General features: G+C 44.0%; 4 protein-coding genes across 7 annotated transcripts; 2 read left to right on the top strand and 2 right to left on the bottom strand.

The window, feature by feature from the left end:
* The first annotated feature begins 935 nt into the window (after positions 1-935).
* Positions 936-11,042, top strand: LOC112246716 (cyclin-T2-like). Of its 2 annotated transcripts, XM_024415216.2 has the most exons (10): positions 937-1,134; positions 2,092-2,173; positions 2,291-2,419; positions 2,937-2,997; positions 3,511-3,573; positions 3,791-3,836; positions 7,438-7,601; positions 7,770-7,840; positions 8,019-9,165; positions 9,305-11,042. In XM_024415216.2, exons 1-10 carry the CDS (start codon positions 977-979, stop codon positions 9,370-9,372), a joined length of 1,989 nt encoding a protein of 662 aa, XP_024270984.1. In that variant the 5' UTR covers positions 937-976; the 3' UTR covers positions 9,373-11,042. The 2 variants fall into 2 exon arrangements, 1 of the variants encoding a protein (XP_024270984.1); XR_002952960.2 differs by lacking the exons at positions 7,770-7,840; positions 8,019-9,165; positions 9,305-11,042 and having other exon boundaries at positions 936-1,134; positions 3,791-4,200; positions 7,438-7,576.
* LOC112246715 (mitogen-activated protein kinase kinase kinase 19-like) lies at positions 10,947-20,783 on the bottom strand. 2 transcript variants are annotated; one of them, XM_024415214.2, is made up of 12 exons: positions 20,235-20,783; positions 19,714-19,874; positions 19,310-19,425; positions 18,395-18,558; positions 17,555-17,615; positions 16,410-16,497; positions 15,429-15,673; positions 15,208-15,251; positions 12,855-15,080; positions 12,611-12,715; positions 11,673-12,370; positions 10,947-11,379 (listed from the first exon to the last, which is right to left on the bottom strand). In XM_024415214.2, the coding sequence occupies exons 1-12, from the start codon at positions 20,313-20,315 to the stop codon at positions 11,304-11,306; spliced, it is 4,065 nt and encodes a 1,354-aa protein (XP_024270982.1). In that variant the 5' UTR covers positions 20,316-20,783; the 3' UTR covers positions 10,947-11,303. The 2 variants fall into 2 exon arrangements, with proteins under 2 accessions (XP_024270982.1, XP_024270983.1); XM_024415215.2 differs by lacking the exons at positions 17,555-17,615; positions 18,395-18,558; positions 19,310-19,425; positions 19,714-19,874; positions 20,235-20,783 and adding an exon at positions 17,131-17,406.
* A 4,556-nt stretch (positions 20,784-25,339) lies between these two features.
* Positions 25,340-29,284, bottom strand: LOC112246698 (FAST kinase domain-containing protein 3, mitochondrial-like). 2 transcript variants are annotated; one of them, XM_024415187.2, is made up of 6 exons: positions 29,163-29,284; positions 27,501-28,909; positions 27,072-27,157; positions 26,622-26,866; positions 26,216-26,330; positions 25,340-25,995 (listed from the first exon to the last, which is right to left on the bottom strand). In XM_024415187.2, the coding sequence occupies exons 2-6, from the start codon at positions 28,867-28,869 to the stop codon at positions 25,897-25,899; spliced, it is 1,914 nt and encodes a 637-aa protein (XP_024270955.1). In that variant the 5' UTR covers positions 28,870-28,909; positions 29,163-29,284; the 3' UTR covers positions 25,340-25,896. The 2 variants fall into 2 exon arrangements, with proteins under 2 accessions (XP_024270955.1, XP_024270956.1); XM_024415188.2 differs by lacking the exon at positions 29,163-29,284 and adding an exon at positions 29,003-29,152.
* Positions 29,285-32,948: 3,664 nt separating this feature from the next.
* rab3gap1 (RAB3 GTPase activating protein subunit 1) lies at positions 32,949-89,761 on the top strand. Its single transcript, XM_024415191.2, has 24 exons — positions 32,949-33,020; positions 33,117-33,172; positions 34,945-35,020; positions 35,146-35,278; positions 36,080-36,158; positions 36,408-36,527; positions 39,041-39,206; positions 41,186-41,285; positions 44,594-44,675; positions 44,867-44,935; positions 46,497-46,570; positions 49,503-49,595; positions 49,914-50,077; positions 50,649-50,759; positions 51,046-51,218; positions 53,331-53,385; positions 62,125-62,502; positions 68,669-68,806; positions 70,854-71,081; positions 72,660-72,756; positions 72,856-72,959; positions 73,189-73,304; positions 84,428-84,530; positions 88,302-89,761. Exons 1-24 carry the CDS (start codon positions 33,000-33,002, stop codon positions 88,545-88,547), a joined length of 2,982 nt encoding a protein of 993 aa, XP_024270959.1. The 5' UTR covers positions 32,949-32,999; the 3' UTR covers positions 88,548-89,761.
* The last annotated feature ends 26,892 nt before the right edge of the window (positions 89,762-116,653 follow it).

Raw genomic sequence — 116,653 nt, 5'->3', positions numbered from 1 at the left:
GGTTGGGTGAGAGCTAGAGAGGGTTGAGGAGGCTTGAGACACTGGGCATCTTCTTGTGACATGCATTATCTAGCTAATTAAACATCTCTCTTCTGAATCAAGCTTGTAATGTCAGTACAGTAGCCTATGCTTTGAAGGGGGAGGAGCAGGTAGCAAAAAAAAAACATGCACAGGCAAAGATTTTCAGCTTGCAGGCAGACACTGGAATACATTTCTGAGGGACAGAGTGAGGGCTTTGCATAGGTGTTTTGTTGTGGGACTAGAAAAAAATGCCTGATGCAATTAAATAACTTTATTAAGCGGTTCTCATGCATTTATAATAATGGTTCTGTTACGGAACAGTATGGATCACTTTTGTTCCAGGTTCTGTTTCTGTTCCTTGAAAATATTCATTTTTTGGTTCTGGAAAAATTGAGGTTAGAAAAACGGTTAGCTCAAATGCTCTCCTAACCTGCTGGCTGTACACCATCTAGTCACAACCATGAACTGCCATTGCTGAGCCTCCATCAGCAGAGATCTCCTTTGCTCCTTTTTTTCTGGTTCATAAACAATCAATGAACTAAGAAGACCAGACCCCGTTGCTAATGCATTGGTGCATATGGGAGAGCCACCCCTTAAGCAGACCGGATCTGTTAACAATTATTGTTCATTTACCCACTATCTTTGTCCATCAAGACATGTAGGTAGAGGGAAAGGGGCGTTGCTACCCCATATAGCCAACATTCGCCTCTTCCTCTCTATTGCTTTTATTGCCTGTAAACTAATTAAAATGAGCCTACTATTTTTTTTTTTAAATTGCGCACTAAGCTACACATTAAAACAGAATCGTGAAGTTCACACTCCAGAAAGAATGGTGGCGATGATGCACTACCAGTTGGTTTGGCTGTGTCAAAAAAAGCTATCGAAGAAAAACTATTGTGGTTGCCGCGCATGCGTCCGTTCGGTCCTTGGTGTGCTGTGTGAAAGCTGGAGAGCTATGGCGGCGTGCCGGGGATCCTCTTCAAAATGGTTTTTCACCCGGGAGCAAATCGAAGCCACGCCGTCCCGCCGTTCGGGAGTGGATCCGGACAAGGAGCTATCTTACCGACAGCAGGCGGCTAACCTCATTCAAGATATGGGCCAGAGACTCAACGTGTATCCTTTATAAACAAGCTTGTAGTCATCAGATGTCGAAGGAAGGAGGATTTACATAGCGCTCTTTGTAGGCCCGTGTCTGGGGCACGCGCTAGAGGCAGGTTATGTTCGGCATTATTTTGTCATAGAACATTTCAAATGTGCCAGTGTGGTGTAGGTTATTATCCATCCAAGTTTAACTAGCAAACATCACCCAACATGAAGGGCATCTGTCTGGCGATAGTTAGCAAACTAGCAGCTAACTAGGGCATCTCTCTGGCGATAGTTAGCAAACTAGCAGCTAACTAACCCACTACTTGTTAGTTACCATAACTGAAATGTTAGTTAGCTAACGCTGATGTTCAATGATGAATCATAGTTCCTTCGCTTAGACAAGTGATAGCTGCCCAGCATGCTAACACTAGTCAGCTAGCATTGAACGGTCCTGTCAAGCTAGCTTGTTCGTTGTGACTAAGTTGCTTAGCTAGTTAGCTCGAGCAAGTTCACTCTGGTAATGCAGGACGTGCATTGTTGAATTTCCCAATTTAATTTGCTCGGTTGCCATGTTAGTACGTTGCTTACTGGATCAAATGTATCTAGCTACTGTACCTTAACTAATAGTTCGCTAGTATCTATCCGGCATTGTCAACATCGTGGATCAAATGATTAGAAGTTGCCACATCTCATTGACTTGATTTAATTAAGTAACTAATGGCTTACTCCGTGGATAACAATGGCTGCGTTTATACAGGCAACCCAATTGTGATTGGTCAAAAGATAAATCAGTGGGGGAAAATGATCACATCAAATTTTAAAGCTTATCTGATTGGTCAAAGGACCAATTGGTGAAAAAAAAGATCACAATTGGACTGATTGTAAACGCAACTGTGATCTGTGGACTAAAATACATAATTTTAGTTAGTTGATGAAACATCGTAAGTTAAAATATATTTGAATTCCTTAACCCATTTTCTCCAGCTCACAACTTACAATAAATACAGCAATTGTTTACATGCATAGATTTTATATGTTCCACTCTTTCACCAAATTCCACAGAAATGTAAGTATTTTCTTTTCTTCATTATGTGTAGTCAGCCTGACTATCTGTTTTCTCCATACAGACAATTTGCAACATGTTTACTTACTAATATATTCAAATCCATGTATTTTTTTACAGATAATTTCTCCAACCACCTTATTCCTAGCTGCGAAAGTTGAAGAGCAACCTCGGAAACTTGAGCATGTTATTAAAGTTGCCCATGCTTGTCTAAACCCTCAAGAGACCCCGCTTGATACAAAGAGTAATGTAAGTATGGGTATTGTAGGTTTTATTTTCCCTTCCCTCCTCCCTGCTTGTCCCATTTTGTCAATGGCTTGAACACTTTCTTTTGTGTGATTGTATTGAGGTTTGAGTGTAAAGGTTTATACAAAGTGTTAGTATATACTGAGTATTCAAAACAATAAGAATATCTGCTCTTTCTGTGAGACTGACTGACCAAGTGAATCCAGGTGAAAGCTATGGTCCCTTATTGATGTCAGCTCAATATTAGGTAGGTGTTCCTAATGTTGGGTATACTCAGTGTATATTCTCCTTTGTCACCAGAGGGCGAGTCTAGATTGACAATATTCAGGCTTTGTCAGACTGATGTCTCAGTCCAGTCTCAGCAAGATCTTCGTGCTCATATTATTCCTAGTAGCGAGACTGAGTTGAAACCACTGACACTAAGAAAACAATACTGTTATAGTTTGGAATTGGGCTTTGAAATAGAGGTATGGATAGACACATTACAAATGTCATGTAATGATTGTCTATTGAACTTCAGGCATACCTCCAGCAAGCTCAAGAGCTGGTGATACTTGAAACCATAGTGCTGCAGACTTTAGGTAAGTGAAGTCTGACTGAGTGAGCATTTAGTGAGAGCTTGATCTTGTCTACAAAGTGTTTGAATATTATGTTTGACTATTCTGTTGGTTCATTGTTGCCAGGCATTGGTGAATTTCCATTTTTCAGACTGTTTAAATTGTTTGTCATGGTAACATGTTGATCATTCCTCAATGCCATAATTATATTGTACCCGCGCAGGTCAAAATGTTCTTCTGTTATGATGAATTTCAGATCTTGGCAAACAGCAGTCCCAAGCATGTTCCAATCTGTGGTCTCTATGACTATGATATACTCTGTGGCCACCATCTGTGGCCATTTTGATTATACAACACCAATATACTCACTCTTATTTGGATGGAAAGAAATGAGAACTCCCTTTCATAGTCCACATGATATCCTAACTGTGCTCTTGTGATAAAGAATAGAGGGGAAGAACCATAGAACATTACTTTAATACATTTCATCTACAAACTGTTACTGTTGAAACTCACCTGTCATGTATTTTGTTCCAGGATTTGAAATAACTATTGAACATCCACACACTGATGTGGTGAAATGTTCCCAGCTAGTGAGAGGTAGAGGCTTCTTTCTTTGCTCTTTCATGCCCTCTAGTCCACCCAACCTCTAACGTGGGTGGGAGGGAAGATAATGCTGACATAATGATTGTGCAACAAGTCATTGTTGACCTTAGAGTTCACAAAACATGATGTACAATTTGTGAACTTCTAATGATAACCCTTACCGGAGCTTACTGGTTGGCAAAGACTTACCCTCTTTTTCTTTCACTTGCAGCAAGCAAGGATCTGGCACAGACTTCCTATTTCATGGCTACCAACAGGTTGTTATCCTGACCCTCCTTTGTTGCACTGTGACTACTGCACACTATAGCTTCCTTTAATGCAGGGTACCCTTTCAGTGTCCAACGGCCCTCTATGCGCCGGTGGCTACTGGGACGCCAGCCCCCTCCTTGCCCCCCCGGGTTGGGGGCGTTTGGCGGTACCGGCCCCGGTTGCAGTGCGGTGTATTGTACAAGGGACCAGAGTTGGCACAGTGGGGTTGAATGCACAATGTGAAGTGTAGTGGTGCGCTAGAACCTCACGTTTGCTCGGTTACAAAAGTGCATATGTCTAAAAAGACACTTTGGTAGCCTGAATAGCAGCTAAAGATTACACAGATGTAAACATAACGTAGAAGTCATCCCGGTAAGTACCAATACCCTATTTTCTTTTTATTTGTATTTTTCCAATTTCACAAAATAGTTTTAAAGTATTTTCTTAAGTTAAATTTTTTTAAGTCAGTTAACCAAATACTTTTTCGTGGAATGATATCATATGCAGTGCATTCGGAATGTATGAAGACCCCTTGACTTTTCCCACATTTTGTTACGTTACAGCCTTATTCTAAAGTGGATGAAAAAAAATGTCCTCATCAATCTACACAATACTCCATAATGATAAAAGCTATAATAAAAAAACGTTCTTTAGACATTTTTGCAAACGTGTATATATATTTTTTAATTAGTTTATCACATTTACGTAAGTAATCAGACCCTTTACTCAGGACTTTGTTGAAGCACCTTTGGCAGCAATTACAGCCTCGAGTCTTGGGTATGATGCTACAAGCTTGGCACACCTGTATTTGGGGAGTTTCTCCAATTGTTCTCCGCAGATCCTCCCAAGCTATGTCAGGTTGGATGGGGAGCGTCGCTGCACATCTATTTTCATGTCTCTCCAGAGATGTTTGATCAGGTTCAAGTCTGGGCTATGGCTGGGCCACTCAAGGACATTCAGAGATTTTTCCCGAAGCCACTCCTGCATTGTCTTGGCTGTGTGCTTAGGGTTGTTGTTCTGTTGGAAGGTGAACCTTCGCCCCCAGTCTGAATTCCTGAGCGCTCTGACGCAGGTTTTCAACAAGAATCTCTCTCTACTCCATTAATCTTTCCCTCGATCCTGACTAGTCTCCCTGCCGCTGAAAAACACCCCCACATCATGATGCTGCCCCCACCATGCTTCACTGTAGGAATGGTGCCAGGTTTCCTCCAGATGTGACGCTTGGCGTTCAGGCCAAAGAGTTCTATCTTGATTTCATCAGACCAGAGAATCATGTTTCTCATGGTCTGAGAGTTGTCATGCCTTTTACCGAGGAGTGGCTTCCGTCTGGCCACTCTACCATAAAGGCCTGATTGGTGGGGTGCTGCAGAGATGGTTGTCCTTCTGGAAGGTTCTCCCATCACCACAGAGGAACTCTGTAGCTCTGTCAGAGTGACCATCGGGTTGTTGGTCACCTCCTTGACCAAGGCCCTTCTCCCCCAATTGCTCTGTTTGGCTGGGCGGCCAGCTCGGACGAGTCTTAGTGGTTCCAGACTAATTCCATTTTTTAAGAATGATTGAGGCCACTTTGTTCTTGGGGACCTTCAATGATGCAGTAATTGTTTTTGGAAACCCTTCCCCAGATCTGTGCCTCGGCACAATCCGATCTCTGAGCTCTTCGGACAATTCCTTCAACCTCATGGCTTGGTTTTTTCTCAGACATGCACTGTCAGCTGTGGGACCTTTTATATAGACAGGTGTGGGCCTTTATTATGTCCAATCAATTGAATTGACTGCAGGTGGTATCTAATCAAGTTGTAGAAACATCTCAAGGATGATCAATGGAAACAGGATGCACCTGAGCTCAATTTCACGTCTCATAGCAAAGGGTCTGAATACTTATGTAAATGAGGTATTTCTGTTTTAAATGAATGAATTTGCATTAATTTCTAAACCCGTTTTCACTTTGTCTTTGTGATATTGTGTGTAGATAGAGGGAAAACAACATGATTTAATCCATTTTAGGAAAAGTCTAACGTAACAATGTGGAAAGGGTCAAGTGGTCTGAATTCTTCCCGAATGCGCTGTTTTGTATATAAAACAGAAATGGAAGTGCCAATTTTACATTTCTGATGTTAAAACCCATTAAGGACCTGCTCAAATGGCAAGTTTTTATTTGCTTTGAAGAGAAGAATTCATGTTTTCATGCACCATTTCATTGCATTGTAAAATACTGATTTGGTGCCACATCTGCCCATTATCATACGTATTATTCTTGATTTCTGGCTTTCCGCGTACAAACAACCTTTCACAGTTCATGGTCTGCAAATTCTCGTAGAACTAGGTCCTTAAAGGGTTACTTTTAACATGACATGTTGGGTTGGGATTTAAATATAGCCTTTTTGTTTCCAACTGTTGAATGCCCTCAAAACAAACTACAGTGTCTGGATGCAGATTTTGATAGTCACTTTTCTGTAAAGTGCTGTAATTCAGCAATCGTATGGATATATATATATATATATATATTTTTTTTTATAGAAACAATTATCAAAGAGCCAAAGACAACGTTGTGTTCCAAAAACAGCCTGTTCAGGCTGGGTTTTAGACGTTTGAACTGGAGAGGCTTATAGACAGTGAACAAGGAGAATAAGAGGTTGCCGCTGTGCCTGAGACATCACTCTAATTCGAGGATAAATGGCTTCTTAATGGCTTAACTGAATCCAATGACCAGCCACAGCAAGTAGGAGCATAGAAATATAATTGACTTGAATGGGAATGTCTGTTTTAGAATCCAAACCATGGAAATACTAGTCACCATGGTGAATTCTGGAACTTCTTATCTGTATGTTTTTCAGGATTGTATGCGCACTAGTCTCAGGCTGCGCGGTCATACAGGAGATGGATTTTTTAAAATTTTTATCCATAATATGCGTTATGTCTAGCGTCCAGACATTGTACTTGTTGTGACACAAGGTTACCATCCAGCTTTTACCACGGTCTTTCAAATGGTAGGATATCTAGCTCTCTGTGCTAGAAAATATTGTAAGGTTCAGTATTGTAGCTCGATCTAGTTCTCTATTACTCTGGTTCTTTTAGAACTCAAACCAACTTGGACTAGAGTTGACCAGAAGAAGGCATTTCTATGCATGTCTCACCATAACCAGTTAGTGAGTGATGAATGCAGAATGAATGTCTGTTTGAATTAACTTGAGTTTACTTTGCCATAAAATGTTCACCTTGTGTGTTATTTATTGGTGGTTTATGTTTCAATAAAGGGTGAAATTCGGTCACTTTCCCCACACAAAAAAACCATAAGTCATCTTTTTTTAATTAGAATTGAAGTTATTGCTATATCTGCAGCTCCTTGTGGTAAACACTAGGATGGTAGCCACAATGTGAAACTGACTCATGATCTATTCTGCATGTCAGTTGTTGTTTATTTTGGTAAGTGTGCAACTGTGTCAATCTGGGTCTAACATTTCTGTTATAATGATTCTTATTCTTCTCTAATACTATGTTTTACCTCAACCCTAAGCACCTGTTACTAACGTTGATTCCCCCCCTCCCCTCTTTGTTTTTTCTTCCCTCTCGTCCATGTGACCCGTTGTGCTCCGGCCTCTCTTCACGCAGCCTCCACCTCACCACCTTCTGCCTGCAACACAAGCCCACAGTAATCGCCTGCGTCTGCATCCACCTGGCCTGTAAATGGTCCAACTGGGAGATACCTGTTTCCACTGACGGGAAACACTGGTGGGAGTACGTGGACAACTCTGTCACACTGGAGCTTCTCGATGGTGAGGCTTTGATTTGATTTTGGGTTATGCTCATAGTCGAAAAGCCACAGTTACAATGTGGTTTAGTTCAGAAGAATAGTTTGTTTATGTCATTGCGATATGCGATTGCGATATGTCATTGCTATGAATTAGGTGTTAAAACCAAGTGTGATCTTTCCTTGCCTTCAGAACTGACGCATGAGTTCCTTCAGATTCTGGAGAAGACACCGAGCAGGTTGAAGAGGATACGAAATTGGAGGGTAAAGCTTCTGTTTTTCACCAGTGAATCATTAAGAGCTCTTACTCACGTTAAACACTGTAGAGCGTCTTCTCTGCTGATTTTTAATTCAGTGTAGTTTTATTGCTGTACAGTTTTATATAATGCCCTTTGCAAAATCGCCTCCTCACGCCATCTTTCTCTCTTCTCCCACTCGCCAGACCACGCAAGCTGCCAAGAAGACCAAGGGGGATGGCTCTCAGGCAAACGACCCCTACCCAGGACCCTCCCTGATCCACGAACATTCCCTGGGAGATGCCATCCCTGGGGTCTCCAACTCAGCCTTCTCCAAAGCCGCTTCATCGTTCCCTGTCCCTCTGCCAGGGCACGCCAGTGGGCCCCTCTCCCTGGACTCTATCGCGTCCATGCAGGGCAGCTCCTACACCTTCACAGCCCCCAGCGACTGGCCCCAGGATACAGGGGGTCGCTTGGAGGGAGGAAGCTATTCCCTCAAAACAGATGCACTTGGCCTCCAGCAGGGTGCTCCAATGAACCCGAACAGACCCGATAAGACAGGAGAGTTCAACCCTACTAAACATGAACACAAGGTCGGGTCAGGGGGGGGTTTGGGGAAGCAACAGCAGCCAATTTTCCCTCCACCGCCCCCGCCGGCTCAGAAAATGTCCCTGGACAAGTATAGAGAGAAGCACGCTGCTGAGCTGGCGGTGCAGCATAAACGCAGGGCAGAGCAGCAGAGTTTCGAGCCTGAGGGCAGGGACTCATATATACCCTCTGTCCAATCAGACCACAGGAAACACATGCAGCTCCACCCTAACCCTGGGAGCAGTAGCACCACTGCCTCCCCTCTTAAAATGAAGCTCGCCACGCCAGGCCAGGACAAGGTCCCCTCTGACAAACGGGACAAGGGGGGCTCACTCAAACTCCGCCTTCCAGTATCTTCTCAGGGGGGCGTGGCCAGCAAAGCGGAGCTGAAGATGAAAATCAAGGTGTCCTCGGAGCGCCACAGCTCTTCTGATGAGGGCGGGGCCAAGAGCAAACATTCCAGCCCGCTAGTGAGCAAGGAGAAGCACCGAGAACACTCAACCCACCGCCACCACCACAAGCAGCATGGCCATTCTCACCTTCATGCAGCACAGCACAGTGGCAACGGCCGAGGGGTCCCCGAGGGGCAAGCGGGGGCCGGGCCAGCCGTCCTCCGGAGACCCCTAGGGCTGGGGGGTGTTGAGGGGGTGGCGGGCATGGCCCCTAGCTCTGGTTCCAGCTCCTCCCGCAAGAGGGGGCACCCACACGTCGCAAGCCACAACCACCACTCCTCCAAAACGAGCAAAAGCTCCAAGGGCGGCGCAGGTAGTTCCTCCTCCTCTCATTGTTCCTCTGTTCAGCTGCAGTCACAGTGTGTGTCGTCTCAGTCACAGTGTGTGTCGTCTCAGTCACAGCTCTGGTTTTAACCTTCCCTTCCCCCCCTCCTCCCCCTGTCACATACCAGGTGGGCTACGAACATCTCAACGCCCTAGTGAAACTGGACAAGAAGCCAGTGGAGAGCCGCAGTCTTGAGGGAGCCGGCCGGGCGTTTGCTGCCAACGGGCAGACTACAAACACTTCTGACATGCTCGATTCTCTCAAGTGCCCAAGGAATTAACTCATGAACCCTTTGTAGCAAAGCATAGGAAGGTAAAGTAAAAAATATAATGGAAAGTGTAGGACATCTCAACGTTTGAGGCAAAAAGAGAGAAATGAATGCTTCCTGATCATCTGATCTTTTGGCAGTGCTGGTATAGTCCTGCCCCTTTCAATGTGTAATTGCTGCTTTGTCCTCCATATTCTCAGGATGGGTCATGGAATGCGGACGTGTGTGAGTGTTAGGGGGTCATCCGAGTTTAAATCTCCATGTTCGGAGGGGGGAAAAGTATAAATACTGAAAAGGCACGAAAGGTGCAATTTCTAACAGTCTCTTTTAAATAATAATTTAAACAGCATTGCCACAGCTGTTATCCATTCTGGTGAGAAAACATGTCAAGTAGCCCTTCGTTGTGGCAGGAGGGGGCTTAGCTCAGACAGAAGTAAAGGCAGGCCAAACATGGCTGCCAATGGAAGTTGGCTTTTTAGTTGTTTATTTCTCTTGAATTATTTTTTCCTTTTTTATGCTGAATACTGTATGTAGGATCTGCATGCAATCATCAAAGGGATAATGCAGAAAGCTGACCGCTGTTTACAGAAAGTAAAGATAAATGTACATACATTTTTGTATGTTTAAAAAGCTATACCATAAATACTCAGGTTTGGAGCTGCTTGTAACTATAACAAGATATATATATTGGGAAAAAATACTATTGTAACTTGACGTAGGAGTCCTATCATCGGTGATTCTGACTGCTGCATTCCTGTGTTGTGCTTAGAGCCTGTACTACACATGGCTGGCTGCCAGGAGATGGCACTTGATCTTCGACCTTTCCAACTCAGCCAATCCAGACCCTACAAACAGTAACAACCACCTGGCATGTTGTCAGAGGCCATGCAATTTGTACACTTTTTTTTTTTTTTGACTTCCAAGATTACCTTAAGCTGGATGCCAAAGGCTTTGCCTCACAAAAAAAACTAAAGACAAACATGAGAAGAGGACAACAATAATAGTGCTATAACGTTTACATGCCTAACCTTTGCTGTGAAGAGCATTTACACAAAATTGTTACTTGGCTTGACGCTGTAGCCCATAGATACAAAGCTGTAGGTAAGTAATGTAGTATTGTTTATGTCTGGTGAAAGAAAACAACAGCATAAAAGTAGCCTGGGTGCCAGTCTTTCTGCTCTCTTGCCAACTCCTTATGTAATTGATATGGCTTGACAATGGAGTAGGCAAGAGCACCAACTGATCTGGGACCAGGCTAGCAGTAAAGGCTGTCAGTGTTGATACAGTAAGGTGGCTTGTATGCTGTTCTCCAACGGGTCAGTTTCCTAATATATATGGAGTATATCGTTCTCAATTCTGGACACACAATAGTAACTGTTTTTTGACTGGTTAGTCCTTTATTTCAGTGTGCAGAGAGTTTGTATTGAGGCCAAGATGGTATATTTCCCCAGTACTGATAGTGATTATACTCTTGGGCACAGACATTATTACAGTGGTTTGGTCTCAACAAGAAGGCAAATGCAAACCTTGACATCCATTTTTTTGTTTTTTTTGTTCTAAAAATAAATCTTACGGTTTCCACTACCTTAAAACATTACCTATGTTGTATGATTGGTATTTACTGTATGCTATATGAAAAGTATGGATGCAATATGTTTGACAAATGCTCGTTATATCAAAGGTGCCCCAAATATTCAAGGAATTATTTGTGTAATAGCCTAGGGAAAGTATCTAAGTTTTAAGCAATACATTTGAAAGGGCATTTAAAAATACAATTTGGACATGTTATATAAATTATTGATAGGTGTTCCTGATTGGCACATCTGGCGTTATTTCCTAACAGCTTTGAGTGTAGGTCCTAAACTAAGATCACATTGTTAGGAATGAAAGGGTGGTCCAATAGTTGTTCTGCAGACGGGCGCTGTTTCTGGTCACTGCAAAGAGGACAGATTAATATGTTATTCAACTTGGATGCCGTTTTATTATCATGATTTACTGACTGTTGGTGAGTTGTCACATTTATCTTTGATTTAGTAATTGTAAATCTAATTAAGTTACTGAAATGTTAATCCACATTGTTTTACTTCGTAGCATTCTATATAAACCCAGAGTAGATCCCAATCCTCATATTCGGAGACCAGGTTCAAGGTAAGGAAACATCCAGTCATTTAGTTGAACTATGCCTTTAAAAATATTATATGTAGGACGGAATTGTATATCAACTTACTTGGTCAGACAGACTTGAACAAAATCCCTGGCGTCCTCTGAGAACCTGTCAGGCAGCGAGGGCATTAGGCCTCGCCTCGCCCCAATGTAGAACAGCGCTGCCATCTTGTCCATGTGTGACAGCGGCGGCTTCCCCGTGGCCATTTCAAACACTGTGCACCCCACGCTCCAGATGTCCGACTTCCTGCCGTGACCCGTCTCATTGATTACCTCTGGCGCCATCCAATAGGGCGTGCCGTGCACCGATTTCAGGAGGTCACTATGACTGTATGTGTGAGTGAGGCATCTCAAACGGCGGGCGCAACCGAAGTCTATCAACTTGACTACTCCCGTAGGCATCAACATCACATTGTTCCCCTTCAGGTCCCTGTGGATGACCCTGTTGAGGTGCAGGTAGGACACCCCCTCCAGGATCTGGCGGGTGTACAGGGCCAGGACGCGCTCCGGAAGGGGGCCAAAGCGGTGGAGCACGCTGGCGATGGAGCCTCCGGGGACATACTCCATGAAGATGCTGACCATGTGGTCCCGCAGAGAGGTGCCCAGAAATCCCACAATGTTGCCGTGATGGAGGTTCTTTAAGAGGTCTACTTCCTCCTGTAGACGGTTGTACTCCTTGTCTGCGGTTTCGAGGTCTGAGGCGTCCAGGGCCACCTGTTTTACGGCTATCAGCTGGCCTTGGTTGGTCAGTCCACAGAACACCTAAAAACAGCGTAAATATGAAGTTTTAAAATTCCTATTACAGACAGGCTCAGGTGCTAATTTGAGACCCTAGAGATTAGCTTGACTGTTTCATTTGATTATCTATATAATGAAGGTAGCCTTGTTTTGATATGGGATTATACAACTATAGCAAGGTTTGGGTGTTGGCATGATTGGTTCTCTTTACTGTGATGTGACTTCCTTTTCTACGAGGCAATTGAGAAGCAAACATATATTCACAGTTCCATAAGCTCCTCTGCCCAGCACTTCTCCTTTCCTCCAGGTGATGGCATCATCCACTACCAACCCAGATCCACTGAGCACTTCTCCAGGTGTGGTAAAATCCTAATGGACAACCGCACAGGGTGGGAAGTTACACACACACACACACACACAACCACACGTGTGTGTGTGTGTGTATATATGATTAGCTGTAATTGGTGTAGGTACTCCTAGTGTCTAGGTACTCCTAGTGTCAACTTACCCCCAGTAATGACTTCTCACATCTCAGCTCAGAATTGTTTCTGAATTCCCTCTGGTCTGAGTCACAGTTGTTTTCTGGACATACACCATCTCTCTCATCCAGTGATATCAGCTCTTCTGCCAGACAACGGAGCAGGTCATCGGTCAGTGGTCCCTCCCCCACATCATCCAGAAACTTCTGGAACACAGGGGACACTGTCCTGCTGTCACAGCTACCTGAGGTCCAGGTGTTGATCTTAGGCTGCACAGGGCAATCGGATGGGGTGAATGAATGGTCTAAATGATTTGCCTTGTTTTTCTCATTTTCTGACATGTTGTTCCCCATGGGTCCCCTATTGTGCAGCACATGGAGGTGATCATCATCTGGGTCAGAATGAGATGTGAGTTGACTGAGGGAGGTTTCGTCTCTCGGCCGGTGGTGAGAGATTAGTGGGTTTGGCGCATGGCTGGACATAGACAGCACTTCTTCGATCACTGACATTGACAACATATGGTCCCCCTCCTGAACCTCTGGTGTGCTGGGAGAGACGGTCTCTTCTCCATCTTTACCGAGGACCAGCTCAGTCTTAGTCTGGATGTGGATTTGCCAGTCAAACCCAGAAATAACCACCACGTGGTCTTTGTCATGCGTGCTGGCGATAGGCGTCAGATGCGACTTTCCCCTGGATATAGGCCTAATAGCCCTGTTCTTCCTCTGCTTGGCCTTGTCCACAGGGCTTCGCCTCACTCTTCTGCTCTCCAGTGGTTTAGGGCATTTGTGTTTGGTCCTGTGGGTTTGGGTCTTCCTAGACGGGGCAGACGGGACCTGCCTCGTCCTCTCAGATGAACTGGAAACTCTTATGTTGTCAAACACCGGGCCGGCAAACATCTCATAGATGACTGGTCCCTCCTCATCCCCGGTGTTGATTTCCTGGAAGATATCACTATACGTGATGTAGTCCACGGCTGACTTGGCCCTCAGGGTCCCCAGTTGTGACCCAGTCTTGGCTTGTCTGGCACTTTTTGGTTCCCTCTGCTGAATATGTTTCTGACAAGGTACTTTTATTTTAAGTGCCTTTTTGTCGTTGTTCAGCTTTTTGCAGCTTGGATGTACGGGCTCTGTAACCCTCGTTCTGACAGAGGTTGAGTCTGTGCTTTTCTGACCAGTCTTTGTAGAGATTATCCCATTGACGATGAGATCAGGAGGTTTTCTGACTTTGCCTTTGACTTGTGAAGGAATGGGTGAAGTCCTCAGGTTGCTTTTGGACTTGCTGTTCCCCCGAATGTGATCTTTGTGTGCCAAGATGTTGAAAGACTGATTGGTTTGGATGCTAGTGCTGCCTCTACTCTCTTTGTTCTTGGCAGGCTTGATAGGTTTGATCTTTTTCTCTGTAGGAGGGTTTAATTCAGGTAGTGTGACATTCACAGTAGAAGGAAGACATTGATACTTGGTGTCATCCACAACACTAGTCTTTGCATTGTCATCAACTTGAATCTCTTTGTTTCCATTTCTTTTAGATGCAAAGGGACATGTGGTAGTTGGCTCAGTACTTGTAGTCTCTTTTGAGAGACCCCCTGAGCACATCACCTTCGTCCATTCCACTGCCACAACATCATCCTCACAGTCCCTCTCAAAGCATGAAGTGCTGTTAACATCTTTGAAATTTGTCAAATCGGAGTTAAGTTGGTGACTCAACTCAATTATTGCTTTGTACCCTCTCCCTCCAGGGTCAGATTTGATAGATACTCCTTCCTTGTTATCCCTAGGAAAGGCACCCTGATGTCTTGTCGACTCCCTATTCCTATGGTCTGCATTATCCTGACTGTAATCTCCAACATTAAACTTTCCAGATGAGTCTAGATCCAACTGCAACCTTCCCTCAAAAGTCTCTCCAGTGTGTTGTTTTGCTGTAGTCTCTCTTAGGTCTCTTAAGTCTCTCTTATTGTCATCCACCTCTACCTCCAAGTCGATGGAGGATTGGCTACTGAAGCTGCTCTCCTCGCTGCCCCCTCTGGTGCCTGGGGACCCTCTGGGGCTCACCCTGGTCCTGGCCAGCCTCTCCCTCCTCAGCCTGGAGGTTATGGAGGACATGGAGGTCAGGGGCATCAGGGGCACAAGGCTGATGGGCTTTAGGGGAGAAGGGTGCTTCAGGCCGGGCAGCACTCCTCCGTTTCTATTCCTCCCCTCCAGAGGGGCTAACAGCTTGGGGGTCCTGATGGGGCCTGGAAGTAGGGTAGGGAAGGAGCCCTGGACAGAGATGATTGGAAAAGGCAACGGTGAATAAATAGCAGATTACAGGTGGTTTTTACAAACTAAGGAAGCTGTATGAAAATGTGATGTACGAATAAAACACGATTTATTTGCGTTGACCTACCTTTCGACCACTGCTTTTTTTCTCCGTTTCACCACATCCAAGCCCTGCAAGACAAGAACATGCCAAGCTTTACAAACAAAAAATTACGCAACTTTTTCCTCAACAAAGAGTACTTCTCTAAACACATTCATGAGCATGACCTTTACCTAAACAAATGAATCAACAACATGCTGACCTTTATACTGTCCTCTAAGCCTTTAGCAGATTATTATATTACTAACTGTTCTGGATGTGAACTCGGGCCTGGACCAGAGAGTCCAGGAGAGGCTCCAATAGACCGGGGGCAGATTGGCTCAGCTGGGCTGGGTGAGGGGCCACCGGGCTGGGGGCCACAGCCTCACATCTGAGCCTGGGGGGAACAGGCAGGCAGGATGAGCTTCCTGTGGTCTTCAATAGCCCTGGTGTAGGATCCAGTTTGTGTAAGTGTCTGGCTCTGAACCACAGACTGGGTAGAGATGAACCTTGACTGGAGAGAGAACAAAGTAGATCTGAGAATAAATCCTTTGCACCTCACAATGCTCTTCACAGGTAATCTTGGTAAAATAATTTGGTTCATTAAAATCATCTATAATTCACAAAACCTGGAGCTGAGACATAGGGTAATCTTATATAATTTCCTAATAATGAACACTGCAATTAAAAGGGATGGACATTCTCTGTTCTGTGTGGATGCAGGACAGAGGGCACAGCAGAAGGACGCTGGCCAGGGGCTGATGCTGTAAAGTGAGAACTTTTCAAAGGGGTTTATTCTCCCAGGATCCCTTTGGACCTCTTTCAGCAGTAAGAGCCCTACAGACAATGATCTGTTTCAGAAAGCAAAGTAGACTCTCCCTCAGTTTCTCCCTCCCTCCCTCTGTTTCTCTCAGTCTCCCTCTGTTCTCTGTTTGGGAAGATTGGCATGCCCTTGACATGATGACTGCTGGCCTGACTGTGTAACTGGACACTTCTTATTCTGTATTTATGTAAGTGAGGGAGGTGTGGGGGTGAAGTACACACAAGGAGGAGGGACTAGCATACGGTGGATTTGTTTGTGTGTGAGAGCGCTTGTTAATAGCAAGGATGTGTGCATAAGTGTTTGTGTGTCTGTATGAACAGGTGTTGGTGTTTGGGTGTGTTCCTGACTCAATTTGCCCTGTGGTTACTGTATTTTTGTATTAATTTATAGCAGTTCTAATTAACATGGAGCGTGTGTGCGTGCCCACCTGCTACCCTTCCCCAGATCTTGGTAGGCTTGCCTCATGTCCATCAGGGTATCCATTGCGCTCTGGAAGGAGAGGGAGAGCCCCTTATCTACAGGACCCAACACAGCCTGAGGTCAGTAGGGGTTGATGTACCTTTCACACACAGCAGGGACATTACTGCTACTGTGTGTCAACAGCAAAAGTCCCAAGCCAACAGTGAATGGTTCCTCTGTTACACGTAGGAGAGCATTCGGTATCACAACAGTCCACTGACAAATCCGATTTATTTTTTTCTCCAGTTAACCTTTATTTAACTAGTTCAGAACAAATTCTTATTTACAATGACGGCCAAACGGGGACGACGCTGAGCCAATTGTGCTCCGCCCTATGGGACTCCCAATCACAGCCGGATGTGATACAGCCTGGATTCGAACCAGGGACTGTAGTGACGCCTCTTGCACTGAGATGCAGTGCATTAGACCGCTGCGCCACTCGGGAGTCCAGATGCTCCACCATGACACTGTTTATGTTCAGTAGAATTTCACCAAGATCCAACTGAACCAATAATAGAATTTATTATCACTGCATAATACCAAACATTTTACACTATTTACATGTTGTTTTTACACACAACTATTTCTATACACAGCCTATGTGCAGAAAACTACAAATGACATTTAGCATTTACAGTACTTTCCAAACAAAGTGGTTGGAAAACAACATAAGAAACAATAGACGTTACCTGTTTCAGAGCCAGTTAGTCCAATCTACCCTCATCTCAACCTACTCAGATTATATGACAGAATGAGATTGAGAGGGGCTGTACACCTCGTTCGCTCGCTCTCGTTTTCGCTCTCTGAGCAACTCTGTTCTGTTGTGTGTGTCTGACAGGAGTCAGGAAGGTTTCCAGCTGGGAGTCTGTATTGTGTCTCCTTGAGGGGAGTGATTTAGCACACTGACCCAATCAGCTTGGGCCATGGCAGGGCTGGCCTTTGTGGCTGTCTCTTTGTGGGATAGGCCCAGTGTGTGAAGAGAGGGGAAGGGTGTGTTTGGGAGGAGGGGGTGATCTTGTGTAGAGCCAACAGGGCACACAGGCAAGGGACACAGGGAGTCACTGTCTAAGACCCTACCTACTGTAGGTGACACAATAAGGAAATACAGCTTACCTTGATTGATGGCTTTATGATGGTCGGATAAAGGAACGCACTCTGGAGCCTCCAGCAAATCCTACAATGGGAAAATAAGAATGGTCATAAGTAGCCTTAAACCCTGTGGCATTTGTCATGAATCCACAAAAATATCTATGATATCACTGTCCTAAGTGCAGTTAGGAGGACGATGGTGACTGTTGTTGTAGCTAGTGGTTGTTATGTTCAACTGACATTTATTTCAGTGCCTATAACGAATTAGATTGTTAAACGTCTGATTAACAACTCCACCCCATTTCATTTCCCTGGGGGGGGCCCTAAAATATTATATAGCTTCACGTTAGTGCCCAGTCTGCTATGTTTGTGTGCCCCTGGGATAGCCTCTTTCAACCATCTGCCCTTCCGCTATTCAATAAGTGGGCTGGGTCATTAGACACCAGACAGTAGCCAGCTGCGCTCCCTGCCCTTGTCTCACCTGTTAAGGCCACTTCAAAGCAAAGTCAGGATATAGCTAAGAGTCATCTAGTCAGAACACAGACTCCCCACCAGCCAATTACACTGATGTAACTCAGGTCTCTGGTGAATTGGGCCCCATTGCTTTAGGGGAAGAGCCACTATGGATTAAGCCTTTTAATTGATTAAGGATATTTGGGCAAGTAATAAATAATGCATTTGAGACAGAAGCTATGTTGTAGTACATTTATTTTGATGCAATACCACTAACTTGTCTTGTAATATATTTGATGATCTTAAAATGTGTTAACACATAGTGAACAAAATCACATTATGAAGTAGGTCTCCACAAAATTACAGACTTGTACACTTCTTACATAACTGTACAACCGGAGGATCACTTACCTCTGTGCTGGCAGCAGTCTGAATGAGGACATTTTGGGTCAGATAGAGAGAGGAGCTTGGGGAGTTTGCTGCTCTCAGCTCATCGGTTAGAGAGGGAGAGGGGCTGGGGGAGTTTACTCTCAGCTCATCAGGGTGGAAGCACTGCAGGTCCAGGGGCGTGGGCGCTGTTTGTTGACCAGGGCAGAATGAGACGGAGGTGTGGAGTTAGTGGAGTCAGTGAGCACAAGAGGAAACAAGGCCCTCTCACACACTCAGCCCCTCAGGAATTCACCAGGATTTCCCATATGAGTGCTGGCTTTGACCCCTCCAAGCTCAGGAAAACATTTGATTACGCAAGTACACACTGCACGGATCGACTAAATCAATACTACTCACCACAGGAGGTTTGTGGCACCTTAATTGGGCAGAAGGGGCTCATGATAATGGCTGGAGCGGAATACGTGGGATGGTATCAGAGACATGGTTTCCATGTGTTTAATGGCATTCCATTTGTGCTGTTTCTGCCATTATTATGAACAGTTCTCCCCTCAGCAGCCTCCTGTGCAATACACTAAGCCAATAGATCAATCAAATCTGTATTGCATTTCTGTCAGGATCGATTTGAAAACTTTAAAGGCATCATGTTGTACATGACCTGAGTGCTGTGATGTCATAAGAACGAAATGCCACAAACAAGCAGATTTGGTGTGGTACTAGTATGTGTATAACCAACAGATCACATGGTTTGTACTTGGATAGAGAAGTATTTCCCTGGAATATCCTCAAAAGTAAACAGAATATATCAAACCATACCAAACATCTGAGTTATTTTGGATTTGTCTGAACATCATGGTTGAAAGTCATGTCACGTAATTACACAGCAATAACTGTAGTAACAACATTGTCTGACCATCTTGGTTGAAAGTCATGTTATACCTGGCTGTCTGAGGGACTCAACCATCATGTGGATGAGTTCGTCTTTCAGGGGGCTCTCTATCTGTCCAGCATAGTGAAGAGCAGAACAGCCGTTGACATCACACACCCCCAGGTCACTGTTTGAAAGAGGGAGAATAATTAACATAATTTATAGAGCGGAAGGTGGCGTATAGACCAATGAAAATGCAGGGGCAATGTGAAAAAGTATTTGTGAGTGCTGTTATGGAACAAGGAAGTTGTTAGCTTGGGAGGTGGAATATATTATTATGTTGTAAGATTGTAATAAAATTGTATTGCAGTAATAATAAGGTCATTTTGCAATAAGGTTCTGTAATAATGTAATGTTTTAGGCTGTTGTAATAACAAAACCAAAGTGAAATTGTCATTGCTGCAGGTTTCCTTACGCTGAGAGAGCCAGCAGTTCCCTGACCACCTCCACAGGTCTGTATTCCCATGGCAACCGGACGTCCAGCTCCTCAAACAAGTCGACGTCCCTCACAGCCAGCATTAGAGGGGTCAGCCCGTCGCGGTTCTGAGTGTTCACGTCTACTAGGTCAGTCTGGGCCTGCAACACAGACATAGAGATATAGGCTCAGCACTGGTGCCTGAGAGTTACACATTACGAACAAAGAAAGGTCAAATGACAAATGTCCTGGAGATGATTACAGATGGAATGCTCATAGCTGCTTCGGCTGCATCCATACAATGCTGTCCTTTGTGCTAATCTAAACTCTAGCCTACCCTGTTGTTAGGAAAGCACCTGGTGCTGTGTGTCACATTTCCAGTTACACAATGTAAAGGGTGTTGGGAGTGATATCAGTGGCGGTGGCAGTGACTGTGTGCGCGATTGGTGTGTGCTTGTGCGCGTGTGTGTGTGGTCTATGGTGGGGTGTTGTAAAGGAGTTTTGGGGGGAGGCGGACTTACCAGAAGGTGCTGCAGGGAGTGGAGGTCTCCCTGCCAAGCAGCCTGGAGGAGCTGGGTCTGGTGGGGCAAAGCCCTGAACATGGCTGATAACAGCACCCCCTGGAGGACTGGAAGACTCACATGCAGTGGTGTCTGGTTGCTATGGTTGCACAGAGTTACATCGGCTCCTCTTTTCAGAAGGAAGTGTACAACCTGACAACAAAATTTACATTAAAATACCCCCCCCCCCCTCCTATGTTTTATTGGTAGGGTAGGGTTAATGACATGCTTTGGTCCCCTATTTCAAAATGGCAAAGGTCAAGTAAATGACAGCCAGCATAATAGTATGGGGTTTATTGCATGTTTTCTCACTGTACATAGTACGATGCCATGTTTTGCTTTGGCAACAGTGAAATCTGTTAAATCATACAGAGTCAAAACAAAAGCCAGAAAGACCCAACTCCTGGGACACATGTAAACAATTGTTTCCCTGTGGCCTTAGACACACTACTAACAAATTAATGTGGTTGTTTTGATAGTGTATCTCCAGAGAATGATCATGGGTCTTCACCCCCCTCAATGTCACATGACACCATGTTATTGGGAAGAAAAATAAATACTCTCAAATTTTTCATCGGTCAACACCTGTGTTTAAATGGATTGTTCACATCCTCACAGTATGTTAAACTGTTTTTGATTTAAATATTCCTTCATTCACACAGTGATGCTTTTATTGAATATAGATTACAATGTGCAAGACTAATAGACATGCAACCACATAAACAGAACAAAGTCTGTATAAAGCATATCAGCCATGCTGTGTTTCCATTCAAATATAAAGGCTTATTCACTAACAATAAGAATACTAATCACATCAGTTCAGTCAAAGGGTCACTGAAGCAGACTAACATACCAGACAGACCTCCCCCTAAACCAAATTCCCCTCCCCCAATGGTGCTTACCTCAGTCAAGCCCCTCTGGCAGGCAGTGATAAGGGGAGTACAGCCCCCCTCCATGCGGGGAACATCCACCTCCTCCCAGGGACAATCTCCCAGCTCCTCCAGCCCCAGGCCTACCACCTCCAGCTCTCCCCTCAGCACCTCAATACCAGCCCCCAGAACCCTTTTCTCACTACTCTCCATCATCCACAAGGGTCCTGTTGGCGAGAATAGAAGCCAGAAGGATGAATGTAAGAGATAACAGTGAAGGTTGTTTTGTTGCTCTGTAGCTTGCTGCCTTTCAGCTTGGTTTGTTTGCTGTGGACACTTGGTTCATGGTTACTCTCCTCTTTCAAGATCTGGTCCCTCCACGTATGGTGTGGGGCTTCAGCAGGTTTATGTTGACTGTTGATGCAAGCCTCTAGGGCTCTCCATCCCTGTTCCTTCAGAGCTACCGTTCAGTAGGTTTTCACTCCAACCCTAATCTAGCGCACCTGCTCAAAATAATTACTATAATATCATAAGCTCCAGTAGGAGAGGTGGAGTGGAGGACATTTCCTCTCGTTACTGTATCATGTGTATCAGAGAATGACTGCCTCTCACATGGTATCCTATATCCCCTATACTAGCGGTATTAAACGCTTACCCTACAAGGTCTAGAGCCTCCTGGTTTTCTGTTCTACCTGATAATTAATTTCACACACCTAGAATCCCCTCTAAATTAGAGGGGAACAATGGAGAAAAAGCAGTGGAACTGGCTTTGATGTCCAGAGTTGTGTTTGAGGGCCCTATACAGTGTAATGCTTTTGATGCAGGGCCCCTGGTCAAAAGTAATGCACTACGGTGCCTACACATAATACCCCATAGTGTTGAATTATGTTGTTAGACATTTCAGCTTTTCATTTTTTTGTAAACATGTCTATCTGCCTCACAAAGAAGGGCACCTATTGATAGATGGGTAAAAAATAAAAAGCAATAATTGAATATCCATCTGAGCATGGTGAAGTTATTAATTACACTTTGGATGGTGTATCAATACACCCAGTCACTACATAAATACAGGCGTCTGTCTTAACAGTTGCCAGAGAGGAAGGAAACTTCTCAGGGATTTCACCATGAGGCCAATGGTGACTTTAAAACAGTTACAGAGTTGAATGGCTGTGATTGAAGAAAACTGAGGATGGATCAACATTTTTGTTACTCCACAATACTAACCTAAATGACAGAGTAAAAAGAAAGAAGTCTGTACAGAATACAAATATTCCAAAACATGCATTGTTTGCAATAAACCACTGAAGTAAAAATGCAATAAATGTGGCAAAGAAATTAACTTTATGTCCTGAATACAAAGTGTTATGTTTGGGTCAAATCCAAAACAACACATTACTGAATACCACTCTACATATGTTCAAGTGGTGGCTGCATCATGTTATGGGTATGCTTGTAATCGTTAAGGACTGGGGAGTTTTTCACAATAAAAATGTTTACGGAATAGAGCTAAGCACAGGCAAAATCCCAGAGAAAAACCTGGTTGTCTGCTTTCCACCAGACACTGGGAGATGAATTCATCTTTCAGCAGGACAATAACTTAAAACACAAGGCCAAATCTACACGAGTCGCTTACAAAGAGGACAGTGCATGTTCCTGAGTGGCTGAGTTCCAGTTTTGACTTAAATCTGCATGAAAATCTTAGGCAAGACCTGAAAATGGTCTTTCAATGATCAACAACCAATTTGACAGAGATTAAAGAATTTTGAAAATAATGATGAGCAAATGTTGCCCAATCCAGATGTGCAACGCTCTTGCCTTGTTCACACTACAGGCCTTAATGCTCAAATCAGTTCTGTTTTTCAAATCCGTTTTGGAATAATTACTGTCCAAACAGCAAGTTACAAGCAACCAAATTGGATTTGTGTGTGTTCAGAGTTCAGACAATAGTAATTTGGTGACATGGCTCAAATTTGACTTGTGTCACTTCAACCTGCTAATGTGAATAAGGCTTTAGAAACTTTCCCAGAAAGACTGACAGCTGTAATTGTTGGCAAAGGTGATTCTAACATGTATTTACTCAGGGGTGTGAATACTTATGTAAATAAGATATTTCTGTATTTCATTTCCAATAAATGTTCTAACATTTCTAAAATCATGTTTTAACATTCATTATTTGGTATAGTGGGTTGATGGTTGGGAAAAACCATTGGAATTCAGGCTATAACACAACAAAATGTGGAATAAGTCAAGGGGTATGAATACTGTCTGAAGGCACTATATATATATATAGTACCCTCAACAGTACACATTTTGTTGTATCCCCAGACAAGCACACCTGATTCAACTTGTCAACTAATCATCAAGCCATCAATTAGTTGAATTGGGTGAGTTTGTCCGGGGCAACAACAAAAATGTGTACTGTTGAGAATACTGGAGGACTGGAGTTGAGAAACACAGATGTAGGGGATAGAGTGCCATTAGGGACACAAACACTGACTCATGATGTGACTTAGACAATGACAACGAGTTAATGAGAGCTAATACAAACCACAGGCCTGACTGGCATCATAATAACAACAGCTATTCATCCCTGGAACATTAACTAGCATCCTAGTGGATTCATGACTGACTAGTCATTTAAACCATTTTGGGAGTTCTTTACAGATTAGCATTCTAGAACCAATTAATGGAATAGTACTAAAAGTGTCAGTCAGAATGGACATAGTTAAAGCAAGAAGTCTTGAAAAAGAAAAGCAGTAGTTGAGTGAAATGAACAACTTTACTCACCTTCAGTATTCTTGGTCTCAAACTTTGAAATATCTTACTCAAACCTTTGCCCAATTTTCATGCTTCACATTTACTCCAATGTTCTTTGACAAACAAATATAGTGTTCTGCATTTTAATAGCAGTTGTTTTATAAGTAAACTTCCTCCTAGTTTAAATAGCTTCTTCAGTGTATGTCTGCTCTCCTTCCCTGTGCAGTGTGGATGCCTCCCCTCCTAAGTAGCTTGAATGTTTACATTCTGTTACCAAGGAGAGAGTCAGCCAGGCAGGCCAACAGTAGATTAATTGCCAGTCTGAATGGGCCTCTCAAACAAATAAAGGCAACACTGAGTGCCTACAATTAGAAGTGAGATCTGTCAAATGTTCCTTTTTCCTGTATAAATTAGCAGTGGTGGGAAAAGTACCCATTTGTCATACTTGAGTAAAAGTAAAGATACCTTAAAATAAAATGACTCAAGTAAAAGTGTAAGTCACCTAGTAAAATAATACCTGAGTAAAAATATTTGGCTTTAAATGTACTTAGGTATCAAAAGTAAATGTAATCGCTAAAATATACTAAAGTATCAAAAGTGAAAGTATAAATCATTTGAAATTCCTTATATTAAGCAAACCGGATGAAACTATTATCTTGATTTTTTAAATTAACGGATAGCCAGGAGTACACTTCAACACTCAGACATCATTTACAAATGAAGCGTTTGTGTTTAGTGAGTGCCAAATCAGAGGCAGTAGGGATGACCGGGATTTTCTCTTGATAAGTGTGTGAATTAGACAATTTTCCTGTCCTGCTAAGAATTCAAAATGTAACTCGTACTTTTGGGTGTCAGGGAAAATGTAAGGAGTAAAAAGTACATTATTTTGTTTAGGAATGTAGTGGAGTAAAAGTAAAAGTTGTCAAATATAAATAGTAAAGTAAAGTAGATACCCCCCAAAAAACTACTTAAGTAGTACTTTAAATTATGTTTTACTGAAGTACTTTACACCACTGTGAATTAGTAATCATAAATTACACCAAAAATGTGTTGATTCAGTCACAAGCTGTTCTGACACTGTAGTTAATCAGTATTACGCTCATATTTCACGTGACATGCATGGGGTATAGCTTTGTCTTCAAAATAAAGCCTGTTACGCAGACCACCCCATGTACATGCTTTGGTCCATATGCCTGTCAGCATTTAAGTACCCTTTAATCTATTACTTTACGTTCCCCTTAAACTAGTGGTTAGAGCGTTGGATTTGTAACCGAAAGGTTGCAAGTTCAAATCACTGAGCTGACAAGGTACAAATCTGTCGTTCTGCCCCTAAACAGGCAGTTAACCCACTGTTCCTAGGAAGTCATTGAAAATAATAATTTGTTCTTAACTGACTTGCCTAGTTAAATAAAGGTAAATAAATCAAAAACGTAAGAGAGCTGGAGGCCTTATACAAATCATGTTTATTGTTTACAAACACATAACAGTGAAGGAACTTTGAGTTTCCCCCATGGTTGTTTGAAAACTGTTTTTACACATTTTATTTTGCAATATAGAATCATCTGTATTGGAAAATACAGTCCATTGTACAAAATATACAGTACCTTCAAGCTTACATGGATACACAAACCTGTTTTATTTATGAATATAGAGTCAGTGTATAACTAACAAACTGCAGAAAGCTCCTATATGGAAGTATGCAGTTTATAGTTGACCTATTACCTACCATAGCCATAGTCCATATTTTGCGAAAAATTCCATCACATTATGTATAATGACTTAACACTTTTCTAGACCACTCTGTCATAACCCCAACACAGTCATAATAGTATTATGAAGACTTTAGAAACGGAAGGTTCATGCCTAATCCAATGTTTTCTGTGATGATTAGTAGACAGTTTAAGAAACATCCTAGTTCATCTTGTTGAAGGCCATGTTGTCAGGTCAGAGGTCACAGAGCTTGGATGTGACGTCACAACGTCCTCCTATCTGAGAAGTCACCGGTAAAACCTAAAGATTGTGGGGAATATCTTCTTATGAAGGTATTGTACCCGTTCCTTTTGTGTTCTCAATTTCTCAAATTCAAAGTAAGGGATCTGGTGGGGAACATACAGACAAAGACCAATGTCAGATAGGTCTTCATGAGAAAATAAATACGCCTAGACAAATGTAACTCAGTCACAGAACGACACAGAAAATGACACATTACATTGATTATAGAGATGAATTCAAAGCACATAGAGTACTAACACACATTCCACACACCTCACATTGTGTGTCTATTCTAGCCTGTAACCAGGAGCGGAGTTCCCCTACCTGAACCACTTCGTAGCCCATTCTGCAGAGGTGGCGTCTCTTTGTGGTCTCCTTTCCCAGAAGGTGATGGGTGTTGCTGCAGAAGCGGTCCTGAGCATCCAGGCACAAGGCAATCCTACATAGAGGAAAACAATTAACCTGTTATCTGACTGGCCATTTTATTCAATGGGTGATAAGTCGTGAAATGCAATAAGTATCATTCTCTGTGTCCGAGGATCTGCCTGAACAAGGTGCTGTGAAGATTTGCTCATTGGAATAAATGGTTGTATTTCAAATGAATTGAATCTTTGGAAGTAAGGACCACTTATTGGGCACTTTGGAAAACAGGGTGATTGGTAGATCAGGGAATGAGTCTGTGCAGCGCCCTGTCAGACTGATCCTCTAACAAAGTTCCAATGGCTCTAACCTCCTATGAGTGTGGTCCCACTGTGAGAGAGGCAGGACAAACCCATCCTCATCCAGACAGATCTCCACGTCTATGGTGTATCCAGGCTGCGTGAAGACCCTGGTAGAGTAGTAGGTCTTTCCCTCTAGCAGCTTGTTAAGAGGGCCCTTCACCTGGTTGTACAGGTAGCTCTCTACAGGGCTCTCAAAGGAGTGGTCCATGGAGGAAAACTTCTTCACATGGAGATAGTAAGGTAATCTCGGGCCCTGTACGGAACACAGTATAATATACAGTATATACATCAGAATGAACTTTGTGTTCAATCCAACTACTTCAAAATAATATTTTTCATTCAGTGTGACACGTGAAGGCACATTGTAAGAGTCAGAGGGCTTTAATTTGACAGACAATTTTGCATAATTATTGTATGATTTATTTGTATATTTACAATGTTATTAGGGAGGTACTCACCCGGTAGTAGGTGCACTCTAGTGAGATAGAGAGGTTGAGTTGGGTTAGCTGGCCTAAGGCATGCTTGTCCAGGGGCTCCCCTTGTGCTGGGAAAGAATAGCAGCCTTCATCAGACACATACATAACATGACTCTGGCTAATCTCAGCGGTGGACAGTGACAGAACTGTGCTGCTAGTATGATGTAACTTAAACCAAAGAGTATTTCTGACCATCATCTGGAGGAATTTAATTTGCAACTGAATGGAAAGGACAAAACTGACCCTGTTACATAGACATATACACACCTGACATGAAATTGTGCACACATACTCACATGTAGCCCGTTTACTTTTGCTCTCACTTTTTTTTTTACACACACACACACACACACACACACACACACACACACACACACACACACACACACACACACACACTGACTAGCCTACCTTGCAACCTCTGTAGGAAGTAGGGGCTGAAGACTTTGGACACAAAGTTGAGTGGAAACCTCTCCAGGTGAATACAGGAGTGGAGCACCTCAATCAGAGCCCTGGGCTGGAACTGGGAGAAGCGAGAGGACAGCACACTCTCCAGCTTCTTAAACATCTGACTGGAGCACTGGGGCAGGTAGCTCAGTCTCCCCATGGCAATGATCTGCCGGGCTATCTGAGGTGTGGTATACTTCTCTGAGTTGCAAATAAAGCTCTCAGCCACAGCTTCGAATATGGGCTCTGAGCGACACCTCATCTGAAGGCAAAACTCCATCACCACGCTTGTGAGTTCGGGGTCTGCGTCTACTATTTTCACTGGCAGGTGCTTTTCCATGGCTGTTATGAAGTCTTCATCATGCTGACCGAAATGCATTAAGGCACCTAGAACTTTGATGAGCTCTTCATCTTGGAACGATCTGAATACCCTAGAGGCCCGTCTGCTCAGCTTCACAATCAGTGCAATGGCCTGCCTCTGTTGTAATGCCACCAGGGAGTGGAAGATGTCACTGATGTTGATGGCTTGTAGTCTGTGTATCAATTTCTCTGTGTGTCTGTGTAGTCTTGACATGAGATCTTGGCAATGGTGTGGGTCCTTGAGTAGTGCAAGGAAGGAGTACACACGAGCGGTTTCATTTTGGGTGAGAGCATCAATGCTGATGCTCACGGAGTCGAGAACCTGCTCAACAATCTCTGACCTCTTCCCCTCCAGATTATAGGCTACTTCTCCAAGATGGCACAGGTGAATGACCCCAATGTCTGTTTTGGAGAGGTGTGTCCTCCACTCCTCTTTCAATCTAGAGACAATTGAACTTTGATAGTCCACACCAAACTCAACACATACTCCCAGTAAGGTTGCCAGACCCTCAGTTTTCTCATTGCTGGGAGCTTCTTTCAAACGTGTTAACAACTCAGGTAAAACCTCAACCTCGAAAAGGGATTTGACAGAAAGTGGCTCCACTTTTACGTGCCCTAGTTTTGTTGGTGAAGCACTGGTTCCTAATTGGGTGTCAATGGAAGGCTGTCCAGCTGTTTTGGGCAAAAGGTGTTTCTCCGGGTGAACCCTTAACTCGTAGTCTTTCTCTTCTGCAAATGGGAGGTTACTTAACTGTTGCGCCACCGCCCCCATCTCACGTGTGTTATGGAAGCAGCCTAAACTACTTTTTACACATGGTTGTGCCATTCTGGCTTTAAAAGAAACGTCCGATTTCAATATTCTTCCAGATGAATCTGAGTGACGTATTAATCCCCGACTACAAGTCATGAAATAGTTGGGAGAGTACTGACACACAGCCCTAACTGAGGAAGAAATGCTGACAACTGACTTCATGATTGAAATGATGTAATCCTCCTCTGAATTACAGTGGAACCTAGAATAATAAGAACATGAAATTGTGTTATTATGCATGCAGAAACATTATTATACTTAATTAATGGCATTGCAGTCCAGTTTGTTACAGTACCTTCTTTAGCAGCAAATTCCATGCACCAAAAACACAGCACTCTTTCACTTTTGGTAAAATGCCGAATGAAAATTCCAGTAAAAGACATTGCCTACTTTACATCATCATTAGCTTTTGAGCACCGTTAATATTTTTTTCTTTAAGTGTGTAGATTGCTTACCTCCTCGGTTCGAATAAATTGGAAGAACTGACGAGTCACGGGCACTTACGGAACTGGCATTGTGTGTTCGGTAAATACCTTGTGTAATGTCACATGTGTCACTATTTGCTGCCCTCTGCTGGCAACATGTGTCCATGAAGGCATTTCATGTCTCCAATGTGGCTTATTATATGAAGGCATTTCACGTCTCCAATAAGGCTCATTATTATGCCATCACATCACCTTTAATAACAAATATATTACAATATGTATCAAAGCAATAATTGTATCTGCAAAAACTGGTTAAGTAACTGCATTGTTGGTTAAGGGCTTGTAAGTAAGCATTTCTCTGTAAGGGCTACAATTTCAGAAATTTTAATTCCAAACTACAACATTTTCAGACAAGATAGAACTGCCAAAGGGGGCGGTGTTGCAATCTACTGCAAAGATAGCCTGCAGAGTTCTGTCCTACTATCCAGGTCTGTACCCAAACAATTTGAACTTCTACTTTTAAAAATCCACCTCTCTAAAAACAAGTCTCTCACCGTTGCCGCCTGCTATAGACCACCCTCTGCCCCCAGCTGTGCTCTGGACACCATATGTGAACTGATTGCCCCCCATCTATCTTCAGAGTTCGTGCTGCTAGGCGACCTAAACTGGAACATGTTTAACACCCCAGCCATCCTACAATCTAAACTTGATGCCCTCAATCTCACATAAATTATCAATGAACCTACCAGGTACCTCCCCAAAGCCTTAAACACGGGCACCCTCATAGATATCATCCTAACCAACTTCCCCTCTAAATACACCTCTGCTGTCTTCAACCAAGATCTCAGCGATCACTGCCTCATTGCCTGCATCTGTAATGGGTCAGCGGTCAAACGACCTCCACTCATCACTGTAAAACGCTCCCTGAAACACTTCTGCGAGCAGGCCTTTGTAATCGACCTGGCCGGGGTATCCTGGAAGGATATTGATCTCATCCCGTCAGTAGAGGATGCCTGGATATTTTTTTTAAATGCCTTCCTAACCATCTTAAATAAACATGCCCCATTCAAGAAATTTAGAACCAGGAACAGATATAGCCCTTGGTTCTCCCCAGACCTGACTGCCCTTAACCAACACAAAAACATCCTATGGCGTTCTGCAATTGGCATCGAACAACCCCCGTGATATGCATCTGTTCAGGGATGCTAGAAACCATTATACACAGGCAGTTAGAAAAGCCAAGGCTAGCTTTTTCAAGCAGAAATTTGCTTCCTGCAACACTAACTCAAAAAAGTTCTGGGATACTGTAAAGTCCATGGAGAATAAGAACACCTCCTCCCAGCTGCCCACTGCACTGAAGATAGGAAACACTGTCACCACTGATAAATCCACCATAATTGAGAATTTCAATAAGCATTTTTCTACGGCTGGCCATGCTTTCCACCTGGCTACTCCTACCACGGTCAACAGCACTGCACCCCCAACAGCAACTCGCCCAAGCCTTTCCCATTTCTCCTTCTCCCAAATCCATTCAGCTGATGTTCTGAAAGAGCTGCAAAATCTGGACCCCTACAAATCAGCCGGGCTAGACAATCTTTGACCCTTTCTTTCTAAAATTATCTGCCAAAATTGTTGCCACCCCTATTACTAGCCTGTTCAACCTCTCTTTCGTGTCGTCTGAGATTCCCAAAGATTGGAAAGCAGCTGCGGTCATCCCCCTCTTCAAAGGGGGGGACACTCTTGACCCAAACTGCTACAGACCTATATCTATCCTACCGTGCCTTTCTAAGGTCTTCGAAAGCCAAGTCAACAAACAGATTACCGACCATTTCTCACCGAATCCCACCGAATCTCACCATACCTTCTCTGCTATGCAATCTGGTTTCAGAGCTGGTCATGGTGCACCTCAGCCACGCTCAAGGTCCTAAACGATATCTTAACCGCCATCGATAAGAAACATTACTGTGCAGCCGTATTCATTGATCTGGCCAAGGCTTTCGACTCTGTCAATCACCACATCCTCATCGGCAGACTCGACAGCCTTGGTTTCTCAAATGATTGCCTCGCCTGGTTCACCAACTACTTCTCTGATAGAGTTCAGTGTGTCAAATTGGAGGGTCTACTGTCCGGACCTCTGGCAGTCTCTATAGGGGTGCCACAGGGTTCAATTCTTGGACCGACTCTCTTCTCTGTATACATCAATGAGGTCGCTCTTGCTGCTGGTGAGTCTCTGATCCACTTCTACGCAGACGACACCATTCTGTATACTTCCGGCCCTTCTTTGGACACTGTGTTAACAACCCTCCAGGCAAGCTTCAATGCCATACAACTCTCCTTCCGTGGCCTCCAATTGCTCTTAAATACAAGTAAAACTAAATGCATGCTCTTCAACCGATCGCTACCTGCACCTACCCGCCTGTCCAACATCACTACTCTGGACGGCTCTGATTTAGAATACGTGGACAACTACAAATACTTAGGTGTCTGGTTAGACTGTAAACTCTCCTTCCAGACCCATATAAAACATCTCCAATCCAAAGTTAAATCTAGAATTGGCTTCCTATTTCGCAACAAAGCATCCTTCACTCATGCTGCCAAACATACCCTTGTAAAACTGACCATCCTACCAATCCTCGACTTTGGCGATGTCATTTACAAAATTGCCTCCAATACCCTACTCAACAAATTGGATGCAGTCTATCACAGTGCAATCCGTTTTGTCACCAAAGCCCCATATACTACCCACCATTGCGACCTGTACGCTCTCGTTGGCTGGCCCTCACTTCATACTCGTCGCCAAACCCACTGGCTCCATGTCATCTACAAGACCCTGCTAGGTAAAGTCCCTCCTTATCTCAGCTCGCTGGTCACCATAGCATCTCCCACCTGTAGCACGCGCTCCAGCAGGTATATCTCTCTAGTCACCCCCAAAACCAATTCTTTCTTTGGCCGCCTCTCCTTCCAGTTCTCTGCTGCCAATGACTGGAACGAACTACAAAAATCTCTGAAACTGGAAACACTTATCTCCCTCACTAGCTTTAAGCACCAACTGTCAGAGCAGCTCACAGATTACTGCACCTGTACATAGCCCACCTATAATTTAGCCCAAACAACTACCTCTTTCCCAACTGTATTTAATTTTAATTTATTTATTTATTTTGCTCCTTTGCACCCCATTATTTTTATTTCTACTTTGCACATTCTTCCATTGCAAAACTACCATTCCAGTGTTTTACTTGCTATATTGTATTTACTTTGCCACCATGGCCTTTTTTGCCTTTACCTCCCTTCTCACCTCATTTGCTCACATTGTATATAGACTTGTTTATACTGTGTTATTGACTGTATGTTTGTTTTACTCCATGTGTAACTCTGTGTCGTTGTATCTGTCGAACTGCTTTGCTTTATCTTGGCCAGGTCGCAATTGTAAATGAGAACTTGTTCTCAACTTGCCTACCTGGTTAAATAAAGGTAAAATTTAAATTTAAATTTAAAAAAAACAACTTGTTGTATTCTGCGCATGTGATAAATAACATTTGATTTTATCTGATTTGAGTGTTTGACAATATGCATACTGATATTAATTCCAAGACTAAGTTGTAAAAGTAAGATGTATTTTTCTACTACCGTTACTACAAGATGAACAAATGAAACTGCATTAAATAAAGGAATTTTAAAGAAAGTATTCGAATGAAGGTAAATTGTCCATTTTCATTACGAGTGGTTCAAAGCACGAGCATTGTGTCAAAAGCGTTGTTCGGTGTAAAATGTGTCAAATTCGGTGACGTCATTGCTTAATTGCGGAAGAGACTCCATCGACAAGAATCCCATAATGCAACGGACAGCAAAATTCATAAACAGGAATTCATGATGGCGGCTGACAGTGACGTGAGTACAGTACTGGTGTACAGTTTATAAAGTAAACATTGCATCATATTTAAAATGTTTAGAAAATATTGGATGTTAACGTTATTTCCTTTACAGCCGGAGTCGGAGGTCTTCGAGATCACGGATTTTACCACCGCGTCTGAGTGGGAGAGGTAGGTGGATACTGGAGATCTCTGGCTAGCTAAATTAGCTTTAGCTAATAACAACAACAACAGTAACGTTAGTTGTGAATCATCATCAGACTAGATAGAAGAATTGGATTAGAAGCTATTCATGGCTGGCCAAATATAGTTCGCCTGTTCCATATAGCTAGCATAATATGCTGAGTATATGACAGACAACGTTCTCGTCTCCTGTCTTGTGCTGTCAATCACATTGCTCAATCAGCTAGCTATGCTGGTTTGCATTGCATTCCTTCACGAAGAAATATTGCAGTACAACTGCAGTTACAGTGCAGCTATTCTGCAATTACTGCGTACAAAATACAACAGTCGACTGCAGTTACTTCACTTTTACTGCAGTTTCAAAACGGCAATCCTTTTTTGTTAGTGGTTTACCCATAGGTTAGCTAACTGTCCTGTCACATCAGAATTGCAAAAGAAAGCAACTGTTCTTACCAATGTTGACAGCTCAGCAGAGCCCTACATACACTACATGGCCAAAGGTGTGTGGACACTTGAAATGAGTGGATTCTGTTATTTCAGCCACATCCTTTGCTGACAGGTGTATAACATTGAGCCCTATACCATGCAATCTCCAGAGACAAACATTTGCAGTAGAATGGCCCTACTGAAGAGCTCAGGAACTTTCCATTATAGGATGCCACCTTTCCAACAAGTCAGTTCATCAAATTTCTGCCCTGCTAGAGCTGTCCCGGTCAACTGTAAGTGTTGTTATTGTGAAGTGGAAATGTCTAGGAGCAACAATTGCTCAGCCACAAAGTGGTAGGCCACACAATCTCACAGAACGGGAACGCAGAAGCGCGTAGCTCGTAAAAATCGGATATCCTCGGTTGCAACACTAAACTGCCTCTGGAAGCAACGTCAGCACAAGAACTGTTAGTCGGGAGCTTCCTGCACACAAGCCTAAGATCACCATCCTCAATGCCAAGCGTTGGCTGAAGTGGTGTAAAGCTCGCTACCATTGGAGCAGTGGAAACCCGTTCTCAGGAGTGATGAATCACACTTCACCATCTGTCGGTCTGACGGACGTATCTAGGAGAATGCTACCTGCTCCAATGCGTAGTGCCAACTGTGAAGTTTGGTGGAGGGGGAATAATGGTCTGGGACTGTTTTTCATGATTCGGGCTAGGCCCCTTAGTTCCAGTGAATGGAAACATTAATGCTACAGCATACAATGACATTCTAAATGGTTCTGTGCTTCCAACTTTGTGGCAACAGTTTGGGGAAGGCACTTTCCTGTTTCAGCATGACAATGCCCCTGTGCATAAAACGAGGTCCATACAGAAATGGTTTGTCGAGATCGGTGTGGAAGAACTTGACTGGCAGATTCCTGACCTCAACCCATTGAACACCTTTGGGATTAATTGGAACGCTGACTGCAGGCCAGGCCTAATTGCCCAACATCAGTGCCTGACCTCACTAATGCTCTTGTGGCTGAATGGAAGCAAGTTCCTGCAGTAATGTTCCAACATAAAGTTGGAAAGCCTTCCCAGAATAGTGGAGGCTGTTATAGCAGCAAAGTGGGACCAACTCCATATTAATGCCCATTATTTTGGAATGAGATGAGCAGGTGTCCACATACTTTTGAAATTGTAGTGTAGCTTGTCCTTCCTTATCAACAGTATTTCCCAGAGCCATTTATTTCGAGATTGTGTGCGTGTGCGTGCGTGCATGCCTGCTTGTGTGATCACTGCTCTCTGACTTCTGCTGGTATATGTTATGATCCCCATGTTGTTTGCTAGGTTTGTGTCCAGAGTAGAAGAGGTTCTGAATGACTGGAAGTTGATTGGGAACAATTCAAGCAAACCACCAGAGAAGGTAACAATAAACCCTCATTCAATCAGACCTTAATGTTATGTAAGAAGCACCACGCATTAATAAGCAGCGTTCTGGTAAACTTGTTGAATTTATTCATGGATGCCCTGATTGTCGTCTTGATCCAGGGTGAATACACCAGTGGTACCTGGGAGGAGAAGACCCAGGATATCAATTTTGCTGATTTTAAATTCTCCGTAACGCACCACTGCCTGAAGCAGGAGTCTGAGGAGGGCGAGGGAAAGGAGGAACCTGAGGAGGGTACATTGCTGCTGCGGCTTTTATTTATAATCCCTGTTATCATATCTGTCTCATAGGAATTGTCACTCAGTGTTTCCCCTAGGATTTATTTCAGCAGTGGTAGCAAACTTAGTGTAGTGGGTGTGACCAATGAGGTCTCCAACCTAAAATTTTAGAGGTCCCTTTCTTGGCTGCAGATAATTTCACTTTTAAAAGTAATTATTCTGTAAACTCATACCCAAATAATGATGGTGACTTGTCCTATACATGTATTTATGGCCAAATCATAAATTGGACAAAAACACTTCAAAAACCCCACCTCAAATTTGTATCTCAAACAGACCATTTAAAAAGTCTTGCTATTTCCTCAGAGTATGGTATTCCCACACCATTCGGTTAGGGTATTCCCACACCATTCGGTTAGGGTATTCCCACACCATTCGGTTAGGGTATTCCCACACCATTCGGTTAGGGTATTCCCACACCATTCGGTTAGGGTATTCCCACACCATTCGGTTAGGGTATTCCCACACCATTCGGTTAGGGTATTCCCACACCATTCGGTTAGGGTATTCCCACACCATTGTGTTAGGGTATTCCCACACCATTCGGTTAGGGTATTCCCACACCATTCGGTTAGGGTATTCCCACACCATTCTGTTAGGGTATTCCCACACCATTCCAACACAGAAACTATATGATGAGACTATATGGATGAACTCCACAGTTTTGTCTGGACCACTACTCTGCTATCCAGCAACAGAGAGAATCGTAGTGGATGTTAAAATATAAATGAAGATTCCCACTCTGCTCTCTCTCCAGATGCCTTCCCCACAGCCATGCAGGACCTCCTCTGCATGAACAATGACTTCCCTCCCAGGGCCCACTGCCTCGTCAGATGGTGAGTACAGTACTCCAGGTCTCCTAACCTCCGACCTCTAACCTTTACCTCTTACATTTATTTTAAGATGGGAATTAAAATGACTGAAGATAGACATTCACAACTGCTATTGATATTTGTTAACACTAAATCCAGCTGATGTCTGATCTTTTTGAGAAATATATTACAGAGTTTGGTTTGAATGAGACTTGATGGATAGATAGATGGTAGCTGTCTGCTCTCTTTAAAGTATTCCGTCTGTGTTTGCAGGTATGGCATGCGTGAGTTTGTGGTCATCTCCCCCGGGGCCAACTGTGAGGCGGTCATCAGTGAGTCCAAGTGCAACCTGCTACTTAGCTCCATCTCCATCTCTCTGGCCAACACAGGCTGGTAGGTGACAGTAACTCAGAGCAACAGTGAATAATATATTAACTAATACTCTTTGGGAACAGTATAATTGTTATAATTCAGTTACATTAGTATGCCACAACATCACTTTATGTTCTTATGGAAAATCAAGTTCATATTGGTAACAGAATTTGCTTTGACAAAGAAAAGGGCTGATACTGCCAATGTATTCTATTCATATTCATGAATCTACGCTAAGGGAAAACAGTGTTAGTTCTTACACATTCACACATCTAGTGGCAACCTGCCCTTTGTGTGTGTTTCTGTTTGATGACACAAGCATGTTTTAAAATAGCAACACTGTGGGTGGTGAGTACAGCTCTCTATGGCATCGTATTGCGGTAGATCAGCTGGTATCCATGGCAACACCGGGCTAAATGGGAGATGGTACCATTGTAGATGCTCCGAGTGCTGTGGCTCTGCAGCTCTGCTCTGTGGTAGCAGCAAGGTCACCTGGCCTCCCACGGTGTCTCTGGGAGTTTACTGTGAGGCAGAGTGACACTAATAACGCGGTTATAAGAGAAGGAAGCATGTAGCAGACCATCAGAACATGCAGTACCTTCAGAAACTATTCAGACCCCTTGACTTTTTCCACATTTTGTTACGTTACAGCCTTATTCTAAAATTGATTCAATTGTATTTTTTCAATCTACATACAATAACCCATAATGACAAAGCAAAAACAGGTATTTAGTAATGTTTGCTAATTTATTAAAAATAAAAAACGGAAATATCACTTACATAAGTATTCAGACCCTTTACTCAATACTTTGTTGAAGCAACTTTGGCAGCGATTACAGCCTCAAGTCTTATTGTGTATGACGCTAGAAGCTTGGCACACCTGTATTAGGGGAATTTCTCCCATTCTTTTCTGCAGATCTCCTCAAGCTCTGTCAGGTCTTTTCAGGTCTTTCCAGAGATGTTCGATCGGGTTCAAGCCTGGGCTCTGGCTGGGCCACTCAAGGACAATCAGAGACAAGTCTCGAAGCCACTCCTGCGTTGTCTTGGCTCTATGCTTAGGGTCCTTGTCCTGTTGGAAGGTGAACCTTCGCCCCAGTCTGAGGTCCTGAGAGCTCTGGAGCAGGTTTTCATCAAGGATCTCTCTGTTTTTGCTCCGTACATCTTTGCCTCGATCCTGATTAGTCTCCCAGTAACTGAAGCTGAAAAACACCCCACAGCATGATGCTGCCACCACCATGCTTCACCAAAGGGATGGTGCCAGGTTTCTTCCAGATGTGACTCTTGGCATTCAGGCCAAAGAATTCAGTCTTGGTTTCATCACACCAGAGGATCTTGTGTCTTGTGGTCTGAGAGTCTTTAGGTGCCTTTTGGCAAACCCCAAGCGGGCTGGCACGTGCCTTTTGCTGAGGAGTTGCTTCCGTCTGGCCACTCTACCATTAAGACCTGATTGGTGGAGTGCTGCGGAGATAGTTATCCTTCTGGAAGATTCTCCCATCTCCACAGAGGAACTTTAGAGCTCTGTCGGAGTGACCATCGGGTTCTTGGTCACCTCCCTGACCAAAACCCTCGATTGCTCAGTTTGGCCAGCTCTATGAAGTGTCTTGATGTTTCTAAACTTCTTAAATTTAAGAATTATGTAGGCCACTGTGTTCTTGGGGATCCAGATCTGTACCTTGACACAATCCAGTCTCGGAACTCTACGGACAATTCCTTCGACCTCATGGCTTGGTTTTTGCTCAGACATGCACTGTCAACTGTGGGACCTTATATAGACAGGTGTGTGCCTTTCCAAATCACGTCCAATTTTTATTTTATTTAATCAAATTTTAGAAAAAAGGCTGTAACGTAACAAAATGTGGAAAAAGGGGTCTGAATACTTTCCGAAGGCACTGTATAGCTTCAAGTTATTTTCTTGCACGAGCACTTGTTCTATTACTTATGCATAGAGCATTTACTGCATTTTGTTTTGTGACTGGAAAAAAAAAATGAAAAGGAAAAAAAATGAATCCATAGATATAACAAGGCTTATTATTTCAATTCCATACTTGTTCAATCCACTAGGAGGTGTATGTTTTGATTGTAATTTCTCTATTGTGCACCAGGTGCTGCTGTGTAGCTGTGGTATATCAGGGATGCTGAGGTAGTTACAGGATTTCAGTGTGTGCCTGCTCTTCCACATTGATACCAGAGATGCCTTGCATGTCTCTCAAAATCAAAGTTTTTCAAACATCACGATTTGTCTGTTGTACAGCTCCAACTGAATGCCTCGATCCCAAACGAATGGGAAAGATGAGCAACATCTAAAATGATTCGACTAGATGGTGTTTATATTTCTCATTCATTTGGTGAATGATGCGCATAGCTATGTCTTCACAACTGATGGCATAGGACATTACCTCGTCTTGACCCAAGAACAGGTGTAGTTATAGTAGCAACAGGATTTCAATGTGTGGCTACCTTCCCACAAAACATCTGAATGAATTTGAAGTGACTTATCCCCATTAACGTCCTCTATCCCTGTGGATGCCATGCAGCCAGGTACCCATGTTTGTGCAGATCCAGCAGAAGTGGAGGAGGATGTACCATGGGGAGTGCCAGGGCCTGGGGGTGCGTACCGACTTTGAGATGGTCCACCTTCGCAAAGTGCCCAGCCAATACAACCATCTCTCAGGCCTATTGGACATCTTCAAGTCCAAAATAGTGAGTATGGAAGGACCAGGGCTTACTTATTGCCTTAAATGGGCTTTTATGAGTAGTGCCTTTCACATGGGTCACCCATAAATAATTGTAAGACTGGTTTTCCAGTTTCCCAGGAATGAGAGTAAGCATAGTGGACTAGGATGTACTTTCAATGGTGAATTTCCATTGAGCATGCTTGTTCAGCCATGACTAGGGTTAATCTGGGTCCGGGCACTCAGTCCCTAAAATTAAATTATATGATACAGTTGAACTCTAAAGTTTACATACACTTAGGTTGGAGTCATTAAAAAAATGTTTTGAACCACTCCACCAATTTCTTGTTAACAAACTATAGTTTTGGCACGTCGGTTAGGACATCTACTTTGTGCATGACACAAGTAATTATTCCAACAATTGTTTACAGACAGATTATTTCACTAATAATTCACTGTATCACAATTCCAGTGGGCCAGAAGTTTACATGCACTAAGTTGACTGTGCCATTAAACAGCTTTGAAACTTCCAGAAAATTATGTAATGGCTTTAGAAGCTTCTGATAGGCTAATTGACATCATTTGAGTCAATTGGAGGTGTACCTGTGGATGTATTTTCAAGGCCTTTCAAGGTTCATCCTTGGGAGCAATTTCCAAGCGCCTGAAGGTACCACGTTCAACTGTACAAACAATAGTACGCAAGTATAAAAACCACACAGCCGTCATACCGCTCAGGAAGGAGACACTTTCTGTCATCTAGAGATGAACGTACTTTGGTGTGAAAAGTGCAAATCAATCCCAGAACAACAGCAAAGGACCTTGTGAACATGCTGGAGGAAACAGGTATAAAAGTATCTATATCCACATTAAAACGAGTCCTATATTGCCATAACCTGAAAGGCCGCTCAGCAAGAAAGAAGCCACTGCTCCAAAAATGCCATAAAAAAGCCAGACTACGGTTTGCAACTGCACATGGGGACAAAGATCATACTTTTTGGAGAAATGTCCTCTGGTCTGATGAAACAAAAATAGAACTGTTTGGCCAAAATGACCATCGTTATGTTTGGAGGAAAAATTGGGAGGCTTGCAAGCCAAGGAACACCATCCCAACCGTGAAGCACGGGGTTGGCAGCATCATGTTGTGGGGGTGCTTTGCTGCAGGAGGGACTGGTGCATTTCACAAAATTGATGGCATCACGAGGAAGGAAAATTATGTGGATATATTCAAGCAATATCTCAAGACATCAGTCAGGAAGTTAAAAGATTGGTCGCAAATTGGTCTTCCAAATGGACAATTTATTTGACCTTTTATTTTACTAGGCAAGTCAGTTAAGAACAAATTCTTATTTTCAATGACTGCCTAGGAACAGTGGGTTAACTGCCTTGTTCAGGGGCAGAGCGACAGATTTGTACCTTGTCAACTCGGGGATTCGATCTTCCAACCTTGCGGTTACTAGTCCAACGCTCTAACCACTAGGCTACGCTGCCACCCCAAATAACCCCAAGCTTACTTCCAAAGTTGTGGCAAAATGGCTTAAGGACAACAAAGTCATGGTATTGGAGTGGCCATCACAAAGCCCTGACCTCAATGTGTGGGCAGAACTGAAAAATCATGTGTGAGCAAGGAGGCCTACAAACCTGATTCAGTTGCACCAGCTCTGTCTGGAGGAATCGGCCAAAATTCACCCAACTTATTGTGGGAAGCTTGTGGAAGGCTACAAAATACCAAATGCAATGCTACCAAAAACTCAATTAGTATATGTAAACTTCTGACCCACTGGAAATGTGATGAAAGAAATAAAAGCTGAAATAGATCATTCTCTCTGCTATTATTCTGACATTTCACATTCTTAAAATAATGTGGTGATCCTAACTGACCTTAGACAGGGAATTTTTACTTGGAATAAATGTACATATGATAGATGGAACAAGATAATACATCATCTTGACTCTTTCTGTTTCTGCCCTTTTCCCCTTTTCTCTTCTCTGTCTTGTGTTGTTCTCCAGGGTTGTCCCCTGACTCCTCTTCCTCCCATCAACATCGCTATCCGCTTCACGTATGTCCTGCAAGACTGGCAGCAGTACTCCTGGCCTCAGCAGCCCCCTGGTCAGTACCACCAACAACACAACCACACAGCCTACTAAACTGGAAGAAATGTATCTGGTTATTATGACCCCTTGACTTTTCCCACATTTTGTTACGTTAAAGCCTTATTTGAAAATGGATTAAATAAACAAATAAATATGTCCTCGGCAATCTACACACTACCCCACGATGACAAAGCGAAAACAGTTTATTTGTATTTTTTGCAAATGTATTAAAAATAAACTGATACCTTATTTACCTAAGTTTTCAGACCTTTTACTATGAGACTTGAAATGGAGCTCAGGTGCCTTGATCCTTCTTGAGATGTTTTTACAACTTGATTGGAGTCCAACTGTGGTAAATTCAATTGATTGGACGTGATTTGGAAAGGCACACGCCTGTCTATACAAGGTCCCACAGTTGACCGGGCCTGTCCGAGCAAAAACCAAGCCATGAGGTTGAAGGAATTTTCCGTAGAGCTCAGAGACTGAATTGTGTCGAGGCATTGTGGATTGTGTCGATCTGGAGAAGGGCACCCAAAAATGTCTGCACCATTGAAGGTCCCCAAGAACACAGTGGCCTTAATCAGTCTTAAATGGAAGAAGTTTAGAACCACCAAGACTCTTCCTATACCTGGCAGCCTGGCCAAGCTGAGCAATCGGGGGAGAAGGGTCTTGGTCAGGGAGGTGACCAGGAACCCAATGGTCACTCTGACAGAGCTATAGAGTTCCTCTGTGGCGATGGGAGAACTTTCCAGAAGGACAACCATCTCTGTAGCACTCCACCAATCGGGCCTTTATGGTCGAATGACCAGACGGAAGCCACTCAGTAAAAGGCACCAAACGCCTGCTTGGGGTTTGCCCAACGGCACCTAAAGACTCTCAGACAATGAGAGGCAAGATTCTCTGGTCTGATGAAACCAAGATGGAACTCTTTGGCCTGAATGCCAAGTGTCACATCTGGAGTAAACCTGGCAACATCCCTACTGTGAAGCATGGTGGTGGCAGCATCATCCTGTGGGATGTTTTTCAGCGGCAGGAACTGGGAGACCAGTCAGGATTGAGGGAAAGATGAACGGAGCGAAGTCCAGACAGATCCTTGATGAAAACCTGCTCAGGACTTCAGACTGGGGCGATGCTTCACCTTCCAACAGGACAATGACCCTAAGCATACAGCCAAGACAATGCAGGAGTGACTTCGGGACAAGTCTCTGAATGTCCTTGAGTGGCCCAGCCAGAGCCCGGACTTAAACCCGATCAGACATCTCTGGAGAGACCTGAAAATAAATGTGCAGCAACGCTCCCCATCCAACCTGACAGAGCTTGAGGGGATCTGCAGAAAAGAATGGGAGACAATCCCCAAATACAGGTGTGCCAAGCTTGAAGCGTCATACCCAAGAGGACTCGAGGCTGTAATCGCTGCCAAAGGTGCTTCAACAAAGTACTGAGTAAAGGGTCTGAATACTTATATACTTATTTAAATGTGATATTTCAGTTTAGAATAAATTAGCAAAAATGTTTTAAATGTTTTTGCCATTATGGGTAATTGTGTGTAGATTGATGAGGGGGAGAAAAACAACGGAATTTAGAATACGGCTTTAACCTAACAAAATTTGGAAAAAAGTCAAGGGGTCGGCATACTTTCCGGAAGGCACCGTGTATTCCAGAGTCGATATGGGTTCGAATTCAGCCCACTGCCCTTCTAACTTGCACAGTCGCACTTCTCCTACCTTACCTGGTTGATCTTATAAAACCACATCCTATCCATTCAGTAAAACCACAAAATATGAAACGGGAAGGAGCTACAGTGTCTTCAAAGTATTCACACCCCTTGACTTTTTCTAAATGTTGTTGTGTTACAAGGTGAGATTAAAATGGATTTATTTGTCTTTTTTTTGTTGATGATATACATAAGACACTCAGGCCCTAAGAGCATTGCACACCTGGATGGTACAATATCTGCATATTATTGTGACTTCAGCAGGACAATAGAAGTGTCTGTTAGAAAGCAGGCTGAACCAGGTCTTCCTCTAGGATTTTGCCTGTACTTAGCTCTATTCCGTTTATTTTTACCCCCCCAAAAAACCTTGCTGATTACGAACATACCTATAATATGATGCAGCCACCACCATGATTGATAATATGAAGAGTGGAACTCTGTGATCTGTTGTTGGATTTTCCTCAAACATAGCATTTTCTATTCAGGACATAAAGTTAGTTTCTTAGCCAAATGTTTTGTTGTTTTATTTAGACCCTTATTGCAAACAGGATGCATGTTTTGGAATATGTTTTATCTGTAAAGGCTTCCTTCTTTTCACTGTGTCCTTTAGGTTAGTCTTGTGGAGTAACTACAATGTTGTTGATCCATCCTCAGGTTTCTCCTATCATAGCCATTAAACTCTAACTGTTTTAAAGCCACCATTGGTCTCATGTTGAAATCGCTGAGCGGTTTCCTTCCTCTCTGGCAACTGAGTTAGGGAGGACGCCTGTGTCTTTTGGAGTGAGTGGGTGTACCACCCAAAGTGTAATGAATAACTTCACCATGCTCAAAGGGATATTCAAAGTCAGCTTTTTATTTATTTATACCCATCTACCAATAGGTTCTCTTCTTTGCGAGGCATTGGAAAACCTCCCTGGTCTTTGTGGTTGAATCTGTTGGAAATCACTGCCCGACTGAAGAACCTTACAGATGATAATTGTATGTGTGGGGTACAGAGATGAGTTAGTCATTCAAAAATCATATTCAACCCTGTTATTGAACACAGTGAGTCCATGAAACGTATGTGACTTATTATATTTTTACTCCTGAACTTGGTGCTAGGCCTATGTAGGTTAGCCCATAGTGTATTGGAACCGGTCTTTCAACGCCTCCACACGCATTGCCAACTTTTTTTAGGAAACTGATATAATCCACTCGATCTCTATGCTCCAAATTCAATAGTGGATGATTCTTCCCACGGTCATGTTAAGTGCTGCTCTCCGGGGTACATTTTAGTGCTGCAAAGAGATGCTCAACTCTTTGAGTGGTGCAGGGAAGGCGATAAAAGGTAAGAGCTCGGAGAGATTTTTAAACGGCTTACAAACAGTCACTATTTCTGCTCCTCTTGAATGGGGCTAGTGAGCTCTAGTTTGAGAGACCAGAGTATATTTGGACCTTTTAGTTTTTATGGGATGAATTTGCCTGCCTTCAAGGCATTGAAGATGATAAAGCGTAAAAAGTGTTTACAGTTTGGGTTCTTCTTGCTACTTCTAAGTGGAAGTATTGTGTGCTGAATCAAAGTCATGTTTGAACAATGAAGGTAAGTGTTGTTGTTTTTTTGCTGCCTCCAGACTTCGACGCTCTCCTCGGCGGTGAGGTGGGAGGGGTGGAGTTCGGGAAGCTACCATTTGGAGCGTGTGAGGATCCAATCAGGTAGGATCGATGGTACTGTAGCCATGACGATAAAACAATTCATGCTTAATTTAGCAATTTACATCATTGGTCATGTGTATTATTTGTGTCTTTTAATAAGAGCCTTTAATTAATTGTTTTATGTCATTAATTAATCTCATAATGTGAAGTTGATTATGCGAAACAAACATCTGTATTTAATTGTTGTTTAGTGAGCTTCACCTAGCGACCACCTGGCCCCACCTGACAGAAGGCATCGTGGTGGATAACGATGTGTACTCGTATGTATCCACCACCACCCTCCCTCTCTCTTCTGCCCTGCTGGTTGACACACACTGAAAAAACATCTCAACAACCTGAGCTATGATCTATCAGCAACATTGTTTGTCCCCCCACAAAATGACAGGTATTTAGACAGGGAAGATGGAGGTGTCGTCTTCAATAAATAGAATCAGTAGCCAGCTTAAACTCATCAAGTAAGTGAGCATTGAGATAGAGAGGGAACCTCCAGGTAGGTGATGCCAACAATGAAAGAAGTTCCCTTTGAAACATTGGGAAAGGTTGTTGCCCATAATAATTTCCCGTGTGCCAGACAGTGTAGGTGTTGAGGATGGATCTGGAGGAGTTGTGTGGGAGTTGATATAACAAGTACTTCAGCCCTAGCATCACCACACGCTTGTTCAACTGCATTAAAGCTGAATGACTTTACGCTTTTCAGTTTAGTGATAAAGTGGTGCTCAGTGAGCCAGCGCATCTTATTAACAGTGTTTGTGTTTTTCTTCGAGGCCCTTCATCCTAAATGTTTATGACATTCACTGTATAAAGACATCGAGACTAATCTCAGCCCTCTGAAGAGAATCGAAAACCGAGATTAGCCCAGCCTAAGATGGTCCTCCTCCAAATATATGTTTTGGGTTTTATTTTGATGGTTGTATTTATTGTTGAATCCCCTTAGGGCATTCTGGGATAGAAATGTTATACATGGTGTTTTGGCATTTTAAAAAAAAATATAAGAGTTGAAATGTAAATTCTACCTTCCCTGACTGAATGGGTAATATACCTGGGTAAGAACCCCTTTTTTTCCCTCAGAACTGCCTCAATTTGTCAGGGCATGGACTCTAAGGTGTCAAGTGTTCCACGAGGATTCTGGCCCATGTTGACTCCAATGAGTCCCACAGTTATATCTAGATGGCTGGATGTCCTTTGGGTGGAGGACCAGTCTTGATACACACAGTAAACTGTTGTGTGTGAAAAACCCAGCAGCGTTGCAGTTCTTGACACAAACCGGTGAGCCTGGCATGTACTCCCATACCCCGTTCAAGGACACTTAAATATTTATTTTGCCCATTCACCCTCTGAATGGCACACATACACAATCCATGTCTCGAGGCTTAAAAATCATTTAACCTGTTTCCTCCCCTTCATCTACACTGATTTGAAGTGGATTTATCAAGTGACATCATAGCTTTCACCTGGTCACTCTGTGTCATGGAAAGAGCAGGTGTTCTTAATGTTTTGTACACTCAGTGTAGATTATATGGCAAGTGATGTTTAGTGGTCCTTATTTCAAGGATCTCAAATTAACCAAAAGGTCAATAGATGATTATCATGTAATTACTCTTTCCACTATATAATCCCTATACTAACACCAGGACGTTCCAGGCTGTAAAATAAACCACACTAACAAGGAACCTTTCCTCCTTTCAGAGCACCATGTTTTAATAGCCATTGTTCAGTCCTAACCTTGACTATAATGGTAAATGTGAACCACTGAAACGATCCAGGGCCAGTTTACCTTCCTCCCCTGTGTTGTCTGACTGTGTTCTCTGTGTGACCTTACAGTGATCTGGACCCGCTCCAGGCCCCTCATTGGTCAGTCCGAGTCAGGAAAGCAGACAACCCCACCTGTTTGCTCGGTAAGACCTTCACCAAAAGACTTACTGACCTTAAAGAAACATTATAAAATCCCATGGATACCCATGTAGAGCAGTGTGCATTTCCGTTGTCCTTCAGCTACCAGATATGTGTATAGTGGGGGTTTTGGGAACTACATGCAAAACACGTCTTTTGTAAGATTTGTTGGACAATAAAGTAGGGTTAGGTCAATGGTGACTAAATCATGTGACAGATGATGGTTTTAGCCTACAGTGCCTTGCGAAAGTATTCGGCCCCCTTGAACTTTGCGACCTTTTGCCACATTTCAGGCTTCAAACATAAAGATATAAAACTGTATTTTTTTGTGAAGAATCAACAACAAGTGGGACACAATCATGAAGTGGAACGACATTTATTGGATATTTCAAACTTTTTTAACAAATCAAAAACTGAAAAATTGGGCGTGCAAAATTATTCAGCCCCCTTAAGTTAATACTTTGTAGCGCCACCTTTTGCTGCGATTACAGCTGTAAGTCACTTGGGGTATGTCTCTCTCAGTTTTGCACATCGAGAGACTGAAATTGTTTCCCATTCCTCCTTGCAAAACAGCTCGAGCTCAGTGAGGTTGGATGGAGAGCATTTGTGAACAGCAGTTTTCAGTTCTTTCCACAGATTCTCGATTGGATTCAGGTCTGGACTTTGACTTGGCCATTCTAACACCTGGATATGTTTATTTTTGAACCATTCCATTGTAGATTTTGCTTTATGTTTTGGATCATTGTCTTGTTGGAAGACAAATCTCCGTCCCAGTCTCAGGTCTTTTGCAGACTGCATCAGGTTTTCTTCCAGAATGGTCCTGTATTTGGCTCCATCCATCTTCCCATCAATTTTAACCATCTTCCCTGTCCCTGCTGAAGAAAAGCAGGCCCAAACCATGATGCTGCCACCACCATGTTTGACAGTGGGGATGGTGTGTTCAGGGTGATGAGCTGTGTTGCTTTTACGCCAAACATAACGTTTTTCATTGTTGCCAAAAAGTTCAATTTTGGTTTCATCTGACCAGAGCACCTTCTTCCACATGTTTGGTGTGTCTCCCAGGTGGCTTGTGGCAAACTTTAAACAACACTTTTTATGGATATCTTTAAGAAATGGCTTTCTTCTTGCCACTCTTCCATAAAGGCCAGATTTGTGCAATATACGACTGATTGTTGTCCTATGGACAGAGTCTCCCACCTCAGCTGTAGATCTCTGCAGTTCATCCAGAGTGATCATGGGCCTCTTGGCTGCATCTCCGATCAGTCTTCTCCTTGTATGAGCTGAAAGTTTAGAGGGACGGCCAGGTCTTGGTAGATTTGCAGTGGTCTGATACTCCTTCCATTTCAATATTATCGCTTGCACAGTGCTCCTTGGGATGTTTAAAGCTTGGGAAATCTTTTTGTATCCAAATCCGGCTTTAAACTTCTTCACAACAGTATCTCGGACCTGCCTGGTGTGTTCCTTGTTCTTCATGATGCTCTCTGCGCTTTTAACGGACCTCTGAGACTATCACAGTGCAGGTGCATTTATACGGAGACTTGATTACACACAGGTGGATTGTATTTATCATCATTAGTCATTTAGGTCAACATTGGATCATTCACAGATCCTCACTGAACTTCTGGAGAGAGTTTGCTGCACTGAAAGTAAAGGGGCTGAATAATTTTGCACGCCCAATTTTTCAGTTTTTGATTTGTTAAAAAAGTTTGAAATATCCAATAAATGTCGTTCCACTTCATGATTGTGTCCCACTTGTTGTTGATTCTTCACAAAAAAATACAGTTTTATATCTTTATGTTTGAAGCCTGAAATGTGGCAAAAGGTCGCAAAGTTCAAGGGGGCCGAATACTTTCGCAAGGCACTGTATTTGATCTTGACTGGCACCTCCCAGTAAAAAGACTGAGTGTCACAGGGCAGCACACAGGTGACATTCAGAGTAATTAGCCTATTCCTATTTGTTATGGCCTATTTTTATATCGGACACTGATTTAACTATCTTGTGTCGAGCTGTTTAAAAAAAATGTGTCCTATATTCCTTTCTCTCTTTCTTGTCTCCGATCAAGCAATGGACGTAACAGAGTTCCTTCTCAAAGTTATTTGAATAGTCTAAAAACTTAAGGTAGCCAGAGTATTAATAATTAGAGCGAGCAAACAATATCAATAGGAAAATAGAATGTCAAGTTAAATCAAGTTTAAGCTTTTAAGAAAGAAATGACTCGTGCTGGCCGGGAAAATCCTTCCATGCGAGGTTGAAAACCAAATGGCCAATAACCGATCCTTCTACTAGGCCTATCATAAAAGCTTTAAGACTAGTTTAAAGTTATGAACCGTAGCTTATTTCCCAAATATAGTAGCCTACCAAGGTGTTGCTCTAAAGTTGTTGTGGCTTTCAAAAATAACCAGAATGGAAGTCTATGGTCTAGGCATAGGCTATTCTCAGTCACAGCTTTATGAGCGAGAGAAAAATAAATAATATTGTTTGTTATATGATTTTATGATGCAAATACAGCTATTATTGGCCAGTTTTGAAGACGTGAGACTGATTCTATCCAGCCCGTGATGTAGGCCTATAACCTAGTTCACTACAGGAAGAAAGCCCGTTCCTCATCAGACAGTTACTGCTCCAGCATGTACGTGCCACACACAAACCAGTTCTGCTCCTCCACCGGAATGTAAAATGAGAAAATATTTGCCATTGCTGGCACTTTGCCTCTTCCCAGGCTTTCAACAACATTTATCTTTTGTCATGGTTCTTCCAGTTGCATTCAATTTCGCACTATAGCGCAACTGTTTTAGCTGATTAAATGTTTTGGTGGCCAATAGAGAGAGCATCGTATATCACTGTTTTATACGACAAAGGTTGCCATTGCCCAACCCTACAATAAAGCTTTTTGACTTTGAATTGATTGTAATAAAACCTCATGTTGCCCATCCCAGGTGACTTCCTGACGGAGTTCTTCAAGCTGTGCTCTAAGAAAGAGTCAACAGAGGAGATCCTGGGACGGGGTCCAGTTGAGGAGGAAGGCAAAGGTAATAGGACTCCCTCTATTAGTGTGTGCTATGGCTACTGGGGTGTGTCTCAATAGTCTAACATCACTCACTCCCTCTCATTTTCCAATATGTTGTATGCCCAAAGGGGATTTGTGCAGAGCTCAGTGCTGATGGAGGAAAGGAAGAGTAGAACATGAAGCCACTTTGGACTATTGAGATGCACCCTTGGCTTGTGTCTTTCCATTTTTGTTTGTTTGCTGGTGCATGTGAAGGGAGCATATGCTCTCTCTGTCAGAGCCCACCCTCATTCCCTCCCTGTGTATAATTTCTCTCTCTCTCCCTCCCCTGTCGTTACAGATGACATCAGCCATGCCCTGTCTAAGTTGACAGAGCCCACGGCCGTGCCCATCCCCAAGCTGTCTGTCTCTAACATGGTGCACAGCGCCCGCAAACGCATCCGCCGCCACCGCCGCGTCGATGAATCACCGCTCAGCAACGATGTGCTCAACTCCATACTGCTGGTGAGAGGGGCAACGCATAGACACACACACAGTGAAACCCCATATAAACAATGCATCAGCTCTGATGGGTACACTAGGCCATGTGTTTGGCCTGCTCAGATGTCTACTGCAGCCCTCTGAAGGATTTATGGGGATTTAGTCTTTCTGACATAGTACACAAGTGGCTCTGCCTCAGTGGCTGTGAGAGTGAGAGAGCTCCAGACATTCACTGAGAGGAGAGAAAGGGAGCTGAGTCTGCAGCCAGGCTCCACTGGCATTGCTGTGTGGAACAGTTTCTTAATCAGCCGTGAAGACACTTGGAGTCTCAATTGGCAAGCCCCTAAGGGCCTTTATGGGTCCTGGTCAAAAGTATTGGACAGAATAGTGAATAGGGTGCCATTTTGGGATACACACACTGCCATTGGCCTAGAGGCTCAGTGGTGAGTCAGTGAGGTGAATAAAACATTTAAACCAGACTCTGTTGGTAGCAGAATTGTTCCTTGAGGGGGGTTTTTTTGTCCAAAGGGTGAAATGGAATGGATGTTCCCTATGTAAGAATGGTTAAGCTCATATTTGTGTGTGTGTGTGTCAGTATCTCTTCCCAGACGCCGCCATAGACAAGTCATCATCTGAGAACAGCGAGAGCAAGGCTTCTCAATTGAATACTGATGGGAAACCAGAAGAGAAGGAGTCTGACGACTATGTATGTCTGTCCTCTATCTCACTATTGTTCTCACAGACAGACATTGTACATCAGGGGTGTGTTCAGTAGGCATGACATTCCAAAAAACATTTAAATACCTGAACTTGTCTGATAAAAGCACTCATCTTTTTTCAGTGTGAACGAGATTGTTCCTTACTGAACGAAACTCACAAATACAATTTTCAATTGTCAAACTTACACATTCAGAAAATCCATGATTGATTAGTGTAATTTTCTGTAGTACCGCATCCTGATTGCATTCCCTTTGTCAACTGTCTCCATCCAGAACCTGTACAACCAGCTGAAGTCTGCGCCTAGTGACAGTCTGACATACCGCCTGGCTCTGTGTGTGTGTCTGGTTAACTTCTACCATGGAGGGGTCAGGGCGGTGGCTCACCTCTGGCAGGAGTTTGTCCTGGAGATGAGATACCGCTGGGAGAACAACTACCTCGTCTACGGGTGAGACCATTATCGTATTTATTACGCAACAAACTAAACTGCAAACTGTGTTTATTTCCAGCATACTTAACACGTGTATATATTTGTATGAACATAAGATTCAACAACTGAGACATAAACTGAACAAGTTCCACAGACATGTGACAAACAGAAATGGAATAATGTGTCAAAATCAAAAGTAACAGTCAGTATTTGCCGTGGCCACCAGCTGCATTAAGTACTGCAGTGCATCTCCGCCTCATGGACTGCACCAGATTTGCCGGTTCTTGCTGTGAGATGTTACCCCACTCTTCCACCAAGGCACCTGCAAGTTCCCAGACATTTCTTGGGGGAATGGCCCTAGCCCTCACCCTCCGATCCAACAGGTCCCAGACGTGTTCAATGGGATTGAGATCCGGGCTCTTCGCTGGCCATGGCAGAACACTGACATTCTTGTCTTGCAGGAAATCACGCACAGAACGAGCAGTATGGCTGGTGGCATTGTCATGCTGGAGGGTCATGTCAGGATGAGCCTGCAGGAAGGGTACCACATGAGGGAGGAGGATGTCTTCCCTGTAATGCACAGCGTTGAGATTGCCTGCAATGACAATCAGCTCAGTCCGATAATGCTGCGACACACCGCCCCAAACCATGATGGACTGTCTGGTCTGGTACAGCGACAGTGGGTTTGTGCCCATAGGCGACGTTGTTGCCGGTGATGTCTGGTAAGGACCTGCCTTACAACAGGCCTACAAGCCCCAGTCCAGCCTCTCTCAGCCTATTGCGGACAGTCAGCACTGATGGGATTGTGCGTTCCTGGTGTAAGTCGGGCAGTTGTTGGTGTCGGGCAGCTGTGCAGGTGTTGTTACACGTGGTCTGCTACTGTGAGGATGATCAGCTATCCGTCCTGTCTCCCTGTAGCGCTGTCTTAGGCGTCTCACAGTACGGACATTGCAATTTATTGCCCTGATCACATCTGCAGTCCTCATGCGTCCTTGCAGCATGTCTAAGGCACATTCACGCAGATGAGCAGGGACCCTGGGCATCTTTCTTTTGGTGTTTTTCAGAGTCAGTAGAAAGGCTTCTTTAGTATCCTAAGTTTTTTATAGCTGTGACCTTCGTTGCCTACCGTCTGTAAGCTGTTAGTGTCTTAACGACCGTTCCACAGGTGCATATTCATTAATTGTTTATGGCTCATTGAACAAGCACGGGAAACAATGAAGATCTTTGAAGTTATTTGGATTTTTACGAATTATCTTTGAAAGACCGGGTCCTGAAAAGGGATGTTTCTTTTTTTGCTGAGTCTATATATTAATTTAGCAGCAGTGTGCTTTTACATTTTTTTTTAAGGGATAGTTTGACATTTTGTCAACTAAGCCATTTCTTTACTTATCCAGAGTCAGATGAACTCATGGATGCCATTTTTATGTCTCTGCGTACAGTTTGAAGGAAGTTGCTAACTATCATACGCGCAACGACTGCATGTCTATGGGAACATCTAGCATGCTAGCTGTGCCTGTAGACTACCAACGTGCTAGCTGTTCCCCTAGCCTTCAAGTCATTGCCCTAGTTAGAAATGGCTTGTGAAACTACCTTCAATTTTGTTCAAACTGCACGCAGAGACAAAAAATGGTAATTCCCCAAATCTCACACTATCCCTATAAGATCAGAGAAACAAGTTACATCATATATTTGTAGCAAGCAGAGTGAGCAGTGGCGCGATTCAGAACCATAAGCGCACAGCCACCGCTTGCTCATATCCCTACAGTGCACTGGCTCCCATCAGTTGTATTTAATATGGTGTCAACATAATTGAATTTTCATGCATTTTGTTGTCAAATGTTGTTGTTTTTTTGTCAACTTCTCAAAGTCGTTCTACAAGAAAATCTCCTGGGGGCATGCGCCCGGACCCCTGCAGCAAAGACCCCCACCCCCCCACTACCTTTCCCACCGCTGTTGAAAAAAATCCTAGGGGAAACACTGCACTTGATTACAGAGGGAATAGAAATAGAAATTGGATTGAACCCTCATCAAATTGGATTGAACCCAAACCGGAATCCCATCAATAATGATGTTGAGGGTATACACCGGGACTGTATACTGAATTATCCCCTTCCCTGTCTTTTATTTCAGACTGGCCAGTGGTCCTCCAGACCTTCGCTGCTGTCTCCTGCACCAGAAACTCCAGGTGACGAGCCCAGTCTATCAACTGTATACATACAGACCTCACTGTGATTATTACTAAGACTGTTTACTCAGTCCTAATTTAAAAAAAAAGCTTTGTCAGAGTTTTTCCCTCTTTAAGGCCTGCAACAACAACAAATCTCTCTGTAGTGTCTTTGATAAAAACCACTGTAAGCCCCACACACCAACATAAACAATAGCTACATGAAAGTATTAATCCAGCACAAAGCAAACTATCTGCAGAAATGAATTGTTTAGGAATGATGGATTAAGATGGTGGTAGCAGCAACTTGTACACCAGGATCTCTATCTTTCTGTGTGTTTTGGTTTTGCATATTAGTCTGGTAGCGATAGCATGTAAAAACATTTTTACTGGAAGTACAAAAGGGGTACATCTCTCCTCCGAGTGTTCACTCAATTGAGTCTAAATTTATCCTGGAGAGGATAGGATGAATAAGGTAGAACTGTTGATGATAATGCCTCTGCCTTGAGTTTATGATGGAGAGGGTGTGAGTGAGTGGACAGAAGAGAGAGAGAGAGAGAGAGCCGACAGGTAAGAGAGAGTGAGAGAGCCGACAGGTAAGAGAGAGTGAGAGAGCCGACAGGTAAGAGAGAGAGCCGACAGGTAAGAGAGAGAGCCGACAGGTAAGAGAGAGAGCCGACAGGTAAGAGAGAGAGCCGACAGGTAAGAGAGAGAGCCGACAGGTAAGAGAGAGAGCCGACAGGTAAGAGAGAGAGAGAGAGCCGACAGGTAAGAGAGAGAGAGAGAGAGCCGACAGGTAAGAGAGAGAGAGAGAGAGCCGACAGGTAAGAGAGAGAGAGAGAGAGAGCCGACAGGTAAGAGAGAGAGAGAGAGAGAGCCGACAGGTAAGAGAGAGAGAGAGAGAGAGCCGACAGGTAGAGAGAGAGAGAGAGAGAGCCGACAGGTAAGAGAGAGAGAGAGAGAACCGACAGGTAAGAGAGAGAGAGAGAACCGACAGGTAAAAGAGAGAGAGAGAACCGACAGGTAAGAGAGAGAGAGAGAGAACCGACAGGTAAGAGAGAGAGAGAGAGAACCGACAGGTAAGAGAGAGAGAGAGAGAACCGACAGGTAAGAGAGAGAGAGAGAGAACCGACAGGTAAGAGAGAGAGAGAGAGAACCGACAGGTAAGAGAGAGAGAGAGAGAACCGACAGGTAAGAGAGAGAGAGAGAGAGAACCGACAGGTGAGAGAGAGAGAGAGAGAGAGAGAGAACCGACAGGTGAGAGAGAGAGAGAGAGAGAGAGAGAACCGACAGGTGAGAGAGAGAGAGAGAGAGAGAGAGAACCGACAGGTAAGAGAGAGAGAGAGAGAGAGAGAGAACCGACAGGTAAGAGAGAGAGAGAGAGAGAGAACCGACAGGTAAGAGAGAGAGAGAGAGAGAGAACCGACAGGTAAGAGAGAGAGAGAGAGAGAACCGACAGGTAAGAGAGAGAGAGAGAGAGAGAACCGACAGGTAAGAGAGAGAGAGAGAGAGAGAGAACCGACAGGTAAGAGAGAGAGAGAGAGAGAGAGAGAACCGACAGGTAAGAGAGAGAGAGAGAGAGAACCGACAGGTAAGAGAGAGAGAGAGAGAGAACCGACAGGTAAGAGAGAGAGAGAGAGAGAACCGACAGGTAAGAGAGAGAGAGAACCGACAGGTAAGAGGGAGAGAGAGAGAGAACCGACAGGTAAGAGAGAGAGAGAGAGAGAGAGAGAACCGACAGGTAAGAGAGAGAGAGAGAGAACCGACAGGTAAGAGAGAGAGAGAGAGAGAACCGACAGGTAAGAGAGAGAGCCGACAGGTAAGAGAGAGAGCCGACAGGTAAGAGAGAGAGCCGACAGGTAAGAGAGAGAGCCGACAGGTAAGAGAGAGAGAGAGAGAGCCGACAGGTAAGAGAGAGAGAGAGAGAGCCGACAGGTAAGAGAGAGAGCCGACAGGTAAGAGAGAGAGAGAGAGAGCCGACAGGTAAGAGAGAGAGAGAGAGAGAGCCGACAGGTAAGAGAGAGAGAGAGAGAGCCGACAGGTAAGAGAGAGAGAGAGAGCCGACAGGTAAGAGAGAGAGAGAGAGAACCGACAGGTAAGAGAGAGAGAGAGAACCGACAGGTAAAAGAGAGAGAGAGAACCGACAGGTAAGAGAGAGAGAGAGAGAACCGACAGGTAAGAGAGAGAGAGAGAGAACCGACAGGTAAGAGAGAGAGAGAGAGAACCGACAGGTAAAGAGAGAGAGAGAGAGAACCGACAGGTAAGAGAGAGAGAGAGAGAGAACCGACAGGTGAGAGAGAGAGAGAGAGAGAGAGAGAAGAACCGACAGGTGAGAGAGAGAGAGAGAGAGAGAGAGAACCGACAGGTGAGAGAGAGAGAGAGAGAGAGAGAACCGACAGGTAAGAGAGAGAGAGAGAGAGAGAGAGAACCGACAGGTAAGAGAGAGAGAGAGAGAGAGAGAACCGACAGGTAAGAGAGAGAGAGAGAGAGAGAACCGACAGGTAAGAGAGAGAGAGAGAGAGAGAACCGACAGGTAAGAGAGAGAGAGAGAGAGAGAACCGACAGGTAAGAGAGAGAGAGAGAGAGAGAACCGACAGGTAAGAGAGAGAGAGAGAGAGAGAACCGACAGGTAAGAGAGAGAGAGAGAGAGAGAGAACCGACAGGTAAGAGAGAGAGAGAGAGAGAGAGAACCGACAGGTAAGAGAGAGAGAGAGAGAGAACCGACAGGTAAGAGAGAGAGAGAGAGAGAACCGACAGGTAAGAGAGAGAGAGAGAGAGAGAACCGACAGGTAAGAGAGAGAGAGAGAGAGAGAGAACCGACAGGTAAGAGAACCGACAGGTAAGAGAGAGAGAGAGAGAGAGAGAACCGACAGGTAAGAGAGAGAGAGAGAGAGAGAGAGAACCGACAGGTAAGAGAGAGAGAGAGAGAGAGAACCGACAGGTAAGAGAGAGAGAGAGAGAGAGAACCGACAGGTAAGAGAGAGAGAGAGAGAGAGAGAACCGACAGGTAAGAGAGAGAGAGAGAGAGAGAACCGACAGGTAAGAGAGAGAGAGAGAGAGAGAACCGACAGGTAAGAGAGAGAGAGAGAGAGAGAGAACCGACAGGTAAGAGAGAGAGAGAGAGAGAGAACCGACAGGTAAGAGAGAGAGAGAGAACCGACAGGTAAGAGAGAGAGAGAGAGAGAGAACCGACAGGTAAGAGAGAGAGAGAGAGAGAGAACCGACAGGTAAGAGAGAGAGAGAGAACCGACAGGTAAGAGAGAGAGAGAGAGAGAGAACCGACAGGTAAGAGAGAGAGAACCGACAGGTAAGAGAGAGAGAGAGAGAGAACCGATAGGTGAGAGAGAGAGAGAGAACCGACAGGTGAGAGAGGGAGAGAGAACCGACAGAGAGAGAGAGAGAGAGAGAGAGAGAGAGAACCGACAGGTAAGAGAGAGAGAGAGAGAACCGACAGGTAAGAGAGAGCGAGAGAGAGAACCGATAGGTGAGAGAGAGAGAGAGAACCGACAGGTAAGAGAGAGAGAACCGACAGGTAAGAGAGAGAGAGAGAGAGAGAGAACCGACAGGTAAGAGAGAGAGAGAGAGAGAACCGACAGGTAAGAGAGAGAGAGAGAGAACCGACAGGTAAGAGAGAGAGAGAGAGAACCGACAGGTAAGAGAGAGAGAGAGAGAACCGACAGGTAAGAGCGAGAGAGAGAGAGAACCGACAGGTAAGAGAGAGAGAGAGAGAGAACCGACAGGTAAGAGAGAGAGAGAGAGAGAACCGACAGGTAAGAGAGAGAGAGAGAACCGACAGGTAAGAGAGAGAGAGAGAGAACCGACAGGTAAGAGAGAGAGAGAGAGAACCGACAGGTAAGAGAGAGAGAGAGAGAACCGACAGGTAAGAGAGAGAGAGAGAACCGACAGGTAAGAGAGAGAGAGAGAGAACCGACAGGTAAGAGAGAGCGAGAGAGAACCGACAGGTAAGAGAGAGAGCGAGCCGACAGGTAGGAGAGAGCGAGCCGACAGGTAGGAGAGAGAGAGCGAGCCGACAGGTAGGAGAGAGCGAGCGAGCCGACAGGTAGGAGAGAGCGAGCGAGCCGACAGGTAGGAGAGAGCGAGCGAGCCGACAGGTAGGAGAGAGCGAGCGAGCCGACAGGTAGGAGAGAGCGAGCGAGCCGACAGGTAGGAGAGAGCGAGCGAGCCGACAGGTAGGAGAGAGCGAGCGAGCCGACAGGTAGGAGAGAGCGAGCGAGCCGACAGGTAGGAGAGAGAGAGCGAGCGAGCCGACAGGTAGGAGAGAGAGAGCGAGCGAGCCGACAGGTAGGAGAGAGAGAGCGAGCCGACAGGTAGGAGAGAGAGAGCGAGCCGACAGGTAGGAGAGAGAGCCGACGGGTAGGCGAGAAGGAGAGCGAGACAGCCAGCCAGTCGACAGGTAGGAGAGAGAGACAGCTAGCCAACCAGCCAGTCGACAGGTAGGAGAGAGCGAGAGCGAGTCGACAGGTAGGAGAGAGACAGCTAGCCAGTCAGACAGTCGACAGGTAGGAGAGCGAGACAGCCAGCCAGTCGACAGGTAGGAGAGCGAGACAGCCAGCCAGTCGACAGGTAGGAGAGCGAGACAGCCAGCCAGTCGACAGGTAGGAGAGAGACAGCTAAGCAGCCAGCCAGTCGACAGGTAGGAGAGAGACAGCTAGCCAACCAACCACTCGACAGGTAGGAGAGAGAGACAGCTAGCCAACCAGCCAGTCGACAGGTAGGAGAGAGCGAGAGCGAGTCGACAGGTAGGAGAGAGACAGCTAGCCAGTCAGACAGTCTACAGGTAGGAGAGAGAGACAGCTAGCCAGTCAGCCAGTCGACAAGTAGGAGAGAGCGAGTCGACAGTAGGAGAGAGCGAGTCGACAGGTAGGAGAGAGACAGCTAGCCAGTCGACAAGTAGGAGAGAGCGAGAGCGAGTCGACAGGTAGGCGAGAGCGAGTTGACAGGTAGGCAAGAGCGAGTCGACAGGTTGGCTAGCTGTCCCTCTCCTGTCAGACAGTCGACAGGTAGGAGAGAGCGAGAGCGAGTCGACAGGTAGGCGAGAGCTAGCCAGTCAGACAGTCGACAGGTAGGAGAGAGAGACAGCTAGCCAGTCAGCCAGTCGACAGGTAGGCGAGAGCGAGTCGACAGGTAGGCGAGAGCGAGTCGACAGGTAGGCGAGAGCGAGTCGACAGGCAGGCGAGAGCGAGTCGACAGGTAGGCGAGAGCGAGTCGACAGGCAAGAGCGAGTCGACAGGCAGGCGAGAGCGAGTCGACAGGTAGGCGAGAGCGAGTCGACAGGTAGGCGAGAGCGAGTCGACAGGTAGGCGAGAGCGAGTCGACAGGTAGGCGAGAGCGAGTCGACAGGTAGGCGAGAGCGAGTCGACAGGTAGGCGAGAGCGAGTCGACTGTTGAACTGAGACCCAACTATTTCCCTTGACAATTCCCTTTTGACCATTAGTACTCTCATCCTCTGCGTTGTGTATTTATCTTCAAAATATTCTTAGAGTACCAGTCGAAAGTTTTGACACCTACTCATTCAAGGGTTTTTCTTTATTTTTTAAAACTATTTTCTACATTGTTGAATAAGAGTGAAGTCATCAAAACCTGTGAAATAACACATGGAATCATGTAGTAACCAAAAAAGTGTTCCAACAAATCAAAATATATTTCATATTTGAGATTCTTCAAAGCAGCCACCCTTTGCCTTGATGACAGCTTTGCACACGCTTGGCATTCTCTCAACCAGCTTCACCTGGAATGCTTTTCCAACAGTCTGCGGTCCAACTCATCCCAAACCATCTCAATTGGGTTGAGGTTGGGTGATTGTGGCGAGAGGTCATCTGATGCAGCACTCCATCACTCTCCTTACACAGCCTTGAGGTTTATTTTCAGTCATTGTCCTGTTGAAAAACAAATTATAGTCCCACTAAGCGCAAACCAAATGGGATTGCGTATTGCTGCAGAATGCTGTGGTAGCCATGCCGGTTAACTTCTTGACGCACACATCCCGTTAGCTGGATCATTTTCAACAACACCTGCTGAATTGCAGCGCGTCAAATTCAAATTAAATTACTAAAAATATTACATTTTCATGAAATTACAAGTGCAAAATAGCAAAACACGGTTTAGCTTGTTGTTAATCCACCTGGCATGTCAGATTTCAATACAGCTTTTCGGCAAAAGCATAACAAGCGTTTATGTAAGAACATCTCTCTCAGTAGACAAAATATTACAAACACTAGCAGCCAAGTAGATTGGTCACGAAAGTCAAGAAAAGCAATAGATTAAATCGCTTACCTTTGATCTTTGGATGTTTGCACTCACGAGACTCCCAGTTACACAATAAATGTTCCTTTTGTTCCATAAAGATTATTTTTATATCCAAAATACCTCCATTTGTTTGGCGCGTTATGTTCAGAAATCCACAGGCTCGAGCGGTCACGACATCGCAGACAAATTCCAAATAGTATCCGTAATGTCCACAGAAACATGTCAAATGTTTTTATAATCAATCCTCAGGTTGTTTTTAAAATATATAATCGATAATATATCAACCGGGACTGTCCCTTTTTCAATAGGAGAGGGAGAGACAATGGCTACCCCACTCTGTTGCTTAAGCAAAACTCTGCTAACACCCAGCTATCCACTGACGCAATGTGATCATTCTCGCTATTTTCAAAATAAAAGCCTGAAACTATGTCTAAAGACCGTTGACACCTTGAGGAAGCCATAGGAAAAGGAATCTGGTTGATATCCCTTTAAATGGAGTTGAGGCATCCAATGGAACAGAGAGCTTTCAGGAAAAACAGCACTTCCTGGTTTGATTTTCCTCAGGTTTTCGCATGCAATATCAGTTCTGTTAAACTAGTTCTAGTTTCTGTTTTTTAGCCAAAAAATGTAAATCCTGCCCCCTACACTCAAGAAGTTAAGTGCGCCTTGAATTCTAATTAAATCACTGACAGTGTCACCAGCAAAGAACCATCACACCACCTCCTCCATGCTTCACGGTGGGAACCACACATGCAGAAATCATCCGTTCACCTACTCTGCATCTCACAAAGACATGGCGGTTGGAACCAAAAATCTCCAATTTGGACTCATCAGACCAAAAGACAGATTTCCACTGGTCTAATGTCCATTGCTCGTGTTTCTTGGCCCAAGCAAGTCTCTTCTTCTTATTGGTGTCCTTTAGTAGTGGTTTCTTTGCAGCAATTCGACCATGAAGGCCTGACTCACACTGTCTCCTCTGAACAGTTGATGTTGAGCTGTGTCTGTTACTTGAACTTTGTGAAGCATTTATTTGGGCTGCAATCTGAGGTGCTGTTAACTCTAACTCTCTCTTATCCTCTGCAGCAGAGGTAACTCTGGGTCTTCCTTTCCTGTGGTGGTCCTCGTGAGAGCCAGTTTCATCATAGCTCTTGATGGTTTTTCAACTGCTCTTGAAGAAAATGGCAAAGTTCTTGAAATGTTCTTAATGTCTTAAAGGAATGATGGATTGATTGGCTCAAACGCATTAATTAGGAAAGAAATTCCACAAACTGAACTTTTAACAAGGCACACCTGTTAATTGAAATGCATTCCAGGTGACCTACCTCATGAAGCTGGTTGAGAGAATCCCAAGAGTGTATAAAGTTGTCATCAAGGCAAAGGGTAGCTACATTTTTTGGTTGCTACATTATTCCATATTTGTTATTTCATAGTTTTGTTGTCTTTGCTATTGTTTTACAATATAGAAAATAGTAAAAATAAAGAAAAACCCTGGAATTGAGTAGGTGTGTCCAAACTTTTGACTGGTATTGTATATTATAATTGTTGGGGTTTCTCTTGAAACATTTTCTCCTCTCCTCCACTCCTGACTGCATGAAATAGAATGAATAGAACACCCACCCCCCCAAAAGTAAAAATCAGTTAACATCATTTGAATGAACATTCTACATTACTTTGGAAATCGTTTCAATACCAGGCAGTGGTTCCAGGCCTGTTCTATTAATTATTTTTCTATGTGTCCTGCTGCTGCATTGTGGTCATCCAGTCAACTTTTGTGCCAGCCCTACTCCCCATGGCCCAGCCAGATGTCTGCAGAGGCCCCAGACAGAACCAGACCCATAAACAGTGTTGTTATTCAGCTGCCCACGCCTCACCTGGGGGAGGGAGGGATTGAGGAGAGTGAGAGGAAGAGATAAAAGGAAGTAGGGAGAGGTGGTAATAAAGATGTCCGGAGAGAGTGTGAGCGAGGATGAGAGGGAAGGAAGGAGAGGTAATATCTTTCTGGAAAGGCGGAGTGAGCCACTTTATCTGCAATCACTTTAATAAGAGGAAGAGGTGCCCAGGCTGCACTGGGCAGAGAGCTCCTGACTCATAAGCTGAGTCGGTCTCTGTATCGCTCTCTCCCTCTACCTACCTACCTCTCTGCTCTCTTTCCCCTTTCTCTCTCTTTGTTCTCTATTTCTCACACACACACACACACACACACACCTAGGCTGGGCATGCATCAGTATTAGAGCAGGAAGTGACTCTATTCATAGTAATAAAGGGCTGCAGCCTGCACTAGGTAGACGTTTGGAGCTCAGTGTAGGAGGAAGAGAAGACTTTAGTGTGGGCACACAGGGACATGATGATGAGAAATGGCTCGATAAGGGGCAAAGGGATGGGGTTATACCGGATAGAATTACACACACACACACACCACCCAAAAGCTTGCCATCTGCTGCTATTTCCCTGACTCCCTGCACTCATCACTCTTTGTCCGTCTCTGCCCCCCAGATGCTCAACTGCTGCATTGAGAGGAAGAGAGCGAGGGATGATGGAAGGAAGATGGCTGAGGGAGGGAAGGAGAGGGAGAGAGGGAGGGAGAGGAAGGTTTCAGGGGCAACCGGGACTGAGAATGGGCGCCTGGGGCCGGAGAGTGCGGAGATGGGCAGAGAGGTGTCTCCTGGGAAGTCGTGGGACTCGTGGAGTGACAGCGAGGGCGAGGACGAGTTCTTTGAGTGCCTGAGCGACACGGAGGAGATGAAGGAGGCTGGGTCCACAGACGGAGAGAAGGGTGGGGCCAAAGTGGCCAAGCCAGACGGTCGGCTCCACCCCCACGGGAAGTTGACCCTGCTCAACTCCCAGGAACCCCTGTACATCCCTGTTACTCAGGTCAGACACACAACCACACACAGCCATTTCAATCTTCATGGTGGCTTCAAGCACCCTTTAATTGTTTAATGTTTGGTGTACAGTGCATATCATTGTAAAATGATTCCTAGGACCAATACGTCCACATACTGACCATGTCATTAACAATGCCACAGGTCAGACAGATAGACAGCCATGGCAGATGTACTGTACAATATGCACCACTAACTCATTTAACTAGTCATGACTACATTGTAGTGATACTGTGACTCATTGAACTATTCATTTCTACATTGTAGTGATACTGTGACTCATTGAACTATTCATTACTACGTTGTAGTGATACTGTGACTCATTGTTACTATGATACCATAAATCACTATAACACAGTTGCCCTGACCAATACACACTGCACACAGTGCCTAATTCATTATCACAGATTTTTAAGAAATTGTTCTAACATAAATCCAATAATTAGCTTTAAATGTCTGTGGGTTCATCTTAATAAGTATGGTAAAAGCCAAGAGCAGCATGATGTGGAACTTAGCCTGACAGACTCAACTCAGCAAAGGTTGTGCTCAGCCTCTTATTGTAGAAGGTATTTGGGGGCAGGTACAAAACATCTTGTTATAATTGGCTATATCCTCTTCCATTTGGTGATCAGCCTCTATGCCAGGGGTGTGAAACTCATTCCATGGGGGGCCTGGTGTCTGCTGGTTTATGTTTTTTCCTTTCAATTAAGCCCTAGTCAACCAGGTAAGAGACACTCCTTATTATTTAGTGCCCTTAATTCATCAATAAAGTACAAGGGACGAGCGAAGACCCACAGACCGTTGGCCCTCCGTGGAACGAGTTTGGCACATGTGCTCTATGCTATGAGTCTCTCTGATAGTGCTACCTCCCTCCCTCTACATTCCCTGCTATGTGTGTGAGCCCAGAGCTAGCCTGGAGAGATGTGTAGCTCCTTTACCCCTCATCAATTATAGACTGGGATGAATAGTAGAGTTAATTAATGCACAGGGCTGAGGCTGACACTGTTCAATGATTAACACTAGGAGGTGAGACGCAGGAAGGGAGATGCTGGCCCGGGCTGTCTGAAGCTGCTATCTATCCACAAATGTATAACACGCACACAAAGATGACACACACACAGTACACGGACATATACACGGTACACGCACACAAAGAAGACACACAGACCCAGTACACGGACACACACACACAGCACACGCTGCAGCTGGTGGGTGAGGACGGACGCCTTTCCTTGTTAAGAGAGCAGATTTGACTGTGTGCTGCATGGAGGAGAGATGGATGGAGTGTATGAGTGTAAAATAAACTAGTGTCAGCACTTCTAGATGGGCCCAACGTTTTCACACAGCTTGTGTCTGCTAACACACACACACACACACACACACACACAGTCTCAGGCCGTGTCTACAATTGACACTTACAGTGCCTTGCGAAAGTATTCGGCCCCCTTGAACTTTGCGACCTTTTGCCACATTTCAGGCTTCAAACATAAAGATATAAAACTGTATTTTTTTGTGAAGAATCAACAACAAGTGGGACACAATCATGAAGTGGAACAACATTTATTGGATATTTCAAACTTTTTTAACAAATCAAAAACTGAAAAATTGGGCGTGCAAAATTATTCAGCCCCCTTAAGTTAATACTTTGTAGCGCCACCTTTTGCTGCGATTACAGCTGTAAGTCGCTTGGGGTATGTCTCTATCAGTTTTGCACATCGAGAGACTGACATTTTTTCCCATTCCTCCTTGCAAAACAGCTCGAGCTCAGTGAGGTTGGATGGAGAGCATTTGTGAACAGCAGTTTTCAGTTCTTTCCACAGATTCTGGATTGGATTCAGGTCTGGACTTTGACTTGGCCATTCTAACACCTGGATATGTTTATTTGTAGATTTTGCTTTATGTTTTGGATCATTGTCTTGTTGGAAGACAAATCTCCGTCCCAGTCTCAGGTCTTTTGCAGACTCCATCAGGTTTTCTTCCAGAATGGTCCTGTATTTGGCTCCATCCATCTTCCCATCAATTTTAACCATCTTCCCTGTCCCTGCTGAAGAAAAGCAGGCCCAAACCATGATGCTGCCACCACCATGTTTGACAGTGGGGATGGTGTGTTCAGGGTGATGAGCTGTGTTGCTTTTACGCCAAACATAACGTTTTGCATTGTTGCCAAAAAGTTCAATTTTGGTTTCATCTGACCAGAGCACCTTTTCCACATGTTTGGTGTGTCTCCCAGGTGGCTTGTGGCAAACTTTAAACAACACTTTTTATGGATATCTTTAAGAAATGGCTTTCTTCTTGCCACTCTTCCATAAAGGCCAGATTTGTGCAATATACGACTGATTGTTGTCCTATGGACAGAGTCTCCCACCTCAGCTGTAGATCTCTGCAGTTCATCCAGAGTGATCATGGGCCTCTTGGCTGCATCTCTGATCAGTCTTCTCCTTGTATGAGCTGAAAGTTTAGAGGGACGGCCAGGTCTTGGTAGATTTGCAGTGGTCTGATACTCCTTCCATTTCAATATTATCGCTTGCACAGTGCTCCTTGGGATGTTTAAAGCTTGGGAAATCTTTTTGTATCCAAATCCGGCTTTAAACTTCTTCACAACAGTATCTCGGACCTGCCTGGTGTGTTCCTTGTTCTTCATGATGCTCTCTGTGCTTTTAACGGACCTCTGAGACTATCACAGTGCAGGTGCATTTATACAGCGACTTGATTACACACAGATGGATTGTATTTATCATCATTAGTCATTTAGGTCAACATTGGATCATTCAGAGATCCTCACTGAACTTCTGGAGAGAGTTTGCTGCACTGAAAGTAAAGGGGCTGAATAATTTTGCACACCCAATTTTTCAGTTTTTGATTTGTTAAAAAAGTTTGAAATATCCAATAAATGTCGTTCCACTTCATGATTGTGTCCCACTTGTTGATTCTTCACAAAAAAATACAGTTTTATATCTTTGTTTGAAGCCTGAAATGTGGCAAAAGGTCGCAAAGTTCAAGGGGGCCGAATACTTTCGCAAGGCACTGTACATTTGACTTCTGCTATCAGAATACGAAGATCAGGTCTAGATGCGATGAAGTGTCATTGTGGTCTGATTGTGTTCAGATCTGGCTGACCACCTTATCGAGCCATTATCCTTCAGAAGGTTTGTAATAACTATTGGGTATGGAACTTTCCTTGTTGGACATAAAAGATTGTAAAAGTCCCCAGGAAGTCAGCTCCAAGGGATTTTAATTGATGAAATCTCATCCCTAGTATTCCCACGCATAATAGAGACAAGACGTGATCGTATACAAATGTAAGCAAGGTTTGAAATGATTATGTTTTAGTTAAACATATCTGTTTGGGCTGCTTGCGGTCAATTTGCAATTATTTGTATTCATGTTCTGGCCCCCGACCATCCGCTCAAGAAAGAATTGTCCCCCGGCTGAATCTCAATGATGATCCCTGGTGTATACAGAGTCCAGAACACTTGGGTTTTGGGAAAGAGCGGCACCTTTTCATTATAACATTTGCGGAAATACATTCCTAGCATGTGAGGAACGTGTTTGCTGGCCTCATGAATTCTAGCCAGCTAACAACTATTTCTAGAGTTATTCTAACCTGTTTGCAATCCCTTTAGCTTTGCTTGCTGGCTAGCCACAGAGGTTACCTGGCTTGTTAGCTACAGTAGTTAGCTACTACCATGAAGTTGTTGTGTTATAATATTTAGCCTATTCCGAAGTTTGCAGACTACATACTGGCATTTGAATATAGTGCGGAAAATCCTGACAAAATGTGGACTAATTTGCCTTGCACCCCCACCCCCCGTGCTTGATTGGGGAAAGTCGCAAAATGCTAATCAAATCAGAGAAATCCTCGCTGTCGAAACTCTCCGAAAGCAGCCTGAAAAGTAGCTGAATTTGACACTATCCACTTTTACCAATAAAGTCACCGGAGGGGGCCTGAAAACTTGCTAAATATATCGACAAAGTCGCTAAATTGGCAACAATGACTGTGGACATGGTGGATACATTTAAATGTAGCTGTAGAAGCATGATGTGTCCTTAAAGAATACAAAAACAGCATTCATTAACTGTCAAGTCTTAGACACGGCCTCAGTCTCCGGCTGTCTCGGTGTATCATGCGGGGATTTTTGCACTTGTCTTTTCTCTGTCTGCCTTTTTCCATCTCTCTCCCTCTTTATCCACACACCATTCTCCAAACTTTTGTGTCTCTGTCTCTCATATATCACTCCCACTACCCCTCGGTCCTTTTCCATTTCCTCTCTCTTTTCTCTTTCTCTCGCTGTCTGTCCTCTCAATGACATGTTCTCTCTTTCTCTTTCTCTTCCTACATCCATCGATTATCTGTACGTCTGTTTGCTCTTCTGTGCTGCTCTGTCTCTGTCTGGATCTGTTGTCTCCATCTCTACTCGCCTGTCTGTTTTTTTTCTTCTTTCTATTACCTTTCAACCATTTCCTCTCTGACACCCCTGTCAATCTCTCTCTCGCTATCTGGCGCTCTCTTTCTCTCTCTTTCTCTCCCGCACTCCCTCTTTTCTCTTTCTCCCTCTCTGTCGAACTTTTAAACAGCGGGGGCAGGGTAGAAGGGGGGGACAGGCAGGGGTAGGCAGAGATGGGTGTTTTAGATTCATGGCATTGCCACTATTTGTAATGAGGTGGATGCCTCTGCTCCACTACTACTCATGCTCTGCTCGGCATTCTCACCTTCCTTCCCTAGTTTTAATTAGTCTGGGTAAAGTGTTTTTTGATCGCCGCTCCTGTCTGCCCTGTTTGTATTCTTCACACTCTGGCTGCGACTTAAATAGCATACTATACTGTATATGGTGCACTACTTTTGACAAGGGGCAAGGCCCGTAGGGCTCTGCTCAAAAGTAGTGCACTATATATGGGAATGGGGTGCAATTTAGGACGTGGGTCTCGCAAGAGCCGCAGCTAATGGTCCCCTCTGACTCAGGTCTTTCTTTATTTCATTAGAAACTTGCTCAGGAGGGGACAGGCTTTTAGTCTTTTCTTTCTCCCAGACCCGACTGTGCATTAGTCAGTCTGAGCCCACTGGGTAGAATGCATTAGAGGCTGTGATGGTAAAGAAAGAAAGGCACAGTTGGATTCTGCCCCCCCATTTTCCATTCATGATTGCATGGTGTGGCCTTTTGCATTTAGAGGTATGCGGTCGTTGTTTAAAAAGGTAGGTACAGCAGCTTTACATTGGGCTACTTCCGCTCAGAAATCCTTTGGGTGTTGTATGGAGCCCATTGTTATATAAGCCTGCTTTGTGCTGGAAAACAGTTGCATAATGGCAGCAATGAAAAAGGCAGGAATGGCCAATTAAAGCAGGTTGTAGAATGTGTAAGTAATGGCTATTAGGGAGTTATTACAAGCCAGGGAGCAGAATCAGGATTCTATGAAATTAGGGACTTTTCTTTAGCAGCTTTATCTGAACAATAGTGATTTATTTTGTACATAACAAACCTACTGGGTAATCTATGTGACTCAAGACAATGTTAGTCCTCTGAGCTAAAGCCCTAGCTAACTCAAGTTCCAGTGTCTCAAGCAAGGTTACTCATCAAGCAAGCAGAGTTTGGCCAACCACCACCTACCTCTACATGTCATCAGTCTTTCTTGTTCATTCAAATAGGTGCATAACCATTTTCGTTATGCACCTGATTGGCCGGTGATCATAACTGACTTTGCCAGTGGTGGAACCGAGTCCGACCTTAGCGAACATTATGCAGCGTTCAGTTGCCCTTCAGCAACTTGGACACTAGACAGAACTGTGGACATTGCTCTACAAGACAGAACCAGTGTTCATTAGCTGGAGCTGATGGGAGATTGGCAGGGCGTTGTGGGTGTTTTGGCATGGGGTTGTAGGTTCCCCAAGTGTTCCATTGTTCCACAGGTTGCTAATGAACATGACGAGCTGTCTCCTCTGTAGTGCTCAGAGTGAATGACCGGGCCAATCCTTGTCACTGCAGCATGTCTCTCACACACTAATAAGTACTGTAACATACAGACCTTATGGATCAGCTTTAGGGGTCAGTTTCTGGCTTCCTTGTGTGTCGGAAACCAACCCCCACACACGCACTTCTTCATGCACACACCAAAACCCCTAAAACACACAAACCCTGAGTGTCCTCCTCCTCACTCCCCAGGAGCCAGCGCCCATGACAGAAGACCTTCTAGAGGAGCAGTCGGAGGTATTGGCCAAACTGGGCACGTCAGCCGAGGGTGCCCACCTCCGCGCCCGCATGCAGAGTGCCTGTCTGCTCTCAGACATGGAGTCTTTTAAGGTGAGGACACACACCCCACCCTGACATATCTATTTTACACACACACACACCCTGAAATGAATGCTGGCACACACACAAACACAGAGAAACACACACAGAGAGAGGCACACTCACTCTCACTGACACCCAGACTGGGTGAGTGGCACAGGAGCCTATTAGTGTTCTCCGTCCTCTCAGTCAGTCAATGTGTCAGACTGGGGGGCGTTTGATTTGATTCTCAGTCTCTCTGCCTCCCTCGTCTCACACGGTGGCATAGTGGAGGGCATGCTAATTGTGTTATTAAGATCAATGAAAGGCTTCTTTCTTATTAGAAGGCGTGAGGGGTGTGGATTTGGACATGTGAAGAGGTCTTTGAGAGCTGATTTTCTGTGTAGATTTCTGTTTTAGTGCTTCAAATAATTTCCATTTAGAAAATAAGCCTCCGTCGTGTTGAATTATTGAATACTAGTCGTTGATGTTATGCCTGTAAAAGTATTAGTTGATAGAAGGTTGAACACAAATGCTTTTAATGATTCATGTAGATTTCCTTCGTCATGCAGGCAAATCTACAAAGCCGCTCTTTTTTTAATAGTTGTCTCTTTAAAAAAAGAATGGACTCAGGCTAAAGAAAGCTTCATTAATCTCTATGGTCACCTTATTGTGCAATGAATACAGTGAAACGTACCCTATTTTTCTGCTGAGTAGAATGCAGCCACACCTGCCAACTCCAAGCTGTTGGATTCAAGAGGTTCAGAACTTCAGGTCATTATCTTTAAACTTCTCTGATGGGACTTCAGGCTCAACCCCTTTGTTGCCAACAGTAACAAACGTTGACAAATAGTGTTCTTTCAGGGGTCACAGTTGCAACTTTCTGTTGCATTACCCCGGTCTGTTTTTAGCTGGCCCACTAAATGCTCTACTTTGGAGTTAGTTGTATGTTCTCAACCTCTTCTTCTTCTGTTCTTTCTGAGCTCCGACAACAGCTGACGTGAGGAGGAGGGAGATGGGTTATAAACTAGAGGAAGAAGAATGTTGTGTATTCAACCAGAGCGGTAAATGGGGCCCTTAGTTGAGTTAGAATGGCCTCAAAATGTTTCATGGCCAGGGCCGACCTGCTCTGTATGTAATTGTGCTTAGCCAAGCATAATCTGGCATTTTAGCTTTAATTATCCCGGTCCTTGCGGGCGCAATGCCAAGGATGGACCACTGATGAATGGTGGGGACTTAGGAATATGACAGCCAAGCACTACGTAACCAGCCCCCGCCTCAACTGAATATGTCACACGCACGAATTCCGGTATGCGCGCACACACAAATTTCACACACACGCAAATACACATTTCTCACATACACACGCACACCTTCTTTAGGGGGACCGCAGTAGAGAAGCCTCCTGTCCTGGCCTGGACCCCCAGGCTATGGAGGAGCTCCTGTCTCAGTTATTCACGCTTTATCCTCTTTCTCATCAATCCATCTACTGCCGCTGCACTGAAATGGAGCTGTCTCCTCACTACGAAACTTACCACAGAAAAAAAATAAAGGAAATGAAGTAAGGCAGGCTTCTAATTAATTATGGAGTGTGAATGAAGGAGAGAAATGACTGTGTTGAATCTCACTAACGCACATCAGTGAAAGGTCACAAAAGTTCTTCTTGTTCAATTGGTCAGTCGGTTGGTTTCCAGAGGAAGCAGGGAAACAGTGAGACATTGATTTATTTCACAGCAGCAGGTACTCTGATTCAGACTCAGTCCCTCTGAGGGCCATTAACAGACTGATGCTGTCTGCTACACCTGAATCATCACCTGTCTTTGAGTCATGAGCTCACAGACAGCGAGCACTGCTCTGGAGGGGAGCTGAAGCACTAGAGGTGGTGATGACATCAGCCAGATGTATGTGTGTTTTCTGCTACTATCGCCAGGGTTTTTTAGAAGACTTTTGACTTCTCTTGACTGTGTATATATGCTTTGGAAGATTAGAATATAGTGGAAAACCTTGAATATGTGTGGGGTTTGAGAACATGACTTTGCTGTGACAGTGACAAGCCTGTGTCTGTCCGTGTCCATATTAGGCAGCGAACCCTGGCTGTACCCTGGAGGACTTTGTGAGGTGGTACTCACCCAGGGACTACGTTGAGGAGGAGGTGGTGGACGAGAACGGAGACACAGTGGTCAGGGGTGACTTGAGTGCCAGGATGAAGATCCCGGGAAACATGTGGATGGAGGCGTGGGCCACAGCCAAGACTACCCCCGCTCGCAGACAGAGACGCCTGTTTGACGACACCAAGGAGGCTGAGAAGGTACTGAGCTTTAAGAATTGTATTGTGCATTGCAGGGCCGCCATCATTATTTACATTTTTTTTTTAGTCTGGTCAACTGTAGAATCCTAACAACAGCTGCATACAATCTAATTCACCCTATCCCTCTGGCCAGGGTAAACAAAGAGGTAACATTGTGTTTTTATAGCTAGCTCATTTTTGGGGTTTTGAAAATATGTGAATGGGATTCAATTTAGTTTATATTCAAACTTTGGGTGACTAGGCAACCTAGACTTTTTCAATCCAACTTTATTAACTGGAATGAATCAATGAACTCAATATCTAACATAGACTTTGAGGTCTTTTTTTGTATTAAGCCTATAGTTGCGTAGTGCAGGCCTACACGATGCAGACCTGCGTAAAGCAGACCTCAGCCCCGTGAGTTCTATCATCCAATAATGTTGGTGTCTCTGTGTATGTGTTGATGAAAACCCCCCTTTTAGTCTAGCTTTAAAATATAAAGGTTGCTGCAGTTTGACATGGTTTTCATCCTCCCAAAGGCCAGGAGTTTTTCCAGGAGTTTTTAAAACCATGTGACCTGATTTTTTTTTTTAAAAGCCCTCCCCCCCCCTGAACTGCTAGACTGAGACTCAGTGAATGACACCTCTACCTGTTTTGCAGCTCATTGCTGCCAGCCCAGAGATCGAAACACTGCCAGGTTCACTACACACTCTGCCTCTCTCTGTTTGTCCCTGTTTCAGCCAATCACCATGCAGCGCTGCTAGAAATAGGAAGTAGGTCAGAGCACAAGGTGTCCCTGCTATGACACACACACACACACACACACACACACACACACACACACACACACACACACACACACACACACACACACACACAAGGTGTCCCTCCCCTCCCTGCCATGGGTCCCCTCCCTGAGAGTTTAAACTGAGTTCAGGGGAACCTTGCTGGGCCTTGAAGGTCGGTCATCTAGCCTATAGCACGCCGTCCTTCATCCGTATGGCTGCCGCCAGCCAGCCGGCTCTTTTGGGGAAATTCCAGGTGCACAATTTAGTTTGGAATTAATTTACTGCTGATTTATATATACTTTTTTCTTTTTTTCCAGTAAGTTGTCCTCTTAAGTAGGTAGATGACAGGTGTGCTTCTATAATCCACAGTCCTCTGTTTGCAGTCGAGACCATCGCCACAAGGTCACTCTGCGACAACTTAAGAGCGCTGTACTGTGCCTTTCCTTCTATCCCTGTGCTCTCCCTGTGCACGAGAGCCTGAAGGGTTGTGTGTTATTAAGGGATACCAAATCAGATTGAGCTTCTGGAATCTCATCACTGACTCACTCAACATAACGAATGACCCTGTGTTGTATAAAGAGGGGGGTCATTAAAATGCAGCGCTGCCTCTCGCCAACACAATTGCGTTTATGCGGCAGACAGCCTCCATAAGTCAAAAGAAGCCGATGAACCAGTTTTGTAAAAGAACAATGCCTTTGGAAATGTCAAGTACCTTGCCCGGGTCCCTGACAACCTCTGGAATCATAATTGCTGTAAGAGAGAGAGAGATGGAGAGAGAGAATTTGCTTTTGATATTCTTCCCCTTCCCCAGGTGCTGCACTACTTGGCGGTACAGAAGCCAGCAGACCTGACCCGCCATCTCCTGCCCTGCATCCTCCATGCTGCCATCCTCAAGGAGAAGGAGGAGGGTTAGTGACCGCAGGGTCCTGTTGCTCGGTCTCTGTCTCTGTCTCTTTATCTATCCCTCTCTCATATCTCACCAACTTCCTCTCTTCTCTCCCATACAGAGTCAGTAGAGGACATCCTATCTGTTAGAAAGGCCATCCAGCAGGCCACCTCTCATGCCAGCAAGCTGCTGCGCCACCCCAGCCCAGACTACAAGAAACTAGAGGTGACTGGAAACAACTTTTTTTTCATCTAGCCTTTATCTTACCAGGATAAATCTTGTTTTTCAAGGGAGACCTGGCAAGATTTGACGATCTCTACCCAACAGTCTCTCTACCCAACAGTCTCTACCTCTAACCCATTGGTTGGACTGCAAGGTAGCCACAGTATACTTTTTTTCTACCCCCAATTCATCCACTCTAGTACTGTGTCTATGTGTCTGTCTCCTCCAACAGGACGTGATTACCCAGCTGATAGCGGTGGAGACGGTCATTGCCCGCTCCCGCTCTCTGAAGGCCAAGTTTGGCATCGGGAAGGCAGAGCAGGGCGACAACGCAGAGGATCTGGAGAGGTACAGTAGGACAAAAGCAGCACACCCTGAAATAATAAGAATATATTCCATTCAGCAGACACTTTTATCCAAAGCGTATTAGGCATGCATACATTCCTGGCATTGCAAGCACTGTGCGCTAAACAAAGTAATTTAATGTTAACCAGTAGGGCCAGATAGATCTGCGGAGATACAAAAATACCTATGGAGTTAAATGAAATCAATCCAACTGCTTCAAACCTATCTATTTCTATGCAGGTCTATTTCTATTGAGATAAAATCTCTTTTGCAAGTGAGACCAATCGAAACCATGAATAGCTTAAGTGTTATCGATTTGGTTTTCAGACAGTGCTCTTAACTTCCCTGTAGATTCTCTCCAGCCCTACTCCTGATGAAACCAGCAGGCACATTTTAACCAACCCTCCATGCCACTACTCCTCCTTCCCCACTGTTGTTCTTTTGTCCTCTCAAATCAAATAACATTTTGTTGTCCTCGCCCCACCCTGCCAGGTCTCTGACGACCTCCTTATAGGGCAGGGGTTCCCAAACTCTCACGACCCCAACCATAGGCTATTAATGACAATTTTTTTTCACATGGTTGGGGTCGCGAGAATTTTCAGATATCAAAATGGGGTCATGGGCTAAACAAGTTTGAGAACCCCTGGCCTATAAGGAGGTCGTCAGAGACCTGGCAGGGTAGTGCGAGGACAACAACCTCTCCCTCACCATCAGCTAGACAAAGGAAATGGGAAAACTATAGGAAATGGAGGGCCAAGCACACCCCCATTCACATCGACAGGGCAGTAGTGGAGCGGGTCGAGAGCTTCAAGTTCCTTGTATCCACATCACTAAGGATCTATCATGGCCCACACACATCAACACAGTCGTGAAGAGGACACGATAACGCCTCTTCCCCCTCAAGAGGCTGAAAAGATTGGGCATGGCCCCTTAGATCCTCAACTTTCTTACAGCTGCGCTATTGAGAGCATCATGACTGGCTACATCACCGCTTGGTATGACAACTGCTTGGCACCCCGTCGCAAGACGCTACAGAGGTTAGCGCGTACGGACCAGTACATCACTAGGGCCGAGCTCCCTGCCATCCAGGACCTCTATACCAGGCGGTGTCCGAGGGAGTCCCTAGAAATTGTCATTAACAGCCTATGTTAACTTTTTCTTTTTATTTGGGGCTATTGCAGTCAATTGAAAAACATTTCTAACATTCTGATTGTCTTAACTCACCATCACATACTTTGAATGTGGGGCTATGACAGTCAATTGCAAATTAGACTGACATAATGTCTTATCTCACCACCACTAATGAGAAGGGTATGCTTGATGCATGTCGCGTCGGAGCTTCTCAAAGTCAGGAACATTTTTGGTTTTAATGCAAACGAGAGCACTCAATCCAGCTTCACACAGATTTGAGCTGGCAAAGGGTACTAGGCGTTTTATGGTGCTTTCAAGATAACTGGGAACTCTGAAAAATTAGAGGTCAAATCATGACGTCAGTGATCTTCAGGTCGGAATGTCGGAGCTCTAGAAAGAGTCCCGAGTTGGATGACCTTTCAAAAGGATTTTTCCCAGTCAGAGCTCGTTTTTTTCCCTAGTTCCCAGTTATCCTTAATGCACTGAAGTCAGAAGTCTGAGATTGCTTAGTTCCCAGTTCACTTACTGATGCTGTTTTCTGTTAGAAACATGCTCAGCGTTGGGAAGGGGGCATGGTTCGCTTTTGTAAGACACTCTCCAATAAGTAAGACTTTTGTTAGACTCTCCAATAAGAATTCTTTCCTCTGAATCCACTGATGTGGTTACGCATCTGTAGAATGTTTTTTTATTTCCCCAGCATGCTTGAGTTCAGTTTCCCAAAGATATCTATTGCATAGGCAAGGAGACATTTTCTTTTACTTTACACAGAAAGTTCTTTAAAAAAAATGTTTGTTTTTTTACATCCTTTGTGAATGACAGAAGTTCCTCTGTCAATGTGAACATCTTTTCAACCCTCCCCCTTGCTAACCACCAATCCTCAGTGTGAAATAGAACATTGTCATGCTCTGATCACATATCACATAGTTTTGTGAACAGGCCTGCGTGCAGTGGATATGGTTTGATGTAGTTTACCATTGAAGTTACCTGCTGCAGTATATTTCAGTCCTGTGCTCAGCTCTTTTGCTGCCAGTTCCTCTCGGTGTATCATACAATGCTTCCATATGGCAGAGGGAGACGCAATCATAACTAGAGTGCAAAGGCCTGCCTGCCTGCCGTCCCACCCTAGATGGAGCCCCATCTGTGCAAGATCCCACCATTCGATCCCATGGAATCTGTTTTTCGTCAATATAGCCACGTAGCATACTGAACATCCTCTGTGCCGTTTCATGCTCGGGAATCGTGAGACGGAACAATATGTCCTCGTGAATAGCATCCCCTGACGTACAAACGTCAACTCATGGGCATCTCGGCCCTCACGGCTAATGTACATTTGGAGAGCATAAGCTGGGGAGTTTGAGTCATTCAGTCAGAGTTTTCTCTTGATTACTAGCAATAGCATCATTTCTTCATTTAGCAGTGTTATCTGACAAAGGTATTGATGCGAGTGTCTGTACATCTCCCACCCCACACGTTGTTTTCACCATATCAATTGCGGCCAGTAATATCAGAGTCTCTGTAATAGTGTGTGGTCTCATAGCATAGCGGGCCTAGCCATTCACCGTGGGAATGATTCAAGTGCAACAGTCAAGTGCAGCCTTTTCAAATGATCTAAGGGCACTCTGGTAGAGTTGTATCTTTTTAGATTTGAAAAATTTAGACGAAGGTTAACCACATTGCAATGATTTTGAGATACAAAGACGATATTATGATCATTTTGGGAGGGTATATACAGTTGAAGTTGGAAGTTTACATACACTTAGGTTGGAGTCATTAACTTGTTTTTCAAGCACTCCACACATTTCTTGTTAAACTATAGTTTTGACAAGTCATGACACAAGTCATTTTTCCAACAATTGTTTACAGACATTATTTCACTTATAATTCACTCTATCACAATTCCAGTGGTCAGAAGTTTACATACACTAAGTTGATTGTGCCTTTAAACAGCTTGGAAAATTCCAGAAAATTATGTCATTGCTTTAGAAGCTTCTGATAGGCTAATTGACATAATTTGAGTCAATTGGAGGTGTACCTGTGGATGTATATCAAGGCCTACCTTCAAACTCTGCTCCTCTTTGCTTGACATCATGGGAAAATCAAAAGACATCAGCCAAGACCTCAGTAAATTGTAGACCTCCACAAGTCTGGTTCATCCTTGGGAGCAATTTCCAAACGTCTGAAGGTACCACGTACGCTGATACGGTGTGCGAGTTCATTAGAACGTGCGTTGAAGATGTCGTTCCCATAGCAACGATTAAAACATTCCCTAACCAGAAACCTTGGATTGATGGCAGCATTCGTGTGAAACTGAAGGCACGAACCACTGCTTTTAATCAGGGCAAGGTGTCTGGTAACATGACTGAATACAAACAGTGCAGCTATTCCCTCCGCAAGGCTATCAAACAAGCTAAGCGCCAGTACAGAGACAAAGTAGAATCTCAGTTCAACGGCTCAGACACAAGAGGTATGTGGCAGGGTCTACAGTCAATCACGGACTACAGGAAGAAACCCAGCCCAGTCACGGACCAGGATGTCTTGCTCCCAGGCAGACTAAATAACTTTTTTGCCCGCTTTGAGGACAATACAGTGCCACTGACACGGCCTGCAACGGAAACATGCGATCTCTCCTTCACTGCAGCCGAAGTGAGTAAGACATTTAAACGTGTTAACCCTCGGAAGGCTGCAGGCCCAGACGGCATCCCCAGCCGCGCCCTCAGAGCATGCGCAGACCAGCTGGCCGGTGTGTTTACGGACATATTCAATCAATCCCTATACCAGTCTGCTGTTCCCACATGCTTCAAGAGGGCCACCATTGTTCCTGTTCCCAAGAAAGCTAAGGTAACTGAGCTAAACGACTACCGCCCGTAGCACTCACATCCGTCATCATGAAGTGCTTTGAGAGACTAGTCAAGGACCATATCACCTCCACCCTACCTGACACCCTTGACCCACTCCAATTTGCTTACCGCCCAAATAGGTCCACAGACGATGCAATCTCAACCACACTGCACACTGCCCTAACCCATCTGGACAAGAGGAATACCTATGTGAGAATGCTGTTCATCGACTACAGCTCGGCATTCAACACCATAGTACCCTCCAAGCTCGTCATCAAGCTCGAGACCCTGGGTCTCGACCCCGCCCTGTGCAACTGGGTACTGGACTTCCTGACGGGCCGCCCCAGGTGGTGAGGGTAGGCAACAACATCTCCTCCCCGCTGATCCTCAACACTGGGGCCCCACAAGGGTGCGTTCTGAGCCCTCTCCTGTACTCCCTGTTCACCCACGACTGCGTGGCCATGCACGCCTCCAACTCAATCATCAAGTTTGCGGACGATACAACAGTGGTAGGCTTGATTACCAACAACGACGAGACGGCCTACAGGGAGGAGGTGAGGGCCCTCGGAGTGTGGTGTCAGGAAAACAACCTCACAATCAACGTCAACAAAACTAAGGAGATGATTGTGGACTTCAGGAAACAGCAGAGGGAACACCCCCCTATCCACATCGATGGAACAGTAGTGGAGAGGGTAGCAAGTTTTAAGTTCCTCGGCATACACATCACAGACAAACTGAATTGGTCCACTCACACAGACAGCATCGTGAGGAAGGCGCAGCAGCGCCTCTTCAACCTCAGGAGGCTGAAGAAATTCGGCTTGTCACCAAAAGCACTCACAAACTTCTACAGATGCACAATCGAGAGCATCCTGGCGGGCTGTATCACCGCCTGGTATGGCAACTGCACCGCCCTCAACCGTAAGGCTCTCCAGAGGGTAGTGAGGTCTGCACAACGCATCACCGGGGGCAAACTACCTGCCCTCCAGGACACCTACACCACCCGATGCTACAGGAAGGCCATAAAGATCATCAAGGACATCAACCACCCGAGCCACTGCCTGTTCACCCCGCTGTCATCCAGAAGGCGAGGTCAGTACAGGTGCATCAAAGCTGGGACCGAGAGACTGAAAAACAGCTTCTATCTCAAGGCCATCAGACTGTTAAACAGCCACCACTAACATTGAGTGGCTACTGCCAACACACTGTCAATGACACTGACTCTACTCCAGCCACTTTAATCATGGGAATTGATGGGAAATGATGTAAATATATCACTAGCCACTTTAAACAATGCTACCTTATATAATGTTACTTACCCTACATTGTTCATCTCATATGCATACGTTGATACTGTACTCTATATCATCGACTGCATCCTTATATAAGACATGTATCACTAGCCACTTTAACTATGCCACTTGGTTTACATACTTATCTCATATGTATATACTGTACTCGATATCATCTACTGTATCTTGCCTATGCTGCTCTGTACCATCACTCATTCATATATCCTTATGTACATATTCTTTATCCCCTTACACTGTGTATAAGACAGTAGTTTTTTTTTGGAATTGTTAGTTAGATTACTTGCTTTTTATTACTGCATTGTCGGAACTAGAAGCACAAGCATTTCGCTACACTCGCATTAACATCTGCTAACCATGTGTATGTGACAAATAAAATTTGATTTGATTGATTTGATTTGATTTGATTCATCTGTACAAACAGTAGTACGCAAGTATAAACACCATGGGACCACGCAGCCATCATACCGCTCAGGAAGGAGACACGTTCTGTCTCCTAGAGATGAACGTACTTTGGTGCGAAAAGTGCAAATCAACCCCAGAACAACAGCAAAGGACCCTGTGAAGATGCTGGAGGAAACAGGCACAAAAGTATCTATATCCACAGTAAAATGAGTCCTATATCGACATAACCTGAAAGGCCACTCAGCAAGGAAGAAGCCACTGCCCCAAAACTGCCATAAAAAAGCCAGACTACGGTTTGCAACTGCACATGGGGACAAAGATTGTACTTTTTGGAGAAATGTCCTCCGGTCTGATCAAACAAAAATATAACTGTTTGGTCATAATGCCATCATTATGTTTGGAGGAAAAATGGGGAGGCTTACAAGCAGAAGAACAATATCCCAACCGTGTAGCACGGGGGTGGCAGCATCCTGTTGTGGGGGTGCTTTGCTGTAGGAGGGACTGGTGCACCTCACAAAATAGATGGCTTCGTGAGGGAGGAAAATTATGTGGATATATTGAAGCAACATCTCGAGACATCAGTCCGGAAGTTAAAGCTTGGTCGTAAATGGGTCTTCCAAATGGACAATGACCCCAAGCATACTTCCAAAGTTATGGGTTAAGGACAACAAAGTCAAGGTATTGGAGTGGCCATCACAAAGCCCTGACTTCAATCCTGTAGAACATTTGTGGGCAGAACTGAAAATGCATGTGCGAGCAAGGAGGCCTACAAACCTGACTCAGTTATACCAGCTCTGTCGGGAGGAATGGGCCAAAATGCACCCAAGCTTGTGGAAGGCTACCCAAAATGTTTGAACCAAGTTAAACAATTTAAAGGCAATGCAACCAAATACTAATTGATTGTATGTCAACTTCTGAACCACTGGAAATGTGATGAAAGAAATAAAAGCTGAAATAAGTCATTATCTCTGCTATTATTCTGACATTTCACATTCTTAAAATAATGTGGTGATCCTAACTGACCAAAGACACATTTTGTTACGTTTCAGCCTTATTCTAAAATTGATTAAATTCATTTGTTTCCTTATAAATCTACCCACAATACCCCACAATGACAAAGCGAAAACAGTTCTGGGAACATTTTTGCAGAATAATAATAAAGAAAAACAGAAATACCTTATTTACATAAGTATTCAGGCTCCAATTATCATCTTTGATGTTTCTACAACTTGATTGGAGTCCTCCTGTGGTAAATTGAATTGATTGGACATGATTTGGAAAGGCACACACCTGTCTATATACAGTGGGGCAAAAAAGTATTTAGTCAGCCACAAATTGTGCAAGTTCTCCTACTTAAAAAAATTCCACAAAGTATTGAGATAAACTTTTGTTATTAACCAACTACTTACTTTCCACCATAATTTGCAAATAAATTCATTAAAAATCCTACAATGTGATTTTCTGGATTTTTTTTCTCATTTTGTCTGTCATAGTTGAAGTGTACCTATGATGAAAATTACAGGCCTCTCTCATCTTTTTAAGTGGGAGAACTTGCACAATTGGTGGCTGACTAAATACTTTTTTGCCCCACTGTATATATATCCTCCAAGTTACCAACTAGTGAATAAATGATAGCTGGGAAGGTAAAGAACTTGAAAGTAACGTTGTTTCATGGGGAAGCTATTTGAAAGTTCCTCTGTGGTTGCTGAAATTGTAGGAAATGGTTTTAGGCAAGTGCAGACTCTAACGCTACACTTAAAGTGGAAATGTAAGATTTTGCCACTGTTACCGTAAACAATCCATATTAATTCTGTGTGATTTGAATAGTATGCACATTCAATTCAGTTTGAAAGATGTCAATTGTGTGCTGTCACCTGTACTAGGGATTGAGACAATCTCACCAGGGATGTCAGTCGGCCTATGGATAAACATTCAGAACATTAAAACTTTGCTCACCAGAACCGGTATTATTCTGTTGCAGTGTGTAGCCTTGTAGAGAACTTTCTCATTTTGTCTGTCATAGTTGAAGTGTACCTATGATGAAAATTACAGGCCTCTCTCATATTTTTAAGTGGGAGAACTTGCACAATTGGTGGCTGACTAAATACTTTATTGCCCCACTGTAAGGTCCCACAGTTGACAGTGCATGTCAGAGCAAAAACCAAGCCATGATGTCAAAGGAAAAAACAGAATTGTGTTGAGGCACATATCTGGGGAATGATACCAAAAAATGTCTGCAACATTGAAGGTCCCCAAGAACACAGTGGCCTCCATCATTCTTCCTAGTGCTGGCTGCCCAGCCAAACTGAGTAATCGGAGGAGAAGGTCCTCGGTTAGGGAGGTGACCAAGATCCTGATGGTCACTCTGACAGAGCTCCAGAGATCCTCTGTGGTGATGGGAGAACCTTCCAGAAGGACAACCATCTCTGCAGCACTACACCAGCCAGGCCTTTATGGTAGAGTGGCCAGACGGAAGTCACTCCTTTGTAAATTCATGTGACAGCCCGCTTGGAGTTTGCCAAAAGGCACATAAAGGACTCTCAGACCATGAGAAGCAAGATTCTCTGGTCTTATGAAACCAAAATTTAACTCTTTGGCCTGAATGCCAAGTGTCACGTCTGGAAGAAACCTGGCACCATCCCTACTGTGAAGCATGGTGGTGGCAGCATCATGCTTTTGTGATCTTTTTCAGCGGCAAGGACTGGGAGACTAGTCAGGATCGAGGGAAAGATGAATGGAGAGCGCTCATGACCTCAGACTGGGGCGATGGTTCACCTTCCAACAGGACAATGATCCTAAGCACGCAACCAAAAAAAACAGGAGTGACTTAGGGACACGTCTCAGGAATGTCCTTGAGTGGCCCAGCCAGAGCGCTGACTTGAACACGATCAAAAGTTTTAAGAGAGAGACTTTAAAATAGCTGTGCAGCAACACTCCCCATCCAACCTGACAGAGCTTGAGAGGATCTGCAAAGAAGTATGGGAGAAACTCTCCACATACAGGTGTGCCAAGCTTGTAGGGTCATACCCAATAAGACTCGAGGCTGTAATCACTGCCGAAGGGGCTTCAACAACGTACTGAGTAAAGGGTCTGAATACTTATGTAAAAGTGATTATTTCATTTTTTTGCAAAAATGTCTAAAAACCTGTTTTTGCTTTGTTGTTATGGATTATTGTGTGTAGATTGACGGGGCAAAAACATTTTAATGAATTTTAGAGTAAGGCTGAAACTTAACAAAGTGTTAAAAGTCAAGGGTTCTGAATACTTCCCGAATGCACTGTATATTATCTGATCAGAACATTTTGCTAGCATGTTATACATGCTAGTCTCCTTGACCTTCACTCGTGTAGTAACCTGGCCTACTCTTGACCAAAAACCTCTGACTTGTCTGATAATCAATCAATGTGATTTTGTTTCACTGAATCTCTGTATATATATTTGGTTAATTGATCTCTGGCTGGACAAGTGGACGTGGTAGCTTATTTATTAATTTGCTCATCTATTACTGATCAGAAACATGTAGTCTAAATCAACTGTAGCCTATTATTTATCTTTTGACTCGCGTCGTAGCCTTATACAGAGCCCAGGTTATTTTTCTATTGTCCCAATCACATTGAAACCCAAAATCCTGACTCCTGTCTCGCTTGAAAATTCCTAACCTTATTCTGTAATCTATAGGTTGCATTATCAAAGCATGTCTCGCCTATGCATGTCAAAATACCGCTATAATATGTCTGCTCTGTCTTGTATTGCTGCCCATATGAGAGCTTCGGTAGAGAATGTGACCATCAAACGGTATGAGAGTAGATATGGATTTTGTTTTTTATAAATAGAGTTGGTCCCTGTTAAGATGCCTTGATATTTAAACAGTTCCCTCTCATCATCTCCCTGTTATTCATGAGCTGATCTGCTGTCTGTATAATCATCAACTTGACTTTGCCAAATAGGAGAGATTCTGTCATTCGTTCGAGGTTATCTAGCAAGCTTTCAACTTTGGTAATTTTACTTTTGTTTGACTGCCGTTACAAAGTTTGTATGATCCGACAACGCTATAGCCTACTCGGGGTCCGCTGTGTGTCAAGATACTGTAGCCTGGACCAACTGCTGAAATGCGCTGAATTAATTGAGGAACATGATAACACTCTGAATTTATGAACGGCCTGTTTCTCATTTCACAACAATTTTAATTGCCAATCAAATGTACTCTATCATTACGAAATATCAGTTTCACTTTCTGTGAAATCTTTACATAGTGGCGCTGACAAGGTGGCGCAGCACCTCTCTTATTTGCGGAGAATCTTTACATAGTCACTATATCTTGGTTTTGAACACTTTAAATGGGCACATTTTTGCTGTATTTCCCCGGACTCTCTGGTTAGATGAATTATTCCCGGGTATTGAAACTGTCAATTTTATCTACTCTCACCACCTGGGTGGCGGACCATCAGGATGTCCAGGATCCAGTTGCAGAGAGATGTGTTCAGTCCCAGAGTCCATAGCGTAGTGATGAGCTTGGAGGGCGCTATGGTGTTGTAGTAGTCGTTGTAGTAGCTGTAGTCGATGAACAGCGTTCTCACATAGGTGTTCCTCTTGTCCAGATGGGAGAGGGCGGTGTGGAGTGCAGATTGTGTCATCTGTTGCTCTGTTGAGGCGGGATGTGAATTGTAGTGGGTACCTCTTGTGTGCCTTCCATCCCATCCTTCTCGCTTTATTAATATCACAAGCCGGCTCTTATTTCATCATACACCCTGCTCGGGGGGGGGGTAGGAATGCTAATAAATGTTGGGCAAACACACGCACTGTGTTGTGTGCAATATTAAAACTCCACCACCCTCTCCCCAGGCACACACTCTGCTCAGATTGTAATAAGGGAGCATAGTATAGTGGGTGTGCGTGTGCCTATCTTGGGAGTGAATAAGTGAGTGTGTGTCTGGAGTGTGTAGATCCATCTGTGTGTGTCTGTCTGTCTAGGTATTCACTTACAGTGTCAGAGGTTCAGGTACATTGAGAGAGAGAGAAACATAGATATACAGACAGATGGGGTTATATTAGGGAGGCCCCCAGTGTTCATTTGTCCCAGGGGCCTCTGATTGCCCAGCCATTCAGGCAGTAGAACCAGGCAGAGACAGACTAATTTTGAGGACACTCAGAACTGGCCTGGAACCATGCAGCCATTTACCTGTCCCTTTTCTCTCCAACAATGAAACGGCCTGTCCTGCCTTGTATCCGAGATGCTGTGTCAGGGGAGAGGGATGCGTTCCGAAAAGGCTGTAGTTTTCACATGTTGTGTTCTGTACTGTAGCTAGTTTTTACAACCCCTTCTCGTTATTCTGTTGGTAAAAGTATAATTGCATGTCTTTTAAATAGAATATACCTGCATGTGTTTTCTGACTATGCTCACATAAAATGAACCTCTTCCCCCATCTCCTCTTCTTCTCACTCTCAGGTTCGTGAGCTCTCTGCTGGAAGAGCCTGAGGTGTCTGTGATCGGAGCAGGGCGCGGCCCAGCCGGCAGCATCATCCATAAGCTGTTTGTCAGCGCTCAGAGGGTAAAGCACACCGTCTCACACTGTCACCACCATCCAGAACACACACGCACACACTTGTACAAACATACACACCGTCTCCCACTGGGGCCTTTCCTAACTCCTGGCGTCACAGGATATCCCGCCACCACTATCGGCTCACGTGCTGTTTGTCCAACGGCCCAGGCAGGAGATGTTATGTTCCCCCTGACTGATTCCCCTCCTACAACCCCACCCTTTTTCCAGGCCCTGAGGGGCTCCTGGGCATGCTGCCTGAGTAACAAAAAGCATGCTGCTGCTGGACTGTGTTCTAATGTGTTCACTTATCACTACTTTCTTCTTGCCGCTTTATTAAACCGCTTTACTTGCTTAAGTTAAGTCACTCTTCTTGCATATCACATAATGCAACTCATACCAAGTAGGATAAAAACGTCTGTCAAAAAATGGCTTTGTGCAATCTGACAGACAAACATCTAGGCTCTGTAGTTCCCTCTGTTATGATTAGCAGAAGGACAATTAAACACGTCTTGTTTTATTCAGTTTGATATGATTTGACAAGCAAGGAGAGAGACACCTGGACCAAGTGACTGTCTATTCTGTGCTGCATGTCTTTGAGTATACTCCGACTGAATAGTCTGAGATGATCAGTTAAAAGGCACTTGCAATGATAGATTACCTCTCGCATTGTACTGTACTGTCGCACCTGTATTGGTTATGAAAGTAAGTGTATGCTTGGCTGTAACACATTGAAATACAATGCCTGGTTTGGTCTTGGCACATCCAATGACGCATACATTTGTTTGTTCAACGTGAAAGTTAGTTCAAGCCAATAAATGTGTCTTCTTCCGGAGTTCATCAACAGATGCAGTCCCTGGTCCCAGATCTGTTCCTTAGAATAATTGCTAGTAAAATGCAAACAGGGAATGAATGCTTGTCTTGACTCTCTCCCCTGTGCCTTGTCTTGGAGGATGAAACGGTGCGAAAAAATAGTTAGATTTCAGCAAACTCTCACTCCCTCAATCACTTTTTTTTTTTTACTCAGCAAGATGTCGGAGTGTTAAATTACAGCCTGTGTTTTGCCAATCTCTCAAAAGAAAGCTTGTAATTATCCCAAGCACATGTAAATCAGATGAAATCATCAGCCAATCAAATGAGGTGAGTTTCTTGGGAACGAGGGAAAGAGAGACAGAGAAGAATAGAAGAGAGGAGAGATGTCCTGCCCCTCATCTTACCCATGTTACCAGTACAAGACTAGAGTATCAGTTTGATTGTTGTCTGATTGCAATGCCGCTTGCTCTGGCTTGAGTGCGTATGCTATGCATGGGATGCATTCGGTGGGATGAATGTCATGTCTTCTCAACCAGAACCTAATCCTCTTCTTAATCACCTGACTTTGTGTCGGTTGTGTTGTTTGTTCTTCTGTTTGTTATTTGATGTTTTTTTCGTTCTCTCCATCGTATTATGTGTTTTTTTTGTCTCCTAACGCTGCTTGCCTCTCACCCATGTCAAGCTCGCTGACTACAGCAGTGATGAGGTAACCACTAGCAACCCTCCCTATCCCCCTTTACACCCCTAGTTCACCCCCCCCTAGCTGCCTCCACCCCCCACCCTAGCTGCCTCCACCCCCCCTCCCCAGTCCATCCATCCACCCCCATGCCCCTCTCCACGATGACTTCTCCCTCTTTCTACCTGCAACTGAGGTTCAGGCCAGCTGAGGGAGGGATACAGACGAAGATTACAGTTATTTCTCTGGTAATGGTTTGGAAGAGTGAACCGCTGCAATTTCCAGACCTCCATAACACAATGGAGAAGCACAGGGTTCCTAAAGCGATGCCACTTACTGTGTTTTTAACCTCCCCCTGACCTTTTTACCTAACCACCTAGCCCCTCTTCTTCTCCTCCTCCCTTCCATCTTTTCTTCTAACCACCTATCTGTTAGTGTAGCTCTAATCAATTATTTTTGTTGTATGTCCATTTGCTCTCATTCTCTGTTGATGGGTCTGCGTTGATAAACAAGTGTTTTCTGGTGGATGTGGAGGTTGGTTTATAGTAGACTAGTTTTAGCTGGTTTAGTATGTATACTAAGGAGTGGTATGTCGCTATACACTGAGTGCATAAAACCATTAGGAACACCTGCTCTTTCCATGACAGACTGACCAAGTGAATCCAGCTCAAAGCTATGATCCCTTACTGATGTCACTTGTTAAATCCACTTCAATCAGTGTAGATGAAGGGGAGGAGACAGGTTAAAGAAGGCTTTTTAAGCCTTGAGACAATTGAGACATGGATTGTAAAAAAAGATTGAAGTGCCTTTTGAATGGGCTTTGATAGTAGGTGCCAAGCGCACCGATTTGTCAAGAACTACAACGCTGCTAGGTTTTTCATGCTCAACAGTTTCCCATGTATATCAAGAATTCTACCTATTCTTCAGATATACTACATATTCTATCCACATAATGTCTAAACATGCCATCACATACATATATAATTATACTCCGGACTTCGACATTGCGTGTCCTAATATTTCTATATTTCTTAATTCCATTCTTTTACTTTTAGATTTGTGTGTGTTGTTAGATATTAGTGTACTGTTGGAGCTAGTAACACAAGCATTTCGCTACACCCACAATAAAAATCTACTAAATATGTGGATGCGACCAATAAGATTTGATTATGAATGGTCCACCACCTAAAGGACATCCAGCCAATTTGACACAACTGGGGGAAGCGTTGCCGTCAACAAGGTCCAGCATCCCTTTGGAACGCCTTCGACACCTTGTAGAGTCCATGCCCCGATGAATTCAGGCTGTTCTGAGGGCAAAATTGGGTGCAACTCAATATTAGGAATTTGTTCCTAATGTTTTGTACACTCAGTGTATACATTACAGTAGGTTAGCGGTATCCTGCTGTTTAGTATGTACACTCAGGAGTGGTAGGTTGCTCTTTTCTGTCTGGTTAGTTATATACTAGTTTTAGCCTGCTAGTTTACTATGTAAGTATTGGAGGTTGCTGTGGTGTGTTTGATCCCTTTTGGCTTTAGATCTTAGCGTCACGTAGCTTTCTTGTGTTGCCATCCCTCTAGGGCTATGCTGTGCCCCACTGAAAACAAATGCATACATTGATCTGGAAGCACACACCGAATCGCTCCAATCCATTAAATGTGTTCTCCTTTCCTCGCCTTAGACAATAGTTTGGGAGATGTGGGAAGGCATTTGTTAATTTGTAATCAGCTTTCTAATTTATGTAATTTGTTCCTGCTCAGTAAAAATAGATTGTTAACATACTGCTGTCGTTTCCCAGTCCAGACGCTTTCACTTGCGCCAGGTCTGATCACTGTCGAGGTTGTTTCATTCCCCCAACCACTTAGAATGAGTTGTATGTATGTTTTTCTCAGTCTCGTGTGTCACACTCTGTTATACTCACATTGTAAAAGTGTAGTATGTGTTAAGGTTCTGCTTAGACTGCCTAAAAATATATTGTGTTCTAGTTTCCACATTTTATGGGGCTTTTATAGAAAGTCTACTGTGTGTTGGGCCCTGCATTCTCCATTTTGTGCCGGCCTGAATGTTAGCCACTCAATTATGTGCCAACCTAAATTTTAGCCACTTTGCTTGCGTTTAGACAGGCAGCCTAATTCTGGTATTTTTTCCACTAATTGGTCTTTTGACCAATCCCATCAAATAATTTTCCGAGCTGATCGGATTGGTCAAAATACCAATTAGTGTTATTAGAATTGGGCTGTCTGTTTAAATGCAGCTGTTGACTCCTCCCATCTGTCTGCCTCGCCCCACACAGGCTGCCCTTTTGGCTCCATTGGATGAAGACACAGGACGTGGGGGTGGCGCTGATGACAAAAAGCCAATGGGAGGTGCCAGTGTGCCAGACTTCCCTCCCCCTGCAGGGCGTGAGATCCTGCTGCGTACGTGTGTCCCGCGGCCCGCGCCCTACTCCAAGGCTCTCCCCCAGCGTCTCTTCTGTGTCCTGATGAGAGAAGACTTCAGGCTGGCTGGGGCCTTCTCATCTGACACCTCCTTCTTCTGAGAGAGGGAGAGGGAGAGTGAGAGCGGGAAAGAAGGAAATGGAGAGCGAGAGAGGGGCTAGTCTGAAAGATGAACCAGGGAGTGTTGGTGGGAGGTCAGGAGGGCATTTGGGATCTCTGGTCAGTGACTCAATCAAGGCTGTATGCATCTCATCATGAGTGGAGTTATGGGCGAGTCTATGGTTTGTTCCAAAGCCACATGACGGAACGCTCCACCCATCTCGGGGCTGGCACCATCTTAAGTGTCTCGTGGGAGGATCGGAGAAACAGAACGGTGGGCTGGCAGGCAGCGCTTTCTTATGAAATCATCGCACTGTGCAACGACTCATATCAGACTGTTCGTTGGTTCCCGGAGGGATACCAACGACTATTTGTTGATTTAGACTATTCAGTTATTTGGGGTTTAAATGCAAAATAGACTGTACTCAATTGGGAACTGAGCTTACTATGACTGTTGTAGTCAAATAAATCTCATGCTTTTTTGTTGTGTAGCTCTGACAAAAAATAACCTAGGGAAAAATAAAAGTACCCTTGTGTGAAAATAATTTGTTTTTGGGGGGGGGAATAAGAATATTCCCCTTGACCTATCTCCCTGAGTGGTAATATATTAGGACGCTAAATAGCATATCATGTATTTTTCCCTGCCACTTGATTGTGATCGTTTGTGGCTCTCCAGTTGCCCAATCAGTCATTGGTTGAAGACCATCATCTCTTAGACGCTCACAATGCTCTGTCTGTTCTGTAGCCCCAGACACTCTCACGCTGCCCATCGCGCTTGTACTGTATGCAGCAATTAGTTACCACTTAAAGCATTTCTCACTATAATAATGCTTATTGATATACATGCAATCACCGTAGGTTTTCCCTAGTCACCTAAATGTATTGAATCCTAGTTGAAAGTGCAATTACATATTCTATATTGTAAAGACGTAGCCTTACATATAGCAGCAGAAAGAAAGGTGTCCTAGTTAATGTTGTTAGTGCTGTTTCTATGAAGAAGGATGTTAAGTGCTGTTAATTGTTAAATTGCTGAGTAATTTTACTTAAGTCAATGCAGACAACTTTTCTACTTTGTCAGTAATTGACTGAGGGGATGGATTCAAACTGTGGAGCTAGCCAAAGTCTGTACATGTCAAGTGAGTCTTGGTTGTAAATGTCTCCTAGTTTAGTCCTGTTACATTGGTAAAAAAATAAACATTTTAATTCAACACTAAAATGTATAATATTGGTATCTGTTATTGGTATAACTATTTAACATTTTGTGCACTTATTTTCTTAATTGCAATTAATCATATTGTCTGAAAGCGTTCAAAATAACACTGAAAACATCTCAAATACATAATCTACTGTATACAGCTAAAAACAACAATGCGATGTCAAAGCAGGTTGACATTGAGGTAAAAGAAATGTTACTTTGGGCAAAATCAAGGCATCAATATTCTTGTAATGCTTTTTGTATCAATCTTAAAGGATAGGTAGCATAAACGTAACATACTGTATGGATTTGCATTAGTGTACACAACAAAAGTCCCAATGCAAAGTTACACATCACTTTATCACATAAAACCGATCAGCAATCCGAATGTCATGTCAGAACATGTTTTTCCGGGTTGTGTAATATGGAGGACCCGGCAAGCCAGCCTATTCCCTATAATGTAAACTCCAACAGAGTTGCTAACGTTACGTTAGCACTGAATAAGTCAGCCAGTTGCTATCAACACCTACATTAAAGTAAACCAACGTTTTGGAAATACATAACGCCATCTAACCAGTTATGAAAGAATGTTAGATCTATGCAGTTATCTTAGCCAGCCAGCTAATGTTCGCTTTTAAGCCAATTTACTATTAGCCTAGCCAACCACCAAGGTTATGGTCAGCAAGCTAGAGCCCCAACTACTGGAGACCAGCTAGAACACAACTAACACAACTAAAACAGAGACTTACAGATTGATGATTGATGACCGGGGCCCATCCGATGGTAGAGTGCAGGCCCATCCTTTTAAAAAGAGTACAAGCTGAGAGCTACCAAAGTGAGGGGAGGCGGGCGCTTCACCGGACTGAGGAAGAGTCAGGGAAATCCAATAGCTATATAGCAAGAAAAACCCGAAATAGATAGATTCCAGATGTCAGTCAGCTAGGTGGAAGGTGGAAAAAGTTAGAAAAGTCCCATAGCCAATTTCACAGCGAACATGAAAAAAGTTGACAAAACAAAAAGCAAAACAGACGAGGTACTACACAATTAGAGGAGGCAGGTAGGATTTTCTCTTTCATTTTGAGCTCACGACAAGAAGGCACCAGAACCTGCCATGCTAACGGGTTCCAATTAGTTAACACAGCTACCAAGTCTGTGAAGAGCTTGAGCTAGCTACAGAGCTAGCATACAAACTTGGTAGCACGGAGTAGATCCTCCATATGACGTTGAGAAATAGTGCATTGTGGGTAGTTTAGAAGATATCTGAATAAGTTAATAAATATGTAATAACCCAAAACATAACTGTTTACTTTGAAGTAGCCAGATTGTGACGACAATAAAGTCTTTGACCACACTGTGTTGTTACATTGGTGAGTAAATACTCATATTTCCTACCCTTCAAATTACAGCTAAATATGTGCAAGTTCAGAATTTGCAATTAATCACAGCAAATCTTTTGGCAGTTCTAGTTCCCTTTCAGTCAGTACTCTCAGTACAACACATCACTATGGGAAGCTGAACTGAAGAACCCCGCCTGACAAGGCCAATGAAAACCATGCCTTGCTGTAAACCCCGCCTTTCACAGCTGATAACACTAAGGCTCAGATTCATCACTTCAATTCTTCCGCTCTTCATCTCGAGCTGAGCAGAACCAAACGATTCATGCTACCATCTTAAAGGTCCCGAAAAGTCCCGTGTAAAATCAGCTTTTGAGTGACTAAAATGTTGCGATAATATTTTTTGAGGGATAGAAATGCTAAAAATTTGAGAAAGTACTTTTTCTCTAATGGCTAACTATTAGAAGTTTGAAAAGACAGGCTGAGTTGGTGGGGAGCTTATATTCATAAAACACCTATTTCTAGAAACTTGGATGCAGTGTTATAGCAAATTTGGTGATAAACAAAGCAACTCAAACAACATTGAAATTGCAGGTATGATGTACTTTTTCTGTTTACGTCTCCCGTTTGGCATGTCGCTTGTGATGCAATTCACAGCAGCACATGACAACTGCATTAGAGTATTGAATGAACCACCCCCCTTTTGTTCCTTGCTTGTTGAAGATCAGGCTAGCCAGTAACTAGCTAACACCTAGACACAGATGAAAGGGGAGACATATAAGTATATTTGCCATAGAATTATTATTATTATTTTACCCTGCTGGTCATCTATGAACATTTGAACATCTTGGCCATGTTCTGTTATAATCTCTACCCGGCTCAGCCAGAAGAGGCCTGGTTCCTCTCCAGGTTTCTTCCAAGCATTTCGCTACACTCGCATTAACATCTGCTAACCATGTGTATGTGACAAATAAAAATTTGATTTGATTTGATTTAGGTTCTGGCCTTTCTAGGGAGTTTTTCCTAGCCACTGTGCTTCTACACCTGCATTGCTTGCTGTTTGGGGTTTTAGGCTTGGTTTCTGTACAGTACTTTGACATTAGCTGATGTAAGAATATGCTTTATAAATACATTTGATTGGTCATAAGCTGTCATATGGTCATAAGACTGTCATGACCCATATATTTACACCTGTTGTGACATACAGTTGAAGTCAGTTTACATACACTTAGGTTGGAGTCATTAAAACTTGTTTTTCAACCACTCCACAAATTTCTTGTTAACAAACTATAGTTTTGGCAAGTCGGTTAGGACATCTACTTTGTGCATGACACAAGTCATTTTTCCAACAATTGTTTACAGACATATTTCAGTTATAATTCACTGTATCACAATTCCAGTGGGTCAGAAATTTACATTGACTGTGCCTCTAAACAGCTTGGAAAGTTCCAGAAAATAATGTCAAGGCTTTAAAAGTTTCTGATAGGGTCATTTACTTAATTTGAGTGAATTGGAAGTGTACCTTTGGAACTATTTCAAGGCCTACCTTCAAACTCAGTGCCTCTTGGCTTGACATCAAAAGAAATTAGCCAAGACCACATAAAAATTTGTAGACCATCTTGATGGTTCCATCTTGATTTCATCAGACCAGAGAATCTTGTTTCTCATGGTCTGAGAGTCCTTTAGGTGCCTTTTGGCAAACTCCAAGCGGGCTTTCAAGTGCCTTTTACTGAGGAGGGGCTTCCTTCTGGCCACTCTACCATAAAGGCCTGAGTGGTGGAGTGCTGCAGAGATGGTTGTCCTTCTGGAAGGTTCTCCTATCGCCACAGAGGAATCTGGAGCTCTGTAAGGGTGACCATTGGTTCTTGGTCACCTCCCTGACCAAGGCCCTTCTCCACAGATTGCTAAATTTGGCTGGGTAGCCAGCTCTAGAAGGAGTCTTGGTGGTTCCAAACTTCTTCCGTTTAAGAATGATGGAGGCCACTGTATTCTTGGGGACCTTCAATGCTACAGACCTTTTTTCGTACCCTTCCCCAGATCTGTGCCTCGGCACAATCCTGTGTCCAAGCTCTATGGATAATTCCTTCGATCTCATTGCTTGTTTTTTTCTCTGATATGCACTGTCAAATGTGGGACCTTATATAGACAGGTATGTGCAACAGGTGGACTCCAATCAAGTTGTAGAAACATCTCAAGGATGATCAATGGAAACATGATCCACCTGAGCTCAATTTCGAGTCTAATAGCAAAGGGGATGACCAGTGAAATATACATGCTGGAGTGTGTGCTACGGGTGGGTGCTGCTATGGTGACCAGTGAGCTGAGATAAGGCGGGGCTTTACCAAGCAAAGACTTAGATGACCTGGAGCCAGTGGCGACGAGTATGAAGCGAGGGCCAGCCAACGAGAGCATGCAGGTCGCAGTGTTTGGTAGTATATGGGGCTTTGGTGACAAAACAGATGGCACTGTGATAGACTACATCCAATTTGCTGAGTAGTGTTGGAGGATATTTTGTAAATGACATCGCCGAAGTCAAGGATCGGTAGGATAGTCTGTTTTACGAGGGTATGTTTGGCAGCATGAGTGAAGGATGCTTTGTTTCCGAATAGGAAGCCGATTCTAGATTTCAATTTTGATTGGAGATGCTTAATGTGCGTCTGGAAGGAGAGTTTACAGTCTAACCAGACACCTAGGTATTTGTAGTTGTCCACATACAGTTGAAGTCAGAAGTTTACATACACTTAGGTTGTAGTCATTAAAACTCATTTTTCAACCACTCCACACATTTCTTGTTAACAAACTATAGTTTTGGCAAGTTGGTTAGGAGATCGACATTGTGCATGACACAAGTAATTATTCCAGCAATTGTTTACAGACAGATTATTTGACTTATAAGTCACTGTATCACAATTCCAGTGGGTCAGAAGTTTACATTCACTAAGTTGACTGTGCCTTTAAACAGCTTTGAAACTTCCAGAAAAGTATGTAATGGCTTTAGAAGCTTCTGATAGGCTAATTGACATAATTTGAGTCAATTGGAGGTGTACCTGTGGATGTATTTCAAGGCCTACCTTCAAACTCCGTGCCTCTTTGCTTGACATCATGGGAAAATCTAAATAAATCAGCCAAAAAAAATGTAGACCTCCACAAGTCTGGTTCATCATTGGGAGCAATTTCCAAATGCCTGAAGGTACCACGTTCATCTGTACAAACAATAGTACGCAAGTATAAACACCATGGGACCACACAGCCGTCATACCGCTCTGGAAGGAGACACGTTCTGCCTCCTAGAGATGAACGTACTTTGGTACGAAAAGTGCAAATCAATCCCAGATGAACAGCAAAGGACCTTGTGACGATGCTGGAGGAAACAGGCACAAAAGTATCTATATCCACAGTAAAACGAGTCCTATATCGACATAACCTGAAAGGCCACTCAGCAAGAAAGAAGCCACTGCTACAAAACCGCCATAAAAAAGCCAGACTACGGTTTGCAACTGCACATGGGGACAAACATCGTACTTTTTGGAGAAATGTCCTCCGGTCTGATCAAACAAAAATAGAACTGTTTGGTCATAATGACCATCATTATGTTTGGAGGATAAAGGGGGAGACTTGCAAGCCGAAGAACAATATCCCAACCGTGTAGCACGGGGGTGGCAGCATCATGTTGTGGGGGTGCTTTACAGTAGGCGGGACTGGTGCACCTCACAAAATAGATGGCATCATGAGGTAGGAAAATTATGTGGATATATTGATGCAACATCTCAAGACATCAGTCAGGAAGTTAAAGCTTGGTCGCAAATGGGTCTTCCAAATGGACAATGACCCCAAGCTTACTTCCAATGTTGTGTCAAAATGGCTTAAGGACAACCAAGTCAAGGTATTGGAGTGGCCATCCCAAATCCCTGACCTCAATCCTATAGAAAATTTGTGGGCAGAACTGAAAAAGCGTGTGCGAACAAGGAGGGCTACAGACCTGATTCAGTTACACCATCTCTGTCAGGAGGAATGGGCCAAAATTCACCCAACTCATTGTGGGAAGCTTGTGGAAGGCTTCCCGAAACGTTTGACCCAAGTTGAACAATTTAAAGGCAATGCTACCAAATACTAATTGAGTGTAAGTAAACTTCTGACCCACTGGGAATGTGATGAAATAAATCAAGCTGAAATTAACAATTCTCTCTACTATTATTCTGACATTTCACATTCTTAAGATAAATTGGTGATCCTAACTGACCAAAGACAGGGAATTCTTACTTGGATTAAATGTCAGGAATTGTGAAAAACTGAGTTTAAATGTATTTGGCTAAGGTGTATGTAAACTTCCGACTTCAACTGTACATTTTGGTGGGGTAAAAATAAATACATGTGGGATGCATGCCAGGAAAGCCCCACTACACAACACTAAACAATGCATTAATTGAACTATAATGGTGACAAACAGTGCCCACAAACTGTGAGGGCCTACATAAGCAGTCCCAACACCTCACATCAGCAGAGCCTCATTTCTCAAAAACAGGTTAAAGGCTACATGTCAGAACAGTAGGCAAAATTAGGAGGTGAAAATAGACAAAATTATTAGGGTGAGGCACATGGGCTACTAACAGCTTACTACACAACATATACTTAGTATTACTTTCTTAGCTACAGTATACATATCTCCTTGGTATATCACATCATTTATGCAGCAGCATACAATACATTTTCGGACTCACCTTGTTGTGCTGTGCTAACTTGAACAGGAAGGTGGCGCGGCAGCCCTTCGTTGGCAAATTTTGTCATCAAACTTTGTCATCAAAGTGTGGCATTATCTAGATAGATGTATGGTGCTTTCAAGACAACTGGGAACTCAGTGAAAAAAAGTTGAATCATGATGACATCAGTGATCTTCAGGTCATAGCTCTAGAAAGAGGTCTGAGTTCCGAATTTACATTTCTGAGTTGGATGAATGTTCAAAACGTTTTTCCCAAGTTTCCAGTTGTCTTGAACTCACTAAAGTCCGATTTTGCTGTTCCAAGTTAAGTTGTTTTGAGCACGGCACAAATCATGCTTCATTTACAGCATGGCCAAACTAGGAAAAGACTCCACTGAAAAGAAGGCTAATGATTGCTTTGCAATGCTTGCAGTTAGCCATACTGACTCCTTCAGAACCACTCATTGTTGAATTTGTGATTTTCTACTTGTTGTGTAATGTTTATATCCAATGGCCGATGAGCACCGATACATTGTATCTATAAATTCTCTTCATTATTTTTCTTCATATGACAAGGATTTAAAAGGATTTGCAAGTAGATTGTCGACTTGATTCATGATGACTGCTAGCTAAGATTTTGAAAGTATGATGTTGACATGATCAGTCCAATCAAGGCTACTGTAGATATAATGTGATTTGATGTAATTTTATCTGTGGCCAATGACCTTGAGCCTACTTGGATGGGAACTTCTAATGTAACTCTATGACAGCACCCAAGGCACTTGAATTTACTAGCTCTACCCTTAGACATGGCGGTGATGTTGAGTCCCCATGAGTAACAGAACACTGAGCCAATCACGGAGCAACGCTCCGTATTTTCTGCTGGCTTGCCCCACCACCACAGAAAGCACTGAGCTAGGCTGAAACACCTGCATATTGGAGCTGCCTTACTCAAGAAAACAAAAAGAGATCATGTTTGTATGCGGCTTTATTAACTCAATGAGATATATATATTTATATGTGACATGTATTAATGCCAAAATAACATGCAAAACAGAAATGCTCCCAATAAAAACATGCCAACTGGTCGCCACTGGTCTGAATACTTTCCCAATGCACCGTATTTTACCAAGCTACCAATTACTTCACACTGGAAGAAGTTAAGCTAAAGTTATCCTTAAGAAAAATATAGCTTTTAACTAAAGCTACTTTAAAAAAGTAGTTCACTACACCCAAACTACTTAGTGAAAAATTATCATATTTGAAATTTCATTGACTACTAATTGCATGAACAGAACACTCTGAGTCAGATGTTAACAGAATGTGCAATTTAGCCTATTAAACGCAAAAACAAGGTTTTATCCGACTGGATAAATAAAGATAGAAATGTACCTCCGACTTCTTAAACCTAAGTTGCACCCCAGGCAAAATGTGCTGTAGTTTATTTACTAGTTGAACTACATGTAGTTCACTACTCCCCTACATTGCAGCCAAGTTTCAGCCCCCTGTCAGGTTTTTGGCTACAATGTCCTGGTACTGGGTAAAGTTCACGATGCCGTTGACCTTAACAAGGGCCCGGGCCAGTGGAAGCAAAATAGCCCATCACACCAGCCTTCACTTTGGCTCCTCCTCCTATCCAGCGCAGACATTCGGCGTCGCCGGCCTTCTAGCTGCTGCCGAACCTGCTATTGGCAAACGCCCTTCGCTCATCAACCCCGGACTTGTCTCGTCATCATTACACACACCTGGTTCCAATCCCCACTCCATCACTGTATATATACTCTGTCATTTGTCTTTGTCGGTCATTGTAAATGTTGCTTGTTTTCCTGAGAGGAATCTTTATTTTACTTAAGTACTTTATTATTTTCCACTTTGAGTTTCGTCCCACTTTTATATACACTTCCTCTAGTCCTTTTACAACCCCCTATCCCAGTCCATGCCCTAAACAACCGTCCCCTAGGAACAGGACTGGTGAGCCAGACCACGATTTCCATTTTCCTCAGTTGCTCACAACCACCATTGACACATCACTGTCCTCATCTTAGACTCTCCTGCACACCCCATAGTTTTAGGTTTTCTCTGGTTACAGTTCCATAACCCCAGGATATTGTGGACAGAGAGGAGGTTGTTGGGTTGTTCGAAGGAGTGTCAGAGGAAGTGTCTCTCTGTGTCTATCAGTGCCACCTCCTTGGAAAGTCCAGACCAGGCCACCCACGTCCCTATCCCGGAGGAGTACTGGAACCTACAGGTGGCTTTTTCAAAGATTCGTGCCACGTGCCTGCCCATCATCGCCCATGGGACTGCACTATTGACCTACTGCCTGGTTCTACCCTCCCGGGGGGCACATCTACCCTCTCTCGCATGCAGAAACCGAAGTCTACTTCCAGGAGGCGCTTGCCCTTGTCCACCTCTCCGGCCTCCTCCAGCTTCTTTTTCGTAAAGAGGTCTCCGCCCCTGTATCGATTACCAGACACTGAATAAGGAAACTGTTAAATTCAGTTATCCCCTGCCTCTCATACCCACTGTGATCGAACAGATGCACGGTGCTCAGTACTTTACCAAATAGGATTTACCCAGTACCTACAACCTGGTACGCATCAGAGAGGGGGATGAATGGAAGACTGCCTTCAGCACCAGCACTGGGCACTACAAATACAACGTAATGCCATACGGCCTGAAAAATGCACCCTCTGTGTTTCAATCCTTCATTAATAAAGTGTTTAGAGACATGTTGGGTCACTGTGTAGTGGTGTACATTGACAACATCTTAGTGTACTCCACTACACGTGAGCAACATGTCTCTCATGGCAGGTCCATTTTGGAGAGGCTGATAGGGCATCACCTGTATGCCAAGGCAGAGAAGTGCCTTTTCTTTCAGCAGGCGGTCTCCTTCCTGGGCTATCGGATATCCACCGCAGGAGTGGAGATGGAAGATCAGAGGGTCAGTGCAGTACGGTCGTGGCCTGTTCCATCCAACATAAAGGCGGTGCAACGCTTCCTAGGTTTTGCCAACTACTTCAGGCACTTCATTAGGGGGTTCAGCACAGTGGTGGCCCCTCTCACCTCCCTCCTGAAGGGAGGTCCTAGACAGCTGCGCTGGACTGAGGAGGCCAACGAATCCTTCCTTTGCACTCAAGGAACGTTTTACGAACGCACCTGTTCTGACCCCTCTCTGCCCTTCATTGTGGATGTGGACGCCTCCGAAGTTGGAGTAGGGTCTGTTCTCTCCCAACGCACTGGATCGCACTCACGTCACTAGCCATGAAGATCTTTGAAAGGCTGGTCATGGCTCACATCAACAGTATCCTCCCAGATACCCTAGACCCACTCCAATTTGCATACCGCCCCAACAGATCCACAGATGACGCAATCTCAATCACACTCCACACTGCCCTTTCCCACATGGACAAAATGAACACCTATGTGAGAATGCTGTTCATTGACTACAGCTCAGCGTTCAACACCATAGTGCCCACGAAGCTCATCACTAAGTTAAGGACTCACCACCATTACGTTTGCTGATGACACAAAGGTAGTAGATCTGATCACCAACAATGATGAAACAGCCTTTTTGTAGGAGGTCAGAGAACTGACAGTGTGGTGCCAGGACAACGAACTCTCCCTCAATGTGAGCAAGACAAAGGAGCTGATCGTGGACTACAGGAAAAGGCAGGCCGAACAGGCCGCAATTAACATAAACGGGGCTGTAGTGGAGCGGGTCGAGAGTTTCAAGTTCTTTGGTGTCCACATCACCAACAATCTATCATGGTCCAAACACATCAAGACAGTTGTGAAGAGGGCACGACAAAACCTTTCCCCCTCAGGAGACTGAAAAGATTTGGCATGGGTCCCCAGATCCTCAAAAAGTTATACAGCTGTACCATCGAGAGCATCCTGACCGGTTGCATCACTGCTGGTATGGCAACTGCTTGGCATCTGACTGTAAGGCGCTACAGAGGGTAGTGCGTACGGCCCAGTAGATTTATGGGGCCAAACTTCCTGCAATCCAGGACCTATATAATAGGTGGTATCAGAGAAAAGCCCATAAAATTGTCAGAGACTCCAGTCACCCAAGTCATAGACAGTTTTCTCTGCTACCGCATGGCAAGCAGTACCAGAGCACCAAGTCTTGGACCAAAAGGCTCCTTAACAGCTTCTACCTCCAAGCCATAAGACTGCTGAACAACTAATAAAGTGGCCACCGGACTATTACATTGACCCCCCTCCATTTGTTTTGTACACTGCTGCTACTCACTGTTTATTATCTATGCATAGTCACTTCACCCCTACCTTCATGTACAAATTACCTCCAACCTGTACCACCGCACACTGACTCGGTACCGGTACCCCCTGTATATAGCCTCTTTATTGTTGTGTTATTGTGTTCATTTTTTATTATTTTTTACTTTATTTTCTTTGGTAAATATTTTCTTAACTCTTCTTGAACTGCACTGTTGGTTAATGAATCTCAAAGAAGCCAACTGTATTTATTAAGTAACAATTTTGCCATGCGGTTTCTAAGTACACCAAGTAAATAGCATACTGTATGTAAAAATGTTAGATAGAAGATCATTATCACATCAAAGCACTGCTAGTGCCACATTCCGTTTAGTTACTCTAGCCCCTCTGTAATGGCTTCCGTTCTGTCTCTTTAGTATGCCTAATGTCCTTTATCCAGCTAAAGTGTTTCCCTATTAATATGTTATTATTCCAGGCAACATGACTTCCTCTACATTAATGACAGTCCATGCTCTATTTGTAGCTGTTACACTGAAAAAATTACTTTTACTTTGAAGAAATTCTAGGCTATGAAGAAAAAATATGAACGATTATTTCTTGTGGAATTGTGATTCATTGAATAACTTGAATAGATCAATGTCCTCGCCCCTGCGGAAATTGAATTAACATAATACAAAAGTCCCCATAAATATCTGTTAGTTTAAACTAGAGAAAACTGTTTTTTTCTTTGGATGCATCTCAATCCACCGCATCCACCTATGTCACACTTCTGCATCTGCAGTGAAAGGTGACAGAGCTAGAGCGGTGTTTGTCAGACCATAAGACATCCCAAAAGTCAGTATTCTCACAAAATCGTCTGTAGCTCGTCTGTAGCGTCCGAACGGTTTGGCCTACAAACTATTATGACCCCTCTATGGAGAGATGAAACTCTCATGAAAATGTATAGTACAGTGTTGGTTGTTTTGCTCTAGGACACCCAAAGGCTTCACAAGACTCATCTGAAGGTCCCCCGGTACCAGTTGAATGGAAGTATACAGTGCCTGCGGAAAGTATTCAGACCCCTTGACTTTTTTCCACATTTTGTTATGTTACAGCCTTAATCTAAAATGAATTTTAAAAAATGACCCTCAGCAATCTACACACAATAACCCATAATGCAAACATTTAAAAAAAACTGTTTTACCAAGCCATGAGGTCAAAGGAATTGTCCATAGAGCTCTGAGACAGGATTGTGTCAAGGTACAAAGATCTGGGTACCAACAAATGTCTGCAGCATTGAAGGTCCCCAAGAACACAGTGGCCTCCATCATTCTTAGACTGAAAAAGTTTGGAACCACCAAAAATCTTCCTAGAGCTGGCCCCCAGTCCAAACTGATTAATCGGGGGAGAAAGGACCTTGGTCAGAGAGGTGACCAAGAACCTGATGGTCACTCACCAAGAACCTGATGGTCACTCTGACAGAGCTCTAGAGTTCTTCTGTGGAGATGGGAGAACCTTCCAGAAGGACAACCATCTCTGCAGCACCCCACCAATCAGGCCTTTATGGTAGAGCGGCCAGACAGAACCCCCTCCTCAGTAAAAGGCACATGACAGCCTGCTTGGAGTTTGCCAAAAAGCAAAATTCTCTGGTCTGATGAAACCAACATTAAACTCTTTGGCCTGAATGCTAAGCGTCACGTCTGGAGGAAACCGGGCACCATTCCTACGGTGAACCATGATGGTGGCAGCATCATACTGTGGGGATGTTTTTCAGCGGCAAGGACTGTGAGACTAGTCAGGATTGAGGCAATGATGAACGGCGCAAAAACAGAGAGAGCCTTGATGAAAACCTGCTCCAGAGCTCTCAGTACCTCAGACTGGGGCAAATGTTCACTTTCCAGCAGGACAATGACCCTAAGCACAGAGCCAAGACAATGCAGGGGTGGCTTCGGGACAAGTCTCTGATTGTCCTTGAGTGGCCCAGCCAGAGCCCAGACTTAAATCTAATCTAACATCTCTGGAGAGATTGTAAAATAGCTGTGCAGCAAAGCTCCCCATCCAACCTGACAGAGCTTGAGAGGATCTGCAGAGAAGAATTGGAGAAACTTCCCAAATACAGGTGTGCCAAGCTTGTAGCATCATACCCAAGAAGACTCGAGGCTATAATCGCTGCAAAAGGTGCTTCAACAAAGTACTGAGTAGAGGGTCTGAATACTTATGTAAATGTAATATATATATACACTGCTCAAAAAGGGAGGGAACACTAAAATAACACATCCTAGATCTGAATGAATGAAATATTCTTATTAAATACTTTTTTCTTTACATAGTTGAATGTGCTGACAACGAAATCACACAAAAATTATCAATGGAAATCAAATTTATCAACCCATGGAGGTCTGGATTTGGAGTCACACTCAAAATTAAAGTGGAAAACCACACTACAGGCTGATCCAACTTTGATGTAATGTCCTTAAAACAAGTCAAAATGAGGCTCAGTGGTGTGTGTGGCCTCCACGTGCCTGTATGACTTCCCTACAACGCCTGGGCATGCTCCTGATGAGATGGCGGATGGTCTCCTGAGGGATCTCCTCCCAGACCTGGACTAAAGCATCCGCCAACTCCTGGACAGTCTGTGGTGCAACGTGACGTTGGTGGATGGAGCGAGACATGATGTCCCAGATGTGCTCAATTGGATTCAGGTCTGGGGAATGGGCGGGCCAGTCCATAGCATCAATGCCTTCCTCTTGCAGGAACTGCTGACACACTCTAGCCACATGAGGTCTAGCATTGTCTTGCATTAGGAGGAACCCAGGGCCAACCGCACCAGCATATGGTCTCACAAGGGGTCTGAGGATCTCATCTCGGTACCTAATGGCATTCAGGCTACCTCTGGCGAGCACATGGAGGGCTGTGCGGCCCCCCAAAGAAATGCCACCCCACACCATGACTGACCCACCGCCAAACCGGTCATGCTGGAGGATGTTGCAGGCAGCAGAACGTTCTCCACGGCGTCTCCAGACTGTCACGTCTGTCACATGTGCTCAGTGTGAACCTGATTTCATCTGTGAAGAGCACAGGGCGCCAGTGGCGAATTTGCCAATCTTGGTGTTCTCTGGCAAATGCCAAACGTCCTGCACGGTGTTGGGCTGTAAGCACAACCCCCACCTCTGGACGTCGGGCCCTCATACCATCCTCATGGAGTCTGTTTCTGACCGTTTGAGCAGACACATGCACATTTGTGGCCTGCTGGAGGTCATTTTGCAGGGCTCTGGCAGTGCTCCTCCTGCTCCTCCTTGCACAAAGGCGGAGGTAGCGGTCCTGCTGCTGGGTTGTTGCCCTCCTACGGCCTCCTCCACATCTCCTGATGTACTGGCCTGTCTCCTGGTAGCGCCTCCATGCTCTGGACACTACGCTGACAGACACAGCAAACCTTCTTGCCACAGCTCGCATTGATGTGCCATCCTGGATGAGCTGCACTACCTGAGCCACTTGTGTGGGTTGTAGACTCCGTCTCATGCTACCACTAGAGTGAAAGCACTGCCAGCATTCAAAAGTGACCAAAACATCAGCCAGAAAGCATAGGAACTGAGAAGTGGTCTGTGGTTATCACCTGCAGAACCACTCCTTTATTGGGGGTGTCTTGCTAATTGCCTATAATTTCCACCTGTTGTCTATTCCATTTGCACAACAGCATTTGAAATTTATTGTCAATCAGTGTTGCTTCCTAAGTGGACAGTTTGATTTCACAGAAGTGTGATTGACTTGGAGTTACATTGTGTTGTTTAAGTGTTCCCTTTATTTTTTTGAGCAGTGTATACTGTATATGTTAGAAAACATTTCTAAATAACTGTTTTTGCTTTTTCATTATGGGGTTTTGTTTGTAGATTGATGAGGAATTTAAAAAAAATTTTTTAGAGTAACCCTGTGACCTAACTAAATGTGGAAAAAGTCAAGAGATTTGAATACTGTCTTAAGGCACTGTATATGGAGACTGTTTAGTGCCAGAAATAAGGGGTTAAGCACATGTAAAAAATAAAAATAAAAAAAATAATAATATTTCTTATATCTCTCAGATATAGGACATACACTTCAGAACAAACTTCCTTTTGTAACGATCATTGTATGAAAGAGTGGACCAAAACGCAGCGTGGTAAGTGTTAATGATAAATTTAATACTCAAAACACTCGAACAAAACAACAAAGAGGGGAAACCGAAACAGTCCTGTCAGGTCAGACACTAGACAGAAAACAATTACCCACAAAACCCAAACGAAAAAGGACAACTATATGATCCCCAATCAGAGACAACGATAGACAGCTGCCTCTGATTGGGAACCACACCAACATAGAAAAATGAAACTAGAATGCCCACACTAGTCACACCCTGTCCTAACCAAAATAGAGAATAAAAACCTCTCTATGGCCAGGGCGTGACACCTTTAGATTTGTTTTGTGGGATTATCTGTTGTTCCATGTAGTGAATCTGTTATTCAATGTGTTTGTATGGGCTAATAAAAGGTCAAATAAAACATTTTATCAAAGATTTTTAAATTTTGGGATACTTCAAGGGGTCTTGAAATTCAAATAAAATAGCTAAATGATCCTTGGTATGACCCTCTTAAAACAATTCCATATAGCTTAGTAGAACCACCCCCCCTCTCCAGCTTAGACAGGGTTTAGACTCTATGCCATATAATGTAATGCCATTGATAACTGTTTCAGGGAGTTCCATTTTTCTTCACATATTCAGGATAATGACATCTCCTTTCTGTGAACTTTTAGCTTGTCAATTGTTCAATAGCCTCATCACTGACTGACTGAAATAAAAGCCACACAACTTTCTTTCTCAGCAGTTTATCAATCAAGTTTATTGTCTCATTATTGCTAGGCCAAATGTGTGAGCATGTGAGACAGATTGAGATATGGTTCTCCTGGCACAATATGATCAGTTCAGTGGTAGAGCTGTTCACAGCTTGATCAATGGCTCCTAGCTGGTCCCGTAGCGTTTCCATAAACAGAAATATGGCTGTAAAGCGCTTTAACACTCTAAGTGCGGCTTATCGCTCAGCCTCTGTTTCCATGGCGACGCGCAGCACTTTTGTTCCAGCCCCTCCGCCCCCAACTTCGCCTTACTCCTCTTGTATTACAGCCACAAACATAGAAGTACGGTTGGATGGGTTGTTATGTGGGCAGCGATACACAAACACAGACACGCACAGGGACGCATGCGTACACACACCACACACACTTATGTCTCTTCGAGAACTTAACAACATGTTTTACTAAGGCCGGAGAATTCCGATGCTCCTTTGTTGTTTTTCAATGGCAGCTCGATGAATCACATACCCCTGGTATGAATACTGTATGTTGTGTTGTGAAGTTCAGAAGCTCAATTAGCACTGATAAAAGAGTCGGCTGGAGCGCAGAAAAGAAGACAAGGAACTTTTGGGTGTGTTAAAAGCGAGGGCTGCTTCCCCCTGCTTCCTTCCCTTTCCTTCCCTTCACACAAATGTGACAAAACCTAACAGACATGATATTAGGAGAACTTTGTGAAACTTGAAAACACACTGGAATATGCAGCGAGAAGGCATCGCAAATGCCATTTTTCATGAAGTTTTGCACCACTTAAAAATAGCTATGACACTTTTAACCGTACCCTCCTTTCCCAACTGTCTCATTCCCCTCCTTCCCTCGCTCTTCCCTCTTAACCCCCCCCCCTTGAGCCAGATAAGCTTGTCATAAATCAAACCTGACATGAATCCGCTGCATAGGATACAGTTCTGGGAGAACTTAAATACATGGCAGATAACTGTAGATTACTCCAGTCCTCGCCCATGATGCAGTACTTTTGGGGAACTTGCTTCTCTTTCTTGATATTACCTCTCTATGGTGGAGGGCATGTAGCTAGAACTGGTATACTGTATTTACAGCTGCCTAGCGCCTTTGTTTAGATCAACTGTGTTTAAGAGACTGCAGCTTGACTGCCGGTCGCGGTGAAAAGCAGACAGCCAGATTAGTGTCTCTGTGCTGTGTGGCTGGCTGATCAGGATTAAAGTGATTCCTGAATGGGTAGAGATAGGACAGAGTGGGTGGTGGATGCTCCTTCTGCACAGGGAAAGCAAGCAATGCTATGGATTTTGCTACAACACCTCCAGCGAAATAGGATTGTGTCGAACTGAGGAGCAAAATGCTTCGTTATACAACTGCTGTTAAAATGAAACTATTATACAACCCCTCTATGAGAGGATGGTGTGTTGGGCTCCTCAAACACGGGTTACTTTTGTCTTGCCAAAGTTTGCTGATCAATCCATCAAAACAGTTTCTACGTAAAGAAAATCGTAACGTGTGATGAAATATGTTCCCTTGTTTGTTCATCATAAGGACACTTTAATAGAATCTGATGGTATTTCTCTGTGAAGCTGGCTTGAAATTCTGTGTCAAGCCAATGGAAACATGGATAGTGTTTCTTCATGGACTCACTCAGCCCACATGATTCTTGATGCCACTCATCTTTGACAAGGGCTGCCCATCCTCTAATGTGTTAACTACTTCTGACAGTCTTGCTATTAATATGCTGTCCACCTATCAGAGAGACTATTGTCTTCAGTCGTGAGGATAAGGCCTCAGACCAGTAATCTCTGTTATTTCAGAGAACAAATCAATGCAAGGAGCTTTTCAAATCAAATTGTATTTGTCACGTGCGCTGAATACAACAGGTGTAGACCTTATAGTGAAATGCTTACTTTACAAGCCCTTAACCAACAATGCTTTAAGAAGTTAAGAAGAAAAGTGTTAATGAAAAGTGTTAGTGCTTTGATTAGCTGTTCAGGAGACTTGGGAGTAGAAGCCTTTTGGACCTCAACTTTTGTCTCTGTCTGTGCGTATACAACATTTTTGTGTCCTTAGCTAATTTGTCTTCCTTCTCTCTGTTTAGGGCGACATTCTATTCCGACATTCTATTCCAACATTCTATTTCAGAGCTGTTGGAGATCTGTCTAAGGGCTAACCCATTAGTGATGACTGCCTTGATTGTTTATGATGCATTGCAGATGTTGTGTGGTCTGAAGTGAAGACCTACTTTCTTTCTTTCTGAAGGGCAGTGTTGACTTGGCTAAACAAATAATGTCCCCAGCACACTAATAATGAATTCAATAAAATGCCATTTAAAATGTCAGTGAGGGAGGGTACAAAATGGAACCGCAGTTGCATATTAGAGAGAGAGAGGCCCAAATCACAGACTTTACCTTGAGGGCTCTTTAGGCAGAGACACCCACAGGAGGAATCCGGCCCCAGAAATCAATCCCCATTTCAGAGTGTGTAATAACCTTGATCTGGGCTGAGCAGCACAAGAGAACCACCAGAGGACCTTAAAGGAGCACTTAGTGGGAGTGACAAACCACCTGAAAACATACATGCACAATCTCACTCAAACACACACTTGCACGTAGGACATGCACGCGCGCACACACTCACACACACCCTCCTCCGAAACACAGACCAATACTACCACATCTGGGCATTCCCCTTCCTGTACACTCCTCTATAGGGAGAAGAGGTCTGAACCTCCACTGTATTGGACTAATCATGTTCACTGCTGATAGTATTTATTGTCCTGACTATTTCCTCTCTGACATGGCGGAGGTCTAGCCAGCCAAAAAGGCTACCATTGATTTTTGAGAAGCAGTCTTTGGGGGCTCTTGTGGGAAAATGGCAAACGGTATCAGAGGGCTGTTGGGCTGGGGACCGCTAAGCTGAGCTGAGCTGCAGGGAGAAATCAATGCCTGTTCCACCGGACCCCGGATTCTATTTCCTGTAAGCGTCTCACAGGCCCACAGGCATCTGCACATCCCTTAAACACCTACCCCTCCCTCACCACCACTCTCCTCCAACCTCATCTCACCCTCTCTACTTCCCCCCATCTCCTTCCTTCCCTCAAACTCTCTCCCTCGCTCCCCCACCACCATCCCTCCGTCGGCATCTTGGCATTGTTGCTCTCTTCCAGGGGGAGGGCATCCCACGCAGCTCCAAATCGTTTATCTTCTCCCGGCACAAAGCCGCAGATCATAGGGGAAGAAAGAGAGAGAGAATGTGTTGGTGTTTCATCCCCCTTTCCTTCTCTCCCTCTCTCTCTCGCCTCCCCCCCCGCCTCCCCATGGCACTGTTTGACAGCTTCAGAGACGCCTCTCTCTTTTTCCCGGAGCTTTATGAGGTAGCGGAGCCATGGACAGAGAAGCTACAGGAGAACTGGGGGGTTGGAACATGTTCTTACCCTTTCACCCCAGTTCTTGTAAGGTATTGTAAAGGCTTTAGTGGAATGGTAGAAAAGTGCTGTAGCTTTATGTAGTTCACTCTGAAACATTTATACCTAGTAGTCCACAATGATTCACACTAGCTGTTCCATAACGTCCACAGTCTTGGACGGATATACTGTCCTGTATGAATATACAGTATTTTACTCCAGTTATTGGATTGGCTTGCGTAATACTTATGTAAACCTGAGTTTTCATCGGTTGTACAACAGATTTTTTTTTTTGTACACTACTTCAGAAGCTCATATATGATTTCTCGTATGTTTTGTCAGGCAGTAGTTTGGATAGTGTTAGAGAATTCTAGTAATTTATAACATATGCACATATATGCAATTTAACAGATGCTTTTATCCAAAGCAACTTACAGTCATGCATGCATTTACTGGGATCTATTAATAACACAACAGCTAAGTAATTCAATACTGTGACTAAACATGATCAATAATAATTAGCAAAATCATCATCATTAAAAGCAAAATATGGTTTTTCAATGATCTTGTGAGCATTTCTAACATCTTGTTTCAATAGAATCATGTTTTCGTCATTATCCAGTCAAATGGATCTAAAAGAGGCTTTAAGCTTTGCAAGCAGATCATTGGGACACAGAGACAGAGAGGAGAGCAGTGTGTTTCTATCTGAGCACTACCCCAGGGTTCATGTTCTGTCTGAAGGTTATCCTCTCCTCCACCTCTTTCAAAACACACACTAACTCCATGCTCCTCCAGCCTAACAGACCTCATCAAAACTACACAAAGTTCAGATGTTGACGTTGAAGCCGACATAATGTAGCTTTATCTGCATGGCTCTCTCTGCTTTATTTCTCTGTGGAGGGGCGAACATATCCCATGGTGCACCAGTGAGAGCCTGTTGATCCGTGCCTCGCCCGCTGAGGGTTCCTGCTCTACCCAGAAGCCCCAGCCTTCACAGAGACCTTCTTTGCTCGACATAAAGCCCACCGCTGTTCCCAAGGCAACGTCCACACCAACCAGCCAATGGGGTTCCAGCTCCACCTGCCTCAGGTCTTAGACAATGGATTAAGTTCCCCGCATAGCCAAACATTCACTCGTTCCTCTTCCAGGAGCCGCCCGACGTTGTTTTTGTAGACGCCGCAGGGCTCAGCAGAGCAAACAGTCTGTGGGCGATATCTCATCCTCTGCTTTGAGCCCTAACCTCATATCGAGCCCCATCTGAACAGGCCCCTGAGAGAGGGAGCCAGGGGGAGAGGAGGGGGGAATCGCTTCAGCAAACACTGTGATATTGGCGGAGGGAGCGTTGGTTTCACATTCCATTATTATTACAATATATCTATTCTCTGGTGGTGATATTGGAGGGGGTTGATTTTGTTTTGATTTGACACCAGAGCCACTCTATGTGTGCAGATCCCAGATGGGGTCATCGCTCTCTCTTCATCAGGTCTATTCTTAGTTCTCTGCATATTGGTGCCATCTGACCACTACTTCTGTCTCCATGACCACCAGTGTTTACCTTCCATTATTAGAGAGTACCTTGTACGCCACAGGATACAAATGTGGGCTCTGGTATGGTAGGACCTTGGTTTGTGTTCTTCAATGATTGTTCTCTGTAAAGATACTATATGTTATTTGACTTCTGTTAATCCGCCGTAGTTCATGTTCTGTCGAGAATACGGTTAACATATATTGTGCGTTAATATCTCAAAAGGTTAGATACTCTCTTTGCTCCGCCTCAGTAATAGCTTGGTTAAACCATGGCTAAACCCATTCCACCCCCCCCCCTCCCCCATAACCAAGAAAATGAACAAAAGACAAAAAAGACAAAAAAACAGAAAACAACAATGCAAATAACAAAAGATCCAGAACATCCAGGACAACAAAAATCATAACAGCAAGGCCAACTGAATATGTTTGAGTGCATGTATAACAGCAAGGCCAACTGAATATGTTTGAGTGCATGTATGGCACTATTTATATGTGTGTGTCCGTGTATGTGCACATGTGTGCATTTGAATGAGAGTGTGTGTATATGCATGTGTACAAACACCTGCATGGCATCAGCCTCAGGAAAAACAGTGTTAGCTGTAAAAACACTGCCCCTCAGTGTCATTCAAACTTACTTTTTGTTATGTTTTATTTTGACATTATTTTTTATACTTTTATCTTTGACCGTCATTCTATCCACTCCCACTTGTCTCCAATTCCACATCCCAACCCTCAGCTTCCCTCAGCCCATCCCACGTATCTCTCCTGACCACCTTCTTCGGTTAGATATCATCTGTGCTCCGCCTCAGTAATAGCTTGGTTAAACCATGGCTAAACCCTTCACTCTGGTTGTTTCACTTCAGTCTTGTTTAAACAGGCTACCTCAGTGATGCCACGTTAAGATCTGTGATGAAACTTGATGCCAAACACAGATAAATCCCAGTTACGTTGTTGGCTTCAGTGAAATCAAAGCTCACTGTAGACAGACATGCGACACACCTCTCCTTTACTTGATGATAACAGTTAACTTCAGCGTAAGTTACAGCCCAAGAGTGATTTCTATTTTTGATCTTCCCGTGCTGCAGTGACACTAACACGCCAACCCCATCTCCACGTCACGTCACCCCTGTTTAGAGAGTCAATACTTTGATTAACTTCTCTGAGACGTGGATCTTGAAGCAAGTGGGTTGATTTTGGACATTGGGTGGATTTTACTTAGCAGTGAAGCAGCTCCATTATTCCTCCCTTTCAGTCCTATCCCAGCTAGCACATTTGGTTCCTTGGATGTTGTGGGAATGTACGTTTTTGGTTTCACATTGGCTGTGGGAACAAAGCCATACATTTCCTGACCGGTAAAACTGAACTTTAAACGTTTCAAGGACACAAGTGAAAGGTTCTGAGAATGTTTTATTATTTTCTCTTGAAAGTTTTCCTGGAAGATTGTATTATCTGAGATGTGTGTGTGTGTGTGTGTGCGTGTGTGCGTGTGGCAAATAGCAGCGGAGAGCAGTAGAAATTAGGGATGGAGGAGTGGAGGGGGGAATGAAAAGGACCACATGAAAGGTGCATCCCATCCTGACAGGGTTCGGTTCAGGTCATAGGAGTAGGTGTGCTTGCGCTTGGGCGCGTGTGTCTGTGCCCTGGGACAGTAGTCGGCTGAGGGGTGATCTCACTGGAGGTTTGTATATGGAACTGGTTCCTCCATAGGATTCTCACCTTTTAATTATCATGTTTTCTCCCTCAATGCTGCCGCTAATGGAGTGAAGAAACACTGGTGCCTCCTTTTATTGTCTTCTACCTAGAAGGAGTTACAGTACTGTACCTAACAGAAATAGTGTGAAACCAATCATAGGGTTGTCCCAGTTGACACATAATGTTCTGAGAACCATATGTTTCTTAGAGCTTGGTGTGAGTGTTGTGGTCCTATGGTTATTTTGCATACAACCTTCCCACAAAGTTCTGGTGCAGGATAGTTGCTTGGCTTTGGAACATTCTGAGCACATTTAAGGAACTTTACAAGATTAAATGTTCTTGGTATTTCCTTACTTTAACAGAATGTTTCCTAAAAGTTCAGACATGGTTACATTTAATACATTTTTTGGTAAATGTCCTAGGACTGTTCTCCTACTGCTTTGGCATTGGGAATGTTCTCAAATTGTTCAGAGAATATGAAGGAAAGGTTCTTCTGTGGGAATTTCAATACTTCAGCATGACGTTTCCTACAGGTTTCCTCATGGTCATGTTCTCAGAACATTAAGAGAACTTTCCATAAAAATTTCCATAAAAATTGTATTTGTCACATGCCGAATACAACAGGTGCAGATTTTCCCGTGAAATGCTTACTTACGAGGCCTTTCCCAGCAATGCAGAGGTAAAAAGTAAGAAAAATGTGCCAAAAAATAAATATTAAGACAAAAATTAACCATAAAGAGAATATATACAAGGACTACCGTTACCGAGTCAATAATCTGAGAATGTTATTGAAAAACATATGCATTTTGTACTCAGAGTAATTTTTTAATTTTTTATTATCCTTTATCTTGTTAAATGTGTTCAGGTGTGTTGGCCGCACCCATTAATTGGCCACACCTGATCTATCCGTTGTAATGGGTTCTGTTTGAATAGACAAAAATGAACAGCTTCGTATGAGTAAAAAAGAATGCTATGCTAGCTTCATCCTGGTGGCTCGGTGGACTAAAACCATGCATATTGATCCAAAGATCCAAGGTTCTAATCTCACTGATGCCATGCCACAATACATTTTTTTGGTGTGTTTTGATGATTAATGCCTAACCAAATCCATTTCCATGTGTCCTATCTGTGCTTGGAATTCAAAACAGTTAACCTCAGCTAGCATTTTTATTAAAAGTCCTACTGGACTGGTAACAGGCATCAGTGTTGGTAAACATGAATAGAAACTACATTTATTTGCAGATTACAGCAATCCTTTAAGTGGACCACAAAAAATATTAGATACTTAATAAGTGACAAAAAAAAAAAATATATATATATATATATATATATAAAGATAACTAATCCATTGCTCAACAATGTGAAAGCAGAACTAATTAAATGGAACAGTATTATCATAAATCTTACCGGTAGAATAAAACTCTTTAGAATGGCTTAGCTCCCAAAGTTTTGGGATTTATTTTCGGTAATACCAATTACACCACTGAAGACATTCTTTTAAAAAGTATACTTGGCATAACAGACTTTATATGGGCAAATAAAATGAATAGAATAAAAAGTCTGAGAATGGTTTTAACCTTCCAGACTTGGAATTGTATCAACTCGCTACCCATACTGTATAGTTAAATGCACTAACAAGGAACAATGGGTACATATTGAAGATGCTCATCCCCAGAATATTTCTACGTGTCTATTTTCAAAGGATAAACCTAAGAACATGAACAACTTCATAGTTTAAGAACACTATAACAACATGGAAGAAGATGAAACATATTCTACAAGAACCAATATCACTCCCTAAAAACACAACCCTATGGAACAAGCCTTGGATAGCTTTTCAGAATTCACCAATAAATTGGTCCAAATGGAAGACGAAAGGAATAGAAACCGTAATTAACTTGGTAACAGGAAGTACATTTATTGGGGTGTGAGTAAACACAGCTAAAGTCACTCAACTCTGCTGAACTGCTTAAGAACGTATTTAAAATACATAAATATCACGTACTGTACAAGTGTACAAATGTTACCTTTGAGTCTCCTAAAGCAAATGAAAAGAGTGTAAACTTCAGAGGTCTTTCTAACAGTCTTCACTCATTTATTGTAAGGTTCCCCCGTTGTTTCCTGCAGTTGTTTTTGTGTTAAAAGCCAAAGCTGAAAGAGGTCCAGTGTGGAAACTGGAGCCATTGTGTTGCATAACACTGTACAGCCTTGGGTGTAACTGTGACCTCTGTCCTCCTCGTGTAAGTTGTGAGCGCACTCTCTTGCAGCCCAAGCTTTACACACACACACACACACACACACACACACACACACACACACACACACACACACACACACACACACACACACACACACACACACACACACACACACACACAAATCACACACACACACACAAATCACACACACAACACACAAACACACAAACACACGCACACATTGCATTACTATGAACTCTCATTCTCCACTTCATGTGCATGTCGGACTTCTCGCTCTCTGTTTGCTTCAAACACCACAGTGCTTGCCGTCTTGTTCACAGCAGCCTGGTTCCTCTCTCTTTTTTCTCTCTTCCTTTATGCACTCCATCCTCTCTCCATCCTCCCACCATGCATCTACCGGCTCATCCATAGGGATGAAAGCTCTGCTCAGACGCTCCGCTCTCCCCTTCAGCGTGTGGGCGGGCGAGGAGAAAGAGTGAGCCCTCTAATGACACACACACTCCCACACAGAAGCCAAAACCAATTCCATCCTGACAGGAATAAAAGCTATTCTCCATTCTATCACTTACAAATGGCCAATCGATGGATGGATGTCACTGACTCACTGGGGTTATCCACCCACCAGGTTTTTACGCTTTTTAAAAATCTTAACTCAAGTCAGTTGAAACTGAAAGAAACAGAGAGAGCAGGAGCAGGCATTTTGACTAGAGACAGGAATCAGGATGAGAACGCATGGCGGCTTGTTGGCGATCGATACAGCCAAGTGACGGCAGTTGACATGATTGACTGGGGGAAGAGGACAGACATTGATACACTTCTCTCTCTCTCTTCTCCTCCGCCAGACCCCATCCCGGCATAATCTTCCTTTCCATTCAGCAGCCCTAATCTCATTACAGATTTAAACAGATCCCCTCAGAAAACATAAACCCTGACTGAGAGGGGGCTTGAACAATACCCCCGGGTTTAAAATAATCTGACACAGTGTAAATCAGGTCTCCTCTCTTCTGAGTTGAGCTGAGTGGCTTGTTTCAGTTTCAGCTATGTGCTTTAGCTAGACGACCATGTCCCCTCTCTTCTTCTCCTCTATCTGCAGGGCGTCAGGTAAGGACAGACACAGAATCAAATGAAGTTGATTGGATGCAAGAGAATGTAAATAACTCTTCTTACTGCATCTTTCCGTCTATTCAACAACGCACTTGATGATGGTTTTGTGTAGGCGTGTGTTGAGAGTACGCAACGTGTTTATGTCAGCACCTGCATGTGTGTGTGTAGGCTCACTGTATGGGTGTGTAGGTAAACTGGTGATTGCAATGGGTGAGTGTTTGTTCATGCCTGTGTGTGTCAGCTCACACACACACACACACACACACACACACACACACACACACACACACACACAGAGAGAGAGACCCTATCCACCATCTCGTTCGTCACCACCTTGCTATTCTGAAGACAGATCCTGTCAGGTTTTCTGCTGGCATAAGAGCCTGTGGCGAATGAGGGAAGGAAGGGTGGCATCAGCAGAATCGCACCAATACCCGCCACCCGCCACCCGCCACCCGCTCCCTGTCAACGCGGCAGAGGAAAGTAGTGCTGATGGAATGGGGGTGGTGTTCATTAATGTCTGTCACAGAGCCTCAAAATAATAACGCCAGGAGCTGTGAGAGAAAAGGCCAGCAGGTGACAGCGAAAGCTGTGAAGATCACTCTCTTTCTCTCTACTGTAGTTTGGTCATGTTGCTGCGTCCTTCACCCACCGCCACTGCTGTCTGTCTATAGCGCCTATTAACTTTCAACAATCAATGTCCATGAGACCGTACTGAGTGAATGTGATTATAACCTGGTTATACAACCCATTGACTCCTGAATAATAGAACGGAGATGTTTTTGAATGCGGGAAGAAATGTCATGGTTTGTTTTCTAAATTGCATCCTATTCCTTATATAGAGTGCATTAGTTTGACCTAAGCCCTATAGGCCCTGGTCCAAAAGCAGTGCACTACATAGGAAATAGGCATGGAAGGAACAGACACAACGGCCGAGGAACCTTTAGGATCAATCAGCACCTTGAGAAAGCATCCAGCAAGCTGCCATGCCACGTTGGCGTTGCTAGGTTGCTAAAAAAGGAAGACGTGTTGCTAACGCTCCTTTTTTCATTAAAGAGTTTTTTGTGTCCCTGGTCGAATGAGTGAACAAGCAAGCGTTTCGCTTGGTGCTGAGCATCAGATCCATGCAGGTCCAACCTAACTGACCCACCACTGTGCCCCGAAATGTAACCCCCTGACATGCCACTGCTGGCGAGCAAAGACTCAGCCAATGAGAACGTAGCATTGGTACTGACAATCTATGAGAATGAAGCACTGGTACAAGAGAGCAGAGGTAGCCTATAGGAACACAGCACTGCCTCAGTAATCACACAGCCCCATTAACAGCCATTAAGAGCTGCTCTCTGGGGTCATGGCAACGTCTTTCTCCAGGGAGACGGAGTGGAGGCGGGCGGAAAAATGAAAGAAATAAACAAGCCTTTGCCATTTCAATGATCTCTGTTTGATTGTTGGCAGTTTTTTGTATCCTTTCAAGGATCTAAAACATCCAGAAATAAATCCTTGGACAGGTTTCAGAGGGCATCCAGAGGAAGAGGGGTTGAGGGGGTGTTGATTGGTGTGTTATACTGCCTCTCTCTCTCTTTTTCTCTCTCTCTCTCTCTCTCTCTCTCTCTCTCTCTCTCTCTCTCTCTCTCTCTCTCTCTCTGCTTCCAAGATGGACACCCCTTGTTCTCAACGTAATCTGCCCATGTTTGCATTCGCCATTTCGTGGCCCGTCTTCTGCTTTACAGAGTTGATAATGCCGCACTAGGACTGCGCACTGGAGCAAGCAGCGATGACATCATCACGTCATCCAGAAATATGGCAGACATCGGATGAATATTATACATTAATTTCTTTAGCTGTGAGTCATGGAAAAGAATGGACATTTTTGGTGCTAAA

Source organism: Oncorhynchus tshawytscha, linkage group LG03 (assembly GCF_018296145.1).
Source record: "Oncorhynchus tshawytscha isolate Ot180627B linkage group LG03, Otsh_v2.0, whole genome shotgun sequence".
In the NCBI taxonomy this organism is placed as follows: domain Eukaryota; kingdom Metazoa; phylum Chordata; class Actinopteri; order Salmoniformes; family Salmonidae; genus Oncorhynchus; species Oncorhynchus tshawytscha.
The sequence above is the reverse complement of the archived record's forward strand: the minus strand, read 5'-3'. Positions and strand labels throughout refer to the sequence as shown.

What these genes read in the sequence shown, in the direction of transcription:
- LOC112246716 (XM_024415216.2), top strand. Translation starts at nt 977, where the DNA reads ATGGCGGCGTGCCGGGGATCCTCTTCAAAATGGTTTTTCACCCGGGAG. An exon ending in ATGGGCCAGAGACTCAACGT is followed by an intron (nt 1,135 to 2,091) that starts GTATCCTTTATA and finishes CATTTTCTCCAG; the next exon opens with CTCACAACTTACAATAAATA. An exon ending in AAGCTCCAAGGGCGGCGCAG is followed by an intron (nt 9,166 to 9,304) that starts GTAGTTCCTCCT and finishes GTCACATACCAG; the next exon opens with GTGGGCTACGAACATCTCAA.
- LOC112246698 (XM_024415187.2), bottom strand. Translation starts at nt 28,869, where the DNA reads ATGAAGTCAGTTGTCAGCATTTCTTCCTCAGTTAGGGCTGTGTGTCAG. An exon ending in CTTCCTACAGAGGTTGCAAG is followed by an intron (nt 27,158 to 27,500) that starts GTAGGCTAGTCA and finishes ATTCTTTCCCAG; the next exon opens with CACAAGGGGAGCCCCTGGAC. An exon ending in TGGGACCACACTCATAGGAG is followed by an intron (nt 26,331 to 26,621) that starts GTTAGAGCCATT and finishes TCCTCTATGTAG; the next exon opens with GATTGCCTTGTGCCTGGATG.
- rab3gap1 (XM_024415191.2), top strand. Translation starts at nt 33,000, where the DNA reads ATGATGGCGGCTGACAGTGAC. An exon ending in TGTACATCCCTGTTACTCAG is followed by an intron (nt 62,503 to 68,668) that starts GTCAGACACACA and finishes CTCACTCCCCAG; the next exon opens with GAGCCAGCGCCCATGACAGA. An exon ending in CCTCAAGGAGAAGGAGGAGG is followed by an intron (nt 72,757 to 72,855) that starts GTTAGTGACCGC and finishes TCTCCCATACAG; the next exon opens with AGTCAGTAGAGGACATCCTA.
- LOC112246715 (XM_024415214.2), bottom strand. Translation starts at nt 20,315, where the DNA reads ATGTTCAGGGCTTTGCCCCACCAGACCCAGCTCCTCCAGGCTGCTTGG. An exon ending in TGAGTCCCTCAGACAGCCAG is followed by an intron (nt 18,559 to 19,309) that starts GTATAACATGAC and finishes GTCAACAAACAG; the next exon opens with CGCCCACGCCCCTGGACCTG. An exon ending in AAAAAAGCAGTGGTCGAAAG is followed by an intron (nt 15,081 to 15,207) that starts GTAGGTCAACGC and finishes ATCTCTGTCCAG; the next exon opens with GGCTCCTTCCCTACCCTACT.